General features: G+C 40.9%; 7 protein-coding genes across 7 annotated transcripts in view; 3 read left to right on the top strand and 4 right to left on the bottom strand.

Annotated features, from left to right (window-relative positions):
- Positions 1-3,552: 3,552 nt before the first annotated feature.
- On the top strand, positions 3,553-6,017 carry cdkn2a/b (cyclin-dependent kinase inhibitor 2A/B (p15, inhibits CDK4)). The gene is made up of 2 exons (XM_033623548.2): positions 3,553-3,922; positions 5,025-6,017. Exons 1-2 carry the CDS (start codon positions 3,785-3,787, stop codon positions 5,286-5,288), a joined length of 402 nt encoding a protein of 133 aa, XP_033479439.1. The 5' UTR covers positions 3,553-3,784; the 3' UTR covers positions 5,289-6,017.
- A 1,188-nt stretch (positions 6,018-7,205) lies between these two features.
- Positions 7,206-24,978, bottom strand: mtap (methylthioadenosine phosphorylase). The gene is made up of 8 exons (XM_033624182.2): positions 24,821-24,978; positions 22,307-22,393; positions 22,123-22,181; positions 21,731-21,898; positions 16,620-16,722; positions 15,582-15,821; positions 9,518-9,640; positions 7,206-8,381 (listed from the first exon to the last, which is right to left on the bottom strand). Exons 1-8 carry the CDS (start codon positions 24,842-24,844, stop codon positions 8,328-8,330), a joined length of 858 nt encoding a protein of 285 aa, XP_033480073.1. The 5' UTR covers positions 24,845-24,978; the 3' UTR covers positions 7,206-8,327.
- Positions 24,979-27,429: 2,451 nt separating this feature from the next.
- toporsa (topoisomerase I binding, arginine/serine-rich a) lies at positions 27,430-31,903 on the bottom strand. The gene is made up of 2 exons (XM_033624181.2): positions 31,750-31,903; positions 27,430-30,424 (listed from the first exon to the last, which is right to left on the bottom strand). The coding sequence occupies exon 2, from the start codon at positions 30,419-30,421 to the stop codon at positions 28,064-28,066; it is 2,358 nt and encodes a 785-aa protein (XP_033480072.2). The 5' UTR covers positions 30,422-30,424; positions 31,750-31,903; the 3' UTR covers positions 27,430-28,063.
- Positions 31,904-32,741: 838 nt separating this feature from the next.
- Positions 32,742-35,152, bottom strand: ndufb6 (NADH:ubiquinone oxidoreductase subunit B). The gene is made up of 4 exons (XM_033624821.2): positions 34,877-35,152; positions 33,977-34,069; positions 33,121-33,165; positions 32,742-32,875 (listed from the first exon to the last, which is right to left on the bottom strand). Exons 1-4 carry the CDS (start codon positions 35,054-35,056, stop codon positions 32,810-32,812), a joined length of 384 nt encoding a protein of 127 aa, XP_033480712.1. The 5' UTR covers positions 35,057-35,152; the 3' UTR covers positions 32,742-32,809.
- A 1,928-nt stretch (positions 35,153-37,080) lies between these two features.
- Positions 37,081-50,753, top strand: LOC117255714 (PRELI domain-containing protein 1, mitochondrial-like). The gene is made up of 6 exons (XM_033624861.2): positions 37,081-37,236; positions 38,992-39,198; positions 40,480-40,705; positions 41,756-41,869; positions 44,052-44,130; positions 50,480-50,753. Exons 2-6 carry the CDS (start codon positions 39,107-39,109, stop codon positions 50,599-50,601), a joined length of 633 nt encoding a protein of 210 aa, XP_033480752.1. The 5' UTR covers positions 37,081-37,236; positions 38,992-39,106; the 3' UTR covers positions 50,602-50,753.
- A 2,203-nt stretch (positions 50,754-52,956) lies between these two features.
- Positions 52,957-83,772, bottom strand: mxd4 (MAX dimerization protein 4). The gene is made up of 6 exons (XM_033624288.2): positions 83,549-83,772; positions 82,839-82,938; positions 77,474-77,503; positions 62,634-62,748; positions 59,956-60,118; positions 52,957-57,552 (listed from the first exon to the last, which is right to left on the bottom strand). Exons 1-6 carry the CDS (start codon positions 83,610-83,612, stop codon positions 57,392-57,394), a joined length of 633 nt encoding a protein of 210 aa, XP_033480179.1. The 5' UTR covers positions 83,613-83,772; the 3' UTR covers positions 52,957-57,391.
- A 33,287-nt stretch (positions 83,773-117,059) lies between these two features.
- LOC117254642 (uncharacterized) overlaps positions 117,060-121,896 on the top strand; it is a 13,626-nt gene continuing 8,789 nt past the window's right edge. The window contains exon 1 of the mRNA XM_033623012.2: positions 117,060-117,249. Within this exon, the coding sequence (XP_033478903.2) occupies positions 117,199-117,249 (51 nt within the window). The 5' untranslated portion in view covers positions 117,060-117,198. The remainder of the gene's footprint in view (positions 117,250-121,896) is intronic.

The following is a 121,896-nucleotide window of genomic DNA, read 5'->3' as shown; positions in this document are numbered from 1 at the left end:
GACTGGGTAGGCCTGTGATTGATCAGGCTAGATTTAGGCCTATCTACTACATGACCCCTGGGGGGCTCCTCCTAATACGTAATGTTTTAGTGCCTTATAAGCTTTCAGACTCGTGGGTGTATTACTCATACTGTCTTCCTGTGCTATATGTAATTGTCAGAACCTGGAAAAAAAAAACACACACACACACATCCATGTCAACGTTTTGTTTCAGTTTTGCTTTATGTTTATTTTTTTTTTTGTTTGTTTTTTTCATGTTGTCCCTGAGCCCCCACACTTTAGGACCACTCCTCCTGCTTGGGATCTTCACCACTTTTGCTCCTGGTGTCATACTACTTTCTTGATGTGTAAAATCTTCTACTCTTGGTCAGTCTGCATTTTGATGACTCATAGAATAAACTCATTTAGCCTCGTTTGATCTCATTCTAATACATGTTTAACGCAACATAAAACTGACGTCAGAGAAGATCCTGGTACAGCATGTACGCATGGACGCAGCCATACCAAACACTTAAAGAAACAGGATGATGATTCAACCTTGTTAAGTATATTTTACACGGCACATAGAGTCTCATCGTATAACTTTAAAACACCCTGGAGCCTCAGTCAAGGACTCTGAGGCCTTCCAAAATACCAAACCATGACAATGGATAAATTATACATTCATACAGTAACTATTATACATGATGACGCCACTTTCATATTTAATAATTTCCCATGACACTTGTCATTTTGCACTGAAAGTAAAAAGGCTCATTAAGAAGCATATTAATCCCCTTACAGTTATCTATCACATGCCATAAAGTCCATTTCGTAGCTGGGGGGCTTTTGATCAGATCATATGATCTAAGTGGTGCAAGGTAGTTACAACGGGCCCCCAATGCACAGTATTATGACGGGCACTTAGGCACACTAGTTACATGCTTTGCTCCTAAACTCACTACTTTATAATCTTATCGTCGCATGATCACATGACCCAGAAATCATCATCACATATACGTACAGGACAAAAACACAGAAATAGGGACTTATTTGTTTCATTTCACAGTTTTTGTACCTTTTTTATAATTTATGTAGAGTAAGCATATATTTTATAACATTTTTTTAGATTGCTACCGGCTATTTTACAAAAAAACAACCATTATTCCATCTATGACAACACTCAGTCTGTCCATCCTCACCTGACACAACACACATTTAATTTACTGACTAATTGTAGTCCACATTCCTGGCAGAGGCCGAGCACGGCGTGTTTGCGTGGCTGTTTCTCCTCCATTGTGAGGGTGTGATTATTGGAAATTATTCAAAAGGAAACTCCTAATGAACAGCAGTGGTTTAGCAGGTTAAACAACAGGGAATTATGACATTACAGTTTCACTATGACCTGTTAACAGGTTCAATTATTACAACACACAATTACTACTTCTGTTCCTATACTTCTTCGACATTAACATATATAACAACAACTGTCTGACACACAATAGCTGCTGTCTGTGCCATCGTGGAGACGGACAGGCATTCCAATCGTTTTCTAAATGGCCTCTATTGAGATGATGCATTTTGTCCACGAGCCTGTTGACACAAATCAGCTGTCATAAACGGCACCCTGCTCAAAATCTATTTTAGTCTGCTCAGCAAAAAGTGACCCAGTTTTTGTTTTTGTTTTTTTTGTTGGTTTCAGTTTGTCACAGATGGCCTTTAAACAGTTGCTGTCATATTTTTTGTCATTTGTTTTTTATATTTAAGGTATGAAATGGCAGACACAGAGTCTGGATGACTAATGGAGCAAACATCCAGCTGCCCCAGCGCCCAAAAATTCCAGTGGCGCCAGGTTTTATATGTGTAAACTTGTTTTTAACTCATTTAAATGAATATGTGTTTGTGAATATGCACCACTAAACCACAGCTGCATGAGGGCCGTAAGATGAGACCTGCTGTATGGCACAATCCTTGTATACAGCAGTGGCCTAGGTAGAAAAAGACATTTGTGCAGGCCTGTGCCTTTGTTTTCATCCCATCCATCCATCCATTTTCATCCGCTTATCCGGGCCGGGTCGTGGGGCAGCAGGCCAAGCAAAGCACCCCAGACATCCCTCTCCCCGGCAACACTTTCCAGCTCCTCCTGGGGGACCCCAAGGCGTTCCCAGGCCAGACGAGATACATAATCCCTCCAGCATGTTCTGGGTCTGCCCCAGGGCCTCCTACGAGTGGGATGCGAAGGAGCAGCGGCTCTACTCCGAGCTCCTTACCCTATCTCTAAGGCTGAGCCCAGCCACCCTACAGAGGAAACTCATTTCCACCGCTTGTATCCACAATCCCATGCTTTTGGTCACTACCCAGAATTCATGACCATCGGTGAGGGTTGGGATGTAGATGGACGTGTAAATTGAAAACTTTGCTTTCTGGCTCAGCTCCCTTTTCACCACGACGGACCGGCACAGTGCCCGCATCACTGCAGAAGCCACACCGACCCACCGACAATTAATTTGATACAATCCTATCTATAAGATAAGTTAAGATAAGATAAAATAAACTTTATTGATCCCACACTTGGGAAATTCACATCACAGCAGCTCAAAGCACAGACAGAAAATGGAGGGTGGCAATGTATACTTAGATTAAAAAAAAAAAAGATTGAAAAATAGAAAATATGTATACAGTATATGTATATAAATATATGTACATATGTTTCTGGATTAGAAATAGATGAAAAATATATATAAAAAAAGTAAGGCAGTAAAGTGACTATAGGTCTATACTATAGGTCTATAAGTCTCCATCTACATCAGTGGCAAGATAGGTATCTGTACAGGTATCCATCCATCTGTTAGTCTATCACTGATATTCAGTGGTTGGACCATTAGATGTAGCTACACAGATTGAGTAACCTATCAAAGGATCAACCCTGTGTAACCACATAAAAAGTCCATGCTACAATTCAGCCCGTGTTAGGCTGTGCCCTGTGCCCCCCTAGTTGGAGGGCCCCACTGCAACTGCCCTGCCTGCACCGGCTATGTTTACACCCCTGCATGATCTTCATCAGCTGATGGGAGTGTGCCAGCTGCCATCTAACTGTAGGTACTCAGATTTCTAGTTCTTCTAAGCACTTTAAGATTTTTTTGTTAATGTTGGATTCAAGTTTAGTGAGAAAAAAATATTGAAATATTTAGTCCCATGGCAACTCATGGCACGATCAGAAGCTCCAGAAGTGTCATTTAATGGACATCAGGTGAGATAGTCAACTTGTGTTTTACAGGATCAAGATGAAATTTGAAGATCTGCAGCACCCAGAGTGCGCAGCTGCGTTTTTAAATCAAACACTGAACCGCCAAATACGAGTTTGATTTTGTTGAGAGCTGTAGGAGGAGTCGGTTTCCATCATCTCACAGCAGCAGCAACAGCGAGGAGGAGGAGCAGAAAAGAAATGTGCTGCCTCTGCTGTCAAAAGCAGCCGAAACGGCGCATGCGCACGATCGTGCTGCAGCACAGACATTCAATGACGTCACCCATTCAAAACACCAAACAAGCCCAGACACACACCGACTGATCGCTGGACAGGCGATGCACGGTTTACTCAGCAGACCCACGCAACCTGTGGACTGGACACGCTGACAAGCCGCGGACGGCTGAAGAGCGACCTCCAGACATCAACACCGAGTCGTGATTATTCCACACGCGCTCTCCGGCGTGTTTTTAAAGCCGTATTTTTGTTCCTCAAACAGCCATCATCGGACTACCTGTCAAAACGACTGAGTGACATATTCACGGACGTGATCGCTGCAGAATGTTGGAGGAGATAGTGCCCACGGTGGATGATTTGACAACAGCCGCAGCGCGGGGAGACAGTAACCGTGTGGACACTCTCCTGTGGGCAGGAGTTGATCCTAACGGGTGCAACGTTTTTGGAAGAACCGCTCTGCAGGTCAGTCACCAGATGCGCTTTGACGGCTTATTAAGGCATCATTTTCGCACTAAAACATCATAAACCTCTTGGGGAGACATTTTCAACCAGGCTATGGGCAAGATATTTTTCTTTATTCACCTCAAAATGACGCGCAGTCGCCATTCTTTGTAGTAATCAAACTTCGGCTCACTTTTATTGAGAAAAAAACATTCCAGTTTCTTCCTAATGCAATTTCTCATCAAGATAAATACAACTATAAGTGTATATGTTGCCTTAGACAGCAGATTGTTGCTACTTTGTTGTCTATTACGTATTTTGGCACGGCACTGCTTTTACGCACGCCAAAAAACAAGCCTGTAGTTGCAAAAGCAGAGCATATTGTTATTATAATAAACCCCCCACTTCTTAATAACTCACTCACCTATTCCCACAAAAATAAGTCTCATCTACGTGGGTTAGGGCCCTCTATAATATAGGTTATCACAATAACAAATGAGCTGAATTAACACCATATAACACCTGCTACTGATAACCAGAATTACCAAGAAAATTAGAAATATTGTCGTCTATTTAGGCTATTTTTTTTTTTTTAAAAAAAAGTCTGGCGCCATTGTGTCATAATTTGCAGCAACCGAGATTACAGTGAGCGAAAACACAACTCTCCTTTCGTCTCACGTGAGGTTATGGATTATAATTTCTCTTTAAGATAAAAGAAAACGAAACTAAATGAGCTCTTAAAGGCTGCTCAGGTTTTTTATTGTGTTGTTTAGGTGCGTTAAAGTGGCTCATCATTCTCCTATTTCCACTTAGAATTATGACTTCAGATAAATTAAATTTTAGCCCATGTGGGAAAATATGTCATATAGTCTAATATCTCCAGCGTCAGTTAACAGAGTTCTTAATTGTAATATAATATGCCAAATATATGTTCAAATCTAAAAAAAAAAAAAAATGTGTGTAATAATCGAATAGTCTTTTAGGGGCAGTGTGGTTTTATTAAATTGCAGGTCAAACTCCACACTCTGCTCCTTGTGCTCTTCTAGTAAATATATAAATGATTGATTTGTAAATGGTTTTATAGGCATTATCAAACCTAATTAGCCTCTATATCCTTATGAAGGTGATGATGATGGGCAGCACGACGGTGGCTCGGTCGTTACTCAGGGCAGGAGCTGATCCCAACTTGAAGGACATCAGCACAGGGGCCACGCCGCTGCACGACGCGGCCAGGACGGGCTTTTTGGACACTGTGAAGGCGCTGGTGGAGCACGGGGCTGACATCCAGGCCAGGGACAATGCGGACCGGCGGCCTATCGATTTGGCCACAGAGAATGAACACTCATCTACAGCTGATTATCTGACGTCTCTGGAAAACCCTCAGTGATGCTTGGTCTGATAGACTCGGGGCTCAGAGAGTCGGGGCCTGAGGAGGCCTCCAATATGACTTATTACACAGAGGCGGATTTGCTGTAAATATTTTCTATTTATTTGTCTGTTTCTTTGCTAAAATAGTTGCATTATTTTATTTTTAACGAAATCGGCTTTATCACGCAGGGTCGCTGTTCTGAAAGAGCACAATATTGTTATAAAGATATAAAGCCAGGCTGGTCGGGATATTATGTTTACAGACACATACACACAATTTGTTGCTGGTTTATCTTCCGTTTTGTAAATAGATTATTCCCAATAAGCCTCTAAGGAGTCCCCATCTGTGCAGTGTACAGTTTTACTTTAATATGTCTAAAGTAAATTGTTTTTTAAAAATATTATTATTGTCGCTCCTCGTCGTAAAAGTGGTGGGATTACTGTATTTTAAATATCTTTTAATTTTAAGTATTTAACCAAATAGCAGAAAAGCCATTTCAAAATGTTTTTGCACATTGAATATTAGTGTCTCACCGTCGATGCACTATTCTGTATGCGTTATCTTTATCCTCCCCTTCCTGTTTGTGCAAATTATATTCACAACTCGCATATTATGCACTTTAATAATATGGAAAATGTAAATAAACTTTTAAAGTATGAAGCAGATTGGAAGTATTATGATTATGCTTCACATATTGTCTTAAGGTGGGTTTGTGAAAGGTACCAGAAAATAAAATGATTTTAAAACCTATAAAGCCATTATTATTATTATTATTATTAGTATTAGTATTAGTATTAGTATTTGACGTTGCATTTGAGTTCAGCTGGGAGTTTTCCATTGTCTCCATAACTATTCACAGGCCAAACGAGCAATATGTCACTGCAGGACGAACATTTTTACAAGTTAGCCGACTTCCCCTTTGCCTCTGCTAAACTGGTTTTTAAGAATATTGACACAGTCACATCACACACATTGCGCATGTAAATACTGATCATGTTATAATCTCCGGCCTCAGGTGACTGCACAGTTAAACACGCCATCCAGAACAATAATGTTGCAATCATTTATTTATTTAAGTGAAAAGTTTGAGGCGATGTTTTCAGCTCACATGGACATATTTTAAATATAGGATATATGTGACAGAATCTGGTTGACTTGCACCAATTAAGTAGATTTTTGTGCACATTAATGATGCGTAAAAGTAGGTTATAGTTGAATTAATACTGTGTAAAAAGACCATATATATATATATATATATATATATATATATATGGTCTTTATATATATCTTTATATATATATATATATATATATATATATATATATATATATCTTATATATATATCTTTATATATATTCTGGATACACAAACATGACGCATAAGCTCTGCATCGTTTTGGAGAGTTAATCAGCCTAGTTCTGTTCAAGCCCGGCGGTTTTAATGGCTTTATGCAACCAAAGTGAGGTTTGGCAACACAGAAAAATCCCCTAAACTACGAAGGGCTTAACACACTGTTGTTGTTGTTGTTGAAACATGTACCTATGGGTCCAGTATGCAGGAATTAAAATGGTAAACTGACTTTGTTTCAACAGTAAATTCAGTCCATCACATGTCAATCAGGAAGCTGATTTAAGATTTAAATTATCAAATGAGATTATTGAAAAAAAAATGCTTTAAAACCAGAAATTCAAATCTGAACTCTAAATTCCTTAAGATATAAATGCACCATGGCAGCCCCAGGATACTGTCTGTGCTAATCCTGAGGTGAGATCTTTTTATAATTCTTTCACTAGCCTCAAGAGTATCCCTCCCTGCATTTCAGGGCATAGTGCAAGCATGTGACTAAAAAATAAACCCCTGCTTCAAAACTGCAGATTGTAAGACATATTTTACTCAGGTCAAGTTGCTTTGATATTTAAATTATTTTCTTACAACTTTATCTTCAAATCTCCACTTTTTATTGAGGTCATTTATGCAGCAGGAGCCATTCATATTGTTCAGACGAGGCAACAAAGAGGAAATACGAGGTACCAGATATTTTTAGATATGTGTACTGTGATGCACATATCAGGTGCAGCAAATGCAGAGAAGGGAGAAGACAAACATGCTTTTGATTGCTGATGATTTTTACAGTATATCAAAGATTTTAAGTGTGTAAAAAAACTGTCAGTGTCAGTAAATAGTTTGGTCAGTTCCTCAAAAGGACTCTTTATACTGTCAGTTAGCTGATTTATTGACAACTGGGAAACAGTTTGCATGTACAGTACAGATCCTGGACTATATATAAACTGGATGTTGTTGGGTTTTAATTCATGAAACATTTAAAACAGTTACTTACACACACACAGAGAGAGAGAGAGAGAGAGAGAGAGAGAGAGAGAGAGAGAGAGAGAGAGAGAGAGAGAGAGAGAGAGAAAGCATTTCTGAAAATATAAAGATACAAACATTTCCGGTATTTATAACAAGACACAATCTTGCTGAAGTGTATCCAGGCATTTTAAAGATTATACTCGAGTACATCTGATACATTCGAGACATGTATTATTCATGTGTTATATTAGTCGTACCTAAGGCTGTAATAAAGTATTCATGTGCTAAACTTTCAAAGCATTTTTATTGTATCCTGCATCGACAGCAATAAAGACACACACGGTTTACAGGCATATATACATTTATATATATAAACTTTACATGTTTACAGACCACAAAAAATATAAATCCACAAAAAATAATATCCAGTATAATCTTTAGAAGACTTAAAATCTTTGTTGGTCTTTTGACATGTGTTGTACCTAAACGTGTGGTCGGACTGACGGAGACGTGACAGTAACTGTGTGTTCCAGAGAAAAAGAGTGACCTGTGGTGAGGATGACGGGGGCGTAATGTGTGTGTTCTGAGTCAGGAAGAGGAACACTGAAACTCCAGCTGAAGACACAGCACATGCATTATGTATGTGAGGCACTTTTCTTGTGATTCACTGATGACAAATCCACAGGCAGAGAGTTCTGTTGTCCGTGGCGGCGGTGCGGGTGGTGTCTGGGATCCTTTTGTGCTTCATTATTTTCTGCACGCTTCGTGTTTTGGTAACATGACTGAGGATTGTGCCATCGACTGTAACAGAAGGAAGAAAGTCATTACTATGTTTAGATCAGGTGAAAACCGTCTAGCATTTGTTTCAGAGTAGACAGATTTAATTTTGATGTGCAGCTATCATTACCAAAATTCAAATGAACAAAGAAGAGGAAGCTTTGATGCATCACTTTTCCAGAGTAATCATGTACTGTGTGAATACGCTGTTAGTCATGTAGTTTTCTGAAGTGCAATTAATACAGTACACATTTGTTATATATGTGCACCGTTTCACACTTTTTGATTTTTTTAACACTTTATTTTGATAGTCCACCTACAGATAATTTACAAAATATCCGTAACATTTTAACAGCTTCTTAGTCAGCCATTTTGATTTTTTTTCTGTACACATTTAACAGATTTTCTAGAGCTTTCAGCCCACAGTAGAGTGCCAGATGGCCCGCTGACCAATTATTAAAATCACAATGAAAATAAAATGATTCACATTGGGATATTTTTGTAGTTCAAATGGAAATAAGGCGCCTGAGTGCGTAAAAAGGCATCAAAATGGAGCTTTTTTTATTTATAATAACTTAAGAAATACAAGTGCAAGGGGAGGACTACACCCCAAATTCTAGAATATATGTGACAATTCATAAACATGCCTATTGTCACATCTACTTTAAGATAGACATCTACAGACAAAACAAAACTATTGAATCTCATATAATAAGCTGTTGAAATGTTACAAATAAGTCTATAAATTATCTGTGGGAAGACTATCCAGATAAAGTGTTCCCAATATCTCTATAACCACATATATTGAGTTAAGACTATAGTATGTGTTACATATTGTCATGCTTCATGTTAAACCAGCAGCACAGCACAATGACAGTGTCTGAGTCAGCTGCAGATGGAGGTATAATTGCTCACTTATGGCACTCGGACCTCAAGGTAATGATAACCTTCGTGAACAGGCAGTGGTTTGAGAGGGGTAGGGCTCCAGAAGGTTTGATCACTCTTCAGAAACAGTTGAAGAGTTGGCTCGGTGAGACAGACCACAATATAAATGAGATCTAAGTTCAAGATAGTGAGGGGAAAGGTAAACAGACCCTCTTTCACAACCTCCCCGAGACTTAGTGAATGGAAATGAATCATCATAAAGGTTGACAACTTACTTTCAAGGCCTTTATTGTCTGAGCCCAGTCCATCTGACTAATCTGAGGTATCGCAGTCAGCAGGATACTGCTGGCTTTGTTGGCGTTCTCCTTCATCGTCTTCAGCACGTTGTCAACACAGACCTAGGACACGAGAAGAAGGAAACAGCCGACGTTTGATACGAGTCACTTAGAGAAATGCAAATTTCACTTCCTTAAAGTGTCACAGTCATTTTGTATTTCCCTAAAAATGTACAGTGACGATACAATGAATGTTTCCACTGTGAATAACAGTGTGGAATCAAACAAATCTGTGTTTAACGGAAAATGAGCTGTAGTCTACTGTTGCTCCACACACACACACACACACACACACACACACACACACACACACTTGCAAGGGTGTAACAATACATGCATTTGTATTGAATCATTCAGTGCAAGGCTTCCAGTTCAGTACGCATTACAACCCGAATGATTCACCGAACTAATCCTATTACATTTGGAAAATAAAATATACAGCCTATAAAGTAAACAAGGATGCGCACATGTTGTAACAGCCAACGTGCTGTCTGCCCCTCCCACCCCCCAAACCACAACATTCTTCTCCTGTGGGCAGGATACATCAGTGGGAATACTTCAAACATGTCAGGTCATTTAAGATGACTTCATCCGGTGTGTCAATCGGTGGGACTATAGACGAAAACAAGGAGCTACATAAGCACAACATGCTAACATTATCGCTGCAGCATTTAGGCAGCCATTCAGAATTGATTCAGACAGAGCAAAAGATATCACTGTGGGGATCAGTACATTAGTAGTTGCAGATATGACGCCCATATCTGTAGACGAAAACAGGCTTTAAGTATATGCTTAATGTAATTGAGCCCATTCCTGCTTTGTTCAAAAAAAAAAAACAAAATCCCTAATTACAAATGTTTTTAGACAAGGACATTTCTCTGGCATCTCAGAAAGAGAATTGTTTCTTTTGTTTGCATTTGTTTTTACTACAATACTACATTTTATAGTTTTCATTTTATAAAAGGAGCTGGTTTTGTTTTATATGCTGCTAAGAAGAGCCCTACGCGATGGGTCACTCAGGTCAAGCTCCATCTTTGTTCAAAGTGAATAAAAGATCATACTTTATCATGTTAGTGTTGAAGCCATTTCTAGCAAGTCCTAGTTTCCTATTATTTTTTGAGTCACTCAAATGCCACCTGGCCTGGCATCTCCTGAACCTTTAGGTGTGCTGATGTGTGTGGAGCATGGAGAGACGCCACAGGGTTACAGTGTTGTTTGATGAAGTCGTTTAATACCTCAGAGATTTGAACTTTGTTTTTTGGAAAGGCCTGTTTATTTGGGGAATGTTTGTGTGGGGATTTTGTTTTTCATTTCTGAACATGACAGTCAAGACAGTCAGTTAGCATCATCTTGCAACTCTCCATACATCCCGCAAATCAGCCAACTCTAAACCAACCGAGGTACCTGGCTCATCAAACAGTGAGTAAAATTAAAACCAAAGACAGTGAGTTTATTATATCTCCGGTTATCTGGGCATCTGTGGGGAGCTATTTCTGAACTTACTTGGAAGCCGCAATAGTTAGGTTTATAAATTAGAAATTTTAAAAAACAAGAAAATTTCTCTGGCATTTCTACTGTGTCGAAAATGTACCATACCGTGACACAAGTTGTATCAAATGAATCACCATGAATTTTGCAAACTGTTACAACACTGATTTTCTTTTAAATTATGGCCTGGGCCTACTTTGTATTTCAATTCAAGAACAAAGCACAGAAATCAAGGCTTCAGCTCTGACGTGGACGGCAAGTTAAGCTGGTGAAAGTGAAATTTAGCTTTATCTGGAGTTTATTCAGATCACAAGAGGACCTGCTAAATAACATTCAATACAAGAAACACTTCATCAGTGCAGATGTGAAGACCCATGTTTTGTTCTCCTGGCAGCCAGCTGTACTCCGATGACTCACTATGTTGTACTGATGCAACTGACTCTTGAGCCACTTCACCTATCATGTCTATGACACTGGCAAACATCACGTTGTGCAACATCACTACGAGAAAAGAGGAAATAAAAATCCTACGGATACTAAGTTATCTGCTCTAATCACATAAAGAAGCTGAGGCGTCAGTCACACAGTCAAGGTAACATATTAAGAATATCTGCATGAAGTAATGTGATAATAAACATTACTCAGCCACACGCACAGTGTACAATACAGTAAGTTACAACTTTATTTCCGTCCTGCCCTCATTATCTCCTGTAACCTTAATTAACCCTTCCCTTGAGTGCTTTGTTTTCATGTCACATTCAATGACTAGGTTCGTGTTTTTGTGGTGTTTGCCAGGATGAAGACAGTGAAGCTGATGACTCAGTGTGACTCAACCTCCTCTGGCAGGGCTTCCACCGGAGGCTGGCAGGCAAGCAGACTGGGGGGGGTGGTGGTGTTTGGAGGGGGAGGCCAGGAGGTAGTATGAGGCTAGGAGGGAGCGGAGGGAGGGAGGGAGGAGGGAGGGGGGGGCGGAAGGATGTGGCGAGCGTTCTGCAACAGGAGGGGGAAGAGGTCAGCTGCAGGAACTCGGAAGTGGAGTTGTGAGTTTGGCTGGATCCGTGACAAATAAGCCAAAACTCCCCCACACGCAGTATATCAACTGCACTATCCACAGTGTCTGACACAGAGAAGGTCACTCGGAAGCCATAAGAAGCCACAGACACTCTCACATCCTAACCGAGCACAGATGGTGAAAACCTACGCTGAGAACCCATGGTACTAATAAAATTAAAGGCAATCTGGTCTAGAGACATTTATCTGAACAAGCAAAACGGTATTATTTATTTACACTTTTCTGCAAATCACCTCCAAGAGGAAGGCAGAAAAGTTAAACTTCGGACAGAACTGCCCTACATGTCACAGCTATAACCAAAATAGTTCATTTTGCTATTCAATTTTTGTGTTAAACATCCTGAAAAGGCATATGCTTCTTTTGTTTCTAATGAAAGTAATTCTCAACGTGCGAGACACTGAATGTGTCCCCAAATAATGTGTGACTCTTTATATAATCGATCTGATAAAACACCAACATGCTCTGCGGCAAAAACAGAGGAGACCTCATGCACCCAAATGTTGTGTTTCCTGCTATGAAACGACACTGATCACTGCGGTTTACAGTAAACAAGGTCCTTTTGTTAAAAGCACGGCCCAGAAAGTCTTCCGGTCACAAAGAGCGAGGGGAAAAACAAGCCCTGGATCACTGCTGGTATCAAAGCACCAATGGTCCTTTATGCAAGTAAAGTAAATAATAAAAACAATCCATATTTATATTCAAAAACGATTATAAATTATCATTGATTATTTTTGTTTGTTTGTTTTCAGAAAAATAAAAACCGACACATTACGTGGTGGTGGGTGGAAATGTGTTAAAATTACGTGCTGGAAACACAAAAACAATGCCAACAGAAAAAAAAACTGGTTTGGAGAACCACAAAACACTTGGTTAAGTTTTGGGAAAGATTTTGGTTTTGGTTAAAATTAATTACGCACAGGATGTAAATAACATACTTTGCAAAGTTACAAATTGTGCCTACGTAAATTACTTTGTGTTGTTACCAAAAGTCTGTAAAGTCACATAACTACTAGGGTTGTCAAAAGTATCGATACTCTGAAAAGTATCGATACTCAAATGCTGTATCCGGATACAATACTAATTTACAAAAGTATCGATACTAACAGTGCACGCCACCTCAGCGCCTGTCGGGTGCGCGCGACGGGTCCGACGGACACGTGCTGTGCAGGCAGTGTCTGGCAGGCACAGAGCCATCGCTGTATCCGGCTTGTTGTCGTCGCTGTGCATGCATGCACACATTTCTGTTGCTGTAATATGGCCAGCGCGGCTGCAGGAGGATCAGAGCAGCCAGTTTTGGTCAAAAATGATAAAGGAAAAAGCGCTCTTTGGAAATATTTAGTGAAGTGAACACAGCACGCTGCAGACGGCAGGTACAGCCCCTCCCCTCACTAGCAGCTGAGCAGCTGGTGTCGCCAGCATCAAACTAAAATATAACTTCTAACGTTAATGTACGAGCTAAGCAGAAAACTTTATTATCAGTCATGCCCGTCTGTAACATTAATAGACAATGTTAGTTTAACAGGACAACACAATTATGTGTGTCTGAAAAGTTATGTCAACTGTAAAGTCACAGATTGAAGCTGAAAAAACGTTTGGTTTCTCCCGTAACACCTGGTTCTCTGATCACATAGTGAGGTAGAAACAGGAGCATCCTGAGCCTAAACTATCAACTCTATTTGATCAGCAATGAAAATATGGTGCCAATTCACCAGAAGCACAGAAAATAAACAGGGCTATAGATAAATACATTTGTATGGACAGATCTTGTTTCTGGTTGTTATTTATTTGGGGGGGATTTTTTGTTGTTATCATTGATGTTACTGTTCTGATCTTTATATAAAAAATGACATGCCTCTTAATTTTTTGCTGCTGTATCGAAAATGGTATCGAGTATTGAATATTTTCCTGGGTATTGATATCGAGTTTGAAATTTTACTATCGTGACAACCCTAATAACTACGCTGACTTTTTTTTTATTTCAAATGGGACATGAACAACGTGTCCTGGTTCAAAGTCCATGTTTGTTTGACCAATTTCCCAGTCCTCCAACCCGCCCTACGCTGACTTTTTTCGCTCTTTATACCTAATTTGTGTGTCCACCACGACAAAAGAACCTCACTGACTTTGCATTGGCATTGTTTTCATGTTGCCAGCACATAAAAAAACAAAGTTCGTGCCCAACACGACGTAATGCGTTTTGTCCATTTCCTGTATTTCTATGAGACACGGGCTAAAAGTTGAGTCCTGCAACTTTCAGACTAGTATCACTTTTAACAGACAGTTTGTCTGGCTCTCCGTTATGAGGATGTGGGTCGCAATCACATTTTTATCTCAGAGCTAATGTGGGTGGATTGGACACAATCGTGCAGTAACTGTTTTATTGCACACTTTGGCACAAGTGGTTCACACCTTTGCTTTTTAATGGCACAGCACAAATTTCTTAGTCCAAGGAAATGATTTTGCAGAGCCTGTGGTTACATGTCATACCCTCAGGGGTTTCCTACGTTGGGAATCACTGGTCTAAAGTGACCTGGCCAATGCTGTTCAAAGAGTTTGGTGAATCAGCTGATTAGACGGAATTGGGTTAAAATGTAGGGGGAAATGCCAAAGGGAATTTGTAAGCAGTAGAGGAATTAATAGGGTGAAATCAGGCAAGACATGGTCATACAGCGTAAAAAACTAAGATCAGAATGAACAGAGATAAATCTAAATTTAGGATACTATGGCCTAGACAAGAAAAAGTCAAGCGAATATGCCCTTGAGTGTGCTCATTTATTAGTGTCATAAACCGTCAGATGAAATTAAGTATTAAATTAAGTAAAATGGGTAGGTCAAGCATCCACTGTAGCTCCAGGACACCAGTACTAAGATGTGGTTATCCTTGGCAGGAGAAGACAGTGGAGAAGGCTATGACAAGTTTTCTTTTTTCCAAGAACCTCCACCAAGAAGGGAATGCCAGTTGTTGTTCGTCATGATACAGAGGAGGCATGATAGCATGCTGTCCTATGAGCTAGTTTAGCAACTTTGCTGGTAAGCTAGCAATGAGCATAGATGGATCTGGGTCAGGTGTCAGTCACCATGATGGTTTACACAGTAGATAAATAATAAAATGCTATATTAAGCCAATGTTATTCACCTGCTGGTACACTGACAGCTTTTATCCAGACGTTCTCCAGTGAAGGTAAGGTTAATGCTAAAAGATACCAACCTGGTAACGTTGGTAACTAAATAAATCTAAGGCCAATAAAAGCAAATAACACTTAATAAATATGCCACTGCTGCCTGCACACACAAAGAAACAATAGGAAGGAAGCGATGTTGCCCAATGTGCACCGACTGTGCATCCCACTTTCCCGACACTGACTCACACAAGGCTCAAACAAGGACAGAGGAGACATCAAAGTAATAAAAACGGCTGTTAGAGACCTCCAGCCTGCCACTCACCGCCTCCTCATGCTCCTTCCAACAGTCGTAGTCTGTTGCCATGGCGATGCTGGCATAGCACAAGCCGGCCTCCTTGGCGAGGACCACCTCTGGCACAGTGGTCATGTTGATGACGTCAGCGCCCCACTGGCGGAACATCAGGCTCTCGGCCCGCGAGGAGAAGCGGGGGCCCTCGATGCTCAACATGGTCCCTCGCACATGGCACTTGACCCCAAGGCTCCGCGCCACCTCCACCAGAACCTGCACCGGGACACGGAGTTAATAGTTGTCAGCATTAAGTCAGTGGGAGAAGAGGTGAGAACTGTTGACATGGTTTTAATAGCTGTTCATCTCATTCTCTAAACTGTAGTGTTGAAGGAGTAAAACACAGTGTACTGTGCTGTGGGGTATGATACTGTTTTAGACTATTGAAGATCAGCAGATATTTATTTTTATAGCAAAGACTGCCCTCATCACAAGATGTTTTTGTGCATCTACTAGTTTTTGTGACTAAATTTTTCAATATAAACCTACAGGGAATTGCAGGACAACAGCAATCTCACTGCTTTGCCTTTGCTCCTGTGAGATTTTGCTAACTCAAGAGACAGAACTCCCTAAATCTTTAAGTCTAATCAAAGTTTACAATCTGTAGTTACATCCTAAATATGAGATTTGAGCATAAGAGAGATCTCATAGTACTTTCATGTATCTAGATATTATTGATTAAGTGATTCAGCTGTCAGCAAATTTTAGCCTCAACCCTGCAGCTCATGTGCACTTTTTCCATGTCACTACTATTTTCACACTTCTGGTCTATTTTGGTCGGGCCAACGTACATCATTGTAAAAGAATATATTTTGACATGATATAATGCTATGTAAATGCAATATTAATGCACAATATAAAAAACAGCTTAAAAAGGAAAATGTTAAGAACAGAAACAATACTAAAAAGTTAAATAAAAGTTCAATTTTAGAGTCATTTTGTAAAACAAGGGTACCAAAGCTGAGATAGTACAGGAAGTGAAATCTGTAAATGTAAAGGTCTTTAGGGACTCGCCTCTCTGGTTCTGTTGCAGAAAGGCTCAGCCATGGGGATGTGACACACTCCTGGGGGGCTGGTGGGCTGCCCATCATACAGCGTTTGAGCTCTCTTGGTAGTCCTGGCACAAAGAAGCAAACAGGAAGTAGAGACAGTTAGTGTCAGGCAGCACAGGCAAATTCCAGATGTTGTTTTTAGGTTAAATTGTTCCAAATAAACCGAAACCATATAAAATAATACCTTAGTTTTTGTTTTGCTACATGCTTTATGTTAAAGTAGAGATGAATAATGAACAATTAATTGTTTTTTTTAACCATTTAAATTCATTTATGTCAGATTGGCAAATGTTTAAAAGAAACCTGAGCAAATACTGTAAGTTTAGCTATGACCAAGTGGACAAAACAATTCTTAGAAACCTAGTCAACATAAACATTAATGGTATGGAGAACCAAGCCACAAAGTAAAGGTTATTTTGGGTCACAATGATAATAGAAATAACAAGTTGCCATTTTATAATCCTCTAAAGGAGCCACTGTTTTAGAAACACCACATATCCATACTAATTTGAGCTACGTTACTTCATCAGCTATAGAAAATAACATTGATGATACACTGGGTGAAACCATATTCATGGAGGATTGCTGTGGTCATTTCATCCCACACAACTAAATTCCATGACTTTTCCAGGTTTTCCATGACAGTGGGAACCCTTGACAAGTTTATCAAAGTGGTTAAATAGCCTCTATCATTTAAGAAAAACCTCACCAATCTTTACACTGTCTGTTCCTACACAGACAATTCTTTCCGACAGGGAAATAAACTGAAAGTGAAACGGTCTTCAAAAATATTTAGCCTTGCTGAACGCAGGAGTTGCCGAGCTACCGCTGCCTCAATTGAGTTTGTTTGTAATATGGTCTGGCTTTGTTGTTTTAGAGGGTGAGTTCATTTTCACTAAACAGTCTTGCTGTAGTTACACACGGCTCCCTGTGACTTCAGTTCATCAAGAATTCTTTCCATTTCTGGATTCTTTGTCCACCACAGGCATGCAGGAAAAACATTTTCTTTGCTAATTCAAGGTAACACAGGGTGAGTAATTGATACACAAATGATCATTTGCGGGGGTGAGGTATTCCTTTAAACTATTCACTGTGTCATGAAGAGTCCTTTTACATCTATCCAGGACAATAAAAGCATTAACAGAAAGAAGCAGAAGCCTGGTCTCCCGCACCACGCCAACAACGGTCGTCTAATTTCCAGCTCTGCTGAGTCAGTGGGGTTCCACCAGGCACAGTGCCAGCCTGCCTCCCTTCAGCTCTTTATTGAGCCGGGTCATGAGTATACAAGAGACTGACTCACTTAGCCCAGTGACCTGAGAACACCAGGGATTTTCTGTCACCCTGTATCCCCTCCGCTTGTTTTGCGAGCACTGAATTCTAATTAAGTGTGCGGTTATTTCAGGGTATATGGATCATTATGTAATGGGGTGATAATGGGATAACTAGATTCCTCAGTAGTGCTGATTCATTGCTGCTTTTCTTCTATTTTTCCCATGGATTGCCTATGCACACCGCAATTATCTCAGACATCCAAAATATGAACGTCTGTGTCGACGGTAATCTTTTAAGTTGATGCCCAACCCTATCTCTTAGTCATAGCTCTGGCATTGGAAGACTAAAGTCGTTGCTTAAATAGATCGAGCCAGCTGCAGCTCCACCCTGCTGGAAATTCAATAACAGTAGTGTGTGGGGATAAACTGCGAGTGGAGTACAATGCCTGGTTATGTTATGGAAATCAAGTTATCTGGGGCTGGCATTTCATTTGCAGTGTCATGTCAGGATCGTTGTTGCAAAGAATGGCTCCCACAGCCTTTAATTATCAAAGATTTAAATCATTCCTAAAATGCAAAAAGAGCTAGTATTGACTAAGCATTGGATGTAAATACTGCAACACCATCCCATAAGTCACAGCAGTATGCAGATTTTATTACCAATTATATAAAGCCTACTACTCTTTGACATGACAAACAGATCGGCATAAAAATCTAAACTGGATTTAAAGGGTCAAACCTCAGTGCAAAAAGCATTTAAGGTCCATAGGAGACATAAATGCTTATAACCGAACACATTCAGCATCCTGTGGCGACCAAGTAGCCAACAAAAAAAACTAAGCACTGCTGACATCACAATTGTGGAATCAATAAAGTAAGGCCTTCACAAACACGCGGTCACATGCTGCAGGACAAGTCTGAACAAGTCCCAACAAGCAACTTCCTCATTTTCGATAAACAGATCTCGTCTGTGCTTGATGCTGGTAGTCGAGTGCTTCACTAACACGGCCAAGCAAAGCCACAGGCAGCGTGATGCAGTTGTATGCAAGTGTGCAAGGGGGGAAACACTGACACGGCTGTGGGGAGGCAGTTTAACTACTAATCACAGTTCAACCAGCTGTATGGCGACTCATCGGTGACATAAGCCACGCTGCTGAAACAGCACCTCTCACTGCACATGTTGAGTTATTTAATGGAATTAAGCTGACAGAGGCTCTCACACGCCCACAGGGTCATGCTATACGTATATGCCGCCTGGAGGTCGGACACTGCTGAGAGAGTATGCTTTCCCATGTCAGTTAAACAGGAAAATGTCTCAGGTTTGCCACCAAGTGAGTTTGACTTCCTAGTGATCAAAACCCACAAATTCAAGTTTTTTTTGCGACTTAAGCCTTCCACAAAATAAATATGTGTATTCTTTACAGATCTAAATAAACGGGAATCAGTCAGCCTAGTTCATATGTGGTCAGCTTGCACCAAAATCAGTATCAAAACCACAACAGCACAGTCAGTTAATACCAACCCAAACTCTTAATATCACAGGAAGTAAAGTCAACTCCAAAACGAGGGAGGGAAAGTACATCTTCATGTGAACCAGAGCTCTCCATGACAGCGACTAAAACATGATAGTGGGTATTACCTGAGTAGAGTGAGTGAATGACAACTGAAGGCTGAAATTCTCACAACTCAGAGAAAGTGATACACCAAATGAAACACGACACAGACAGGAAGGAGCCCTGTTTACAAAAATGTCACTGTTAAATATCGTGTTGCCGTCAACTGTTTCCACGGGAGGAACGTCGCACTAACAGCTGCAGTTTCTAATTCTCACTGAAGCCCTGAGCAAACTATGACACCGTGACAATTCTTCCCACTTAACACTGTAGTGAACAAATATTGGCTTTGACGAATGTGTCAGACGTGGTGAGTCAGGTCCTTCCTCCCTTTGCTCACTCAGCGATCTGGACACTTTTGTCACACAGTAACATGAATCATTCCACTGAGATGTGTGGGAAGATGCCTGAACTTGCTGTATGAGACAGTACAGCGTAAGAAGCAATAACAACCACCTTGGACAGAAGGTCAAACTATTTAGAGAAACACATTAAGGCTGTTAATAAAATCTTAACTGATGGGGTTTTGCTCGTAAAATATTAAACAATGTAGCCATTTTATTCATGTAAACTTCATAACTGTAATGCTTTCCAGATATCAAAAAGGGTGAGTCCATTTACACACACAGTTACACACTTATCTAAGGGTGTGTAATGTCATAGAATATGGTATGACATGAATGCCGTGTTAAAAAGAATAAGGCTGTTGTGTGAGAATGTCAAATGTATGATTTAATGGTCTTTTAAAACATACATAAAGAAGCGTGATTGGACAGTATAAAGTGGTACTAAGCTCCTTAATGCATTTCAGAAATTGGAAAAAATGTGTACTTTCGTCAACAGGAAGAGACAAATAATATTTTTGACCGCATCTGAATTGTGCCTTGAATTACACATATGGTGTTTGTCAATTTAAAAGACAATTTTGCAAGTCAAAAAAGCCACAGTTTGTCTTAAAACTGTTGAAGTATGATACAGTGAAAATCAGTAATTAGAATGACTACACAAGTCGAGCAGGTGACGTCACACCTTCCTCTACTGCTGAAGCTATGATGGCTGTGTGTTTTGTACCGGGATGTAGTTCAATGAGTAACGGGTCTTACTCATTCTTTCGCTTCCAAGCTGATAAAAGATTTGCTTGATAAAATGCACCAGGTTATATTTTTGCAGGGACCATAGCTAACTTACCTTACTAGCTAGCTAACTAGCATAGGTGACGTATATTGTGTGAGACAAGGACGTGGTTTTTACATAAAATTTAACAGTACTACTACCATAAACTGCAACTTTCTTGGCTTGAAAAATTATGTTTTAAAAAACAAACATGTAATCCATTGCACAATCCAAACAGGATGAAAAAAAAATTGTTTCTCGCCATTGACCATGGGGGACACCTGAGGGGAGCAGGTTCTGAGGTATAGCAAGGACAGATGGATTCTCTGCACTAATGTGCATATTCAAATCACACAGGTGGTATTCTTCACACACCAGGGAAAGTAAAATTACCGCTTTGTGGTGATATGACTCGCCAACCCGTCAAGTTACAGTTTACATCCCTGTCTGTCCACGCACATATGTAGCCATGATAGTAGACAGTGCTTGAGGGTCACAGTGAAGCTGACCTTTGACTGTTTGGATTTATCATTTTATCCTAATTTTGTCATAATTGGCGTATGAATTCTTGAGGTATAGCCAATAACTTGTTTTGTGAGGTCACAGTGACCTTTGATCACTGAAATCTAATCATCATCCTTGAGTCCAAGTGGACGTTTGTGCCAAATTCGAAGGAATTCTATCAAGACCGTCTTGAGATATCGCATTCACAAGAATGGGACAGATGGACACCCTGAAAACATAACGCCTCTGACCACAACTGTTGCCTGCCTGAAGGTAAAAAAAGCTACCTGCATGCTTTTTGTAAATGCAGTTGTTTACTTTTTGTAGCCTGTGTGTTGACGTCTTGCAACAACTTAGTGTTATCTCTTTGTACCACTTAACTTTCCCTCACTATGATGACCAGCTTTTCGCCACAGAAGGAAACAAAACTCAGGATAAACAGTCAGCTAAACACATTTTTCTCATTTTAAAAACAGAGGACAATTATTTTAAAAATAATTGCTGAGAGTACGTGGAAAGAAGAAACAAATATCTCAACCATAACTTGCTGTTGTGGTCACAACGCCGCTCACCTGTCAATGAACTGATCGATGATGACAATGTCTCCTGGCTGAATCTCCTCCCGCAGTGAGCCACAGGCCGTGGTGACCAACAGATGTGTGCAGCCCTCTTCTTTCAGTGCCCAGATGTTGGCCTGGTAGTTCACATTGGACGGCATAATGGTGTGTTGTCTCCCATGCCTGAAAGGACGGGGAAAAGCAGCATTCAATATACACATTATTTATTTTTTATTGACTTTTAGGGTGAAGGTCAGAAACATGAGAATATACAGTGTGCCTGGCACTTCGTTGTTAGATGGCGTGAAATATTAAAGAGATGCAGTATAAATAAATATCCACTAGATGGTGCTGATAGATAACTAATCTCAATGACTCACATTTCAAAGTAAAACACCATTTCTTACCTTGCAAGAAGCACACACTCCACATTCTTTATCTTCCCCAGGATCAGAGCATCGGAGGGCTGTTGAAAAGGAGCAGAGTAACCAAATTACATGCAAATACACTACTGTAAGGAAACGTTTACAGTGGCAAAATAGGCCAGGATGCCAGCAGACCTTATTGATTACACTGCTGTACACAACTAACCTTTCCGTATGGTGTGTCGACGTAACGCTCGGTCCTTCCCTCCAAGATATCTGGATCATCAAGTCCTGAACCACCAATGATTCCAATCTAAACAAAAATGGGAAAGTCATTAACACACTCATATATATCACAATCAATATCCGATCAAAACACTTCCATGTGTATTTATTCAGTCTATCCCAGCTGACATTGATTGGGTGAGAGGCGGGGTACACCCTGGACAGGTTGCCACACTATCACAGGGCTGACACATAGAGACAGACAACCATTCACACTCACATTCACACCTACGGCCAATTTAGTCACCAATTAACCTGCGTGTCTGTGGACTGTGGGAGGAAGCCGGAGTACCCAGAGAAAACCCAAACTGACACGGGGAGAACATGCAAACTCCGCACAGAAGGTTTTAAATACAGTAATGGGGAATTAGGGCATGGATAAATGCAGAAAATAAAAAACAAAAAACAAAACAAAACAAAAAAAACCATGGTGCTTAAAACTATTTAAAGACGCCAATGACAAGACTACATGCAGTTATTTGCCCCTCAGGGGAAACGCTGTAGGTGTCTGCACATATTTACAGTACTGTTTATATTCAGTTAACACTATTGCCCCAAAGGTGAGTGTATTTACTCGTGTACTTAACCTCTACTCTTATCTTAGAAGATTTTAGAGGCTGTATTTTTTTTACTCCACTATATTTACTTGACAGCTGTATTAGCTACTAGTACTTTGCAGACTGATATATAAGATATGATATAGCAGATTCTACAATATGATGCATAGTCACTGATAATTGTTCAAATTGGTTCCAGCCCGAACCAGCGACAGCATTGCTGCTAACATATTAATCAATGCATGATAATTATGCTGCACTATTACAACATAGAGTTACTGTTGTTGTAGTAATACTTGTAATTCCTTTCAGCTTTCAGCTAGGGTTGGGAATCACCAGAGGAGCCCTGATACGATATCACGATACTTGAGTCACGATACAATATTACTGCAATTTCAAATATGTTGTGATATGCTGAGTATAGCAGCCACATCTGCTTATTTGTCTGCCTCACGGTTATGTCAGGTCTCCATGGGTGGCAGTGTAGGGATTCTTTATAAGCACAGGTGTAGGTGGTCAGGCAAGGCATGACTCACTCCTTTTGTTTTCCAGCAGTATCACATCATAAGTTTTTCTTATTGCATTAATCAAGTCATGTTTTTGTTGTAACCTTTCGACTATTAAATGGGAACATCACCCGAACTTGAGCAACAGTCTGGACAGTTGTTTTGTTATCAAGAGCATGTCAAAAACAGTCTCCCACACCCATGCAGAGTGACTACAGGAGGGCAGGATAGTCACTATACGAGTATTGTGATAAAATATATTGCAATATTGCGATTTATGACCAGTTTTGAACTATAAATTAAGTCCCTAAACGAAAGCTGTCGACATCTGGGGTTTTTTTAATGCAGCAAAAATGTATCTAATGGACTGAAAAAGCTATTGATTATATTATTCTCTGAGACTACCTAAAGTTTAATATGTATTTGTCATATTCATAATTGATTTAACTTTAAAAATGATACTTGGCAACTTTTATTTCAGGTAAGAATGGTTAAGAAAGTATTCAGATTCTTTACTTATGTAAAAGTACTAGTACCACACTTTAAAAATATTCTGTTACCTTTGCATTGAGTATGCAAGTAATATCAGTAAAATATAGGTATTAAAAGTAAAAGTACTCAATGCAGAAAATGGTCTCTGTGACTGTTACACTATTATATATTAAATCACTGGATTATTATCACTGATGCATTGATGTAAAGCAGGATTTTATTGCAGATGTAGATGTTTGAGGTGGAGCTATTTATTTGTACTACTTTGTATGAGAGTGCAACTGATGACATTTTTTATTATTGTTGTTAGCTATACTTGTATATCCTGCTGTGTTTAAGAGCACATCATATCTGTACAGTAAACAGTAACTACATCTGTCAAATGATTGTAGTGAAATAAAAAAGGTACATCTCCATCTGTCATGTGTCCATCAAATGTAGTGGAGCAGGAGTAACGTACAAAATAAGATGAACAGAAAAGACAGTAAAAGTACCTCATATTAGTACTTAAGCAAGATACTTGAGTAAAAGTACTCAGTTACTCTCCCCACAGTTAAAGTACCTGCAGACAGCTGTCACACTCACATTAACTGTAACGTTAACTACCTGAGATGCTTCACCTATATAAGCTAACTATGTTAACAGTACCACAGCTAGCATGTTAGCTTGTGTTACTATGGCCGTTAACTTTAGAGAGTGGAGGCTACAGCTTTGCTAACTAACACAGTCCGATGCTAACAGCTAGTTAAGAGCTTTTCCCGCACTTACAGGTCTGTCACAGCAGCACATCTGGCATGTTACCTAGCCACATGCAGTTAGTGATTGCTCTCTGTCTGTGCTCAAACACACCATGTTCACACAGTAACACTTTATATGTGAGGTCAAATTTTAGGTTCTTACCTTAATGGGAGCTGTGGAAGCCATGTCGACTCTGTTCTTGACTGTAAAAGTGAAGATTTGTGAAGAAGTTGGGAGGAAGACCTTTTATAGCCACACAAACGTTAACTTCCGTCAGTTCAACGGACTACAGCCCCTTCCTGTTTGCTCGCTTTCAAAATAAAGGCATGGCAATAAACAAACATGTTAAATTACATAGCCTTGGGCTGTTTATCTGGTCTACCGACATTACCCTCTGACCGTTATTCAAAGCAACTATTTATTCACCTTTCTATTTATCTTACAACAAGCCGTTGGTTACAATTCATTTGACTACAAGTTTTTTTTTTCTTTTTTAAAGAAATTCAACTTTATTGGACACATTCATAACAGAGTAGGTATATCCCATATTTTCCTAAAAGAAATTGTTTACTATATTTTTTTGCTTAATAAAAATTGTTAAGTTTTAAATTTTTATTTCATTTATTTTTTTCCCAAAATTTATTAAGAAAACTGGGAATGTTCCTACTCCATGTTATGCATGTGTCCAATAAATTTGAATTTATTAAGTGCAACACTTGAGTAAAAGCACTTAGTTAAAAAATGAGTAATATATATAGATATTTCATGGTATGAAAATAATGTAAAAATGAAGGTGATTGCTCAACAGAAAACTGAGATGTGGTTAAAAGATAACAAAACCAAAAACCAACAGAGTTTCTGCTCAACAAATAAAGTAAAACTGAAATATTTAAATAATATAACAGTTTTTGCCCATTTATATTTTTAGATAAATTGTTTACTATATTTATATATATATTATTTTCTTAATAAAAAATGTGTTGTTTTTTAAGAAAATTTGGAATATTCCTACTCCATGCTGTGAATGTGTCCAGTAAAGTTGAATTTATGAAGTGCAATACTTAAGTAAAAAAAAAAAGAGTAATATATGTGTATATATATATATATATATATATGTGTGTGTCATGGTATGAAAATAGTGTAAAAATAAAGGTGATTGCATGACAAATAATTGAGATGAGGTGAAAAGATAACAAAAACAAAAAAAGTCAGTTTGCTAAACAAATAAGAGTTAAACTGAAATGTTTAAATAACCTAACAGTTTTTGCCAGTTTATAATTTTTGAGATTACAGTTTTCAATAGTAGTCAAGTAAGTTTTAATTATGTACTTTTCGTCAGCCGAGAATTTGGGAATGTTAAAAATGAGTAATATATCTATCTTTGTTAGTATGAAATATTTCCCAGAAGGTTTTAAAAGGTCTTTACAAAAAAATCAAACCAAAAAGAAGTGATATGAAAACAATCTACAAACACATGTTCAATCGTTTCCCCTTCACAATTTTGGGAAGAAACTATAGATATTAGCTTTAACAGGGACGTCCTGCTCCACTATAATACTTTCCTAATTGTGTACTCTGTCCTCATTACTTGTCTGACTGCTTTCCATATTATAAAAGGGGTAAAAGAAAGAAAGAAATTATAAGAAAGGAAAAAACACATTTAAATTCAAACATAAGAACATGCTTTTGAAATAGTCTGCAGTCCTCTGAAGAATATTATATTTAATTTGTGGTAAGACATGCAAAACTGTGCAAAAACTGTGGTATAGTCCTTTAATGTGAATGTTCCCTGACTGAATGTGGCCTTGACACAGAAAATTTAGAGAACAGAGCAAGACATTTCAGTGTTGACTGTGCTCATTTAAATGGACACTGCTGTATTACACTGCTAGGAGTCCAAAGACCAACCTCTCTCACTCACACACACACACACACACACACACACACACACACACACACACACACACACTAATAAAACAGGCATTTAATTGGCTATATCATAAAGTGATCATTCATCATTCATCATCTTGTTTCACTTCCTGGTTTGCTATTTCAACACACTTACAGAGCCCTCAAAAGTGTTCCCTGAACACTTTGTCACCGCCAAAATGAAAGATAAATTATCAGTGTTAATACAACAGATTTTAAGACCGAGTTTTGCATCTAACCCTTCTACACCGACGAGTTTCATCAGCCCAGCTCTTTGCAGATCTGTATCATAGAACGCATATGGAAGACAGGGACAAAAAAGCCTGTCTGATTAAATAAATAAACAGCCACAGCCATATCTTGATTTCAAGTGGCACCACAAACTTATTTGTGAGGCTACAACGCTTCTCTTCCCTACAACTGTTTTAGATCTTTGATCTAGTTTGAAGCTCTAACACAAGATGTCAACTAGTCAACAGGGGTTTTTACTCCTCCAACACTTTATAATAATCTCATCTTGGATATGAAAACCATGTATCTATCTAGGGGTTTTAAAAGTCAGTTTTACCAGGTGTGTTTGCATAGGGGAAACACCAACCCTTACTTATAATGGTAATTCCACAAATAGGTTTGTGCTGCATGTTATGTACCAAAGATGTTTGACGACATTTTACCATTGCCAAAACACACAAAGTAAAAAAACACATCAATCTAGCTGAAGTCACTTTAAGACAGTTGGCAAACGTATGGCCCAGGTATTATCAATATGTTCCCAACAATATTTTCAACACAGTTAACCTGCACCTCTAAGACATAAACAGAAAACCAACTGCGCAAAGTTGCTCTTTACAATTTATTTTAAATAAATTCCAATACAAAAGAACCCATTCTGAAATCCAAACACCACTTGTGTATAAGTACTACTCCATGTGCAGCAGGTAGGAATTGTTTTGCCTCGAGAATATAGCGGACTTATGATGACAAAAAAGAAAAATCACTGTAATCAATATTATCCCTGAGAGCACCATAGAAATAAAATACATCCATTAAAGAAAATTTCCTGAATAAGAATTGACACTTTAAAAAAAAAGATATGCAACTCCTAATTTAATTCCATTCTGTTCATAGTGGCACTTGGCACATAGAATAGGATTGTTTTAGGTGTTTGTGAACACAGTCAAGAAACCAGACCGTGATGGTCTTTAAAACATGGTCATTTATCCGATGCTGACAACTTTTCAGTTCACTACAGATATCTGCGTTCGTCATGTAAGCCAGCGTCCTGTCAACTGTCTCAGTAGAAAACACTTTGGTGGCATGTAAAGGGATACATATGAAACTATATCCTTCAACATCTGGGGAACTTCAACATACTGAACATTGATTTGATCAAAAATACTGCTGGCAGACATTAGCAGCTGAGTGTGAATCCATCAGTTCCCACCACACACAGCTAGAATCTGAAATTCCAATTAACTACTCAAGCGTGTCCAGAGGGGATGGGTCCACTGAGTCATCTGTGGTACTGCTGATGGGGTTGTCCTTATTACCGCTGCTTGTCTGGGTGTCATGAGCACAAGAGTCACTGTCACTATCAATGGTGATGACAGCAGGTGAGTGCTTCTCAGTGCGTTCACTACTCTTGTGCCTTTTGCTTTTCTTCTTGTGTTTCTTCTTTTTCTTGTGGTGGCGCTTGCTTCGCTCGTGAGAGTTTTCCTCGTTGACGAGCTCCACACTGAGGCTCCTGCTGGTCTTCCTCGACCTGTCTTTGGATTTTTTGCAATGCTTCTCTTTGCTCTTTTTCTTGTGTTTTACAGGGGAGTCACCTTCAGCATTTGAATTGGAAAGTTCTTTTTTGGACGCTTCCTCCAAATGTCTCGTTTTGTATTTTCTCTTTCCGCCGGGCTTGTCATTGTGAGGCCTCCTTTTCATCGAAGGGGAGCGACTGCTGGAAGGAGTACGAGAACGAGAGTGCCTCCTGTCTCGTCTCCGCAAGTCCCTGCTGCGGCTCCTGGAATGGGAGTGCCGATCAGAGTATTTGCGGCTACTGTAATAGTAGGACCGCCTCTCCGTGTAATGCATCCCACTATTATTTCTCTCTTCGCAGTAATGCCTATATGACTGATAGCTGCTATCACTGTCCCTCTTTTTATAATTACGGTCACATTTTGAGATCACCAAGCTCCTGGTAGAGTGCCTGCGCTCTGAACTTCTCGACCTCCTCTTTCTCCAACGGTCTCCGTCCTTTGACCAGTGCCTGTCCCTAGATCTATCATTACACTCAAATCTTCTGTCTGTATCTTTTCTGTCTGACTTACTGGACGTCTTGTGCCTCCTGGATGTCGAAGAGCTACAGCTTTCTCTTAAAGCCAAAGGATGACAATGTTCTGAATCTACATTTTCTGACTGTCCAGCACCACTTGGATCACTACTCTGTGAAGCTACAGGACTCAGACTGCAGAAGCGGATGTGCTGAGGTAGTAGAGGCACTGCTTTAATATCTTCACAGTCAGACTCATCGGAGTTAGAGGAGAGATGGACCAGCTCGGGCGTTCTCTCTGCTGTTGGCTTAACATAACCAACAATAACACAGTCATCGCTGTCATAAGACGGACACTCTTCGTTGTTAACTTCACCCTGGATCATGTCTGTTTGGTTATGAGGACTCACTTGCTGTGAAGAGGCCCTAGACTCACGTGTCTCCTCCTCTAAACTGCTGTCTGAGTCTGAGTCAAGGACTGACAGACACTCTGCCCTGCTCTGCTCTGCTGTCGTGGAGTATGATGGCCCAGGCGTCTCATCATCCCACACAGAGTGGCTCAGAGTAGAAGTGGAGTCTCCTGGCGGGTCCAAATCCGCCGAGTGCTCTTCATCCTCTGAGATAGCTATTACAGATGAATTGGAGCTGCTGCCTTCATTTGAGGAAGGGGCTGGGTAGTCGTAGGCAGCATGCTGGTCATAGGCCTCCATATTGAAGGGGGACTTTGCAAAGCTGATGAATTCATGCAGAAAGTGCTCTGTGCGCCCCTGGAGGAATGGCCTGAGCTCTTCCAGAATAGCTCCATCCTCCATGTCGTAACGTGTAATGCGTGACATGATGATGTGTTGAACTATGTTGACCAAAGAGCCGTGGGCTCCATACAGCACAATGAGTTCTCTTTTTAACCAGGGGATCAGTCTATGCAGGCAAGCAGGATTACGTCGGAAAAACTCAGCTGAGGTGTCTCGAGAGCGGCCACCATCCCGGACATTCCGAACCCTCACTCCCCGTCGATACAGTTCCCTCCTGAAATTCACCATTTCCTGCTCTCTGACATTGTTCACAGCCCTGCCTTCACTCGCTGCTCTCCTCTTGGCTGCCAACCTCATCATCATTCGCCGGATGTAACGGTCCTGCGGCTGTTGTGGAGCATTTGCTGAGGCTTCAAACATTACTCCGTTATCTGGAGGTGGAGAGGTCCTTCCTCGCATCTGTCGATGGACCCCGGTAAGAGTTGTGCGGTATCTAAATCGCACTCCCTGAAAAGTCCCAAAAGAGGTACTTTCCACCGGCCGAAGGTCATACTTCTTGAAGTCTTGCTCCGATTTTATACTGTGATAGATTGAATGAAACGGCTGTTTGCATAGAGGGCACTCAGCCTTGTTCTTGGACCACTCATGAATACAGCGGAAACAGAACTTGTGCAGGCAGAGATCCAGGTAAGAAATATTGTTGAATATGTCCAAACAGATGGGACACTTGGAGTCTGGTGACACCTCTGCAGACATTGTCTCAGAGGTTTTCCTTCTGCCCCTCTTCTGGCTCTGCTGCAGGGCAATCTTGATTGCTGACATGTTCTGACATAATAAGAAAAAAAGATTATTATTAGTATTAAGAAATGAAATTATTATGAAATCACACATACAAAATAAAAACGATAAGGCAGCCATAAAGTGACCTGTAAAGTCCTAATGAGGTGCTGCAGTTAAGTACAAAAATCCAACCTATAAACTTAAGTAGCTTAATTTTACAATTATCCCTACAGCTGCTAAAAATATGCCCCTGTTCACTGAAATAATTTGCACATGGTGACTTGTAAAGTGTTACTTAATGTGCCAGATGAAGTAACACATTCCACATCATGAATACAAGACTTGAACTTGTTTCTCCAAATATACAGCATGCACCAGATTCAATCATAAATCCTTGTTGAGGATCACGACCTGCTGCTGTTGACAGGTGTGTCCTTGTCGAGGTATACTTCTTCGTATTTGCTAAAATTAACAATTTCTAATCATTATATTAACTATAAAATAAATTACCAAATAAATGTATGCCAATACATACAATGCTTAATGGCTAGTATTTTAATGTTATTATGACATGTCAGCTGTTATAACAACAACATAGCTGTCTCTCTCCAAATGCATGTCTGCTTAACCTTGCATACATTTAAAACCCATTCATGGTGCTGCCATAGACTATATATGGGCGCTAGTCTATAAATACAAATAAACGACTTGATTTGACATTATTATACGCTGTTATGAGAACAAACATGTCTTGTAATGACAATTAGATGAGAATAATTAACACACATGGGTGCTTGACTCGTATAAACAATGGATATGTGGTTATGACAGCCCGTGATACGTAACAACTACTACAGCCTTAATGTTACATTAGGTCTGGTGTTGTACATGTTAAAACCTAAAAATGCCTTTTCCATCTATCGCTATTCATTTGTCATCGAGACCACTGAGAGAAACACGTCTGAATAAAGCTACTATTAGACTGATAATCGTTTTGCCCTTCAATTGCGTTGTTGTTTTCGGTTAGCATTAGCTAGCTTAGCAGCTAAGATACAACCGTGCTGTCACCGCCTATGGTGCCCCCTCAGAAGAAGTGACTAACGTTTGTGTCGGTGTTGGGAATACGTTGTATTACTTTAAGTGCTGATATAATATCAACAGTTCTGACATTTACTATTCAACTGTTATGTCAGAGGTACATTGGCGCTACCCCTGACCGAAACTGCGAACTATAACGTTAGCTCAAGAACTGGTGAACTTGGTTAGCTAAAGTTAGCATGCTAGCTAAGTAGCGTTAGTTAGCTAGGCTAGGCTAGGCTAGGACAGCTACGGCTAGCTAGGACGTTTGAGAAAAGTTGTGCAGTATTTACTTTTGGCTTCTTCGGACACGTACGCTGTTGGCAAATGATTAGCCCTCTCCGTCGTGTAGAAAACCATTCACTTCCGAATAACTGTCATTCAGGAGCAGCTCTTTACAAGCCCCGGAGCCAACACTCCCTCCATATCCTACATTTGTATTTATTTGATTTAACTATGAGCCACTTCCGCTCTTCAGAATAAAAGCACCGTCTTTACATTTTGAAGAACCATAAAAACACACATGCACGGCCAACAAAAGATAAAAAATATTTTAATTATCCTCATTTACATTCTTGGTGATAATAGCTATTCCACATTGTACGTGCTGCACTGTAATCCATATTTTTCCACACTTCCGGTCAATAGTGACCAGAATAAAAGTCAAAAGCCTTGTTTTTTTTATGTTGTATGACACCACATGTCTTACATGTAAAGTGTTATTTATAAGGTGAGGATTCTCACTCCAGCTATTAGTAGTCTGAAACACCACCTGAGTAACAGCAGTGTAAAAGCAGCACAGTTGGTTGTCTCTTTATGTTGTAGCAGAGTTGGTATAAATCTGAAATTTAAAACCAACATATACATTTGCATCCTACCTATAAAGCTCTCAAACACTGCAAAGTTATTTTCTCTTTTTTAACTGATATCTTTCCATTTACTGCATTTAAATGCTTCTTCTTTGCATTACATTCGAACCCCAAATTTGAATTTCCCCTCAGGGCTATCAATAAAGTATATCTTATCATCCTGCCTCAAAAAGAAAGGAATCTATCAAGTTAAGTAACATGTAATCAAATTGTTATTTACAGCCAAGTGCTGCCCCACTAAGGTTGAGTTTACAAAACACTGTTATCTGTAAATGAACATGATCCAATAGTGAGCTGGGAAATGTATTTCTAAGAAATACTACAGCCTCTCACTCATGTAAGCATAAAAAAAAATACTTCTCCACTGTAGTATGTTACTATTTACATTCATTTGTAAAATCACACATACTCATAAATGATTTTGTAATATTTTATTGTCATATACACAGTTTTTACAACAGAAAATCAATGAAATATTTCAACTTCAGTGATGACCATGACTCTCTGGGAGACCTGGAACAACTTCGCCCGTCTCCAGAATGGTGTCACCCTTAACACAAAAACAAGGACAAAAAATTTGAAATACTCTTTTCCAACAATAAGACATCTCAGAGAGCAACTCCTCTAGACATTTGTCAGCGCATCTCAAGACTGTGGCCTGACAATCATATCTTACTATGGCTGATAAAGTAAGCTCATATGCAGTTGTGCGTACAAACAATACAAATGACGATTATAGTAATTATAGAAAGGACAAAAGTACAATGGTAGAATTAATGAATTAATTATACTTACAGGGAACAGCTTGGGTTTCAGTTCCACAATGCCATAAGGCCTTTTCTGTGGGGCAAAAGATATTGTTATTTAGTATGCTGACATATGCATGAATTGAGTATGTGATGTGTGTAGTGATGTAATGTACCCTTGTTTGTCAGATGCAAGAGAGAATTAAACAACATGGAATAAAGCCAATGCTGCCTGTCCGTAATTCTAAAATACTCCTGCTTCCTTTGCAAGTTACCCTTCTTGTATGCTACCTAAAGAATTAAATAACACTTTAGATCAGTGATACTCAACTTACAGCCCGTGGGCCAAATCTAGCCCATGATAAGGTGCCAGGTGGCCTGCTGACCATTAAATAAGGTGGTAAATAAGGTGCCCATGTGCTTAAAAATATCAAAAGCTTGATTATCCCAAAAAAGGGGATAGAATCCCCCAGACTCAACAGAAGTCCTGAGTGTCCTAAAATCCTAGAAACACCCCTGTGTACACCCGACCTGTGCAAGGCTGCTGCAACTTGGCTTGCATTGCTTATTCGTTTTATCTGATATATATTATGAATCATTGTTTGTTAACTGGCCCCTGGCCTTCTATCATTCTGCAAAAGTGGCCCCCGGGCAAAGCAAGTTGGGTATCCCTGCTTAGATACTAAAATATTAATATGTTATAAATCAGGAACTTAAATGTGCAAGTGCCTAAAAGAAAAGCTCATGGAGCTTAGAGGTTTGACTCTAATGCACATAACTTCCAGGAGTCCTGCTTATGAAGTCATAAAATTCTGTTCAACACTATTCATATGGGTCTCTAATCTGTTTACTCATTATTCATCTGCGAATATAACAAATTGTGTTTAATATTTCTGTTGACTTACAGCAATGTGGTATTTCACATAGTAGTGGACAAGCCAAGCAGGTATCAACAGGCGTGTTAATGTGAAAACTCCACCTCTGTATGCTTTGTAGGTCTGTAAGGAGACACACACATTAGAGACAGGTTATATTATAGAGAAGAGAATTACATCATGAAACATAGTGATTATTCTGACTGCTTTAAAACAGGTAACCACTGCTCTGTCACTCAGCAGGTGAGGAGTTGTATGTAAAATATTCAGGTGTGAAATACTAACAAATGAAGTGTGTTTTACAAAGATGAAATTGAATCAGAATAGGTGCTGGTTTGTGTGCTTGGCTAAGGCATCTTAAAGAAGCCCCAAATGTAAAATCAATTGAGATAAAGTGGGATTGTTACAGTTTCATAGAACAAATCACCACATGTAAAAGGATACTGATACCATGATCTAAACATGCTGGTAAACCTTCCTCTATAGTTTGTACACCAGTAATTTTCTTATGCTCTAATATATAATTATATATATATATAAAATCACATAATAATTTATGTGATTATGATGCTTTATTTAATCACATAAAAAGTCATTGCATAATATGACATAGCCTAGTGATAAGACCCTCCATACTCTACAGTCAGATGGTAAATGTAATGCAATAAGCACATGTTAATTTTGTTGACACACGATTGAAATAACTACAAGCTTGTCATTTTCAAACAGCAGTAAATTGGGTTAACCTCACCACGTTGAAGGTGGTAGCATTTAGCTGCAGTGTAGCTCTAAATACGTTAGCTTTAATAAGCTAACAACGGTTACACCGTATAAAGCGTTCAGTTTGTTTTCTGATATTTCGCATGCAAACTACTATTATCGTGGGTTGTTTTGCTAGCTAGCTAGCGTTAGCTGTGCACAGGGACTCACGTAAAGCCTCCACAGGCTCTTGGGCTCCAGGAAACCAGCCCAGAACTTGGCGATGGCGCCGGGAGGTTTAGCCTGTATCACGGGCTCCCTTGGGCTGAGCTCCTGGTCCTTCAGCCACTGCCTCCGGAGCTTCGAGAGCTGCTCGACACGGAGCTTCTCGTCTGGTGTGTAACCAGACATTTCTTGTTTCTGGATATTCAACCTCAGAAGACTTACAATGACACCATGGAGGACACTTCCCTTCGCAGGCAACGGCACCAACCACGAAGAAGAAGACAAAGCGGAAACGTGGCACGGACTGAACAGCGGGACGAATTCTACTGCGACACCTAGTGGACCGGAAGAGCAACTGTGACATCATGTGTTTTCCTTATTCTTTATTCTTCTAATTGTAAATAAAACTCATGTTATTATTCTGAGAGTGACAAAAATGTTGCGTGACTTCCAGAAGCAGTTATTTTACAACATGCAAGCAATAGATTTAGTCAGAGTTTGTAGTTCAGAGTCATATTCACTTTTATTTGCCAAGTGTGTATATAGGGAATTTGTTTGTTTGTTGAACATACTTTTTGGCTTTTCTTTGTTGGAATCATATTTTGTGTTTTATATTGCTTGTTTTAGAGCTGTATTTTTTTTATTTTATTTTTTTGTTCTATGTTGTCTGTCTGTTACTTAGATTGATGTCTGTCTTGGCCTGGACACCCTTGAAGGGTTTTTTTTAATCTCAAGAGGTTTTTCTGGTTAAATAAAGGTCAAATAAATAAATAGATAAATTTTAAAAACAGGTGAAAGAGATAACATTAACGATGGCTTAATTCCAATTAGCTTCCCAATAAGCTATTCCAGTGATGCACGATGACAGCGTCTCCCATAAGTGTTATGCAGCCATCATTGATCTTATTAAATACACCTGTGCTATTCCTACAATGACAAGTCAAAATGTCTGCCATGAAAAATGTCTGTGTACTTACACATAAATAGACATAACAGCTAGGAGCAAGGACAACAAAGCTGGACAAATAAAGGTAAAACATAGACAGAATTACTGTGTACACAGGTGTGTGTGAAAGAATAGGTGTTTATATAATACTATAGAAATATAATTAAAGCACAAATACCCAACAATAAGAATAAAATAAGGATATTACATAATGACATATTCATGTATGTGTTATATGTTTATGGGTGTGTTTCTGACATATTTAAGACATGTAGTAGTTTACAGAAGTCACACTTCAGTGATCAGCATAATGCCATTATTATTATCATCATCCACTAGATGGCGAAAACCACAAAGATAGGAGATAGGAACATGTACATTTCATGATGTTGCATATTGGTTCAATAGGTGGCTAAATGCACCGTTCACGCTGGTTTGTAGCTCGTCATTAAACATACAAAGAGTATTCTTGGTATTGTACTTGTCAGACAGAGTGTTTCTGGATCATGTATCATATCCAGTAAGGCAGTATATCCCCAAACCACTTCAGTGTAAGAACTGTTGGAAGTTTGGTAATAGTCTGTGTGTAGAAGTCATATTGAGATGTAATAAATGTAGAGATTTAATGTTAAGGAGACTGTGTGAAAGAACCAAAGTGTATTCTTTGCGCAATCATGCAGCATGAGGGGCTAACTGTGCAAAGAGAGTAAGTTGGGCAGAAATAACCAGAGCCAGAACGAAGAAAAGAAATAAATGTGAGGAAGTGGGTGAGATAAGATATGTAAGACAGGAAACTAAGGAGGACAAGTCAGCCAGGAAACATGAGGAATAATGCATGTTTACACACCAGAGGTTTTTGGCCTTTGTGGCGATGGTTATAAACTGTACTGCTGGAATAGAAAGAGAAAATAGAGATAATCATAGATGCAGCAAGGAGATTTATGAATTTTGTGGGTGTTAATGGAGAAAATGTACAGCAGCTTTTTAAAGAGGCTTGTAGGCTATTATTATTATTATCATTATCATTATTATTATTATTATTATTATCATTCTTCTTCTTCTTATTATTATTATTATTATCATTAGTAGTAGTAGTAGTAGTAGTACTAAAGTTTGATAACTAGTGGTGATAGTGAGATTAGTGATGCTAATGTAGAAATATACTACATTGTAAGTGGAGACCTCAGGGTAAATCCAGCAGGTGGCGGTATTGCAACACTATGGATGCCACCCGCCATTTAAACACCAAAGAAGAAGAGTCGTTACCTTATTGAGACCACCCACCACACTGTCAGGTCTGTCTGTCACATGCAGGATGGATGTCAAAAACTTATGTTAATTAATTTGCGGGCTAAATGCACAATAAGCAGCCACTCTGCGGATATTAATTAGCCTAGTATTTCATCAGCAGTGACGTCAGGTAAGACTTCCGTTGTTTCCTGTTAGCCAGCAGCCGTTGAAACTCTCTCCGCTTCACCTAGCCTCGAGGCTAAGCTAAACCTAATTAACCTTGGTTGTGTTACTGTTATGCTAAGTCAGCTGTCAGCGCAGTCACAATTGAGCTGTAAAATAAAATACCGACTATCACTTAATCTCACTATCACCACTAGTTGTCAAACTTAAGTGCTTTAGCTAAAACCATTTGAAGAAGCTAGCTGTTAGCTAACATGTTGTTAGCAGTTAGCCACCGAGGTAAGAGCCAGCCATAACCTCTGCAAAAGTAAAGGCGACATGTATGTACAGATTACGCAATACTTTGGATACCATATGTTTCAGTTATTGTTGAGCTGTTGGGAGAAATAAGACTTTAATTTAAATATCTCACAGGATGTGTTGTGAAGAATGAGGATGTGTGCACATTACTGTACCGTTAGTTTTGCATAAAAGGATGTTTACACCCAGAATACTTAAGGAGCAGTCACTTTCTGCAGTAATAGTTAAAAACAAAACAAAGAAACAAACATAGTTGTTATGTACAGGCAATGTATAGTGATAACAATGTACAACAAGCTGTATCATCAGGGTAGTGACATATATATAGTTAATTCAAAACTGCATGGGTGTCTAGAAAATAACTATTGTGTATTTAAATCTAAATCTTTACAGAGAGGTAGTTTTACACATCTACTGATGGATAATATTGCAGCAGGAGTGGGGGATATGGGGGCATTCCTCTTTCACTGTATGAATAATGTCATTATGTGATATCAACAGATATGGAGATTTTATTTATTTGTTTTATTTAACCAATGTTTAACCAGGTATGTCCCATTGAGATCAACGATGTCTTTTACAAGGTAGACCTGGCCAAGACAGCACCATACAAACAAGTTACAGCCAAACAATCACGCAATACAAGCCATAAAAGATATCCAGTAACATGTAGAAATATTAAAATGTCTACGCACAGTGACAAGGACCAAGCAATTCATTCATCCGTGTACTTATGAGAGCTATAAAATCAGACATAGAGACCACTTCACGTAGTTTCAAATCTTTTTAAAGGTTATTCCAAGGGAGCGGAGCGAAGCAGAGCACATAAAGGCTTACTTCTTCAGCTTAGTCTGAGCACCAGGAACAGACAACTAAAACTAAGTCTTGTGATCTCAGATGATAGGTACAGTCAGATCTCTGTTCAATCATATTACAAATGTACTAAGGGAGGTTACCCAGTATGCCTTTATAGATGAACAAATATCAGTTACTGACCCACGAAAAGTCAAAGATGGCCAACCAGCTATGGAGTAAAGCGTACAGAGATAAAGAAAATGCTGCTGAAAATCAGTTGAGAAACTTTTCATGGATTAAATAACCAGAAAGAAATGGCTGATAATGTCTACCCCAGAAAGCTAAATGGTACCACATGAAGGTACATAATCAAATTGGAGCAATATTCATAATGAAATTTAATACTGCTCAGTGATATGCAACATTGACTACAGCTTTTCTACTAAGAAATACAAAGAAGATAGCTACCACAGTAAAATGGGATGTCAAAATCTCTCACAGTTGAAATTTATACTCTTAATTATTAAACTATATCAGTTATCAAAACCGTTTCCCTTTAATGTGATTTTTTTTTTCGTACATTAATGTACAGTCTGTTGTACCTCTTATATTATGTCTTCCTAATCATTGATAGATTTGGTAAAGCTCTTTCTCTTCTCCCCTGCAGGACTGTGCCAGACTCTGGATGGAGTCAGCATCCATCTCTTCATTGTCTTGTGTAGTCACACCCAGGGACCTCAGGGTTCAGGATTCAGGCCACCCTTTACACCAGCAAGAGAAGAATGGTCAAGTATTTCTGTAACAACACAGACATCAGGAGTACGTGGGACCATGTTGTCTCTGCTTTTTGGCAGAGGTACCCTAACCCATTCAGGTATAGCAATTTTGACATGGTCGGTGTTTTGTAAAGCATGTTTCAGTGTCACAAAATACAAATGTATCTTGTGATTCAGATGATGAATCACATCATTATAATTTAAATATTATTAAAAACCCTTTTGCATTTATACATTTTTAACTCAATAGAGGACCTCTGGGATGAAGTGAAGTTACAGTAGTGTTTGTAGACCTGCAGGAATCTTGTTATTGTATTGAATTGGCAATGGAGCGAGGTCGAGTGTGGTTTTGAATCCTACGAAACAAGTTAGGTGAACCTTGTGTACACTGCTTTGCATTTGCGAACTTACAGAAAAGAGCCCTCAGTCATGACTAAAGTGGAGAACTGAAAAGACACAACAGAGAAGTAAAACTAAGTTAAGCATATGCATAATTGTGTGGTCCACCTATTTTACTTTCGCTATGACTCTACCTGACAACATCACAGTCTTGTTCTTTAATATCTCACAAACATCACAGTGGCATTTGGTGCACAAAAAGTTGCATCAAGACCCCAAAAAACATACATGTTTTTTCAAGTGATTGTTTGAAAGTAGACTGCTGTTTAAAACAGCACTGAAATAAATTACAAACTGATATTAAACCTGAAAGTTAAAGGAAAGGTCCGCATTTTTTCCTAAGGCAGTCTAAAAACAAGCCACACATGCCTATATGTTCATTGACATAGATTCTGCATGCTGTCATCAGTTCCTATTATCCACATCAGCTACCACCCCCACAATAGAGTCTAATTCAGTGGGAAACACTTTATAATCCATACTGGCCATTGAAAGGCCCCCATTATCCATATTTGGACTCAAGAGTTAGTCAAATCAAGTGGGTATCCTCCTAAGTTACAGTCTTTTATAACAGAATTACCTCCTTTTTTTAACAGAGTGTTTTTTGCTGAGGTTGCTGGAAGTAAAGTGACACAAAATAGGAAATTGGTGCTATGAAAGACTCTTAATTTTGGAAGGTATCCACTCGATTTGTCTAACCCAGACGGCTGAGGCTTCCTGTTAACTTAAAATAAACACTGGAATTTATTTTCACACAAAATGATGACTGCAGACTTTGTTCCTAATCACTTACATTGGAGGGAAGGGATCTCTTAATGGCTGGTATGAACAGGAGGAATGATTACAGCAAGCAATAACTGTTTCAGTGTGGGTAACTGATCATTGTTTTCAGGCAGACTTAAAAATAATTATCATCCTGTCCTTCACCAGTATCCAGTGACTATGTAGCTGACATGGCTGTGTGTTTTTGTATCCGTCAGCACCCATGTTCTCACAGAGGACGTTGTGTACCGGGAGGTGACCGCCGACAACCGGCTCCTCTCCAGACGCCTCCTGATGAAGACCAATCGGATGCCTCGCTGGGCAGAGCACATCTTCCCCTCCGGCATGTCTCGGTCTGTGTACATCATAGAGGACTCCATCGTGGACCCCGTCAAGAGGAGCCTGACCACCTACACCTGGAACCTCAACCACACAACTCTCATGGTGAGGTGTCTGATTCTCTGTGGTTTGTTGCTTTTAGTGTCACATTTCCCCAAGTCTTTGAAGATGTTAAGATCAATATAGTTGTCAAGTTTGCATCTACCAGTATGTCTCACTGACCTTGTGCACTCAGCCGTCACTACTATTCACTTAACTGGAGCATTTTTTTTGTCTGCCTGAGTTTCTCAAGGAGGCTAAAATGTGTTTTTGTATATTTATATTGTGAAAACAATGTGTCAGTGTGTGTTCTCGAAGTGATGAACCTACAGAGAATTATCACCTGAATATGCAGCTCCCCTCGGCTTTACGAAGCGTTATATTGAGTTACAGCTAATTGTTTAGCTGTCAGGTCCACAACTTTACTGTTTTGGTTTACTCTCAAAGTTCTCATAGTGACATTTTCACCACAGCAAGCAGCTCTTTTAGGTGAAAAGGCTTTCAAAAATCCACTGTACATCACCTGCTCAGCATCACCTGATATCACTGTCAGATGTCACTACAGTTGCAGAATGCAGTCACATACCTCTTACCGCCCTCAGCAGTTACACAATGTGTTAAATTCTAGCAAATACTGATTGTACAAGAATCATGACTCTTGTTTAAGACGATATGAACTCAATTCATGAACTCAAAAAAGATCTGTGTCATTATTAGTGTTGCAGTTTCTCTTCTCGATACTGTAAACTATGTCGGCAGAGTAGAAAATACTGAACCCTGCCATGGCTGCACAGTGCAGACAGGTGTTGCTGCTAGCTGCAGAGGTGGGAAGGGAATGTTAATCTAACCAGACTGATCTTCAAAGGAGTCGAGCGTTTGAATGCAGTTCAGATGTAATAATCTCCCAGGAAAGAAGCACCTTGACATGACTTGTACATTATGCGGCTTTAAGGTGTGCTATTTTCACACCCTCACTGCTGTACACTTGTGTTCTAGTCCACTGCAGTTTGACACATAATCGGAAGTTAAGCTAACTAACTGCTCATGGCTAAAAGAAATGGTCAAACAGTGATCAAAGCATCCATAAATTGCCACTTTTCTCTTCCTTTATGTTAGTCTGTTGAAGAGCGTTGTATTTTCCAAGACTCAGTGGAGCAGCCGGCCACCACCAGGCTGAGACGGGAGGCGTGGATATCCTCAAACGTTTACGGCTTCTCCAGACCTATTCAGGTACTTTTACCCTTCCTGTGCAATAAGCAAGCTTAAATCAACATGTTAAACTATTCTGATTGTAATTTATATTTTAATCATTGTATCGTTTTTCCTTTCTTTTTTTTGTTTGTACCAGTATACTATTTATTATTAGTTGTATTATGCCATGGCTCAAATTGCTGTGAGCTAGAATGAGCTAGATCGTCCAACAACTTAAAACGATGTGCAAATGTTTCCCAAGAAATATGACCCCAGTCTGCCAGACGGAGGCGCTGAAGTAACAGCCCAAAAATGCAATTTTGGAAGGTCACACCAGGCCCAAACCACAACTCCGATTGGCTTGAAATTTGGCATGTATATCCAGCTGAATCAGGGTGTCCGTGAGGTCTAAAAAAACATTGAATTTAGTATTCTCAAAAGAAGAAACTCAAAAGTATAGAATTTTGATGTCAAGGGTCTTAAATTATTTTCTTGTCCTTTCTTTGGATTAAATAAATACCCTAACATCTAAACTGTCAAATGTATAAAATGTTTTGTGTGTGTATGATATGTGTGCACGAGCGCTGTCAGCTGTCAGGAAAGAAATTAAAACGTCTTGCACCTGGCTACTAACAAGCTAACATTAGCCCGGTGCATCGTCCATAGTGCAGCCTGTGAACCTGCAGGCTTATTGTGGTTTTAGGCCAGCTCTTTGGGCAGAGTTGGGTGGGATCCTGGTAACCATTTCGGACCATGGCTCATGTACTTTGAATGACGAAATCAATGCTTTATTAAAAACTGACTTGGAAATCGCGGCTTCTTTTGCACATGGAAGCAACAAGTTGGCTTACATCACCATATATTTACCAATTTAGAGACAATGAATCTCAAGTAGTAACGTATAATATTCCTCTCTGAGATGTAGTAAAGGACAAAGTGTTTTAGATTTGGACTAAAATAAAACATTAAAAAAACCTTTAAAGTTCAGTCAGTAAGTTTTTCCTGTCAGCTGCTGGTTTCTAGTGTTTTAGCCCCATCTAGTGGACACTGGCAGGAACTACAAGCAGAGCAGCAGATACAAATACGCAGATTAAAACATGTTGACAGTTTTTTCCTCTAATTTTGTTACTTTAATTTAAATGTATTCATTTAAAATACCAACTTAACCCTTTCAATTTAATTTTATGTATTTATTTTTCAAAACAAAATCCCTTTATTTAAGTTTATTTAAAATTTTTTTTTAATTTATTCATTAAAAATACTAAAAATTTTGTATTTATCAGGGTTCAAGTCCCAAAGGGACAAAACCCTATTGAGTTTGTGCCAGTATGACTCTAATTGGCCACATGGTGGTGCTGTAATTTATGCCCCAAAAACGACATTTTGGAAAGGCTATGCTCCTCAGACAATAATTACAACTTACTTAAGATTTGGTGACCATATTCAGCTAATTGTGCTAAACAAAAAATGGCTCTGGGACAATAGAAGTCCGCCATGATGGATTTTTTGCTAATTTGTGTGATGAGAAAAACACAATGGGACATCTTTTTTAGATTTTGACTTGATCAGCACCACAGTTTGTATACATAGATATACATTTCTATCACAAATGAGCAAGATCGGATGCAAAACATGTACGCCATACAAACAAAAAGTCTTTGCAAAGGGCTAGGCTCAGCAGTAAATTGGACATAACTCATTAATGATTGATCCCATCATCATAAATCTTGGTACATATCCTGAGTACATGTTTAGGACCTACAAAAGCATTTTGAACAAGACCTATTGGGGGTGCCACAAATACCAAAGATATGTACTTCAGTAACCGGCGAACAGGATATCCCGGATATGAAGTTATGGTCCACATGCTGTGGCCTCTTAAGCATATTTGCTATGTTATGCCTTTGCTCCATTTGCTGTGAAACATAACGAGCTAGAGACATGAGACTTGGCACCACAGTTTGATTTGTGGGTCATAGTATGGGCAGTGGAGGCGTGGGAGCCTGTGTGTAAATGCCAAAATAAAGAAGTGGGAGATTTGAGGAGAGAAGTGAAAACTGTGCCAAAAACATGACAGATATGTTATTATTAGATGTGCGAGATGCCAGGCTCGCTTTGATATCCCCAGAGATGAGGAGAGAGAGAGAGAACTGTTGGCTAAGTGTTGTTTTTTTAAACATCTCTCCCATATGAAGCCATTTCCTGTTCTGTCTTTTCCCAGGAGTTTGGATTGGCCCGATTCAAGAGCAACCAGGTGAAGGCCATGAAAGGGCTGGAATACGCACTGACCAACTTACAGGGTACGTATGCATCACCAGCAGGAACGGGAGAAAAGTGCAAGAGAAGGAGAAGAGGGAAACAAAACAGTTTATTTTTAACTGCCGCTATTTCTGGAGAGGAGAAACTCATATGAGAAGTAACAGTAGAACATTCGTCTGCAACACATTGCGTACTGTTTATTTTACTTGTGGTTTTATTTATACTTTTTCCATACTTTGCATACACAGCTAAACATCCCCATGACATGTTTTAATGAATCTAGTGAAAGTAAAACACTAAAGTAGCTCGCCCCAGACATTTAAATGTTAACATTCCCCCTCCAAAATTTGAAGCAGTAATTAGTCTGGAATTGGAAAGTTGTCACCATTTCCTACCCTTACCCTGTGTTTGTCTTAGAAACAGGTTAATTTAAGCAGTTATTGTTGCTTAGAAGCACCATGTGACTACAGGGGGATATGAAACCATGGCAACTGCAGTGACAAACAGCTTGGATTTCTGAATTTAGGCTCAGACCAAAACAATTACGCAAGTCAGTGTTGCATAGACAAAATAGAGTAGAGCAGGCCTTATGAAAGGCAAATAAAAAGCCTATCCACCATGAGATGAAAAGGCGGAAGACATTACTAAGTCTAATTAAAGGTGCTGTCTGTAAAATATGGGTCTTCAGTAGCAAATAGTGGCAGCTGTAGAGAACTACACCATCTGCAAATATGTGTCCTACATCACAGCTAGGACTGAAACTAACCAATATTTTCATTATGGATTAATCTGTTCGTTCTTTTCTTAATTTAATTGGTTGTTTGCGCCATTAAATGTCAGAAAGTAATAAAGAGGAAGTCTCAAATTTCCCAAAGCTCAAGTTGGCACATTTAGTTTCATTGTTTTGTCCAGCCAATACTCCAAAATACAAAGATATTTGATAGATAGATGCTTGGAGAAGTCTTGGTTGAAAGAAAAGACAGACAGACTTCAAGTTTCTTTATATCATTAAGAAGACAAAATGTTTGAAAAGTCAATTTTAATCATGTCAGAGGTGAATTTAAATGATAGGAAGCCATTAGATGAGAAATGTAGTGCCTTGTTTGGCAGCGGGCCGTGACGAGCGAGGTGTGTGTTGTGCTACAAACTGTGTTGTGCTGATGCAGCGTACTGTCGTCTGAAAGGACATTGTTGTGATTCTGTCCCACTGCCCCTTTGTTGATGGCACTGCAGGGATTGGGATCAGGCTGAGCGTTGTGGTAAGTATGTTAGCAGTGGGGCATCCATCTGCCACCCCAGGCCTTGCCCGGGGTTGTCACATGATGCCGTATAAGAGCGTCACACAGTAGACTGTGTAGCTGAGGTAGTGACTGTCTCCCATTGTGTGCTGTGTAGGCAGATAGACACCAAATGTGTCTGGAAAAATCAATGTGAAAGTGACTCAAAAAGTTGATGTAGCAGTGGTATAGAAGTAGATAGTAGTTTAGTTGACCCTTGGATAAAAACTGAACCTGAGTCCTGACCTTTGTATTAGAGGAAAAATAGTTACAGCAGCTTTTTAGTTACAATCTAGCTGAATTCTATTCGAACAAAACTAGGCCATAACTTAGTATATGAAATGTTAGATGGCTTTTATTTTGAAACAGGAAGTGGTGGCATTCACTCAGTAACAGACTTCACTTTGCTCCGCTGTTGTGGTCCAGCCCAAATATTCATGTAAATACCCGTCTAAATGAGGAACAACAGGGTTCCCACCATCATGGAAAACCTGGACTAGTCATGAAATTTCACAATCCCATTTTCCAGGCCTGGAAAAACTTGTTAAATTAGGAAAAGTCATTGAAAGTTATGGAAAAGTCATGGAATTTTGTTGTGTGTAATGACATTAATTGTCACAGTACTCTTCCATGGATAACCTTCTGTGTAATGTAAAAAACATAAGCAACTATTAGATTGGAAAAGGTTACTGTTTAGCTTTCATGTTATAATTAATATTTGGAGTTAGTATACTAAACAGTTCTGCTCGTATTATACCTTGTGAATGGTCATTAAATTTCATTATGGGTTCTTGAAAAGTCACGGAAACGTTTTGAAATTGGGTCCATGAAAAGATGTGGGAACCTTGGAACAATACACTGAGACACAGTAGCATAGCAGAAGGGCTGTGTATACCAGAACTGTACCCACTTATCATGAACACACCCCTCCCTCTTCTGCTCTGGTCGAGGTTTACGTCCCCATGTGACTACTAGAGGCCGCTCAGCCATCAGCCACAATCCTAGCCAAGTTTTGATAATGATAGATTGTAAAACGATCTATGAGTGCAGATTAATTGGTCAAACCGATGAACCGTACTGGTTCTTACTAAAAATGGCGGCACCTGTTCTGAAATTGTAACCCCTAATATTCAATAATACTACTCATACATTTTAGAGCTTGTGTGTCATACAGACATGGCTGCATGAGGTGATTTCTATTTCCTCTGTCCAAAACTGCAATATGGCCACGGCTGGCTAGTCAGCTAGGTAGCTTGCTAATTTCACCGTGCTATCATGCCACAGCGGTTATAGGAAATAAGGAATACAGTAATGCAGGACTGTCAGCCCCTGTCAGTTTCGAAAGAGCAACGGTCAGTGTGGAAACGCCAACACTTGCATCATCACTCAGTCACTCTGTCAGTGTCATGTATAGGACTGGATTCACATGCTGCGGTCCAGCCAAATACTTCTAAATAAGAATATGTCCCCTCTCTATACACTGATACTTTGATTTTAATGTTCTTACCAGGCTGACATCAGAATAAAGTGAAAGTCCAGCACAAAGTGTTGTAACATCAGAATGCAAAATGAAAATGCACATTTTGTATATTAAGCTGTGATGTGGGGGTTTAAAAATAAAAAATAGTCACACAATACATTTGTATTAAACAAACTGTGTTATGCAGTAGAGGCAAACTTTAAAAATAGTGTCAGTTACTGCAGTTTGCCATTGTATGGCAGTATAGTCAATGATTACTGGTGATGCAGAACAGAGGGGACCTCTGGTGTTGGTGCTTCAGAGATTGTAATTTTTTACCTAGTTGTTTTTGTTTAACTGTCAAATTAAATAAAAAAAAAGAATTCTGACTAGACAGAAAAGAGTGTGAGGGAAAGGAGGGAGAGAGCCATGTCACGTGTGCACCTGGGTCTGTGTGCCGCTACTGGCAGCAGATCTGGATGGCAAATTGAAGTTTATGCTGCCATTATAGATCAGATTGACTGTCAGACACAATCCTCACCTCACAGGTCCTCACACAGTATCTAAACATTTGGCTCAGCTCTTCCTCTGATCTCTTGCTATGAATAAATTTAGTTAATTCAGTTAATTTGCATCGCAGCTCACATCAGCTAGAAAGGCCCTAAGTAAAAGCTGATGCAAAACTATGAAATGAGTTCACTGAAGTTTTTAGAGAAACTGGTGCTCATAATTATCCTGGTTAAGTATTATTATATTACAGGTGAGGATTCAGTCTCTTCTCATAACAGTCGTGTATTAACGTCTACGGTATAGAGCTGAATGTACTTCAGTAATCTGTGTAATGCCAGAATCCACTGCTAAAATTATACATTCAAGTGGTAATTAGACGAGTTGATGTAGAATATCACAATTTAATTTAAACAAACGGTATATATGAACCTAATTATAGAACCACATAAGACCAACTGTATTTGTTATACACTGTAATACAATGAGTAGTTTATCAATCCCTCCAGGATTTCACAGTATTTTTGGGGGAAGATTGTTGCAGCCTTAAATGCCTGATTTCATGACAGCTTTTCTAAATAAACTGCAGTGCATGTTGCAGTGTTTTTAAGCATTTTTTGTGCAATGAAATCATGGTAGCAAGTGAACTTTCCAAAATGGCTGTTTTTATAATTCATTAGAAATTGAACGCAGCTTGTTCAAGTGAGAATAAAACCACACTGTTCTGAGTTTGTGGTTTACAGGCTACTACGCTGTCACCACTAATCTAACATGCCTTCATTGTTTCAACACATGCAGTAGATCTGGATACATGGGGATTTGTCTTGTCTTTGTCCTCGTGTTTCAGCCATTCTTCAAGTGTGTTTTGCGATACAAAAGTGTCGCCTTGCATGATCTTAGCAGTATTTTTTGTTAGTAAATGTGAGACATCCGTGTCACACATGTCTGCGTCTTAACAACCAGAAAGAAGGAAGTGAGTTTGATGACATTATGCGGGGAATTGCTATCATTGGTGAAACTCACAGGAAACTATGATGATGCAGATGATGCTGCAGATTCCCAAGAAAATTTGCAAGGTTGCGCAGAATTCACAGGCTTGGTTGAATTTGCATTAATTGTTGCAGTCGCGACATCGCAACTTCCTGTCACCAAGTGCCACCTGGGTCTGCACACCAGTTCACTCCCTCTGGACAGCAATACTTGACAAACTCTCCACAGTTTTGGGTTGTGGAATCACCATACTGCACCAGACTATGACACAGTCAGCAAATCAAACATACACAAGAAATCCACTCAGGCTTAGCGAGGAAAAGGAAGCATGTTAAGATCTGCTGCTAATACGTCACCTCTCAGCCAAGGGGTAAAGTTATTTGTTTCTCATGCATTTAAAGCCAATTTGCATTATTTGTTTGTTTTGTTTTTATCGTTTAAAAGATTAGGCAATGTAAAAATCATCTGTATGAGCAGTCAACACATTTCGTTGCTTTCTGGCCCCAACAAATCCCTGAGATCCACACCCTCCAGTTATTGTCAGTGTCCAGACACGAAGAGGTTTCTCCTCCCTGCCAGCATGCAGCAGCCTTCCCAGGAAAACGTGTATCTGCTCCTTTGTCTGAAGGAAGCAGCTCGTCTTTGCTCTCTTTCCGTCTCTCTTAAGGTTTAGGGAAACTGCTGTGTTGTATTGTGATTGTGGTTGTTGTTCTCAGACGAGGTACTTTAAGTTTGAGGGTTCACAGTCAGGTCAGGCACAAATAGACTGTGCAGCCCGTGGCAGTGAATCCAGAGACGGTTTCTAACAGCCTACAGATGTGGGTGTGCTCACTTTAGGACTCCTTCAAAAACCAGTTTCTCTTTTTGGAGGAAATCTGTAATAATTTAGTCACCTTTCCATTGCATGTCATTATGTAAAGCCTCTTTCAGGCATTAACCTCTTTACATAAATGTGATGGTATCTACCTGACATGTTGGTCTCATGTGTGAATAAGCACCTGAGTCACTTGTATGCAAAAATCATTAAAGCAATCGTAACTCGTCAGACCTAGAGACATTTCTGTAACACTTTGAACACAGCTGAATTCAACACTGTTTCTCACTTGGGTATCATCTGCTGTCATAAAAGAAATCACCTTAATAAATGATGGAACACTGAATTAGCCGATGTGACATTCTTAATGAGATTCTTCTCATGTCAAACCACTCTCAAAAAATCATTTTACCCTTCCAGTGCGACCGGGAAAAAGAGGTTAGAAAAAAAAAACCTTGTACCACCACAGTAATTATTAGACGAGCTGCCTTCCTTCTGATATTTTCAACTTTCATTCATGCCAGCAGCATCAATGAATAAATGAATTTCCAGTGAAACCCAAAAACCAAGTTGCAGCTTGTTTGTGTGCTGTGGGACGTTCTGAAATACAGGCAGGGTGGAGCGTCTGTTGCATTCAGGATGTTCATTAATTAAACCATCAATAGCAAAATATGTTTTAAATTCCATAACTGATGCAGACTGTGAAAAACAGAAATCATTTTTGTTCCTATCATTATACTTTTCACAGTGTCTGCAGCTCCACATTTAAAAGTCTTAAAATTTAGTTTTATAAATATTAGAATATGTGAGTCGTGCTCTTCTGTTTCAAAGTCCATATTTCTGATGGTACAAATCTTTAAAACTACCGCTGACCCTAACACGGTCTTTTTACTTTATATCTGCACTAAACTTTTGGCAAAATGTAGATTAAATTAACTCAACTCTAATAACTCAACTCCATATTCCTACATAAAACCTACTTCTGCACACAGCTATGTACGTACATGCTTTTATATGATGAAGAAAAAGTTCACACTTCAAAAAGTCAGTCTTAAAGTTTCCTTTTTTAGCGTACAGCTGTTTGCTAACAGTAGTAAGTTTCCTCTCATGCACCAAGTGCCAAATTTTTCACTCCCACAGGGCATTTTTCTGAAAATGTCGTCTTGTCTTGTCTTAACAAAGCCATAAGGAACATTTAAGCAAAAGTCACGTATGTCTGAACAACAAAAAGCCATCACTTCAGCAGTTTAAAGCCAGTAATGTTGTGTACTCCATTTCTGAAAAGGACTTTAAAAAACATAATGTTCTCATTCTGTCCCGTCTGTCTCTCTGGACTCTCACAGGAGAGACGCCCCAGCGGCTGCTCAGGGACACAGTGAAGGACGCATCAGAGAAGGCCAAGGAGGCAGCCAAGAGCCTGGCCTCAGCTGCTGCTGTCCCGCAGAAACCCCAGCAGTACGTGTGACGGGACAGCGTGTGCAGCACCGTGCAGGTGACACGAACTCAACACGATGCCTTTTGATCGCCTCGATCATTTCAACTGGACTGAAGTTCTCTGGGATCTCGTCGATCTCTGTCTCTTCTTTCATACGACGCAGCCTCTCTTCTCTGCGGTTAGACTTTTATCTTTCTCTTTCTTTGTTCTCAGCTCTCTGTCTTCATCAAATCTCAGGTCCTGAGCCTTTGTCTCATACATATTGCCTTTGTGGAAACGTTCAGATTGTGACCAGCAGCACCCTTTAATGCTGTAACGGTGTCAGGTAGAAATGCACATTGTCATGTCTTGCCATATTTGTAATGATCAAAACAGCTACTTTGATTTAATAAGCTTATTTTTGTGTAAAATGATAAATCAGTTTGGCACATCAGAATTTTGTCAGTTTAAAGGAAGTGTGTGTAGGATTTAGGGGGATTTAGTGGTGAGGATTGCAGATTGCAACCAGCTGAAACTTCTCCGGGTTAGAATTCCTTCAGTGTTCATTGTTCAGGAGCTACATTATCCGCAGAGGTCGCTTCCTCTCCAACACAAACAGACCAGATTCTCATTTATAAACATTGCGTACACACAAAATGAGGCCTGAAAAAGGCGTACTTGATGGGGGAAACTTTGACCCATGCTTACGAACATTCTTGAGATGGTAAATTGGTGACTCAGATGGTGAGGTGGAAGCCTGATTGTGTAAATTGTCATATCTTTTGGTGCACACCATTTTTGGCCTATGTTCGTAGGTACATTTTTAGTATGGATCCTATGCACTGTTTTATAAATGAGACCCCAGATGATTTAAACTGGCAAAGAGCACAGAATAAAGCAGTTTCATGGTTAAAACATAAGTGTTTTTCCAGTGCTGTGTATCATACAGGGGCTGCTAACGATGCTAACTGATGCAAAAATGTGAATGGCCACGAGAGCCAGTGTTTGGTTTGTCCTGTCTTGGCTACTGTAGAATCATGGCAATCCAACATGGCGGATTCAGTGGACGAGGACCTGCTTCCTGTTGTCCTCATTCTAAAGTAACAAAGACACAATCTTATTTCAATTACAGTTCTTATTGTCGGGTGATTATGCACTAAAGAAAGCATACTTACTGTATTGTATTAAATTTCTGCCAATATATCCCCCTAAATCCTACACACTGGACCTTTAATATATTTATCATTCATTGTAACACTAATAGTTTCTTATGCTTTTGGCACTGGTCCAGCTGAAAGTTCACATTAGACCAAATCATAACACTCTGATGTGTGTCTTTAATTTCACATAATCAAGGAAGGTTGAGGATCATGATTTGATGGTTGCACGCAAGAGATACTGAAACAGTAAATCTATACTGGTCAATTTCCTCATGATTTCTTCCCTTTTTGACATTTTCCAGATTTGAGACTGAACTAAACTTCGTATTTCAAACACACAGTGTATTCTGTAATATTGCGCACAATGAATATGAATGCGTCTGGTTAGTCACTGCCAGAACAGCCTATACTGAAGCTTTGATAATCACAAGATACCAAAGTGACTTATATGGGAAAAAAATCAGACTGAGCAAAGTTTTCACAGCTCTGTGCTCAGATTTACTCTGTAATTAGCCTTCAAGTGTGTGACTGTGTGACTGAGGTGCGTCAGTGAAAATATTATAGATATCAATCTGCCTGTTGATATTAATCTTAAGTCGTGATGAAGATGAGACAGTATTGTTAAGATTTAAGTGATTGCATTCCCTTTTAGCTGGAAATTTCTGGATTTTTCTGCTCTGAGACTTGAATTATAGTTGAATATAATATATATTATATATTCGTGGGATGTATTTTGAAGGAATATTTAGCATATGTGATATGAGCTGTATGTGGATTTGTTTTAACCAGAAAGTAAGATGTGTAAAAACAGAATCAATTTGACCTTTAAATCAAGAATTGAATATTTTTGTTAATCATTTAAGAACATTTTCAACCAAACCTGCAAGTTAAATTTGATTGTTTGTTGTCTTATGTTTTCTCATTTTCAGCTTTAATAAAATTTAAGTTATTGATTTAATTTTCGCTCTTTGTTGACTTCACCAGTTCACATTCCTCTGCTGCTACAGTGCCAAAACATGAACTCTGACCTTTAAAAACTAGTTAATATTCCAGACGACAGATCAGTTTCACAGCTGCACAAACCAAACAGGAAGCCCTTTAACATCTGAACATCTTTATCTGCATATTCCCACTGCTTTGTTCTGCTGAAGGTTGTCGCAGCGCTCCATTACCCCCACTCACTAAGCAACGTGTAGTTCCACACACTGAACCGTTCAACAGACAATAATGAGACTGCTGCTGCAACTTTTTTTGTATAAAACATTTTAATTATATTACAATGAGAGAATACACAATACCTTCAAGTGTTTGCTAAAATGTAGCCAGCACCAGGTAGTCGTGTACACACGCTCGCACACACACAAAAAAAAAAGGAACTTATATAACATCTTCTGGATGCATATTACACATCCGCTAAAAAGGAACATATTCACAGGTCTCTGGCACAGAACTCTCCCTAATCTGCACAGTATGTCAGCCCAGACAAACTCCCCACCATCCTCCTCTCAAGCTATAAATCCCAGCCAGCTCGTTCTCCTCTACAGCCTCAAGGTTCACGTGGGTACAAAAGATAATGCTGGGGTGACACCCGTTTGACTCAGAGGTGTCACCCAGTACGTAAAGATGCAAAATAAGGAGAAAAGACATACAGGCGGGGCGGGGGGGGGTCACCGGAAGGCGGGATGCTGACCTAAAGCCTACAGGAAGTTAAAGCTATTCATCTGGAACTACATAAAGGAACTAATCATTCAGCATGGAAGGTTTAAAAGTGACTATGTATTTGGCAGGCTTAATATTTCATGGAAGTCATTGTGTCGATTTATAGAAGCACCATTACGCAGCAGGTTCAGGTACAGGATGGTGTCGTCTGCGCGCGGACTTTACCCTGATTTCATCCCACCACTCTCCTTTTCTCAGCCTGCCGACTTCCCCAAACATCACATGGTGCTTTTGTGCTCTTAGAAAACCCAACACATGCTGAAGTAAATCTCTGTGCAACAGCAACATAAAAGCAACTATCAAACCTTGTCTGTGCTCGCTCTGACGACTCTTAAATTACGCTTTGATCTCACTGGGAGTTCAATGAAGAGCCCCTTCAGATTCTTGACATAAATGTTTACCTTTTTGCAATTGAAGAAAGAAGGGGGGTTTAAAAATAAGAGCAACTGTGATTGATTTAACAGTTTCAACGAGTACAATCTCTGCTTTTTTTCTTTTTCTTTTCTTAAAAGAAAGTACTTTTTCCAAGGCACATCATTAAAAGAATTTCCATAAACACTATCCCGTCCCACATCCAAACTAAATGTTACCGCGTCCAGTCAGCCGCTCAAAGCCACTCTCGCTCTGAGCGTGTGCTATGTACATTTTTCAATGATGCCACTGAATGATTATAATCTCATATCTGGCCCTCATCCCATTCACTCTGTCGCTGTTCCCCGCCGGGAGGTTCTGTGCAAGAGAAGAACTTTATGCCATCAATATGGTTTTCGCTTAATTGTTCGTTTGACCAACAAACTGCAAAAGGACATTTCTGATACAGTCATGTACAAATCCTTTGACATTAATGTAAACTCTCAATGACAAATAGAAAAAAAAAAACTTTTTTTGCCCTCCTGCAGTGTATGGAGAGAGTGCAGATAGGAGGTAAAATTCATCAAAATAAAATATAGAGTTGGTCACCACCAAAAAAAAAAATGCACCACAGAGTCAAAAGCAAAACCACCTGCTTGTCTTTAGAAACCCTGCCCGCCCACCCTCCCTCAGAAAGCACACGATGGTAATATTGCTGTGTCTCAAGAGGTCCCCTGATCAATGGGTAACACTTTTTTTTTTTTTTTTTTTCTTTGGGACGGACCACTGGGAGCGTGGAGGATTACACCTTTTTAAGCTGCCATCGATTGGATTATTCTTTTATCGCTCCTCTCCCAGTGACTCCCACTGAACAAACACATAGTCAACATACAATAATAGTAAAATGACAAAAAAAAGAAGAAACACGCTTCAAGCCCAGAAGTTTTGAACCCCGTTGGTGACCATTCGGGGCGACTGGAAGCTGCCATGGGAGTTTACCAGTGTGTTTTGTTTTTATTTTTCTGTGACAGAGGCGGCACTGGCAGATGAGCGGGCATCGTAGAGGGTGGGGAGTGCCTGGACAGGGTGCACAACAACAGCGGCTGCTCAGTAGAGACTAAAGGGGCTTCTTTTTTTCTTTTTTTTTTTATTCATAATGAGGTCTTGTCTTCAAGTGCCCCTTGCTCATGGAAGTGTTTTGGCATGGTAAGGGTTGAAATCAAAGCTTTCAGCCCCGCCAGAGGGAGGATGAGATTAAGAGGAGGAGAGGAGAGGGGTGTGACCTGAGTAGGGACCGAGGGCGAGGAAGGAGCGGGGAGGAGGAGGAAGAGGAGGGAGGTCGAAGGCTCACCAAGGCACAGAATGACAGCAGGAGAGTCACCCAAGGGAGAGGGGCCAGTGTATCAGCTCCCCTGCCCCCACTCTCCCTTCAACAAGCCTGACCTCATGTCTGTCTGTCTCTCATATATTTATATATATATTTATATATAGATAGATATACTCACTCTTTTTTGTCTTTTCATTACAAGAGAACATTTAGGAAAATATAATACAAAATTTAATACAAGAAATATAGACTACACTGGCTAATATCACTCTCAGTGACACGTAGCTTCTTTTGTATGCGACTTTTTTGTTTTCTTTTGAGTCTTTTTGTAGGTTTTTGATTTTTTTTTGTTTTCAGGTCAGACCTGTCATGGTGGGCCGGCCCTTATTTTGTCTTTTTTTAAAGTGTTCGGAAGCCAAGCTCTAAAGACTGCCAGAGACTGAGGCCTAATGATTATTAAATGGTCAGAGAGCGACAGAAGCGCCTCCTCCGTCGATAGTGACTATTGTGCATAAGTTACAGACAAGTTAGAGAAGAAGAAACGTTGTCTACGTTGGTCTTCAGCAGTGCCCAGAAGCTCCGGAAGTAGGTAACAGATAGCAGATAGGAAATTAAGATTATTAGTCCAACTGGATGTTAATAGTTTGGTAAGTTAGTTACAATGAATGCCTCTACAGAGAACAAATCATTAGAGCTGGCCCTCTTTTTTTTTCCTTTTAAACATTTTTTCTCCATTCACAGGTTTGACTTGTTAATCAGAACATCCTGACACACGTGAACGCTCCTTGAAAAAGTGACAAAGCTGTAGAGAAACACGAATTCTGAGTAAATGGCACTGTGGGCAAAGATAAGGATCTATTAGTAAAAACGAAAAAGGGGTGAACTTCCCCTTTTTCTGCAGGTCCGCTCTCTGTAAGCACCCACTGGCCGTCTACAGGGTAAAAAAAAAGGGTAAAGAAAAAAAAGTCTCCCGTAACACCTCATGGTCCACCAGAATTATTTAAACACTCAGAGGAAGCACCCGCCTCTCGTATTTATTGCTACATCAATTCGCTACTGAGAAGGAATCACAAGATTTGAATGGTTTAAGGAATAGAGTTTTTAGTTATGAAGCAACTCCTTTTTTTTTTTTTTGATTGACATAGTAGTCCATCCACACCATAGGGTGGTATAGTGTAGTGGTCAGTAGTGTGGAGTAGTGGTTAGGCAACCCAACCAGAGGGAGACATGAGGGTTTGGACAGTAACTGTACATCTATATACATTCTTTCTTCTCTGCTACAGCTCTGTGACTTTTTCAGTTTGTGTTTAGACAGACGTCTGCCAAATCTGGGAGTGAAGATGTGACTTTGTGTGCAGAAGCAGGTCCAAGAAATGCCTGTTTTAGGGCACGCAGTCTGCTGCAGATCCTAAACAGCTGAAAAATTAAAAGAGTAATTTGACATTTTGGGGGGAAAAGCTAGCAATCAGTTAGCTTAGCTTAGCATAAAGACTGGGAATTGGGGGGGAGACAGCTCAGCACAAACATGAATAATTATATTCCCCAAAATGTCAAACTATTCCTTTTATCTTTGTCCATTTTTCAGCAAACGTTTTCAAGGAAAGTGCAGGACTTCTGCAGAAGCTACTCCTGTAAATCTTATTGTGTAAAAGGGAGAATCTGTGTGATGTAATTCAGTGATGCAAATATTGCATAACAAACAGATGTACTTTGCCTTTTACATCACAGACGTCTTCGTCCATGTGATGCTGCCTCACAGAAATAACATGAAGCTTATATTTAGTTTTTGACCTCTCTTAAAGTCCCTCGCTTGTTCTTTCTCTCTTTTACGCACACACACACACAAGCGCACTTTCTGAAATTCTGATTAACGAGTCAAAGCTGTCCACCACACCACAGAAGTCCCCATTTAAACCACAAACTCTGCTCTGCTCTCTAGTCTGCGGCAACACTAGGTAGAGGGGTTGTGAGGGCAGTGGGAGGGCAGGGCGTGTGAGGAGGGGCAGGTTCAGGCAGGTTACAGTAGGGTGAGGTAGGGTCAGGGGTCAATGGGGGGGGGGGGGGGGGGGGTGTCAGGAAGGCTTGAGTGGCATTTCAGCCCCATGTGCTTCCTGGAGAGCCAGGGCCAGGAAAGCAGAAACAGGTTCACTGCCGCTGTGGACCGGTCTGATGTAGGTAGTGGGCGGCACTGGTGATTGCGAATGGTTCGGGGGAAGGTACAGGTGAGGGCGAGGGAAGCATGGGCGAGGAAGCTGGTGGGGAGATGGATGGCCGCGCGGTGTCTTTAACAGTGGTGCGGCTGCAGTCTGTGGGAATGTGTGGCTGTGTAGCTGGTGTCGCTGGAGCTGCTCTGGAGGCTGTAGTGGTCCTCCTCCTCGCCGTCGCTGATGCTGTCCACGCTGTCCGCCTCGCCAGGGGTGAACTCCATGCCCTCGATGTCCACCTCTGTGCGCAAAGAGAAAAATACACAAGGTTATTTTCGGCACTGTTCGGAAAACAGAACAAGTGAGGGGAAACTGTTTATTTCCACCCAACTGTGGGCATATTTATTAGGGAGCCTGCAGCGCCTGTGGATTAAACCCGGATTTAGGGAGCCATTAACTCTGGGCAAACAGGCAGATCTTTGTGCTCCCACAGCTAATCCTCATCCATTGATAAACAATTGCATGTGTGTTTACCTCATCCAGGATTAATAAACAAACTGTAACAGTCCATACTAAGTAATTCAGGGGAGTGTGTGACACCAGTGAGCAGCAGATTGGCCCTTTAAGCTCGGGTTGTGTTTGAAAAGAAATAGATCATAAGACCCTGCAAGGAAAAAGTGTTTACAGCTGTTCTGAATGGCCATCCCAGAGAGAGGTGAGACTATGGATGTATAAACAGACCTGGATAAAGTGTTGGAGGCGGGCCTTGTTCATTCTTATGAAAGTTGCTCAGTGCATGAAGCCAAAAAAGCTGATTTCCACGATATGAAATTACCCAGATCCTCTGCATCGTGGGGCCCATAAGAGCAGGCACACCGGAGATTTATGGCAACTGAGCAGCTAACTTTCAGTTTAGCCCTCAGCTAACTCAAATGAAGGTAAAATGATTTAATGGTGCAGCTCTCCTAGACCTTAGGATGGTGAAATGCGCCATTTTACAGGGACTGTGATGCTCAGATAAATTTATCAACTGGTTAACAGACATCTCTTTTACAATGTAAGTCTGTCCCGGAAGTTTCATGTTTGGCCACTATGTCAAATTGGCATTGACCCGTGCTGTTCCTTGGGGCCTGTGTGACACATGATGAATCATTTAAACGTGGATGATATCAGTGCACCTTATTAAACTGCCTTTCCTGGAGGGCATTCATAAGCATCTTTTACAAAGTTGTTGAAGGTGAAAATGACACACCCTTATTTTGCTTCGCTGTTCAGTATAAAAGGTACAATCACAGAATGGGGGGACAGAGTTGTCTCGCCTTTAAGCTAGCAGCAGAGGTAGTAACAGCGCCAAACTGACGTCTTTGTAAAAGGGACAGCTGGCAGCATGGGTCAGGTGTCACATTTTGAGGACGTGTTATATGAGAGACCCTCTACCGGGAGATTTAAAAAGCAGCAAGCAGCAGTTAGCAGCTAACTCAAAGGAGAAGAACAACCAAAATTGTCTGCAAATTGGAGAGACAATAGCATCCAGGAGCAACTTTTACTTTCAATCAGAGGGCATAATCAGCCGCCATTTGACAGGGGAGGTAAATGACTGTTATTGCCATGTTATGCCGTTGTTATTGTTTAGAAAGCACTGCCCGACGCATGTGTTATACGTCACACTAGACGCTGACCCTGCTGTGTTACATGTCAAACCTGTTATGTCTTTTTTGCTTCTGGAACGCTTGCATGCCATCTTAAATCAATCACTGGGGCGGCATTATGCCACCATTGTTTGGTTCTGTGTAAAAAGGCAAAGCCAGCGTAATGAAGGGACTTGGTTGCGGCCCTATCGCAGGATCTCTGTATGAAAAGTAAATAGCTGTGTAAAGAATGAAAAGACAGAAGATAAAACCCTGACAACTCTCTAATCTCTGCACACTTGGGCAGTCATTGCAGAGTTGGGCGTGATTGTCATTTCATGAAGTTACAGAGATGGTACAACACAGACCCTTACTGGCTCCATAAATCCTGGTGTGTCAGGATAATAACATTTAAATAAAGCCAGCATTAGTGACAGATGAAACATGACAAAGCGGTTGAGCTGCCACAAACTGCAGCCATACATGGAAGATCACATGATCGCCATCAGTAGCTAAAGACGAACGCTAGATTTCTTTATCTGCTCTCAGAGGTGTTAACCTTTGATCCCGAGGCCATCACCTGCAAACAAGGCCAGGCTAATCATGGAGGGGCTTTTCACTTGGATCACAGTGTGATTCAGAGTTTATCGGTGGACAGCGAGAGGAATGCAAACAGCTCTGACTGAGTTTACATGTAGACGAGGGCAGGAATAGTGTTGTGTTGAGCTGTTATTTGCAAACAGACTATAGCTTCAGGGTATACAGTGTGCATGTTAACTGAGCCATACATTTACAGTAATGACATAGTTACATAAAGCTGTGGCAACAACAATGCCCACAGTGTACAGTAGAGGAAGTCCTGATTGACGTAACATTCTCTAGAATTAATTTTCATTTAAACAGCATTTCATAATATGTCATGCACGTCTCTATCTACCCTAGAAAGCTGTTTACGGATAGCTTATTATTACTGATGGGAGCGTTCAAACAACTGTCCAGATCTGGGACAAACAAGGTTCCATAGTGAGTCAGTCCTGAGTGTAGTGCAGCCAGTTGACTTTTTAAAGCCTGTGTACCTTGCTCAGAGTCGGTGGAGATGGTGGAGCCCATGCTGTCAGTGCGGATGCGCTCAACGGATCCGGACACAGAAAGCTGCTCCAGGCGGCGTTTGAGGTAGCGGTGCTCTCTCTGCAGTTGCTCCTTCGTGTTTAAAGCCTTCCTGTCCTGCTCCTCCAGCTTCTGCAGAGACACAGAAATGCAGAGAATCAATGATTAACATTCACTGGACCCAAACATCCCCAACTTTACTCTCTCTTTTTACCGTATACTATTTTGTTTCGTATTTGTTGTATCATTTAAATCCTAAATTTAGACTCTTTTCCACTAAAATAGTTCTTGTTCCTGAACTTATTCCGTTCAGGACTCTTGGAACCTACCAGAACCACTGTAATCAAGGATGCATCACCTACAGAGGTCACTGCACAATGCACAACTGAAGTAAACCGTAGTAGCAAGATAGTTAATCGCATTTATTACCCCCAAACTTTTGTTCTGTTTTGTCTTGTTTTATCCACAAACAAGCATGCATCAACTATTAATAAGACCACTGCATGCTCTTGTTTTCCAATGGACTGTGGCTGCGGCGGCTGTTGCTCAGAGGTAGAGCAGGTCGTCCACTAATCGGAAGATTGGCAGTTCGATACTCAGCTCCTCTAGTGCACATGTCGAAGTATCCTTAGGCAAGTTACTGAACCCCAAATTGCTCCCGTTGGCTGTTCCATCGGTGTGTGTGTGTGTGTGTGTGTGTGTGTGTGTGTGAGTGCGACTGAGTAGCAGGTGGCACCCTGTATGGTTGCCTTGGCCACCAGTGTGTGAAAGCGTGAATGTGACTCATGCTTTGCGTGGTCGGAACACTAGAAGAGCACTGTACTATTGTTCTACTACTGTTCTATTGTTGCCTTCTTTGTCCTCTCTTTTCGACCTGTAGAACAAGACACGCCCACTGACGTCATCACGGTTCGAAGGTCAAGGAGAACCTGCTGTTTTTTTGGTTACAGTTGGGGACCAACTTTTTCGGGTTTGGAACCAAGATATTTTTGGTCAAAATGTTCTGGACAGTTCAAAATTAGGTGCCGAACATGTTCCATGTTGGTGGAAAAGGGGCATGTGGGAATTTGTTTTCTGGATTACTTTTTCTTTCCCTTCATAATACATTTTGCAGTGCTTCTTAAATTGGGAGACTTAACATAAAAGTACTTTGGAGAAACAAAATCTGACCATTTTTGGGGCATGTAGAAATGGCACACTGCAATATCACTTTTAAAAATATATTTTATTTTAGTATTCGATATTCATACAAGAAGAATAAGTCATTGCTGCACACCGTATGCTGTGCATGTTAATAATAAAACGAAAGTAAAACATGTTTTCATAGTACAAATACTCTACGTCTGACATGTTTGGTATTCTTTATCTGTTCCGTAGTTACATAAGTTTTTTGTTCCAATGGTGATTTCTATATTAGTGCTCTACTTATTACTGGTGTTGGAAACAGTGTGTCTTTGCAAGGATTTGGATTCATGCCATATCATACAGATGCAGTTACTGATGTTATCACATAAAAATGTGAAAGCTTATGAAACCAGTGTTTTCTATCATCTCCTGTCAAACTTACAAAAGAGAGCATCTAACTACAACAACAAATTTCAACATGTAATAAGGAAGTTGGCTGAGGGACTGTGTGAGGTCTGCAGGTTAGAAAGTCAAAATAAACATAAAGTCTTGTAAAAGTTTGACTCAACGGTGGGTTTGGATTTTGCACTTATTTGAATGTGAAAGCTTTCAGTGGTGAATCAAAGCGGAGCTGAAGAACACGTGTGGCCCCCTGTGATGCGAAAAGACACAGCGCTGACGAGAATTAGTGCAGATCATCTGAGCAGAGAGGACATGCATGATAAACAGGAAATGAAGGGTTAAAACATGCCACGTCTGGATTTTCCACCAACCACAGTGTTGCTGCTTGTAAACAGCAAGATCAGTACAGCGTGTCCTTAAGTATAGATTTACAGTTCTTACTCTGCAGCACTAAGAATCTGATAATATCCTGCAACCAATCAAGTGTTTTAAGCCCTCCTCGGTCACTGCTGTTGCATACTTTTTTTTTAAAGTGTGTGTGAGTGTGTGAGTGTGTGTGTGTTTCTTAACTGCCACAACAGTTAATGAACCATGGAGGAGGAGTTGGCCTTAAACAAACCTAACGTCCAATTATCTCCGTTCACATATCTTAAGATCAGTCACCAAATGTCCTGTATATTCCACTTTGTTGACTCGTTTGTTTTTCTTTCAGTTTTGGGAGCATTTTTTTTTCCTGACAGGCCCTGAACTGCTCTGATTAAAAGATTAGAAAACAATATAGCACTTAAGGAAGGCAAGGGAGAAAAATCAAACAGCTCAGAGGTATGAGAGCATGATCACGGAGCCCCAGAGGAAGGCAAACTGGATTTTTTTGAGGAAAGTTTCATCTAGTTTTACTCTTAATTAGAGTCTTAAATGACTTGTTTTTTTTGATTAATTGATTGTGCTTTGTCTAAAAATGTCTGAAAAAGTTTTTAAAAAGCAACAGCATCTTATGCAACAGTTCAGAAACCAAAGATATTGAAGTTGCAATGATAAATTATGTGTGTGAAAGGCTATCAGATGCAACACAACCTGCCTCGAGCACTTTATTTTTATTCTGCTGTGTCTGTTTTAATACCTTGATGTGCATCTTGGCCCTTTTCAGCAAGCTCAGTGTGGTGTGTCTTGTGCTGTCTGGACCCAAAGGCACCAGCTTCTTCAACTGCTCCAAGTACAGCCGTAGTTTGGCACGTCTGCAAACACACAAGCACACAAGGGTGAGTCAGCAGACATGCACCAGCACCAGAAAAGTGAGAAGGCACCTCCACAAACACTCTGACAGGAGCTTATCCACACATCCCTGAGGGGCAGAAAAGAATACTGCTCCTCTTATAAGTGACTGTCATGTAAACATGTTCCAAAGAGGAGACTGAATACTACGCGATCTTCAGTTTCACTTGTGACTTTGGGATTGACCGTGAGACGCTGTGTGTTCAAAGGGTTGAGCTGGTGCAGGGTGTCGCTGGTTCCACGTGTTCAAAGCTCGCGGAGGCTCCAGCAAAACCACTTTTTAAATCCCTGTGAGGAAATCGCATCCTCCCAGCATGAGAAAAGAAAATCTCACATACTGATATAGTTACAAAATACTTTTTCATATCATCTGATGCAGCCAGAGTTCATGTCAGTACCTCAACATTTACATCTTTCCTCATCAACAGAGGTGTTTGCACACAGCACACCCACACACTCAAAAAGGCAAACTGGCTCTCAGCTTGGAGACTTTCCTGTTTTTAGAAAAAGCGTGCTATATTTATCAAACCCTGTCGAGCCTGACCTGCCTGTGGGTGTAAATTTGGTTGTGTACTCACAAAAACATACTATTATTAATCTATTTGCACCATACCTCAGTGCACAGGGCTCAAAATACTTTTTATGTGCACATGCACTGGTTTATGCAAGTTTAAAAACTATATGACCACATTTTTTGTACCGTAATGTACAAGTAAACTGCTTCAAAGTGAATTTAGATTGAAGCTTCTTAGTAAACATAATATGGAAACTTATTTTAATCATATAACGACAGCAGTTCCACAAGACTTATTTAACATATGATGCTGAAACAGAGTCTTTCTTTGTCCTTTTGGCCACTCCAAGTAGCATTACCGTAACAGTATGAATAGATGCGCATCAAAATCCAAATTGCAGCTGGCTTGACTGGGTTTATCATCGTGCTAATGCTGCTCCGAGTAAAAACAAGACTTCAGTGTCTTCCTTTCCTCCTTTCATGCCACGTATAAATTTGTTCTTAAAGGTGTGAGTTTCATGGTCGATGTGTGAGAGATGCTCGTCCTGCACAACATATGTTCTGTACTACGTAAACTGCATATTACGCTGACAGTTAAATGCACAGTTAAACTTTTATGTGCACTACCATGCACTATGGTTGTGTCACACTCACTTCAGTATAACTGTGCACTGTCTTATGGTGCAATGCTTTTGTGCATCAGCTGTCTATCTTGCTTTTTCCTAATCTTGTGTTTGATTGATGCACCAAATGGACTCCCTGTTGTACACTAAAGCTGCGTGACAGTCCTTAAACTCACAGTCACTGCGAACAAAAATCATTTTTGACCAAAATGACGGCCATGAGAAGTTTCTCATCTGTTCATGTCACTTTGTCGGTTGAACTCAAGGCACAAGCCGTGGCCCCGGAAAACCCTGCATCCCTGCCAAAGCCCTACAGGCCAACAACCCTGGATCCACAAGTAAACAGCTCACTGGATATAAATTCAGTGATAGTGACGACAAGGCAGCAGAGTTAATTTCTGTGTGGACACTCGCTGACTTGATACAGATAGTGTACATTATTTCAAAAGGCTGCTTTTATTCACATTTTTTTTATCAGCAGATTACCTCTCCTGTCTGTCCTTGGTTCATTCAAATTTGTTCATAAAGGCCTTTCAATCCTCCATTAGTCAAGCTAGTCCATGAACCGTTTCTTTGTTCCGAGCTAGCCATCCCCCTTCTCTCCCGTTCCTTTGGCTAACTCTGTCTGAACGGTAAACAAACTCCAACAATGCAAGGTCTCCACTGGCCATCGCTGCAACCACAATAAACCTAATCAGAGAAATGAAGCTCTCTGGGGCTGGCTGCAGAGCCGAGCACACGGGAGAACACACTCTTTACACACACACGCACATACACACAGTCTTTTCCCTGTTTCTTTTTCAGGAAGGGCGTCGCCTGTGTTTTTCACATAAAGTAAGACCCTCTCACTAGCCCCGTCTGTTTCATTTAGAGGTCAGCCAGAGGTGGCCTGCGGGTAACAAGAGAGTCTCAGGGACTAAACATAATAATCCAAAGTTGCATCTTTAATTTCTAGGGATTTGACTGTGGCTGTAAAAATGCACAGGATATTTAAATATAAAAAAATAAAGATTAGCAAAAGCGCCCTTTAAACCATCTCCACCTCTCTACAGGTGCATACAGGCGTGCTCCCCCTAAAAAAGGCCGTGTGAAAGTGCTCTCGTTCTTTTATTTCCTCCTCTCCCAGGGGGCAATTCTGCCTCCCCTTCCATCCACTGAACCCCTCCACCCCTTTGCTCCACCCTGCCAACACCAACACACCCTCATCCCACTGGAAAACAAGTGTCTTCTGAGGACAGGGGCGGGGGCCCACCTCCAACCTGCCCCAGTCGAGCCACATGAAGCACTTGGATTGCAGCCAGGGGAAGCGGGCAGGAAGGAGCTGGGGGTCTGCAGCAGAAGGGGGAGAGGAGTGGTTTTTTTTTTTTTTTTTTTGGAAAGGGGGAGCGGGGTCCGAGCTAGTGGGTGACTTTCTCTCGAGTTGGAAAAAAGGGCTCTTTGAATGCAGTGTGCTCAGCTGCACTAGGCAGCGCTCCACACACATCATCCAAAGGGTAACTTGAGCCAATGGGCCACCATCGTGCACCCCGCTCCCCCCTCTCTCCCTCTCTTGTAGTGAAAAACAAAAACAAGGCGTTGCCCGAATACTCTCCCTGACTACCCACCTTCCCCCCTCAAGAAAACACGTTTTTTATGGATGTATTCATGACGGGCCCTACCTGTATGCTCACCACATATTTTACCTGGCGTGCAGAGGGTAGAAATTTGCACAGATGCACTTACACCTCCTGAATGTGTGAAGATGGCTGGATTATAACCCCAGTCCGGCATGCACACATCTGACTATTCCTTCTGTTGTTTTTGTATGTCACATGACACCAAAAAAACAAATACAATTTCTCTCCCTTCATCCAAACTGCAGCTTCTGAATTGACAGCAAACTCACTCTCTGTGTAATTGTTGATAACGATCCACTTTAAATTTCTGTTTCAACAAGTCCAGGCAGAGCTTCTCTTCGTCTCAAGCCGTGCATCAAATGCTACACGTCTCCCATCTGTTTTCATCATCGCTCTGCTTATTATGATGCATATCAATAAGACAGGACCTGGTTTAACCTGGTGGTGTGTCGCTGACAGCTCCCTCCCAGCTGCACATGTTCCCCCGCTGCGAGACACACTTGTTACTTTTCTTCAAGAGCGCACAGCCGATTTGGAGCGAGAGTTAGGACCCTGCCTCACTCACGTTTGTTATTCCTAAGCCGAGCCCTGGTCACGCTATGTTTATCAGATTGCCTGCGACAGCCATGCAAAGTGTGGCACCAGATGAACGTGAGTGTTGTGTTCATGTGGGGAAGCAGACGGTTTGCATCGCCCGGCTCCACTTGGTTCTGAATCACGTCAAATTTTCCAATTTGTCCGGGCTGAAAATAGGACGGCCTTTGATATTCCATTCACGGATACTGTCACAATGTTAGACTGTTACTGTGGTGTCATGTCGAGGTTTGTGCTAATGTGTGTCAACAAGTTAAAACATAGTGCAAAAGTCAGGGTTTCAGTGTTTGAAGACACAACACAGGATATGTTTTTAAAATTCAAACACTTACTTCAAAGTGTTCAAAATTAGTAAAAATAAATCATACTGTGCATTGTTATAGTGAAACACCAGCATTTTAGTGCCGCAAGGTTTTCGTGACTTTGCTAAAACTTGCTAAAACAACAAAAACAAAACAGCCTGCAATTTCCCTGCAGCTGAGGATTTAATAGTAAATCTGCAATTTGATTTGCTCTGGAGTCACGTCTGCAGGGAAGTGACCACCTGACTGTTCTCACGTGCGGAGTACCACGGGATGATTTGTGTCTGATCTCTGCCCTTCCCTCCCCCCCCCCTCCTCCTCCTCCCTCCCTCTCCATCAGGGGCTCAGTGCCAAAACAAAGCAAAGGCAGAGAGGGGGGAGAAAAAAAAAGAAACTTTTGCTCAGAAAGCTGCACGCTGCTGAAACTGGAACAAGCTATTTAAACTGCTGACTTACGCTCCAAGGTTACCGGGTACAGGCCAGGCCTTTCTCACAGATCTGCTCACACTTAGGGCCTTGGAAGGAGAACAACCGTGAAGTATCTTGTTTTGCTGCTCGAGCAGTGTATCTGCAGCAGCCTGTTTGTATGTCTAATGGATGCATAATGAGGGATATTTACAGTATGTACACTGTGTCCACACACGTACACACACATACATACGCACTGTCCTGGTGACAGCAGTGTCCCAGGACCGTCCAGGTCTCTGGGGGTTGGAGATCCATCGGTACACAAAGAGCTGCAGGGCCTGAGAAGGCGAGCCAGTGCAAACAACGGGCCTTCACCCCTCACTCACTGCACTGTTTAATGAGCTCGCTGCAGCCCGGCGCATTCCTCAACCCATACGCACAGGACTGAGTGGCTTGTCTGGCAAGGAGCCAAACCCACTAAACTAAAGGTCAAAGGTCATCAGAAACACCACAGCGATGTTTCCTCTCAACTGCCGGAGCTGACTCAGTTTGTTCCCCATTGGGTTTAAAATAAAGAAAATGCGATAGCAGGGCCTCTGGTATTGTTTTGACTCGAGCCCACAAGACACCAGCATGAAGGATTCACCGCCTCGTCTGCTTGTCTTTTAGCAGCCATGTTAATGGGATCAGCTAACCATAAAATGCATGTATCAGTTAGGAGGGTTTGTCATGTGACACCTTCAAAATCAAGAAGCTCTTAACAGTGTTTTTAAAGACTCAAAAGATAATTCCAGCTCATCACAACTTGTTTTTATAGTCGTGTCTATCTTTCTTATCAGTATAATAATACACTAATTGCTGAGATCTGGAGGCACGGCAACACTGACAAACATTTCAGATGTGCTCATTTCAAGTTTTACCTCTGGATAAAAGTGGCTTAGTTGAACCAGAAGGTCAGATGGGTAATAATTGAACTATTTGTCTGGTTTCTCTACCTAACCTCAAGTTTGTTGAAAGCCTGATTGAACATCTGGCTGCTTTTGTCCCATCGGACGTCTTTATAACGATGTTATCATGTTTCTAGATATCAGCAATTAACTTAGTGACTATAATATTACCATAACTGATATAACTTATGACCACAACTATAAAAATGTGACTCAAGCTGTAATAAAATGCACAATATTCTCTGTTTATGCTTGGAGATCATTTTGTAACACTGGTGTTACCCATATGTTAAAGGTTATGTATTAATATAGCAGCAAACCACTATTTGCTGTGTAAAGATATAAGGGAGCGATGGCGTCATGTACAGACAATGAAGCCATGCTACCTCTCTGTGGTTTGTTGTAGTATGGTCTGGCCGTGTGTGCATATTGAGGCATGGGCGTATCCTACTGGCTAGGTCATCGCTGCCACTTTGTACTGTGCTTATAGAGCGGTTATCACTGATATTGGGATTGTGTTGTCGTGGAAGTGTAGTACCCACCCTCTGGTTTCCCCTCTGGTTGCCACTGTTTGCTCTATTGTTGTTTAGTGCTGTTTAGTTTGCACCATTGGCGGCTAGCAGCTCGGCAAAGTCCATGTACGCTCTGAATTCTGCATAGAGCCCCTTTAAATATCCTATTGTGTATCAAAACTCTTAATTTCCAGTGTTGGTTTGTGAGTATTTTTCTTAACTTTTGAGTCAGATCCAAAAATACGCCCCCCACTTTTCCAAAGCAAAACCTTGATGCATCTGGCCCTGTTGTTTACAGACAGCTCTGTTATGTGAAGTGAAAGTGGGGGCTGCATTGCGTGAGTGCGGATCACCATGTTGAGGTGGTGGAATTTCGGGTTGCCAGCAGAGTGGCTCCACATCTGGCTGGCAGGTTCCCAGGGAGTACGAAGCCAGATGGAGGGATTTTTGAGGTGGTGGTGGGGGGGACCTTACCCAGGGTCCCAGCAGACAAACACAACACACACACACTGGGCCTTTCAGCAGCCCTTCATCAGTCTCCCTGTCACCCTCCAGCCCTGCCCTCAACATGTTTACATTTAACAGACATCTGATGTCCCGTCTCTGAAAAACAAGGGGGTAGAAAAACGAAGCAGCTCATGTGAGACGGGCAGAGTGGTTCGCCACATTGCCCACGTCAGAGAGACGAGAGACACACACGGAGACATGAGAAGCTTTCATCATGCTGATATGAAATGTCAGTCGTCTGGGTTGAGCTGTATTTGTTTTCTGTCATCGAGGATGCCACACCCACCCACTGTGTGCAGTGACAACTGCGAGGCGAGACAGACGGATACAAGTCCCCCATAAACACATTCTCCTGACGGCAGGAACATGGAGCTGGCTCTCACATGACTCTGCTTTCACACGCAAGCAGCAAACAGAAACTTCAACGCACCACAGCAGCAGCGCAGACAGTAGGGAGGAGCCTGGTTACTCCACTACTCGTGGAATTACACCAAAGAAAGAGCTCTGCATACTTTACTGGTGATTAAACAACAGGAAACTGCAGAATTAGGCAGTTTGTTGTTCACTCGTCGTAGTATTTCCACTGGGCTTGCTGGGGAATGCCTAGTAATTAGATTCATTTGATTTTTTTTCGTGTACTGAAACAATCCCCTGTGCGAGCACGGATCATGACAAAATCCCAGCCAGCTTACACTGGTGTTAACAAAAAAACAGATGTCAAATAGAATTTAAAGAGGAGAGCGTGTGAGCAAACAGAGCAAGGGTTCGGACTACAGAGCCAGTTCCCTGTGCACCTTTGAATCACTTCAACACAATGTCAAATGACAGACCTGGACATTAATTGCCTTCCGCTGCGTGCACTGAAAAGTACATCTGCAAATGTTGGACGGACTAGCAGAGACAAGTTCAGCGAGCTCAATAAACACATTCCCCTGACACGGAAGAGCTCTGGTTTTATAATGGGTCCTTGTCAATGATCCACACACAGGAATCTAGTGGCATAAGAGACGATTCCAGCGTCCGTGTTTACTTCCATGTTGTAGAAGTTTGGCTGTTTACTTCAGAAAGGAGGTTTTAGAGCAGCGGGGTGGGATCCTGTGAGAGAGATAAAACTGAGGAGTTGTAAGATACTAAAGAGATAAGGAGATATTTCTACAACACAAAATTACAGTTACTTAAGATGTTCCTTCATTTTTCTTAGAAATTGTAGTATTATCAGTACTTTTCAAATAAAACAAGAGGAAGTCACAACCTATAGGTTTATGCAACTGAGGAGGAGTCATTTTGGGGCGTCACAAGGCATTAAGGTTACAAATTGCTGTTGCAGAGCACAAAACTAGAGAGAAAAAAAGGGAAATGAAAACAGATTGATGAATGACAGACCGCCTGCAACTCTAATCCGCTCTATCAATGCATTATCAAACAAATATTCGCCTGTGACTCCCTGCTCGCCAGAAAAAACAAGCAGCACCCGACGCGGATGCGGCTGCAGATCATTCTAGTAATACTCAGCCTGCTAGTTTTGTGACCCCCCCCCCCCTCCAAATCTCCTCTGTTACTTAACTCTACATTCCAGGGTATGTGTGCACTCTCTGCTGACCTGAATTTCAGGCTGCCTGCTCGACCTACACACTGCCTCCCGTTGCTCCCTTTGGCAACGTTCAAGAATGTCTTCACCTCTTCCTCTTCCTCAGACCGACAAGGGACTGAGACCAAACCACGAATGGTTCAGTCTGCTCACTTTTCCTCCCCTCTCTCCTCCTTTTTTACTTCTTTCTTTAATTGTTTTTTTTTGTGCCGTTGAAACCCTTAAAGCAATGCACTCACCTTGTTAAAGTGCACTGCTGTTTTTATGAGCATCAGCTGCTTTGCGGTAGTGAACCGAGTTTACTGACAGAAATGCGGTGCGCCCTGCAGCAGCGACACCTGAGTGGGAGCTGGGACGTTCTCACCTAAATGTAGGTCTACGGCGGTCGCGTTCACACACTCAAATATCTCAGTGTCAGTGTACGAAGAGCCTGTGCGGGTCATCCGCAGGCCTAGCACACAAATGTCCACAGATAGTGTACATGCAACCGCGATTGTGACTGTGTCCGGGCTTGACCTGAGTGAGCCAGAGAGCGTCTCTGCGCCTGCTGACCTCAGGGTGGAGAAATTCCACATGTGACCTCTGCTATTGACCTCCAGTTGTAGCCTCTTTCTTATTCTTTGTCCACATCCAGCCTCTCAGCAGTTTCAATCCAGACTGTCCCCAGGCTGTGTCCACTGACTGCAGTAAATGTATAACAACTTGGACAAACCCAGTCTGTCGTAAGATTGGGCAATATGACAAAGTACATCAGGAGAGGATGGAAATGTGTCAACCGTCTTAAGATTTTGCCACACCAACTGAGACATCCTTGAAATATATCTGGTTGTATTTCTCCATAGCAGGACTACTTTCTAGTAATTATGCTGTATTGTGTGAATGTATTGGATTTACAGGATTATGTAATCAAACGGAATAAATATTTTTCTGTTACACGCATTCCTATCTGGCTATTTTATCTAAAAACAATATCACAAAATGCACACATTTAAAGATGAAACCATTTGTAATAAAATATTACAATATTATCTAACATGGGGTCTGTGGGGATTGACTCGCTTCTGGAGCCAGCCTCAAGAGGCCATTCAAGGAACTGCAGTTTTTGGCACTTAAGCACTTTTTCGGCATTTTGCTAACATTAGCTAACTTAAGATGCGATTAAATACAATGCAATGTGTCTGTGAAGATTGTGACAGTCACCCAGCCACAACCTGAAACCATCTTCAAACTAGTTGACTGCCCAAGCTTGCAGGAAGTGCGCAGTGCTTTGAGGCCAAATTACGTACAGTAGTGGCCAGACAGTGGTACTGCAATTTCCAGGGTCCATCACGTGATGCCCCGCGGCCAAAAAAATGTTTTCCCATTGACTTACATTGGGAAAGAGACATCTGTAAATCAGTGGACATTTTTTTAGCGCCACAACCCCCGCGAAATGACTCGTTTCACTATCAGGTTGCGATCCAATAACATTTAGTAAATCTAGAGGAGCCGGAAGATTAAATTATTTTATCCCCATTAAAGTTAGCCGGGCGTTAAACTGGAAGTTAGCCATTCAGCCGGCGGATGCACTAGGCTGCATTCAGCTGCCGTAAGTCTCTAGTGCACATGCTCTGTGGGTGGCACAGTGTGGAAGTAGTGCCGTAAATCCCAAGATCAATTGGGTAATTTTAGATGTGGCAGCAGCAGCAGCAGCGTACCATTTTGGCTTCATGCACCGCTGAGCAACTTTCATAGGAATGAACAGGGCCTCACCTCCAATGCTGTAGCTCAACTGTTATCGGAGTACAGAGTGAAAAAGAGCATAAACTAATTGATAATGACAAATATCTTTAGTTACAGTCCTGAATATATTTGTATCTCAATATAAAATTACATATATCTTGATAGAGTATTTTATCCACATGGCAGACCTCAAGTACACTGCAACATCAGGTCAACAGTCGCAAATTTCATGTTGAACGTACAGTACAAATTATTACATGGTCTATATGTGCTTTAATAATTAGAGCATGTACAGTGCTTCATTCATTACACTGGGTTATTAACTGCCTGTGCAACCCTAATGACTCCAGGTCACCACACACACATGAGGAATGTAACTGACAGTGTGACATTTGAGGAAGTTAAGTAAAAAAGCCACGTGCAATCATGTGAGCATGTGAACGCCACACCAAAACCCCAAACTGTAAGGAATGAAGGAGCGTCCCACTTTGTTTATGTAGCTGTCTTTTTAACTCTTTAAAAAAAATGGATGTCGTTTTAACGGCAGGATGTGGACATAATATGACCTTAACTCCAGCTGTATTCACAATGGCTGTGCAGTTTACAATCCACATTAAAATGCTGATTAACAGGATTAACAGGCCCATCAAAGCCTGCCGTCTTCCACATAAACTCACTGTCACAAAAGAAGATTTATGCCTCAAAAGAGGAAAAACGGGCACAGATGAGTTTTGGCAGGAGGACCAGTAAAGAGTGATAAAGGCCCTCTGTGAGAAGGGAGCTCAGCCTTTCTCCTCCGTACTGCCTCAGGTTTCTGCTGACTCAGACCCTTTTTTTTTGGGGGGGGGGGGGGGGGGGGGGGGGCTGGAATAAGGAGAAAAAGATAGCACAAAAAAAATATTAAAAAAACAGATGTGCACTCTGGAGAAAGGAGGAGACAAAGAGTAGAAGGCGAGGAGGTGAAGTAACAGGGCTATGGATGGCTCTTCCTCCTACTGACACACTGCCATAACTCAAACAGCTCAGTGAGGTGCTGGCCGGCCTATAGACACACACGCACGCACACACACACACAGAAGCTTCACTCGAGGAGAGAGAGGTCCTAAAAGCCAAATAAGTCATTCATCACATCTGGGAGTAGAAGACACTGGGAGAGTAAATTTAATTAGAGGGAAGATTAGACCGTGACAAACTGAGTGCCGGCTCCTGTGTCCATGAAGTGCGTGTAAATTTAGAGTTCAGTTCAATAGGTGGCACACAGTTGTCGTACATTATCCGAGGTATGATATATATTGTAAGAGAATACTGTTAGTTGAAATCAATCTGTAAACTTCTGAGCATCAATCTGAGTGATCTCAGAATTGAAACCGACACCACCTGACAGCCACGGGGCGGTGCCTTTGTCTGTGTGTGGAAAGATAAAAATAGAGATGTAAATCCTTTTTCAATTGAGGGAAGCAGCGCAAACATATCAGACATACCGGCCTTACATGGCTGGATTTCCTGTAAACAGGTGATACATGGGAAAACGAAACGTCTGTAGTTTCGCAATTTCTTGGCGTTTCTAGAAAAGGAAACTTGGTGCGCTGACAAGTCGTCACAGGCGTGATCAAGAGCGGCTTAAGTCAGAAATGGGAAGGAAGCAATGCCAGCGGAGACCGACCACACAGTAGCGTTTGGTTTCACGGAAATGTCAAGCTGATGCTCTGCAGCTTTGGCCTGTGCCAGTGCAATGACAAGAGTGAGAGATGGAGAGAGAGAGAAAAAAGCAGCAGAGTCACCCCTCAAGACGGTCTATACAGAGCTGTCACAGGCTGCAGCAGATAAGCAGGTTGTGTCAGGACAGGCGACCCTGTGGGACGCTGCTGGCACCTGACCAGACGTCTCACTCTAATAGCCGGACACAAATATATGCAGGGTGCCTCTTGAGTGGCCGCCAAGGCAGTGGTCAGGTTGGTGAGAGACACCTAGCATGCATAAGATCACCCAGAAGCAGCCAGTGAGCCTGTTGTCCACAGGAAATGGAAAAATGTAGGCACATTAGACGCTGGCTTTAAACTGACTGATGATTTGAAAGTGGGGCTGGGTGTTAAACTTCAAATAACCTCAATATTCGAGGACCCAAGCGCATCATTGGTGCTATTTACAATATACTCAATGCCTGCGGTGTCTAAAACAGACATTTATCGGTCACTTTGCAGCCACGTGAACATAACAGTACAAGGACGGCTCTGTGCTGCACCAGCGTGAACCAAACACACCGACACATGACCAAACAAAGACAGTGAGTCAGGCTCAAACAGCAGCACCTCCCTGGAGTGGCGTCTGAGGCGTGAGGGAGGTCGATGGAAGCGATACTGGGATTGCTGAAGATTAAACAGGTCTGAATCTCTGGTGGCACACTCATTAAACTGGTTGAACGGGACAGCCACAAACTTTTGGTTGTTCTTATGAATCAGAAAGTAAAATGACAGACAGGCAGAGATCAACCGAGGACACTGAGAGTGTTGGCTCCAGGCGTTTCAGTAGCATACCAGTGGGATTGGAAGTGATAACATTTTGGCTGTCAGCTGCTCTCTTGATTTTTTTTTACAGATATCAATTAATCCATGGGTTTCTAAAAGTAAAGACATGTTTAAAAGGCCAAGCGTACATTCTGAGAGCACAAGGTGATGTCTTCAAAGGGCTTATTTGTCGGGTTGATAGCCCAAAACCAAAATGTTTGGCATCTATGCTTGAAATGACTTAGGGCCAGGAGACATGCCACTTCTTTTATCGCCTGCAAAACGCAAGCTCGGTCATTGCTACTCTTGTGCGTACTGCAGAGGTAGGTCGCGCCTTGAGTTGCCAAGCAACAATAACCAGCACTGTATCATAGCCTTCTCACCAGAAATGCTGAATTCGGAGCTGATTGTCTTCCACACGTTTTTTTTAATACGTAGGCCTAAATATTTTCCATCTGGCAGATGTAAAGCTCTGAGTAGCCGTGCGCTAAAATGATCAACTTCTTCTCCAAATACTCCATAAAACTGATATTAATGAAAGAAAGGGAAGATATAACTGGCTGTAATTTGTTGTCCCTTGTCACATGACATGCAGTGCATGTGTTGCTGCATTCCAAATGTCGAACCTTGTTTATCTCTCTATTGATTTTGAGCGTGCCTTCCACGTGTCTACATAGATTTGAAAACTCGCTTGCAGGCCCTTAGACATCTTCAGATCTTCAAAAAGATCTAAATTAGAAACACTTATATCTATTGGTGAATTTAAGGGCATTATAAGGAATGAATAGTTGTTGTTTTATTGCGGATTTTTGCATTATATGCTGTATTTGTTGCATTTTAAATGTGTTTTGATCGGCTGCTGCCTTGGTCAGGTGTCTCTTGTGAAAGAGATTTTCAATCTCAATGGGACTTCCTGGTTAAATAGAAAATAAAGAATTAAACTGGGCTCGGCAATATGGAGAGAATCTAATATCACAATGTTTTGGATATCAATATTGCAATGATATTGTTAGGTTGACTTCTGGTGCTTTTACAAAATGTTTACACAATGGGATTTTCAATAAATGATCACAATTAATGCAATAGAACGGCTACAACAGTCTGATAAGTTCAGGAAATTACATCACTTTTACTGTAATGCAGCTTTCAAAACCAGGAAAAGACAACACTTACCAAATTACAATATCCAAAATCTAAGAAAATACCTAATCTGATTATCACTTTTACCAGCGTCAAAACATTCACGAACCAACTAATACTTTAAAGCGCTACAGCAGGTATAATGCGCTACACACACGCGCACTGTAGATGATTGTGCAAGCTTACAGTCACAAACCTTAACACCTGCATGCTGGAGTAATGACCATGTAATTTGAGGCCGCAGGTCCAGACAGGGATTGAATCAGGATGCATTATGTTGCGAAGGATCACAATAATACTCGTCACTGCAGGGCCTGTCATTACAAACAAGTAGTGGAATTTTCCCCCGTGTGCACACAGTCACGGACTGGCAGATGAATAACAGCAGGAAAGTACTTTAAATATGAACTAATGCAGCACTTGACATCAAAGAACTGCAGTGTGACTTTAAATATGATTTCATTTATTTACGTCCTTGTATCAGGGCCAAAACATCAGCGAAGAAGTTTTACTATTACAGTCACGCTGCACTGGGTGTTAAAAAAAAGCGTCTTTTTTAGAAACTTGTGGCCGTGGTGACGACAAGGGAAGTGAGTAAACTGATTATGGAATACTTTACTGGCACTTGTATTTGTCAGTTTGACTGGACGTCACATCACCAACCACACCCGTCATCGGACATGAGGTAACTTCTGTGTCTCAACACCTGCAGTGTGATCAGCTGGGGCCCTCTCTGTCTCGCAGGTCGGGGAGGAATATGTCTGCACTTGTTTCTCTCTGTGCTACACACATCCATTACTCACTCCCAGACATGTGACTGGCAAACCCCGATCCCTCAGCGTGGGTGACAGTGTGTCACGCACATGCAGCCCAACACACCCATCTCAGCCTCTGCTCACATGCTGATAGTCACATCAGCTGTTTTTCTAAATCCTCCCTGGCAGGCTTTTATTTTTATTTTTTTTAAAGAATCAGCTTGGGATGACCTTGATGCAAAAAGCACACACACGCACACACACACAAAGTTTTGCGTCTCCCACCAACCATTCTTCCCTAAAGCAGGCTTTGCTGTATCAAAGAGGAGTTTTGCTTCCTGACAAGAAACCCCTTTGGATCTCTGTGAAGTCACTTCCCCTCTTGGTGAAGTCAAAACAGAGCAAAAACAGACGTCCATGCCTTTAATGAGCGAGGATATCACATCACCACAAGCCGAGCACTGTACCCCGAAGGGAGGAAAAGAAAAAGGTGGAGTGAGATGCATGCTGGGGGTAGTAAAGTGTGTGTGTGTGTGTGTGTGTGTGTGTGTGTGTGTGTGTGTGTGCTTTCTGTGGGCTTCTCAGTTTAGAGAAATGACAGGCGAGGGCCAGATTCACCCCGCCTCTGTTCACATCGTCAGCCTGCGCAGGATTATCACATTACTGACAGGATTCCCTTTCCATACAAGGTAACGAGTTTCATCCGTGAAATGGAGACAGATCTAATCGACGTGAAGCTGCTCTTTGAAATCAGCTTATTATCCATTTTCAGACACGAGGAATTAATTGATTCAATCTCTTTGAAGATGACCTCTGATCCAATCTGGTGCTTTGACTGAGAGGAAAATATCTTGATGTTTACCTGCAGCCAGCATCCCTTGAGGGTGCTCGGCGAAGACGTGTACGTAAATCACACAAACTACAGAGATGCCAAACAGCCTCAGATGACACCTTACCTGTGTTTCTCCAGCTCGTTGTGCGATGATCTGAAAGGACAAAGCAGGAGGAGTGTCAGGGCAGCGAGTATTAAAATACTGTCAAAATACTTCCAATCACACGACATGAGTTAGGGTGCAGTGTAATGAATAATCCTGAGGTGAGAAGCTCGGTTAGCAAATGTTTTTTTATCTCAATATAAGACAGATGAAAGCGAGGAAAGTTTGGAATAAAGTGCAGAGTAACAGCAGATCTGAGGAACATTCAGAGGAAAAATGTGTCAAGACATCAAAGAGGAGTGCCGATTTTTCTCTGCTTTTGCCTTTTTTCTGCCTCCAGGAGGCTTTAGGGCTTTTGACTGCTGGAGTTGCTTTACAATAAAGTTTTACCTAAGACATAGAATATTTTAATACGCCAAAAGAGGCCTTAAAGGGATACTTCACCTACAAAATGATCGTTTGTGTATCAATTACTTACTCCGTTTTACACTGAATTTATACAGAAAACTTTGGTTTTCTCTCATCCCTCCACGGTGAACGAAGAATTCAAACAAGAGAAAAATTCTTGATGAAGTGAAGTGAAAGGGGGCCACATTTAACAACAGCAAAACTATACCAAAACATCCATTTAAAAAGTCTCATACAGCTCCTGCAGTATGATCCAAGTCTTGTTTGCTCAGTACTTCCCAAACACATGCATTTCCACTAAAAGCTTATCATTTAAAGCCATTGATGTATAATAACAAGAAGCTTGTCTCTAAGATGGCTCCTATTCGCCTGGCACATATGCCAAAAGCCTCTGGGTTTACTTCTGGGGTATGCAGCCCACTGAATATGCAAAGTAGTGTTTCTCTCACTGGCCCCATTTTTCTTTATTCTTTGTTCACAATTACAAAGAAAAGCAAAATTTCCCTCACAAATTCAGTGTAACGCACGGTGTGTAACTGACATATAAATGATCATATTGTGGGTGAAGTATTCCTGAGGCTTGATCCCACACTGGTAACAGACATCCATGACGAGATGGAGTCTCTGTTTTTTAAAATCTTTTTCCATATCTGTGTGACATCTGTCAGAGATTGTGTAGCAGAGGGCAAAAATGACCCTGAGCCTGAGAGAGCGACAGAGAGACAGAGACAGAGAGACTCCTCCCTGCCCACTCTCACATGCATACAAACAGCATGCACACACTGCTGTTGTTGTTGCCGCCGCTGCACGCTGGCTGAAAAAGCAGCGTGGACATGGGATAAAAACACACTCAGACGTCTGGAGGCCGAGACGCTGCAGAATTCCTCAGCGTGTGGGCTATTCCGAGGAGAGCCCCCTATCGTAATGCGCGGCCCGGGCAGCAGCGAGGGCACTGCAGTCCATCTGAAACAGGCCCTCTGTTCATGAGGGCCGTCATGGATACCACGGCAATAAAAACAAAAACAGCAACAACAAAGGGCCAGACTGACAACAAGCCTTTTCAGATTTTCCGCTGTTTGAGAGCCCTTGTGCTGGTGAAGCAGTGGTTCCCACAGCTGTGCCGAAGGAGGCAGAGGCATCCGTGCAGCGACACTGCTCGCTGCACCAAAAAAGGGGTTACAGTTGACCGTGCGACTGCGATAATGTGGCGTCTGCACAGAATCATCCAACAAAGAGCACAGGATGTTGCACCGCTGCTAACAACCTGATCCAAAAAGGCCGACAAAGAGCTTCGTTCCATCATGGAGGAAGTTGTGCTATTCAAACCTGCACAAATTGGGGAAACGTCCCAGTCAAAGCAAAGGGCATGACCAGGAAATCAGGCGGTAGCTTGCACAGGAAGGGAATGCATACAGACCTGTAATAACAGCAGGTTAACAAGCACTCCTTTACGTGTTATGTAAAAGAATGGCGTGGCATGCAAATGACTCTGATGCCCTAAACTTGGCCCTGAAGATCAAAGGCCAATATGTTAGCCTCATATCACCTTTTCAATGGGTTGTAAAATTGCCAAAGCTCATCCTCAGAGCACCTTGTGAATGTTTTCCAACGTTAACAGGAGGGAATTCAAGGAGTAATTTGCACTGTTCTTATTTTTAATTTGATTTGTAGTGTGACAGCGAGCCATAATTCCAGGTCTTCCTCTTTTTTTAGAAGCATTTTGATTTAACAACAGTCTGCGAGTAAAAAAGGAAACTCCACCAGGGTTTCTTCTTTTCTGTGTTCAGAAATAGACTCCCAACTATATTTTTTTTCACATGCCCTGACTATTGCACCGCTGCAAAACATGTGATCCGTTTTAATTTGCAGATTTGGTCATGACATCAAACGCCATAATGCCAGTTTTTGGATGTACAAAGCAAAGCATTGTGCTCCTGTCAAACTGAAAATAAGTTCAAACATGAAACATGTTTTTACTTCACTGCCCCGTGCATCCTGTTGATGCTTAAAAAAAATCCTGAAGGGGAGTATAAAGGGAATTGGGGAATTTGCCCACGGTGCAGTCCCAAGTAAAAAGGAGGGAAAAGCAGGTCTGGTGCATGAAGCCTGGTGGGCTGGGGTTTGCCACAGTGTGTGTCTGTTTTGGCCACCACACCCACCTGCCACATCCCCATACACACCCTTATCCACACACACACACACACACACACACACACACACACAGATACATGATTGTGTTACTTAGTCAGAGGCTGTGTCACAGGAATGTGGAACAGACTGCATTCTCATTTGTGACAAATGTATACAAATATCACTTTCAAATTTACAAACCCACGCGCCTTGTAAAGAATTCTAAGGCGATACTGATATGTTAACATGCTGTATGTGTCATTGTGTAACTCTCAGTCTCACTACAGAGGAAATCAGGCTCACTGTGCTTCCAAAACTAATATTTGCCAGCAAGGAAAGTTTGTTTTTTCATCAGATCTTCATGTGCTCGTGTTCTTGGGAACAAAGCTGAAACATCATACGAATGTCTTTGGAGAGTTACACCAAAAACCCATTTACCACAAATGACAGGTAGTTAACAGATGAAAGACTCCACTGTTGCACACCTGGCTAAATAACTCAGAAAAAAAATTGCATGTAGCCTTGGATGTAAAAGTCCCCAAATTAGGGTCATAAATCAAGAGGAAAGGGACTCCTGATGAGGGCGTGTCCCACATTGATCCAGACAGTTTAAGGCCTCTTTCAGTCCAACATGATGAACATGGTGTGTCAACCATGTTAGCAGCTACAGCTGAAAAGGATTAACTATCATAAGAAAATAAGGTGTCAACTGTTGATAACGGATTAACTCATACATGACAGTAACCTGAAAGTCTCTGGGTTTTGGATTGATGGTTGGATAAAACACGGGATTTGAAGATGCAAACTTTGATTATATTTTTCAAAATTCTGTGACATTTTATAGGCAAAACTAGAATTTAAAAAAATATCATTATATTATTGTGGTATGCTACTCTAAGCTAACGAACGTGGTATCTTGTGAAACCAGACAACCTCATTTACATTGGTGCCACTGCCAACCATTTTAGCATAGCTTGTTGGGAAGCAGACTAAACAATGCTCCAAAGTTTGGCTAAATTTTGGTGAGGGAACAACTGGCATGGCCTTTTTCAAAGGGGTCCCTTGAACTCTCACCTCAAGATATCGGAATAAAAACATACCCATAAATCTCCCCAAAACTTGAAAAGGCTTTTTCCCAGAAAATAATCTGTTTCTTACAATCAATGTACTCCTTCAAATTAAAACGGTATATTTGTCTTTTTAAAAACAAGGACAACCAGATACATTAAAACAGGGTTGTTGTGGAACTCAAAATGTTAACTGTACCCGTACAGAGCGCCCCAGGAATGAGTCCTAACACCAGGAAATGAGTTAGCATTTTACCACTCACAGTTCCCTCGTTTCAAAGTCAATGGGTTTTTGGTTAGATGCCTGAAATAGGGTCTGTGGTTAACACAAGCTCAAGAGGCTTTCACCTTTTGGTTTTATGACATAAAATATGTCAGTAAATACCTCACTCGTGAACTTTGAAGCTTCTATGTGATTTTAAAAAAGCAGCTGAAAACAAGTGGCTAAATGAGACTACCAAATGCCATCACACTGAGCCACACCAAACACGACTTCACAGTCTTGTTATGGTGGTGATGTTAGGTCATGCGAGAGTGGTGTGGTTCCTTTATTGCCTGACATTAGCTTTTTACTTCTGGTGCATTTACGCTTCAATAATCATGAAAATGGAGTTCATTGGTGAAGATTATCTTGCTGAACAAACTGTTCAAGTATCACAAATGTTTGCCACAGAGCGTATTTTTGGCAATAATCCAAAATCCAATGGAAAATCCCATCAGCCTTTTTGCGAGGGAAGTGGTGCGATGTTAACTTCCACATTGGCCTATAGAGCATCATCCCTGGAGCATTTTATTAGTCTGTGCACATCACTTAGAAACTAAAAAAGATCCGTATGCAATTCCTTAACTATTGATATAGTTGACAGCTAGCCTATATACTTCAACAACATAAGCAAATTCCTAAAATTCTTCTTTTGGTGTGCCATCCCAAGAATTTTAGTGGCCCCATCTCGCCACCTGTATGAAAAAAAAATTGGGGCACCCCTGCCAAAAATTAAAATAATAGCCATGTTAGCTGCCTTTTAATTTTAGTAATGAAATTAAATATTAACCCACTGAGGTTTAAATGGCTTTTAACCAGCTGTCCAACTGGTCTAAATAGAGCAACACAGCAAGACAGAAGTGAAACTGAAACTTAAATATATTGACTTATTCTGTAATTTTATAGCCTTACAGCAGGGTGTATGTCAGCTGCAGACTGTCACGACATGTGAAAGAGGTCAAACTCGTGATGAACGTGTGTTAATTACAGTTTCACGAGGAGACAATGAAAAGCAATCGATGCATTCTGATCAGAAGCATTGATCTACAGAGTCTCAGCAATAATGACAGCTCCATGAACTGTGTGTGTGCGGGGGTGTGAGAAAGTGGCACGATGGGACCCCCTTTTGGTACAGGACATTCATTTAACATCAGACACACACGTACAAAACACACTAACCACATTAAAAAAAGAGGCATATGTGAAAGCATGATAGCCATGAGAGACAGGGTGCAGAAGCGAAAGTTTTATGTGCATGTCGGGTGTGTTTTGTGTCAGCATGGGGAGGGTTTTTAGGTGTGTGTGAAACACAGAGAGAGAGAGAGTGGGAGCAGCAGAGTTGACAGTGTACGCGTGGCAGTGTTTATTGGAGAGACCAAAACAGAGAGCCCAGCCCAGGCAGCAGCAGCAGCAGCAGAGACATGGCAGTGTGCATGAAAACACTGTCTATCTGTGCATGTGTGTGTTTCTGCAAGCTGTCATTTGCACAAACAAATAAAAAAGCAAGACTTATATTTACCTATTGTTCTGAGTTTTTCTGGAAATTGGCGAGGCTTTCGTTTTCTTTCTGGAGAAGTCGCTACTGTACGGTAAAACAGACGCATAACCGTGCTCTGCCTCTATGGAGAGAAACAAAGCAAAATGTTAATTTATTGTTGTCTGTGCAGGAATACAATTTAAAAAAAAAGGCTTGCAGTGAGTCATTCAGGGAAATGGTGACACATGAAAGAGCTCCATAGAGGCTAAGTCATTTTAAAGAGGAACAAAACGTGATCGATCATCAATGTAATCGCTTCCAATAAATCAACTGTATGCCTCCAGCAAGGTCTGTATGGTAAACATGCAATGCTACATGCCCATTTATTATCATCTGTCATTATGATACTGCCACATATTCTCAATGTCACTCTTGTTTACTCATTTCCGAAGCGCTAATACGAGCTGTACTCTCAGTATACACAACACGAGCTGTGTAGAGTTCATTAAAAGGCTACATGACGTACTTTAAATATAAAACATAGCTATGTTTTCTAGCATATAAGCTACCGGGTCCAGTTTGCACCCATCGTCCCATTGTCTGTAAAGTGACATCATACCTGCACTATGGCAGGGCACGTTAAAACTTTACGTATGACAGAAAATGAAGCTAGCTGTCGCCCCAAATGCTCCATTCATGAAATAATTAGTAGCCTGGAAATCCTGTCAACTTGTCAGTTTAGCTTGAAATACCTCTGTCTCTTCTTTCCAAGTACTCTGCAGCCTCCAGCAGAATTAAAAGAGAATTAAGTTCCATGTCGCTGTTGTCTCGTTATAAAAAATAGAAGTTGTCTATTTACACAAATGTACAAGTCATGAAATTGTGGAATGGAGATTTTAAAAATTGTTTTCAGAGCGATGTACGTGGGCTGCTATATTCAGTTCTGAGTCTTGGTGACTCCAAACTACAGTATCAACAGCACCTAACTAAAACTCAGGGAAGGGAGTGATTGCACGGCTGGCCAATGAGAAAAGCCTGGAGGCGGGATCTGCCGGTGTGTCTTAGCCAATGAGCAGGCTGGAAACGATTGATTGCGATTTGATTGGCTCAAGCGCGTTAAAGTCATCAGGGACATACCCTAGCAACAGCCTGAGCGACCCGCCCCCTTCGCAGCTGATTGGCTTGACACACAGACGAGCGGCGTCTGATTGGCTGATGCGAATTCTGTGCGTGTGTCACACTTGAACTTGGGCTGTTGTTTTGGTTGCCAAATTTGATAACTTCTCAAAAGTATGCTTTTGGATTTAGACCGTGAAGTAAACTACATTCAACGGCCGTTCACTCAACAAGGCTCTTTCACACACATCAGCTATTTCCTTTAAGAGCGTGTGACATAGCAGAATTACTCGCAGGGTTTGTGTGTTGTGCTCATTTCCTGTCCAGCTTAGTCATTATGAAAGTCCTGTATGAGGTTGCAGAAACCGAATTGGTTTGTGAGTCCTTTAGCTATAAGGTGAGCTGCAGTGTTTCATGCATGTTTTTAAGAAAAATACACTAATATAAAAGTTAAATGCACATTTTTCTTGTAAAGTCTGAGCACTGTCTTAAAAAAAGCAGTTTGGATGGAAAAAGTAGGTCATTGTTCTGCAAGTTACAAATATGTCTCTGAACTTAAGTCCAAGCCCTTAACTCAGTATGCACCCTTTATTAAATGTAAGCTCTTGTTCAGACCAAATATAAAATTTGCAGAAGTAGTGGGTGCTTTAGAAAAAAAAATCTTATTTGTTACTCCAAAATAAACTTTATATCGTCTAGAAGCAAAGGTTTAGATGTTAGATTAATATTATTCCTGTTACCATGGGTGGATTATGAGACAGTGGGCCCCTGGGCACAGATTTACAAAATGCCCCACCTCTACTACAATACATGGTGGCAAGACATTAAGACTCTGTGGTGATTTTGTGTCTCTTTGTAGTTGCTTTCCCCTTTTTGTAGTTATTTTGTGCATCCTATTTGCATCTATTTGTGGTCATTTTGAGTCTCTTCCTTGCTGCTATGTGTTAATGTGGGAGGCATTTTGCAGGTGAAGGCCAGGGGGGCCTCTGACCCTTTGAGCCCTTGGGTTTGTGCCCCGCACGCCTGTTCAGTAATCCATCCGTGCCTGTGACACAGTTAGATCTGCAACACTCAGGTGATTAACCAGTTGATTGGCAGAAAGTTAATCAACTATTTTAAAGGTAAAAATGTCAAACATTTTCTGGTTCTAGCCTCCAAACATATATATTGCTCCAACAAAGCAATTTAAATATGTCAACTTTGGCTCAGGAGTATTGTGATGGCCTTCTCTCACTATTTTCTGACATTCTATAAACTTGTGAAATAAATTCACACAGGATTTTTTTTTTACTTTGAATGTAAATTATTAAAAAACAAATAAATAAAAAAGATCTGTTGACTAGAACCACCCCTGCGTACACCTGACCTGTAAGGGGCTGTTGCGACTGGCCCCTGGCCTTCTGTCAGTTTGCAAAAGTGTCTCCAAGGACAAAGCAAATTAAGCATTCCTGCTCTTAACACAGTTTTGATACAGGTCTAATTTTTGAGTGAAATGCACATTGCTGTCTGTTTTTTTGTTGACCACAGCAGACTTTTTACATCCGATTATGATTATCTGTTGTCTGTCTGCTTGTTTACGATGCCAAAACAAAAACAAACAAACAAAAAAAAACAGACCTTTCTATTGTTCGGGAAATGACAACCGACAACTTAATCATCAGAATATGATATTTTTGGTTTATGGGTTTGGGTTTGGAGGGATGCGAGGCACTCCAAGTGAATTCACAAGTCTGATTTGGTGGAGTCAAGTCAAATGTCCCATTCATGACAGACTACTTCTGGCTCCAGGTCCAGCTTTAGGGCTTCATTTCAGATGGCAGATCCCAGCAGATTGAATCCTAATGTTGCTGCTCAGTTTTCACACTGTGTAAAAGTCTTGCAGCTGAACTGTGGGCATGAGCACAGTGTCACTTTGCAAGAGCAGTGGAAGACTTATGAATATCTCAGCAGGAGTTCCTGCCGAGTATAAAAGTGGGTTGCTCTGCATGGCAGGCAGTTTATATCGCTTGCAGCCAGATGTTTGTGCCTCAGATTGTTGGAGAACACTCTGAAGAAATCACAAAGGCATTATGATGGGGGAAGTAACTTTTTTAGCGTGTATGATGAGGGAAAAGGCCCTTGAGGACCGGAGCCACAAACGTTGTTTTTGTTGTAGTTGTCACGCAGGATCCTCATGGGGCCTGCACTGCAGACAGTTTATCATAGATTGCAAGATTTCAGACGACACAAATTGCTGGTTAAGTCTGTTGCTGTCAGCTTTTGTGCATGTGAATAAATGTGCAAATTAAAAACAAAGTAAAGCTGTGTACAGTGTGAGTGTCACTGGCAGCAACTCAAACACAAATGGGAATATATTGGTGTACTAAAAAAATTACCTCACCCGTTCGTTTACAGTTTATTTCAAAAAGACTGATGTGAATGCTCTTGTCGTTTATTCACATCAAGCTAAAAAGAATGCAGTACACTCAGGGGTGTTTCTAATATTTTGTCTGCCCTTATTGGTATAAATTAGTTGGATAAAAACATCTCACTCTTCAGACAACATAATAAATCAGCATTGATTAAGTACCTCTTAAAACACAACATTATGAGTGCCAAAAAATATAGGATACATTCATCTAGATGTACCTAATAAACTGGCAACTAAGTGTAAATGTTAAAATGCTAAATAACTGCATGAGACATTCAGGATGCAGGTGATTGATTTAACATTTACAGAAACTGTGATCGTATTTGGTCCACCCAGCTGAAGCCATGCAGAAACCACACTCAGCTGCAAATGAAACTGTATATAAAAGCACGTAGAGCTTTTATTTCCTGTGTTTCGCCTGCCTTCGTTTTGCATGACTTAATTTCAGTGTCATCTGAATGAGGTGGTAACACCTGTTTGGTGTTCGTATCACTTTTTATTTTTGTAATTTACAAATCCATTGTTGCTGTGATGCAGATCAGGATTGAGTGGATGGTTCCCATGTTATCTTTTGTTTGTCCTTTTAATACCCACTTATGAGGCAGGGCTGCTTGCCAGTAAGATGATTAATGATCTCTCCTCCTGTGCAATTTTAATTCACTCTACACGCATCATAGGGGAGATATTTTTTTGCTTTTTTTTTTTTTGGTGTCACTCCTTAAGCTTCATTGAATGTGATGATTTATTTATGAGGAGGTTTGATCGCTTTTCACAGGAGAATATCGCTTGCTATGTGTGTTCTTCGTGGTGATATGAAGACACAGTAAACAAGAGACCAAATTAGCCACAGTACATCTTTTTCCGAAACAGTGCAGCCAGTGTACAGTCATACTGAGAATAGCTGCACATACAGTGCAACTAAGCAATTTTCTCTGGTCAGGCCTGATGGAGTGTTTGGACTACACCTCATGACTGTTTTCTGTGGTAATTAAAGAAACGTTATGCAACTTGTACACTTCTTATCATATGCCCACATAGGCAGTTTTGTTGATTCACTCTGCCACTGAACTTTGTACATAGCTTATTTCAGATTGCAGGGGGTCACAGGTTTATGGAGTCACACGGGGTGTTTGTCTCTTCAGGTTTTGTTGTGCGGGCATTCATCTGACCTCGCTTGAGGTCAATGCAATCGAGCAAACGCCCATGAGAGACTTGACCTCGACCTCTTTATGTAAGTTAGCATTCATCATCTCGCGCATGTTATTCATTTCTGAGGTTTTTGGCATTTATTCAGCCTGCATAGTTTTAAGAAGTCCTGTTTCCTCTCTCACTCAAGTGGACTTCATCAGAAAGATATGGCTTTTGGCTGTTGCTGCGTTTGCCTTAATTATTCAGTGACACGGTTTGACAGTCATCTCAGTTAGAGTGATAACTTCAGCCAAGTGTCTTTATAAAAAGAGGTTAGTGTGGTTAATGAATGCTGATTAAGCAGACACGAAGGAAAAGCTCAGGACCTTCTGTTCTCTCAGAATGTAAAAGACTCGCAAAATAACATCTGGTTTTGTAAAATGCATGTTAATCTACTTGGATGTTTTGGATTTGGGCCTGTATTGCATTTACAATACACTTCGAAATGGAAACTGAACCACTGTCACGGAACCGTGTGCAAATCTTTGTCTGCAAACCCAGAATTCATTGACAAAATCTCTTTGATCACCAGGAGCATTTTCACAGCCATGAAGAAGCCCAGTCATTGCCAACACTAAACATCAGTTGCCATGTATTGTGTGTTGCATGCAGGAATTATTACTTTTTATATGGATTTATGTGCTACAACTCACCTCATAAGCCTGACTGGTGCCATGTGATTACCAATCTAACCTTGTGATATTTATTTCAAATATAAAATAGTCACCATGCTCATGTTTATATCATATAAAATGCAATGACAACAAGTCACGTCCTAAATTGCTCATTACAGTACAAACATTCAATCATCCTTTTGCATCATTTGAAAGGAAATAGCCTTTGTCCCTCCTGCTGCATGTTTCTATTTATAGACTTATCATCTGCATGCTCTCTGATCATAGTGGCTCAGGCCTTGCATTGCTCATTGCTTCGGGCCTGTCAGCCAAATGACTACTCTCTCCACTCTTTCGTTGTTTTCTGCCATCCATCACTCCATCTTGGCCAAACATCTCAATCCCGTCCATCCCACCGGTTACCAGCTGCCCTCAACAGTAAGGGACCGAATCTGCACAGCAAACAGGAGCATTATGTCTCCTATTTGCAAATTTAGGTCATGATATCAGCAGAGTAAAGCTTTTGTTAATGATTAGAATACTGAGGGTTTGGAGTTTTAGTTAAGTTCTGTAGTTAGGTAAAAAGCAAGCATACTAGCCTGCACTATGTTCTACTGTTATTAATGTTTACTTACTGTAATTGTGACCATAAAGCATTTGTTACTTTTAGAACAACTGTCCACTTCACTGACTGTAGATAAAACTATTTCAGAGTCAACTGAAACTGCAGGCTTCTTCATTATGATCTTTTTGGCCACTCTCATTTCCCTTTTCCCTTTTTAACTTGGATTATTACTGGGCAAAATGTTTGGGGTGACATTTAAAGGAATACTTCACCCACAAAATGATCATTTGTATATCAATTAATCCGCCTGTGCTACCTTGAATTTGTGAAGAAATATTTGTTTTTCTCACATGCCTCCACAGTGAACAAAGAATCCAAAAATGGTGAACATTCTTGATGAATGGGAGTCAATGGGGCCCATGTTTACCATCAGCAAAACTATATCAAAACATCTGTTTATAAAACTCTCACATAACTTGTCTAGAGTAATCCAATGCTAGGAAATACTTCATACCCGAGTTCATGGCTTTCAAGAAGAACAAGTCGGAAAACCAAGATTTTGTTAGCAATACAACTTTTAGCGAGGTTAGCCATTGTTAGCAATACCATTTGATAACAACGTGTTATACTATGTTTTGCACATTCAAACACTGTAGCAAAATGTTCACAGACAGAAGTTGGGCAGGACTGTGTGTATGAGTGTTTTAGTGAGACGCTAGTAAGGCAGAAGTGCTAATAAATTGTGTGTAATTACAGTTTTCACTATCGTTGATGCGCAGAGCAGCCATATTGGATTTTTAGGTTGGAGTTGGTGAGGTTTCTCTGACTTTCCAAGTTGAAAATCCAACTTCAGCGCACATTTCCAACTTTACAGTACAAATGTAATGCACTACAAGTCTAATTTATCCAGTCGTATTGTCAGTACTTCCCCAATACATTCATTTTCTTGAAACCCTTACAATTTGAAACACTTCTGTATAAAAGTAGCGCACCTGGGCACCAGTGTTGCAAACTATTTTCCAAGGATAGTAGCTAGCACTAGCTTGAAAAGTCGCCAGATGGTGTCATATACTCATTTGCATGTTGCCGACATCATCACACCTCAATGGAAGCATTAAAACTTTGCTGAAGTTTTAACCCTTACAAAGATAAAATAAAAAGAAGAAAAAGCCTCAAAAAACTATTTCAATGGCATGATAGTTATGGCGGTTTTGTTATAGTGTACCACTTACTTTGAGTAGCACACGTGAAGGAATTACAACATAATATATTTCTCTCATTTTTCTTAATGGTCTGAATAAGTCTCTAAATTTTAGTGGTAGTCGCTTTTTTAGAAATGAAATCACTAAGACGGTCTGAAAAGTCGCTAAGTTTGCAAACACGTATGTTTAAACTCTATTTGCAGAGTGTATGCCCATGCATGCACCTGTTTGACCCAGGCAGGCTATTTCTACACAGAAGTGTTTTGAATTGTAAGTTTGTAAGCATAGTTTGTAAGCACTAAAATGATCATACTACTCTTGGATTATATTGAGCAAATTGTTTGAGAATGTGTAAACAGATGTTTTTATATAGTTTTGCTGTTGTTACATGCGGCCCCCTTTTACTCCAGTTCATCAAGAACTTTATAATTTTTTGCATTCTTCATTTACGCTGAAGGTATGCAAGAAAACCCAAGTTTCTCCTCACAGATTTGACCTAACACAGGGTGAGTAATTGATACACAAATTATCATTTTGTGGGTGAAGTGTTCCTTTAATTCACACCACACTAAGGCCTGTGCTGCAGCTCTGCGGGAGCCTTCCACGTGTAACCACTGAGAACTGAGGAACTGAGTCTTTATTTTTAAGAATTATAGGTTAATGACAAGTATATTCTCCAACGTGCAGTTCAGCCATATGCAATAGTCATCCATCATAATAGGTATCAATTTCATGAAATGAAAATGTAAGTGGGGTTTTTTTTTTCTGCTTTGGTCAATTTCCATTTTTAGGCATGACCAAGGAACAATATATCAGCAGCATGTGTTTTCTGGTTCCTGAGCCACAGCGGGCAGTCACAAAGTGATAATCCCCCAATCAAAGTGATGTTCTCAGGAAATAACCCAAATGCTTTCAATATGTGACTGGAGGGTGGTTCCTTTTTTGCACAAGTCTCCTCTGTCAGTCTCACTGCATTTACAGTCATGCTCAAGGCTCATGAAACCTTCAACAGTAAATAGTCTGGAGACTCTCAAGTCTTTTAATCTTAAAAGACAGCAATAAAACGTCTGGTGCCCCAGAGCCACGGCTGACAAGCTCAGCCAGTTTGTGTCATTTATTTGTTTTTGACGGTTTTTGACTCCTCTGTGGTCTCTTAAGGTCAAAATCTAATCACCACTATCTCAGGAAAGCTAATGGGAGATAAGGGGAGAGAGATTGTGGAGTGGGGGAGTTTTTTATCTTGTAGACGCTAATTGATTACCGACTACCTTTCTCCCATCTGCAAACACCCTTCACTCCATCCTTTAGGCCAAAGGTCAGTGACTGTAGTCTGCTTTCCACCATTTCTCCTCCACTTGTAATCAGGATTAGGCTTGTTAATGCCATTAGCTTTAGTGTAAGTGCAGAAAGGACAAAAGTCCACATACACTAGGTGCATTTTTTGTCAACAGGCACACACTCAGATTATTGTTAAAGGGTTAAAAGCTTTCTTTAAATGCAAATCGAGCCATACAGGCCTTGTAGGGCGTTGAAATAGATGCTAACACCCTGAGCTGATAGAGTTAAAGCCTATTACGAGGCTAAGATCAGAAATGTTCATGCCCATACTGAACAAAGGTCACATCGTATTAGTGTGAGCACGCTCTGATTGGCTTCGAGCAACATCTCATGTTTGCTGGATTAATTACGTGACATGACAAAAAAGGTGTTGCTGCTTGTCTGGCTTCACAATTTTCCATGCAGATTTGGCATGATGCAATTCACCACGTGGTTTGCGTAGTAGATACTGAAACAAAGAGATATTACAGGTCCCATCATCCATCCCTCCCCCAGTTTCAGGAGCATCCTGTGTGTCATAGAGAGCGACGTCACCACCATAGAAATACCAAAGAGTTAACTGTCTGGAAATGTTCCTAAAGGGCGAGGTGGGGCGTGTACACAACAGGAGTTGAGTTTGCACAAACGTAACCTAAATTGCACGATCCAATGTTTTTCAGAGTTAGATTAAAATAGTACTGAGAGGCAGACAACTCACTCACAACTAACTCTTTTTATTTAATTAATTTAATCAAATAAAAACAGTTAAAAAATGTTATTGTACAAAGCAAATTGAGAAAATTCTTCATGTCGATTTTTCTGTAACAGAGATCAAATGTTTCTGCAGCTACAAGCACAAAGATTTGCAAGATTGCATCATGTTATTATGGTTTTAGGGCAAGGCGTTCTCATGGTATAGCTGGCAGCTTGCGTCACATAGCGAAACCTCTGTGAACCTGACACTCATCTCAGCTCTGGGTTGAAACCTTTGATGTTGCTAGGCTTCAAACCTCAGTCCGTGGGCCTCTACTTCTTTCGTTCAGCCAGAATATCTCAGATGTATAGGGCAGTCCTCCTCCCCACACACACACACACACACACACACACACATGTACATCCAGTCTAGACATTTTCCTTCCACAATCATCGTGCTCGATCTCATGTTTATGTTTTGCAGCAACATTTAGAAATGTTTTGGGAGGACCTGTCTGGTGGCTTCACACAGACTTTTTTTTTGTCTTATTTACTCTGTCAGCTTTCACAGTCCAGCTTCAATGTGCTGGCTGTCACGTCTGTTTGAGTCACATCTGCTTATCTCAGCATGTGTGATGACCATATGATGTGGATATTCTTAGGTCACAGTTTGGTTGTTTTCAAGGGCATACAAGCACAGGCCAAATTATGTTAACAGATGTTAGCATAGTTTCAGAGGTGGGACCAAACCATTATGTTGCAAGTCACAAGTCAGTCTCAAGTCAAATTGGGAGTTTCAAGTCCTGAACAAGTCAGAATGCACTCTTCACTAATGCCATTTTAACAACGACAACAACAACTTCATAGTTTTTGTATCTGAATAAAATTATCTTTGGTATGTTTTTTTCCCAACTGGTGCTCAGTAACGTAATGTTAGTTCTTCATGGTTAACTCCTGCAATGTGAGTTCCATCCATCCATCCATCCATCCATCCATCCATCCATCCATCCATTTTCATCCACTTATCCGAGGCAGTTTGTCAGGGGCAGCAGTCCAAGCAAAGCACCCCAGACATCCCTCTCCCCAGCAATGCTTTCCAGCTCTTCCTGGGAGACCCCAAGGTGTTCCCAGGCCAGATGAGATATGTAATCCCTCCAGCATGTACTGGGTCTAACCCGGGGCCTTCTTCCAGTGGGACGTGCCTGGAATGCCTCTAGCAGGGGGCGCCCAGTAGGCATCCTGATCAGATGGCCGAACCACCTCAACTGACCCCTTTCGACGTGGAGGAGCAGCAGCTCTATTCCGAGCTCCCTCTGGATGGCCGAACTCCTTACCCTATCTCTAAGGTTGAGCCTAGTCACCCCACGGAGGAAACTCATTTTGACAGCTTGTATCCACAATCTCATTCTTTCAGTCACGACTCAGAACTCATGACCATAGGTGAGGATTGGGACGTAGATGGACCAGTAAATCAAAAGCTCCGCCTTTCAGCTCAGCTCCCTCTTCACCACGACGGTCCAGTGCAGTGCACGCATCACTGCAGACTCTGCTCCAAACCACCAGTCCACCTCACGCTCCATTCTACCCTCACTCATTAACAAGACTGAGATACTTGAACTCCTGCACCTGAGGCAATAACTCTCTCCCAAACCAGAGGGGGCAATCCACCGGTTTCCGGCAATGTAATTTGGTTCAAATAAAGTTGATTTGGGGTATTAAGTGTTGACTCACTGGGAATGAATAACGTTAAAATTAGCTGATTTAGGAAATGAAGGGAAATTAATTGATTCGTGACACGCTTTTGAAATAATACTTTTATTCTTGGGGCTTGGGGAAAGGTTTTTTCAAGTCAAAAGACTCAAGTCCAAGTGAAGTCACAAGCTGAGTCAAGTTGCAGGTCAAGTCTAAAGTAATTAAATGTGTGACTCCAGTCATATGACTTGAGTCCACACCTCTGTAAGTTACTAAATCTTTGGCCCTTTTTTGTAAATTTGAGGTAGCTACATCTCCAATGCAAATAGGTTGCATGACTATCAGCAGTATTTGTATATGTATATGTCCATTATATAATCGTCTATCATTACACGCTCTCTCTCGTTAATATAATGACTTTAGAGACTGTCACTTGACATTTTTCTTGCACCCTATTTCCTGCTCTCACAATTTGTATATCGTTGATTTCGCATCTTTGGAGCTCTCTGTTAGTAATTTACTTGTCACCATGGCTGCGGTATGTTCTGGGTCTGTACAAGTGCATAAAGACCATCTAAGGGACTCTTTCCTCCCCTTTCACCCATGCATTCTCCCATCTGTGTCCCCTCCCCTGTCCCGCTGTCTCTGTCGGTGTGCTTCTGCCTACAGAGCTGACGTCTGTTCACACAGCAAGAAACTGAAAGGTGGCAAACTATTCAACTATCCTGTGCTGTTTCAGTCTTGTGGTCCAACGTCTTTTTTGTGGCTCTGGTGGTAGCACCTGGACAGGTTTCAGCGTCTGGCACTGGTCTCCTGGACTCTCTCCAGGCTCCTGGGTTCCTCAGTTCCTCTGCCTGGCTGGCATGGGTGCTGCGGTGGAGCAACTGTCGCTTGGTCGTTACCCTCTTGTGCTCGTTGGCACATGACAACACCATGTTGTTGTGGCATATGTCCTCCATGGGACCGGGAGCTCATGTGATGTCAAAGCATGAGTGCACAAGGCTGCTGCCTTCACATATGTAGTTGAGAAATATGGTAAACGTGTCAAAGAAATCTGTGACGCAAATTAAAACATACTTTCATTTACATCTTTTACCTCACTATGTTTTTAAATGTTAATGTTCCCACAGGTTAACTAGCAAATCCCCCTAGTCTGAAACACAGACACCAACACAAAGTAAAAAGGCCATACAGCCACTGAAACTGGAGGAGGGGGTGGCAAGGATGTGTGTATGCGAGGCTGAATGGTCTCAAATAAAACAACCATATCCGTGGCCATGGCAACTGGTGAACTTAAGCTAATTCATACACTCAAACAGCGGGTCTCTAACAACAAACATCCTCCCTATAAATATGCAAACCAGGCCTATCTTTTCTGGTGGGTGGGCAGCGGAGAAGGGTGGTGACAGACCACCCACCAATGGATGTGATTCTCCTCTGATGGTGGATGAATATTAGAAAATGAAAGCGGTCTATAGATGAAACAAGAAGCAGAACCGAAGGACCTGTTCTGCTTTTAGACTTGAGTCTGACATCCCACTGAGAATCCTTGTCAGGATGTCTGGATTTATAAATCCCTGGTGTGCCATTAGCTCAAACCTTTGTGTCATGTTTACCGTGCATTTCCGTTCATTCAGTCGAAGTGATGCTCCACCCAAAGTCTGTCTTTTGAGTAATTACCCCCTGCTGGCTTGAAAGGTGGCTTCAAAGGTTTGTAATATTTCTGGGAGAAAACAGCAGCAGTGGTCAGCTCTATGGTGATTATTTTGATGCTTACTGGATTTCACAGCGTTAAAACATAGATATAATGCAATTTAATAGTTTGACATTTGGGAAATCGGCTGCCTTGCCTTCTTGCTGACAGAGAACATGCTAAAAGAACAGCTCTAATGTCTGTGCATCAAAGGTCTAGTATCTAGCTGTGAGGCTGCAGATTGCAACCAACTGAAACTTCTTCCGTGTGCCAAGCGTGTAGGAGACCTAAAGTGGCAGACGTGACAACACAAATGGCCCTATCTAGAGCCAGTGTTTGACGTGACCATTCTGGGCTACTGTACAAACAACTTAGCAAACTCCTTTAGGATGACCCGCTTTGTATGTTACTACCAATGCCTCATGTTAAGCTAACAAAAACACAACCATTCTTAGTTTCAGGTGATTATACACTGATGAAAAGATAGTTATAAAGGGTATATCATGCCAAATCCCACACACTGGCCCTTTAAGTACAAGTCTAGACCTGGGGAATTAGCCTAGCTTAGCATAAAGACTAGGAGCAGGGCAGGAGGGAAGCTTGAATGGCTCCATCCAAAGTTCAAAAATACGTCTACTAATGCATCACTAGCTCAAAATAATATTGTTACTTCTCTTTTGGTAAATCTTGTTATATATTGTTTTGTTTAATCTGTTAAAACTCAAATGCAAAAAAAATTACGTGCTGTACTGCTCCTTCCAGTCTTTATTCAAGCTAATCACCTCCTGCCTCCAGTTTATATAAACTGGAAAAAGACAACTATTTAAATCATTGTTGACACCGCTGTCACAAAGCAGCATGATCACTCTGTGTTTTCTCAGAACCTAATGGGACTCCTTTTTCTTTGGGCGTGTAAAGTTTGCACAGCTACTTCGGTTGTTCCACCGTCCGTCAAGTACACTACTACAGGTATATACCCCACTGCTGGGCATATGACTGTAAAAAAAAAAAAAAAAAAAAAGTACACTGATACTCTTTGGTACCTGTGGATAGCTACATGCTGTAAACGGAGCCTTCATTTTCCAGGGAGCTCACACCTGGTGAAGACAGAATTGCCAAGTGAAAGCGAGGTTTCCAGGGAACCAATCTAAATGCTAATGGTGTTATTATTTAAAGTATTCTCATACAATGGTTTGTATGATATCTGACAAATTAGAGCTCCATGAATGACGTTACGTACATAACGTAAAGTTACATACTAAATGTAAAGTTACGTAGGTTGGGTTTCGGAAAGGTTAGGTTCAGTAAAAGAAACATGGTGACAACGTACCTTAAAATAACTCAAAGTTCTCTTGGTTTCACATGGTTCCAAACACCAGCCTCCTGGTGAAAAGTCCTGTGTTTGTTGACCCACCCATCATTCCCAACCTACATCTTTACATGGACATTTGGTCTTTGTGCAACTTCCTTATTTGCTCCCACCTGCACATTGGTCATGAGATCGCAACCTTCCTCATTATGTGTGCTGTATACGAATTGTGGTACAATATTTTTGTGGGTATTCATACAAACGGTGCATGAGAATAGACATTAGACAACATTTACTTAATAATAACTGCAGCAAAAATTTGTCTTTTTCTACTTTAATGCTCAAACTTGAGAATGGTATCAATCTTCTCATCTAATTCTCAGCAAAAAGGCAAAAAAGTCTGACTATTAAACTGATCACAGAAACTTTTTGAACTGCTTCTGCAGCACAGCCCACTCTTAAACTATCAATCTGTATGTTTACTTGCCAACACATGACTAAATATGCTGCAAGGGACACACAAATTACAGATATAAAACATCACAACAAGGCACAGAAAGCAGGCATCACACACACACACACACACATAAAAACATTTACTATGTAGCCCATATTTTGAAGACGCTTCGGTTGGAATATCTCTCAGTTTCTTAGCTAGCAACTGTTAGCATCTATAAGCATAGAAAAACACACATGCACACGTGCCCCACCAATAATTGGTTGCACGTGTGAGGGAATACCTGCATTGCTGAAATGCCTAGCTTAAGCTTTTCATCAGCTAATTCGCGAGTGGTCAAAGGGCGTGGCAGGGACAAATGTCAGAGACAACACTGTAATTACTACCATCTTAACCAGGTCATACATCCAGCGCCATTTGTTTCTGCGACTGATTGCATGTGAACCGTTTTGTTTATGCTCTTCGTATGCTCGCACGCACACTGGCATTGTGAGTGTGCTATATGTGGATGTGTGTGTTTGGGTGTCTGTGTGCATTATTTTGCCCATCTGGCGTTTTAGGCCCACAGCTGCAAGGTACAGGGTTTGGCTCATATCCGCTGCTGAGCTGGCAGTGGAGGGGAGGGGTGTTAAAGGGTCCGGACTGTGAGGAGTCATCGCAGCTCTCTTCCTGCTGTACTCTTCCACTGCTTCACTTTCCTCACACACAACTTCAGTGGTGTGTTTTCTAGTCAGTGTGGTTTTCTCTCCAGCTTTGGGGAGGGGTCTCTGTGAGGACTTGTGTAACACTGAATGTGAAGATTTATATGCCAGGCTCTCCTCTCTACAAAAATAAGCCATCTTTCTTTTCTCTGTACACACGCTGAGGCCCCTGACAGGTGGCATCCCCTTGGGCCGTGACAGGTAATTACCCCCAGGTGCCATGTGTGTATATATGTATATAAGAAGCAGCACTGGCAATAAGGGCAGGTCTGAAGGGGCATGGAGGGCTAATCCAGACATGCTAGTATTAGTGTCACCTTTAGGACCACCGCAGCTTTGACTCAGCTCAGGCACTCGCTGGTTAATTCATGTTACACATCAGCTATTGTCCAGAGCAGCAGGAGGGAAACACATTCTGCAGTTGAGCAATGTTTTCATCACAAAACAATAGACAGAACCACAGATATGCCCGGCTGTTTTTAAGGGCTCGGAGAAAAGGAGGGCAATGAACCTCCAGGGGTGTTTTTATGAGGGAAGCGAAAGAGCAACAAGAGAGGAAACATGCGTGTTGGGAAAGACAAAAACATGCTAACACATTTTTTATTTTTCTGTACAGAGATTAGTGAGATGGCAGTGATGAGCAGCATTCTTAACATTTGTTTGCATTTAAATCATAAGCGCTGACCAAAACCAAAGTGCTCCTGCAATCCCCTTATTCATCATTTTTAGGGGAGGAAAGTGGAGCGAAGCGCAGGAGTTTCAGAGCAGGGGGGCATTCGAGCAGTGAAGTTATAACTCAGTAGGGCTCTGCGATGGCTGCTGGCCTCAGCAGACAGAGAGAATGGCCCACAAATGCACAGCTGTTTCTAATCGGTAACTCAGCACCGATGGTTGACCTACATTCTGGTGCTTGCACGTCTTTGAACCCGTGGCCCTGCCAGACTCAGCCATGGGGGAAGGTAGAGGGAATGAGGGAGAAAAACAAGAGGCTGGAGTCAAGAGGGGTAAAAGAAACAACAGGGGGAAAAGAAGATGAGAGAAAGAAAGAGTTTTGTTGCTTTGTTTTTATGCTGTAACGCCTTGTGCAGGTATAGGTTTGACACAGGTTGCATGGCGTGCATACATGTTTAATGACAGAGTGTGTCAGAGAGCCAGAGCCCTGTGCGTGCCTGCAAATGTTTCCACAGCCCCAAAGTGCAGCTGTGCACACCTAAAAAAGAAAAAAAGGGGGAAAAAAGAACTCATGAAAACCTCCTGACTGTCAATTTTCTGGTTCTCTGGATGGCCCTGTTACGCTTGGAAAATCCTCATTTTTCAAAATTGCTTTTCTTTGTCAACACCCTGCTGTCTATCAAACTTTCATAAAGTTCTGCTGTCTGCATCTGAATGAGTGCCCCCTTTCATTAAGGCTGGAGTGCATCTAGCTAGCATTCCTTGCATGCAGAGGAGGGGTACAGCCGAGTGCCAGGGGTCCCCTGGTAATGACTCATGGCAAAGATCCCTATCCACTCCCACTTGCAAACAGGACGCTTCCATGGGTCATGCAGAGAGAGTGAGGGAGTGGGGGTGGGTGTGTTGTATGGGAGAGAAAGAAAGAGCAAAGGAGGGGAAGGGTGGTGAGGGGGGGGGGGTTGCTTGTAGCAAAAATGCTGCAAAAACAAAAACCGTTAGCTTTAACATTTACGCACACTCGGCTTCGGAGAGAGGAAGGAACTGGAAGTGGGTCACTGTGTCTCAGGACTCCAGAAAAAAATAGAAAGGAAAATAGAGAGGACCAGAGCGGGGGGAGAAGGGAAAACTGTGAGAGGAGGAGAGTCAGTGGTGGACTCCGGCCAGCGAGGAGTTCACTGGATTGAAATGTGCAGCAGCAGAGACACTAGATTACTTGAGAAATGTTTCACTGTGAGTCAGAATGACAGAAAATAGCAAATTAGTGGTGTTTGTGAGAGCGTCACTCCTCGCGAGCACGCTTTCATCTTGTGTCACCAAAAGCAGGTGTGACACAGAAAAGTGCAAGCCTCAAAAGCTGTTTGCAATTCAGCACAAAAAGGGCATGTTTCAATACCAGTCAGGCCCTTTTTATAGATACTATATCAACAGTTTCTCATCGCATCAGACGCCACGGTAATTCCACTTGCTGCACAACAACAGCAACAAAAGAGCATGTTTTTCTCAACGTGCATGTGTGTCATCTACCAAAACACGTCTGCAGCGGCAAGTAATTAAATCAATATTTCAAAACAGTGTCACTGAACTCAAATAAGACATGAAGATGGGGAAACAGACAAACTGCAGACATGCAATGGGAACCAGTTTTTCTGCTTGTGCCGGAGTTTCCTCTGCTGACTGACTTGCAGCAGTCAGTGGTGCAACAGGGTTCCGTGCACTTGCTGTCCTGCTTGTGCTTCTCTGTTCCTCTCTGGGCTCTGATGGTCCTCTGGGTTCCCTTTTGTTTTTGTGTTGGGCTGAAACAAAGCCTTATGTCAGCAGCAGCAGCAGCAGCAGCAGCAAACACTGAAGAGAAACATCAAGGTCCTGTGGAGGGAGTGGAACCAACAATGGAGTAAAGGGAGGAACTGTCCTGATATGGAGGCCCTTTTTTGAAAACTTATTCATAATTTCTCCGTCTCTCAATTCCCTTCCCCCGCTTGCTACTCATTTAAAAGAACGGGGGATGAATGTTGTCTGATACTTTAGTTATTCCAGCCAGAGATTTGTCTCAGTTAGCTATGGATAATTCATTTGGAAGGCGTAGAAGCTTTGAATGAGATCCCAATTGTGGGCTTCATCTCCTTTCTCTTTGATATATTCTGTTTTTCCAGCACTCAGCAGCATTGTAAACTGCTGTTGTTTGTGTCACTGTGTGCATATTTAAGCAAGCACATCAGAAATAGACTGAAGGGGTGGCTTCTAAAAGCAGCATACATCCTATGCGCCAACTTTTACTCCCATTTATTACATTAGGGAGTCAAAAACATTATTGCTTTCTATTTATGCATGTGTTCCTCCCGAGCAAGCCTGTGCATATTTCCTCTCTTATTACTGTTAGTGGTTTGGTATTATTTCCTCCTGGCCACATATGTTAACGTTTCAATGCATCTGACGTCTACGGTACATAAAGAAAAGTTACATGAGCTTAGGTAAACACAAATATGAAAACTAAAGCCACTGGATTAGAATATACATTTTTTTGTTTGTGTTCCTGGGCCACGACGCTCTGATGTGAAGCTCTGGATTTCAGGCGGCGGCAGCGTGAGGTAACCTGATGCAAGTCTTCTCATATGATGTTTTGGTTGTTTCACTCAACGGCATGATAATCATGTTTGATAGCATGTGCTTGTGTGTGTGTGTATGTGTGTGTGTGTGTGTGTGTGTGTCAATGTCTCCACTACCCTCATTAAGTTAACTACGGATGACTTGCCAGGACTTGTCATGAACCCCTGTTTGGCCTGTGGATCCAGACTGTGTGTGTGTATGTGTGTGTTGAGGGGGGGCGGGGTCTGACAGTTTAATCCGCTGTCAAAGAGAGGAACAGGAGACTTTGGGTGCAAAACAGCCTGTCTGTCATGTGTGTTTTTTCTCTGAGTAAAACCAGTGTTTGTCTAGATACGTTATGTTTGCATCATCTGTTCGAAAAAATATGAAATAAAAAAAAATGCAGGGGAGAAAAAGAGAAATGTTAGAACAGGACGCTGTTTGTGTCGGTGAGAAGTTTGTGCCCAAACAGCAGCTCTTTACTGCCAGCTCATAATTTAGCCGACTCAGAGTGTTCCCTCTTTCCCAGAGATAGTGACTCACATTAATACAACCGTCTCGTCTCTGTGGAACTAAACACTGCACACTGATTGGGCATGCATCAGCAAAAATACGTTTCCCACTGAATATCGCATGATGCCTACTCACATGAGACAAGGACGCTTCATAACGATCCTGATAAAGCAGGACAGAGTGTGAGCGGTGAGGCCTGCTGTGTCTGTGTGTGTGTGTATTGACATATATAGCAGTGTATTGTGCATTCTCTGTGTTTGGTTTGCATGCGGACGGTGCAGGGCCGTACCACGGCACATAATGACAAATGTTTGCAGCCGGATTAGCCATGTGATCCTTCGACAAACATCAGAGAAATAGTTTCGTGTATCTGCCTCCTTGTAGTTGTGTTTGACAGCTGTAGTATATTAGACTAGGGACAGCTGATTTACAATGCTGATGATAACAAATTGCAGTCGTTCTTCAAACAAAGACACCAAAGACACTGATCCGGTGACTTGGTCTGACTTAACCAGTGACAGCTGGTGGAGGATCATCTAGGGGGCATATGAAGGCCTCGTGCTGGATGTCAGGTATTACTGGCAGGTACTTGATTGATGGGACAAGTGATGACGACGTGTCTAAGTGCTAGTTGACAAGTCCTGAAGCGCCTGAAAACTTTTTAAATGTAGAGTATTTCTTTTAACATTAAATATTTAAAGCAATCATCAAATATAAACTCATACATAAATAAAAGATAAGCACTCATAAATTCTGCTAATCTGCTTCATCAGGACAGTGTGGATGTGGTTAAAACAGAGATGACTGACAGTGGCATCGCCCGGGCAACACAGGCAACAAACCTAAACAAAACTGTCACATTTTGATTCTTACAGCATGTCAGAAAACACTGTGATACAGTGACATTACTTTTTAATATTTCATGTGACTGTTGGATTGTATGCACAATAGAGTGGAATAAAAAAGTAGTGTCCATGGCATGTACACTGCTTGCTAACAATCTCACAATGTCACCTTTACAGATTTAACAAAAATTAAAGTCATACAACTGTATACCTTTCATTGAGGACTTAAAATAATGACATTTAATAAGGGTCTGAAATCTCAAGTTACTCCTAGTTTGGGTTGTGACCCCTTAAAATGAAACAAAGTCTACTTAAGACACAGGTAATGTAAAACAGATAGTTTAATTTTGATTTAATTTGGGTTTTAGAGGCCTGGAGAGGAAAGGACTTAGGATATAGCTTCATTGCTATATTGCTGAATTGTGATTGGGGCTTGTAAATATGTGACATCACCAAATTTCACTCTACTTCAAACTAGTAAGAGCACCACAGACAAATATATAAATATCTGAAGTTAAAACCAATATTGTTTGACTGATAATGTTGTAATCATGTAGCACCCAAACTGCAACTTCCAGGGCTAAAAAACTAAGCCACCACAGAGGTGCCAAAAACCGCAGTTCCTTGAATGGCCACTTGAGGCTGGCTCCAAAAGCAAGTCAATCCCCATAGACCCCCTTGTTAATTTGCACAATTTGCCTGGAACAAAAAATAGTTTGGGTCTTTTGGCTATAGCTAATAATCCTGTTCATGAGAACGGTACGGTGTTAAACTTTTATATAACTCTATATACTAAAACTTTTATGCATAATTTAGGACGTGGATGGTTTGAGTGACAGATGGGCGTCATCTATTGAGAAATGGCTGCCATGGCGACAATGATGGATAGGTAACGTAACCATGGCATACGCGTCCTATCACAGCGCTGCCAGCGTCTCCCCGTCATGACAGCTCCAGGTGAAACCACGGTCATCTCAGGGCTAGCTCGATGTAGCAGGCCAAGCTTGCTGCACATCCTGAGCTCTCTCGGTTGTAGCGTTAGATCTCTGCAGCGCTTTCTAATGTCTGTTAGAAACTCGCGACTAAGCTCGCGGTTACGTCAGTCGGAGGCCTCCACGTGGGGAAGACAAACAGGACAGGTACAATGGTATAACGGTATAATGCTATAATTATGGGTTTTTATTTCTGGTGGAATTTACTTACATTTTAGTGTGCCATCAACTCATTAATAGCATTTTAACCTAAACAAAGTGTAAAATTTCCAGAAAGGTAAGTGTCGCTTTAAGCCATTATATCAAAGCCACCAGACTCCATTGACAAACACAGTAGTTCTAGCAGAGTATTGACTTGCTGGTCTACCACAGCTTCGATTGGTTAGTGTGTAAGGTAAAGTGGAGCACGTATTCAAATTTAGCAACACTTACACTGATAGTGATTTTTTTAGGTGGCTAAAATACACTTTGTTGTGGCCCCTGTCCACAGCAGTGCATTGCTTCTGTGCCAGTAGATTTGGTTTATCAAGGACGATAGCAAAGCAACAAAGTGCATAAAATAAGCACAGCAGACATGTCAGACCACCATGTTTAACTATATATCTTTTTATATCTTATAACAGAAATCAACAAGTTTTCCAATTTTACATACCCCCTTACTTATAATCAGGTGCCAGTTTTCTACCTGGAAGTGATTATTGTTGTTAGTGCGACATCACAGTCATTCAGTTTATAAGCGTAGCTGTCGTTATTTCAGTGTGTTTTCATTCATGACAGTCAACTGAAACATTTTGATCTCTTAAAAAAGTCTTGTTCATCATTTGGTTGTATTAAAGGATCCTCCAAGGAGACAGATGTTATTTTTTTTGGTAAGTACATTTCCAAATATGGTTGCTTCTGGCACCAAAAATCCAAGATGGCAGCCAAATGCCAAAGTCAAAGCTTCAAAATGGGATTTCACAAACCAGTGAGTGACGTCAAGGCGGTTACATCTATTATTTTGTACAGTTTATGTGTAGGAGCCTAATTCTCAACATAAGAAGCTGATTTTTTTTTTTTTTTAAAAAAGGGTTTTAGGGTGTTTAAACAATATGTACAGTTTGGAAAAACAGGAACAGGCAATGCAGAATTAGATTTTGTTGACAGACAAATTATCTTGGTGTGTTGAAGTTAAGCACTGATTGAGTTTTATCTGAAGATCTCTCGCCCAGGGAGGAGCAACATAAAGAGAAGAGAGGGTGACTTGCTTGCAGAAAATTCAAACATTAAGGTTTCTGACACAAACATGTGATCAAAGGCACGCACGCAGAGAAAAAGAGGAACACGTAGAACGTGGCTGTAATTTGACATGCAGGTGAAAAAAGAAGCTCAGTGCTCCTCATCACTTTGGAAAATAGCTGATAATGATGCAAAGTATATGGAATTTTTCTCTCCCCTTCAGGGACCCGCAGTGCACTGTCATTTACAGTGGTATTTTTAAATGTCACATGTCCACGAGGCACAGGATGTGACTTGACAGTGTGGTAAGTGCAGGCAGATGCATGTTGTTTTTGCAACACCAGACATTTTGCATTTCCCAGCATTAGCAAATTATTAAGCTTTGCCAGTTGATTCGTAGACTTTCTGTTGGGCATTTAACGAGAAAAGGGAAGTCTACAATTGACTGACTGGTGCTTTTTCCCTATCAGCTTTCCAGAGTGACATCATTGTCAAGAATTATGACTCTTACGTGTTGGGAAGGTTTAAAAATAACAGCGACCACGTAGCCACAGGAAACATTCCTTATTGTCTTATAAGGGCTTTATTTCTGACAACTGTGTCAAAGTCCACATTATGAACTCCAGACTTTTGGGCCCGGGCTGTGTCTAATCTCTCACAAAACAACCTGTGTTTTGTCACTCCCCCATGCTGTCATACAGCATCCATTGTGTGTGTGCTGTTAAAGACGTGACTGTTGGCTGTACATATGACAGTGGAAATTTCTGTACTTACAGTATGTTGATTGTGCAAGTGAGATTGTATCAGACAGTGGGACAAAGAGGGAACCAACTCATATTTGTTGTGCTGTGTATACAAATACATTATATGACTATAAATGTATGAACAATAATATTATTAACATAGTATTTAATATCATAGTCATATTAATTATCATAAATAACTTTAAAATCCTGCAACTTCTTTAGCAGTTTACGGGCTGCAGTAATTTTGCATTTTTATCGGTCTGTCACAAGTTGAAAAGTTCTTTTAAAGGAACAGTATTTAGGGGGATTTAGTGGCATCTAGTGGTGAGGACTGCAGATTGCAACCAGCTGAAACTTCTCCCTGTTAGTCAGGATTAATACTTGTATGTCAGCTCGATGCAGAGCCTATGCTGTAGCCTACGCACGTGGCCTACGGCGTTATGAGCATTTATACTTGCGCAGTGGTGTGTCTGCTGCAGTTACACCTCCGAAACACAAGTTGGTGGCAGGGTTTCTGTGAAGTGCTGTTAAGTTTAGTTGATTCAAAACACACCTAAAACACATTAAACATGGCTTAATAGCGTCAATGTCAAACACAAGTACACAAATCAGCTTCATCGTAAGTCACAGCATTCATAGACAAAGCACACGTGTTTTGCTGGACACATTTTACCCACAAAGTAGCCTAGAAGCTAGCGGACTTTTGCTCTACTCATATAAAGCCAGGGACAACAGCAACATGTAACAACGGTAACATAACAAAATTCGGCTCTTTTACAACTCACAAGGTTCACTGACAAAACAACTGTCTTATACTAAACATGTTTTCCAAGCAATATAACATGCTAACACTATTAGCACACGCCTATGGCATTTTACATTGTATAAATTAGCCAAGCGACGAGCGGAGATTTCCTCTGCTCATATGAAGCCAGGATAAATCACACACAAGACTTAAAATGCTATATTGTGGAGGCTTTATTGTCTTCACAATTTCTTGTTTCTTATCTGTGAAATTAAAGTAAATAAAAGCTTAGTTTCCACTGAGGGAAATGGTTTCAGTTGACGGAAATAGACACGCCGTGACATGTAGCTACATACATTTCTGGGGAGGTGCACGTCAGGCTACGACGTAGGGTAAGGCATCGATTCGACACAGAAGTATAAATCCCGCATTAGAATTACTTAACTGTTCATGGTTTTGGTGGTTTTTACCGGGAGCTGAATTATCCACAGAAGTCTCTTCCTTTTCATAATAACCAAACCCAGTGATTTAAACTAAAACAAGTAAACAACAAGTAAATAACTAAATAAAACAGTTTCACATTAAAAAAAAATGGTGTTTTTCTGACACCCTTGTCGCAACTATGGTTGCTAACTATAGCGAAATGAAATGAAATGAAATGAGGACCCGCTTCCTTCATAGATATAAACAGCTCATTCTAAGGTAACAAAAACAAAAATATTCTTATTTTCAGATTAAAATACACTGAAGAAAACATTTCTGCAAATTTATCGGCCTAAGTCTGACAGACTGGACCTTTAATTTCAGCTCCTAACACTCTTTCTGGAAAGCAGAAAATAAATAATTTCATGCCAAGAGATGATTTAGTGAACCACACATACGCCTGCTGGCTCAGGAGGATTCAATGCCAAATAAAGGTCCCCTAAACTGTCACTTTAAACTTTCCTCCAAATAGCTTCTGTTTGACTTTAAAACAAGCGAGAGTGCGAGAACTACAAACTTGCTTTGAGAGACACGCTTTACACGTCACTTTTTTTCATGTTTTCGTGGATGTGTAGCTGCTGCTCTGTGGCTGCTCGCCTTCTGTGGATAGTAAGCAGTGATGAGTGATGTGAGATAAGACAGAGGGAGAGAGACGGAGACGTGCTGCAAGGCCACATACTGAATGCCAGTTTGTGTAACCTACAGCACATATTCCTTGGGCTGGGGAGAAGGCATAAAGTAATTAGCAGGAGTAATTACTGCACAAATCACATGTCTTATCTCTCCGTGGGAGGGAAAACAAAACAAAATGAGTTTCATTTCACAGTTTCCTCTAAAGGGTTCATGAGAATTTGCGTGTTCTTCTCTTGTACTGCCAAGCGTTCCTGTTTCTAACAACTCACTTTTCAATGTCTGATGCACTTTTGTTTTTGCTCCCATTTTACACAGGTTTAAGTTAAAGATCTAAGACTTTTTATGCAGTAAAAAGACACATTTCTCTCAAATGTTTGTTGCAAATTTGTGTTAGTGAGCACTTCTTTTTTTCCGAGATAATCCATCCACCTGACAGGTGTGGCATATCAAGATGCTAATTAAACCACATTATAACTACACAGGTGTGTCTTGTGATGGTCACAATTAAAGGTCACTCTAAAATGTACAGTTTTATCATGAAAAAAAAGAAGACTTTTATTAGGATTATACATGACTAGGGCTAAAGAAACGCATTTTTGGTCACAGATACACTAAAGAATTATTCAGTATCTGGTGTGTCTGAACATTGGAAAGGCGAAGTGCTCTGTTACATGGATTTTCACAAATTTGCAACCAAATTTGATTGAAATAACTCTTCTGTGTGCATAAAACAGTCTTAGATCTTTAACTTAAACCTGTGAAAAATGCAGAGACACTGTATATTTCTTTACATACCACAGCACGGGTCATTTGTCTATTCATTTTCACTACAATTAAAAACACAACGTCCCTTGTCCATTAATGGGTTTGCTGTTTTGGTGCGTGAATGTGTGTGTGGGTGTGCACAAGCGTGTGTGTATGTGCTAAGAGGAGCCAGAGGAAGTGTGTTTTGTCACGTTGTGTCATTACGTGGGTGAGCAAACAAATTGACCAAACATGTTCTCTTAAATGTGTAGGAGCATTACTGTAAATCAGGGTACAGTAGTAAATAATATGGGGAGAGCTCTTTTAAAGATTTTCAGCATTCATCTTGTATTTCTCACAAGAAAAAAGACACTGAGCTATTTTATTTCAATGTTTGTACACAGATCTAAATTAGTATTGGTTTGCTAAGAGGCAGCATTATTTCATCTACTTTTATTTTCATTTTAATAACTTGTTCAAGTGTCTGTCTTGCTCCATTTAGTCACTCACTTCAAGTTTTTCGTGTAGAGCAACCAACACTTATGAATATTGATTCTTTGTAAATTCCTGTCTGCATGTGGCTCATTCACATGGTATGAAACACGGTGTGCTTACCATCCAACCTGTTGCTGGTTTAACACAATACATCTACAGCGCTAACACACCCTGTTCATTGTTACTCCCTTTTAATCCATATTTACAATAGTTGTACCTCAAATGCACGACCAATACTGGTGAGCAAGCGCTCAAACACGTATTTCACCGTGACAGCTTTCAGCCACAGGTATGAAATATGGAGAAAACAATAGGTGGGCAGTGGAAATACTTATCTTGTTCCCCTTTCCTGTTTAGAGAGAGAGAAAGAGGTGCACAAGCAATGATGGATAGATGTGTAAAGATAAATGTGTCTCACATACAGTGTAGTTTCCTTTGCATGTCTTCACTGTAACAGCTGTAACTGTTTGCCAAAGTCTTACTGAGCTGCAGCCGTATTTTTCTGTTGCAGGTCAATCATCTGACCTCAGAGGCTGAGGGCGGAAAAATGTCTCAAAAAGGAAAAGCCTGTACTCTGCTGCCCTCTAGTGACAAAGACACAAATTGTCATGGATGCACCTTGCTGGATTTGTGTCTACTCTGTTAGGCACTGGCTGTCATCAAGACACATGATGGTCAGTATTGTAACATGACTACGGACCATCTTCTCCTCTCTTTACACTACATGCGCTTTTACACTACCTCACATGTACCCATTCATACACACATTTATATACTGGTGGTGGTGGCCGAGGTGACCATACCTGTTACTCAACATTCGCACGCACTCACGGAGCAATTTGGAGGAATAAAAAAGGTATTAGCTTAAAGCTGTATTTCTGATTGTACTTCATAGATGTATTGCTTTTGTTTCATTTTTTTTTTGCCAGGAATATTTACGCTGGAATTCAAAACTAGTTTACAAGTCAAAAAGAAACATATTTTGTCATAAATCATCATAAATACTGCGGGAACACATGCAGGCTTAGAACAGACAAAGTCAAATCTCTCAAAATTATAGGCTTTAACTCCAGTGCAGCACGTGTATCATTTGGTCCGTAACTGTTTTTATAATCTTCATGCATGGAGATATTATAGTTTGAAATGACTCTTTAACTTAAACCATCACAGCAAAGTACAGAAACATTACAAAAAAGGCCTGTTTCATAATGTAGAGTATGACCTACAACATTTTTGTACATGTAGCTGTGTCAGATGTCCTGCACAGTGAAGTCTACACTATTAGTGACATACTTTATGCTGCCAACAATATGTTTTAAATGCTGCAAATGGTAAATGGACTGCACTTGCATGGTGATTTTCTAGTCCTCCAACCATTCTTACACTACACACAGTCACACAGTGCTACTCAGTAACCATTTACACGCTCTCACACATTAATGAAACAGCTATCAGGAGCCATTTGGGGTTCAGTTCAGCCCAAGGATACTTCGAAATACGGACTGGAGGAGCCGGGGATTGAATCGCTGATCTTCAGCTTAGAGGCTGACTCTGTCTTCCTCTGACCCAGACCAAAATAATAATAGGCCAGACAGAAGAGAAGAGAGGCACATTTATAGACAGGCACAGTGAGCAACATTAGATCCTATGTTCCTCAGCTCACTATCCTCTTAATATGACCTTTCAAAGGGTTATGTTGACATCAGTGTATTTCCCACAGTCACATGTTCAGTGTTTCCCTCAGTCAATATGATGAAATCACCTACTGATGCTTTACACTCCTTGAAAGCCTCAGATTTGTGGACGAGGCAGTTTTCTTGCCTTGAGCTGTTTATTTAATAGCAGCTAGTGAAAAACCAAGAATTGCTGCAGTTGATAAACTCACACATAGCTCATTTGGAACAATAAATAGCCTCTGGTTTGCACATGATGCAACAATAACTCAAAGCTGTAAAGATAATAAGATAATTGCAACGGAGTGATGAAGAATTGGTTCATTGTGCCGTTTGACCTTACTAAAAGATTTTATTGATGTCAAATACAAGGAGCTCCACTATTACAACATGCCTTGTTACGGGGGTAAGGAATAAAAAATGACACATTACAAAAAATACACCTAAAAACTGATGCATACACCAATTCCTAATGAGGTCTAACTAGCTAACTTGTTCTTGATGCTTAGTATATCATGGTCCAAAATACAAATGTGCTGCCTCAGTTAAGTAACCAGTCAAGACTACCTTTTGCTACACATCAAGACTTTGTGACTGCTGTGATCGCCCACACAGGGCAGCTGTGTTGATCCTCTTTGTCTGAGGTTTTGTAATTTCTTGCAGTGTCTGCTCAGTGTCACATGGCAGACAGTATTCTTTGGGGACAGACCATGAGACAGATGTTACGGTCTGTCCCTGCCCACCTGACCTGATACAGATTTAAGAAGTATGCAAGCACATCCCTATCTGTCTTTTCAGCAGACTGAAAAAAAGGAGTGAGCTAGATAGAGAAAATGAGTTTAGCTGTCATTGGGGTTAGTTGCGACACTTTTTATAAAGGTGTTACAACCGCCCCCACCACTGTCAGGCCTTGTTTAGCTGGCTGTTGCAGGGTGGTGGTTTGAAATGAGCAGAGATAAAATGCCTCACATTACTGAAGACATTGCTCTCTAACCTAAAACAAATTACATAATTCTAACTTCAATAGTATCACTACTAATCCAACCATAGGGGAGACCGGGGTTGGTTGGCACGCTTATACATATTTCTCTGGCATAATTTATGTTAGAATATTCTCACCAGGAGCAAATGAAAGGTTACAGTCTCAGCTGTGAATAAATATGTTTCAATGTACTCAAATGTTGTCTAATATTAGGTGATTTGTGATTAAACTCTTGTTGTGTATTTGTGCAGACCAGCCGAATCAGGGGGTTGGTTGGCACACGTTAAAATGCTAAAAAAAATGAACCAACCAATAGAAACAATTTGAACATTTACTTCGAACAAGAACCAGAGTAATAGAGTAGGTAGGAATATCTAGTAACTTTTGCCATCGACCATTCAAATTAATAATAACTAACAATATAAACACTGTTTCTAATCTTTTACAATAGTTTTTATAACAATACAGTTATAGTCACAACTAATATAGTTACAACTGTTCATTTTGCATTTAATTAGCACTTACGCTAACCAACCCCGCTCACATTTGATCCAACTTTGACCCAATGTAGCGTATTCCTATGTTTATACAGTAGAAGTGACGCATTTCTAATATCTGTATCTAATACGGTTTTGTAACACATTTAGTCCACAGACCACTTTTTTACTTTTGAGGCAATAAAACTGAAATGTTACCCTCACTAAAAAAGTGACTTTCAGATGTTTTAACATAGTAAAGTGAAGGTGAAGAAGTGTCTTACCTTGTTACTGTTGCTAAAATTGGTCAAATTTGTTGCCATATCATTCTAGAATTAATAAACAAGTTTCAACCATAAAATGTGATCAGGTTTTGGACCTTGTCCACTTTTGTATCGAGATCGGCTGCAGACTGTCTTGACAGAGATGGCTGCCATCTTGTTTTTATATGGATTAGTGTATTTTGGTCTTACTACCACTAGGTGGCACAAAAGAGTGTCCACAAAGGTGGACAACAGGTCCAACAGTTCACTTGCTTTGATCCAAATCAGATACTAGTTTTGTAACAAAGCTGCATAATTGCCTAGAGTTGGTTTGTGTTCTCACGGCAGCATTTTCAAAAAAGCTGCTCTTGATTGGTCAGAATTTCTATGCGGGAAAAATCCAGGAAGTAAACAAAACGTTGGAGAAGAGTACACTTGCAAGATTAATGCAACACTTTCTTGTGTCACAATGGAGGGACAACTACACAGGTTGATTTTAGCGCTGGTCATCGTGGACTATATTGCTGTCATTGTTCATTTTAGTCAAACCATACAGTTTGAAAACGAGGTGCGGCTCCAACTAGAAAACAATGTTTTGATGCATTGGATGTGCTGAATGTGCATATTAAGGCAGTACAGGAGGAGGTGCACATTAATAATCCTCCAGGACTGTAACATGCTCATGTTTAACCCAAACAATGCGTCATGTGACTGCAGTTGGTTCAGATCGAGGTTGGTACACTTTCTCACCACAAACAAACTGCACCAGAGTTCATTTGTAACCAGACCGAGACCACCTCTTCAAGAAGGTCTTGAGTGTGATTGCTATGTTCACACCTGCCCAAACGAACTGCACTTAGGGTGCTTTCAGACCTAGAGTTGTCTTGCTTTGGTCTGAATTAGGGACTAATTTTGTTACAAAGTTGCACAGTTGCCTAGAGTTGGTTCTTGTTCTCATGGCAGCATTTTCAAGCGGACCAGATAAAATGCCTTGTGCCAGAAAGCTGCTCTTGATTGATCAGAATTTCCACAAACAAACCGCACCAGAGTTTGTTTGTATCCAGACCGAGACCACCTCTTGAAGAAGATCTCGGTCCGGTTGTTTTAGAGTGCACCCAAGTGCGATTGCTGTGTTCACACCTGCCCAAACGAACCACACTTAGGGGCAAACATACTTGAGTTTGATTGAACCGAACCAAACAGGGCAGGTGTGAAGGCACCCTAGGTTGAGTAGAATGAGGTAAAGTCGAGTAAACCCAAAATGTGATGTCCTGGTATGAGGACACATGGTCTCAGGAGGATATAAATCAAATTTTACTTGCTTACATGACTCCTAGATGAGTCCTTCTTGGTGAAAGTGGTGCTGTAACAACTATTCCCTTGACACAACCACACCTGGTCTCCCCTATGAAGCCAATGTCTGGCTCACACAAACAACCACTGAGTTCACCTTTGTGTTCAACTATATTGCTCACTATCATGGCTATTTTTTTTACTACAATTAACAAGCTCTGGTTTTATGTCCATGTCAATTCAATTCAATTCAATTCAATTCAATTTTATTTATAAAGCCCAATATCACAAATCACAATTTGCCTCACAGGGCTTTACAGCATACGACATCCCTCTGTCCTTAAGACCCTCACAGCGGATAAGGAAAAACTCCCCAAAAAAAACCCCTTTAACGGGGAAAAAAAAAACGGTAGAAACCTCAGGAAGAGCAACTGAGGAGGGATCCCTCTTCCAGGACGGACAGACGTGCAATAGATGTCGTACAGAACAGATCAGCATAATAAATTAACAGTAATCCATATGACACAATGAGACAGAGAGAGAGAGAGAGAGAGAGAGAGATGCAGGTAATGACAGTAGCTTACAACAACATTAATGAAAGTAATAATATTATAGTTATAGTTCTGGCTACTGTGGTACAATATGTTGAAAGTATGTATTAGTATCAGACAGTATACTTGTGTGACAATAGTCATATGTGTATAATAACAGTAGAAGTATGACTAATGACTAATGATGGCAGCAGCAGCAGGAGGCATCTGGCAGGACCACGGCAGCAGCACAACCACACACGTCACACTGTCCAGGCACCGCTGCGGTATGAGTTATTCTGAGAGACAGTGGAGCACAAAGGCTCCGGAGAAGAAGCCGAGTTAGTGACATCCAGAATGGCCGAGTTAGCAAGATGCAGTAATAGGATGAGAGTGAGAGAGAGAGAGAGAGAGAGAGAGAGAGAGGGAGAGAGAGGGAGCCCGGTGTATTATAGGGGGTCCTCCGGCAGACTAGGCCTAAGTCAGCCTAACTAGGGGCTGGTACAGGGCAAGCCTGAGCCAGCCCTAACTATAAGCTTTATCAAAGAGGAAAGTCTTAAGTCTAGTCTTAAATGTGGAGACGGTGTCTGCCTCCCGGACCGTAACAGGAAGATGATTCCACAGGAGAGGAGCCTGATAGCTGAAGGCTCTGGCTCCTGATCTGCTTTTGGAGACTTTAGGGACCACGAGTAACCCTGCGTTCTCAGAGCGCAGTGTTCTGGTGGGATAATATGGCACTATGAGCTCTCTAAGATATGACGGAGCTTGACCATTTAGAGCTTTATAAGTTAACAGTAGGATTTTAAATTCAATTCTGGATTTTACAGGGAGCCAGTGCAGAGAAGCTAAAACAGGAGAAATATGATCTCGTTTCTTAGTTCCTGTTAGTACACGTGCTGCTGCATTCTGAATTAGCTGGAGAGTTTTTAAGGACTTACTAGAGCTACCTGATAATAGAGAGTTACAGTAATCCAGCCTTGAGGTAACAAAAGCGTGGACCAATTTTTCTGCATCTTTTCGGGTCAGGATAGGCCTAATTTTCGCAATATTACGCAGATGAAAAAATGCAGTCCGTGAGGTTTGCTTTAAATGAGAATTAAAAGACAAATCTTGATCAAATATTACTCCGAGGTTTCTTACGGTAGTGCTAGAGGCCAGAGCAATGCCATCTAGAGAAACTATGTCATCAGATAAAGAGTCTCTGAGTTGTTTGGGGCCAAGAACAATAACTTCAGTTTTGTCTGAATTTAACATCAGGAAATTGGTGCTCATCCAATTTTTTATGTCTTTAAGGCAGTTATGGAGTTTAGTTAATTGATTACTTTCTTCTGGCTTCATCGATAAATACAACTGTGTATCATCCGCATAACAATGGAAGTTTATAGAGTGATTTCTAATGATGTTACCTAAAGGAAGCATATATAGAGTAAATAGGATTGGTCCGAGCACAGAACCTTGCGGAACTCCAAAACAAACTTTGGTACGTAAGGATGATTCATTACGAACGTCAACAAATTGAAAACGATCAGATAAATAAGATTTAAACCAGCTTAGTGCTGAACCTTTTAGGCCAATTAAGTGATCCAGTCTCTGCAGTAGAATTTGATGGTCAATTGTGTCAAACGCCGCACTAAGATCTAATAAAACAAGAACAGAGACGAGTCCTTTGTCTGAAGCAATCAGAAGGTCATTTGTAATTTTAACTAGAGCTGTCTCAGTGCTATGATGCACTCTAAATCCTGACTGAAATTCCTCAAATAAATTATTATCCTGGAGAAAATCACACAGCTGGTCTGCGACTACTTTCTCAAGGATCTTTGACATAAAGGGAAGATTAGATATTGGTCTATAGTTGGCTAACACCTCTGGATCCAGGGTGGGCTTTTTTAGGAGAGGTTTAATTACAGCTACCTTAAAAGACTGTGGTACATAGCCTGTTAATAGGGATATATTGATCATATCTAATATATGAGTGTTAACTAAAGGAAAGACCTCCTTAAGTAGCCTAGTTGGGATGGGGTCTAAGAGACACGTTGATGATTTAGATGAAGAAATCACTGCGGTCAATTCTTGAAGAGAAATTGGGGAGAAGCAATCTAAATATATATTAGATTCTACAGCTGTGTTTGAGGTTAGATAGGTAGGCCTACCATCCGAGGGCAGGAGGTCATGAATTTTGCCTCTAATAGTTAGAATTTTGTCATTAAAAAAGCTCATAAAATCATTACTGCTAAGGGCTAAAGGAATACAAGGCTCAATAGAGCTTTGACTCTCAGTCAGCCTGGCTACAGTGCTGAAAAGAAACCTGGGGTTGTTCTTGTTTTCTTCTATTAATGCTGAGTAATAGTTTGCTCTGGCATTGCGGAGGCCCCTCTTATAAGTTTTGAGACTGTCTGTCCAGATTAAACGAGATTCTTCCAGTTTGGTTAATCGCCAATTCCTTTCAAATTTTCGCGATATTTGTTTTAACCTACGGGTTTGAGAGTTATACCAAGGAGCAAACTTTCTTTGCTTTGTTAACTTCTTTTTAAGAGGAGCTACAGAGTCGAGCGTTGTTCGCAGCGAGCCTACGGCGCTATCAACAAAATGATCAATTTGGGAGAGGTTAAAGTCGGCACGGGAAACCTCTGTTACTGAAGGTATTGGTATTGAATTTAACGACGAAGTAATCTTTTCCTTAAATTTTGTGACAGCACTATCTGATAAACATCTAGTATAGTAACTGTTGCTAAGTGGCGTGTAATCGAGTAAAAAGAAATCAAAAGTAATCAGATAATGATCTGATAGCAAGGGATTCTGTGGAAAGACTTTTAGGTTATCAATTTCAATTCCATACGTCAGAACTAGATCGAGGGTATGGTTAAAACAGTGAGTGGGTTCATGTACACCCTGACTGAAGCCAATGGAGTCTATTAATGAGATAAACGCGGTAGCCAGGGAGTCATTATCAACGTCGACATGAATGTTAAAATCGCCTACAATAATAACTTTATCTGATTTAAGAACTAAACTGGATAAAAACTCTGAGAATTCAGATACAAATTCAGAATACGGGCCAGGAGCACGGTACACTATAACAAATAAAAGTGGCTGCGAGGATGTGTAATTAATAAAGCAACAGTGTGAGAGTAAAGCCCTGTTGAAGCAGCAGCCTCTGTGCGGCTGTTGCTGGGAGCTCCGGCCAATCAAAGCCGCAGCGCTCCCATACAAGTAGTTTGGGGGCTGGAGAAGCATGACATCATGCTCAGCTCCGACCCTCTCTGCGAAAACAAAGAATAAAACAAATTTATTTCACTACAGCACGCAACAGTCGACGACAACGACGTCTGCACTGTGATACTCCGCGGCTCCATCCTTAAAATACAGCCGGAGTCTGGCCGCGGTGCTCCGGTGTGTGCGGCGGAGTCTGGGAGGGGCATCCGTCCGTCCGTCCGGGCAATGGCGGATGGGGAGGCCACTGTGTCTGTGGAGTGGGACAGCAGCGATGGGGGCTTAGCAGAATAACATCCCACCTCTGCGTTTATATTTTCTCTGTTTAGCTTGGTATTCATCTGTCGCCATGGACCCAGAGAAAACGCTGACATTCTGCCTCGGGCTGAAGGCTGAGGAGGTAAACGCACCGCACAGCTTTGCTTTGATACAAACAGCTGGGCTTCAGTTCTTCTGCAGAGCAACATGCTCTGCACGGTCTGTGTTGTTGCTGACAAACAGTGGCCTCAACTTGTACTGTACCCGTCTGCCTTTTCCTGTTCTTCATCCTGAGTTGCATCTTTTGACATGTCTCTCCAGGACAGAATGTACATTTGTTGCACCACTGCAGCAAAGTCAGTTTCTATTTGATTGTTTGTAGTGAGAGGAAGTGCTGTCTGTGATGCTGTTGGTCATGCAAAACATTTTATAGACAGTTTTAGAAGCAAGGGCCCTCTAATGCACAACAACATCTTTTAAAATTTAATCCAGTGTCACTAAACTCACCACAGACACACAGTAAACTCTCTCTGGGAACACTAAAGGAAAGTTATGAGTTGTATATTATGGATTTCAGTTGTAGTTTTTTGACTTGTTGACTTGTGTTGCAGAAACTGCACTTAGATTTTAAAGTTGGTTCTTTGTTTGCTGCCATAATGCACCAAGGATTAAACTGTAATATATGCAGGCATGATTTAAGAGCTGTAACTGCCAAACCCCTTACAGCCTCATAAATCTAATATACAGCTGCTTGTCCAGCAGAACACCATACTGCTGATTCAGGACACTGCCAGCTCAACACTGGGAATGATGTTTCCTTGTTCTAAGTCTGCTGTTGTCCAGAAATATTTAGGCTTATACAGCTGTATTCATGATACCACAGTGTAAACTACATCTGTTTGAAAGTGCTCAGAGGAGACATCTATGTTCAGGCAGTCACTGTGACATGTAGAGTAACATTCACCTCAAACCCTGTGATACTAATAGTAACATGTTGCTTTATTGGCATAATTATAATCAAAGGAATACTTCACTTTTTATTCCTCACTCTGTGTTGTGTTGAATTCGTAAAGAAAACTTATTTTTCTCGCATGCCTCCACAGTGAACGAAGAATCTAAAAGCAGTAAACATTGTTGATGAGTTGAAGTCAGTGGGGACAGTGTTTAACTACAGCAAAACTATATCAAAACATCTGCCCCATTTACACTGATTGTTCAGGGAGGTTATTTGTAAGGTGCATTTGCGGATGGAGGGACAGAGTTTTCTCGTCTTTTGGCCACCACAGGAAGTAATAACAGCGCAAAAACTGTGTCTGTACAAACAGGACAGCTTCATTGTCTCCGTAGGGAAATTTGTCAGGAGGTGCACAAGTATTGCTGCCTTACAGTAATGATGATAACGTGTTACGCGTGCAACCCACCATGGGAGATTTTAAAAGTAGCTGTTAGCAGTTAGTGCCTATTTTAAAGAAGAAGAGCAGTGGCCGTAAATGTCAGCAAAACAATGGAAAAACAATTAGATCCAGGAGCTCCTTACCCTCTGAGCAGAGGACGAGATCAGCCACCATATAACAGATGCATATGTCTTATGTCACAGTAGAGGCTGAGGCTGTTGTGTTACATATGATGCCCGTCAGGCTTCCTTTGATTCTGTGTATAATCACACACTGAAGTTGTTTGTTTCTGTCTAAAAATGCAAAGGAGGCATAAAGCAGGGACTGTGCAGCGGCCCTGTAGCGTGATCTCTGTGTGAAAAGGGCTAAAGTTTGTTGTTTTTGGATTCTTCATTCAATACAATAGGGTGAGTTAATAATATACAAATGATCATTCAGGAGATGAAGTATACCTTTAGGTGCAGCATTACTATAATAATGTCGGATAATACGTTTTTTTTCCCAAGTTAATGTTGTTTTAGTATGTCAAGTTTTGGCATTTGATTTTTATTGTGGTAAAGGACTTGGTTCTTATATCTTCATATAAAGATGCAGCATCTGTCTTTATGTGTCTTGACCTTTTTACAGGCTTCAGTGGAGCAAAAAGTGTTTGTCTGTCTCGGCTTCATTCTGACATTAAAAGCAAATCTATTAAGCCCACATGATGACCACAGTTTGCTTCAAAGTCCAAGGAGTCTTGACCTCATCTTATTTACATCTTATTTACATGCAAGTTTTAGAATTTAACATATAATTTAAGTCATAATCTTGACTACATGACATAAATGCCTGTTTTTTGTGCATTTTCTCATTTTACCTTTGCCAACTGAAATACCAGCCTCCAGTTGATTTCCCCTTCACTCATAATTTTTGGGTGTTCAGGTGGCGAGGGAGGCTCACAGTCAGACGTACACAAATTGGCGTGTTCTTCACAGGTTTCATGTCATCTATGTTGGAGTTAGTAAGGTGTGTGTGTGTGTCGATGCAAAAGAGAACTGAGGGACCCCAGGGGTGGAAATCATTTGTGGTTAGTCTGTGGTCTCTGGGGAAGTCTGAATGTACTTCGCATCCACGTGCATGTACTCCACGCTGTGCAGTGGGCTTACCACAGGAACTCAGTTCCCTCTTGACTCTGTATTTCATAACAGTATGAAAGCTTACTTATGACCCACCTGAGGTTATATTTGACAGATGGATATGCAGCAAGACTTTCCTGTTGGGTTTTGTTGTGGAACAATGTTTAGTGGTCTGCATATATCAGAAACAAAAACAGTTTGCAGAATGTCTTATATATAATTAGTTGTAGCAGAGTAGACGCTTCTTTTCTTAAATTAACAAAATGTTTTGTAATAAAGCACATCTATATTTCCCTGAGCTCAATATCAAAAAAAATATTGTTTTGTATTGGTACCAAAATTTAAAGGTCCAGTGTTCAGGATTTAGAGACATGTAATAGAGAGATTGCACATTGGAACCAACTGAAACTTCTCTTGTGTCCCAAGCCTAGGAGAACTACAGTGCAAGAACACAGTTGGCCCCTATTTAGAGTCAGTGTTTGGTTTGTCTGTTTTGGGCTACTGTAGAAAAAAATGGTGGACTCTGTGGAAGAGGACCCGCTCTGTATGTAGATGTAAACAGCTCATTCTAAGGTGACAAAAACACAATGATTCTTAGTTTCAGATGATTACAAACTGATGAAAAAAAGTTTCTTATTGTATTCAAATTCTGCCAATAGATTGCCCTAAATCCTATACACTGGACCATTAAAGTGAAATGTAGGTATTCTTTTAACCTGGACCCTATCTTCCCATGTTTTTGTGTCTAAGTGAGTAATGGAGAGAGTCTTTGAAATTGCAGCTGCAGCGGCAAAACAGGCTGCAATGTGGTCAATTTACAGCTATAAAAACTGCTTGTTTTTGCCACAAGTTTTTTTTTATACCTTCCACTGATCCAGTCTGTTGTGTGTAACTTTGTCTTGCTTAAGTAGCAGTCTTGTCCTGAAATCTCACTGACTTTTCCACATCATCGAAATTCAGCCATGACATTGAAAATCTTTTTTGTATTACTAAGCTACGCTTTATTTGCTCCAACACAACAACCTAATTTCCAGCACCACTGTTTTTCTTGCAATAACCCAACTCTTGCGAGATTGCAGAATGAGACTTCTCCTTGAGTGAGACTTGGTCACATTAACAAACAGACCACCAAAAGGTACGGAAAAACGTTTCATTTCTCTGTAGGGTCCTTTTCATAATGTTGTCAGACACTTATAATAACACTATGAGCCTGTCAGTGACGAAATCAAGCACTTTTTAATGGACGTAAATTGACAGCGCACAATTGCCTGTAGAGATTACACTGCAGCCTGTTTTGCTGCAGTGGTTTCTGTCAATACTGGACCAGTTTAAAACACTGTGGTCTCCCCTAATCACTGAGACACAAAAACACAGGAAAACAGGGCCCAGGTTTAGAAATACTTAAGTTTACCTTTAAGTGTTGTATTGAGGAATGTACCCAGCCATAACAGACCTGCCTGTGAAGATCTTGTGCTCATGGCCACATGGTACTGCCTGCAACCTGATCACTTTTTGGCATGACTTTTTGTAATTTTAGTTTGTCTTATGCTCCTGTATGTCCTTAGATATTTCTCTTCCACCAAAGTGTCATGTAATGTTTGTGTTATGCAATATTAATAAACCTGTGGAAGCATCTGGTGTTGAAGAAGGGTATACGTATGTGATATACTTCAGTAAATAAGAATATCTGTCGGCTAACTAACAGCTGTGTACAGTCATGGTGGGGCAGTGTGTGGAGTTAGCTGCTTGTTGAATTTTGGCTCATTGTCATTTTGGTCTTTGTAAGTAGACAGATATAACTCTGAACCTGTTAATAGCTGTGTGCATGTGTGTGTGTATCTGTGCACGCGCTGGCATGTATGTACAGACACCGCAGCCAACATTGTTCCCTGTGCTGACTACATAACCAGCAGCCAGTTGTTAACAAAAGAGGTCTCATTTACATGGCTGCAGCCCCCAGTGTCTGCACATTGTTTTTGACCGTGGCCCCACATCCAGCTGGCACACACACACACAGGCATATTTTCCCGTTACTCACGGTGGGCCTGAGTGACATTTACAGAGGCGTGAGTGACACACAGAATTTTAAAATCTGCACCGTGACAGAATTACATTTGGGTAGCGTAAATGCTCTATTTATTTCCACTGCAGATAGTATTTGGACTCAGATCGTTATATGATGGATCCTATTGTGTAGCATCCTTATAGGTAGGTCAGCCTGTGTGATTGGTGTAGGTTTCATTGCCTGCTGAGATGATACCCTTGTCAAAAAAATGCCAC

The sequence above is a fragment of the Epinephelus lanceolatus genome, chromosome 3 (assembly GCF_041903045.1).
Source record: "Epinephelus lanceolatus isolate andai-2023 chromosome 3, ASM4190304v1, whole genome shotgun sequence".
Taxonomy (NCBI): domain Eukaryota; kingdom Metazoa; phylum Chordata; class Actinopteri; order Perciformes; family Serranidae; genus Epinephelus; species Epinephelus lanceolatus.
Note: the sequence above shows the minus strand (reverse complement) of the source record. Positions and strands in the feature narration are given on the sequence as shown.

Bases quoted from the DNA above. Each gene is read 5' to 3' on its own strand.
- ndufb6 (XM_033624821.2), bottom strand. From the start codon at position 35,056: ATGTCTGGTTACACACCAGACGAGAAGCTCCGTGTCGAGCAGCTCTCG. The intron at 34,070-34,876 runs GTGAGTCCCTGT...GTCTCCTTACAG, and splicing joins AGAGCCTGTGGAGGCTTTAC to ACCTACAAAGCATACAGAGG. The intron at 32,876-33,120 runs GTAAGTATAATT...TTTTGTGTTAAG, and splicing joins TGAAACCCAAGCTGTTCCCT to GGTGACACCATTCTGGAGAC.
- mtap (XM_033624182.2), bottom strand. From the start codon at position 24,844: ATGGCTTCCACAGCTCCCATTAAG. The intron at 15,822-16,619 runs GCGAGTCCCTAA...GTCCCGGTGCAG, and splicing joins TCTGCAACAGAACCAGAGAG to GTTCTGGTGGAGGTGGCGCG. The intron at 9,641-15,581 runs GTGAGTGGCAGG...CTCGTGTCCTAG, and splicing joins GGAAGGAGCATGAGGAGGCG to GTCTGTGTTGACAACGTGCT.
- mxd4 (XM_033624288.2), bottom strand. From the start codon at position 83,612: ATGGAACTTAATTCTCTTTTAATTCTGCTGGAGGCTGCAGAGTACTTG. The intron at 82,939-83,548 runs GTATTTCAAGCT...TTCTCTCCATAG, and splicing joins CTTGGAAAGAAGAGACAGAG to AGGCAGAGCACGGTTATGCG. The intron at 60,119-62,633 runs GTATTAAAACAG...GTGTCTCTGCAG, and splicing joins GGGCCAAGATGCACATCAAG to AAGCTGGAGGAGCAGGACAG.
- toporsa (XM_033624181.2), bottom strand. From the start codon at position 30,421: ATGTCAGCAATCAAGATTGCCCTGCAGCAGAGCCAGAAGAGGGGCAGA.
- cdkn2a/b (XM_033623548.2), top strand. From the start codon at position 3,785: ATGTTGGAGGAGATAGTGCCCACGGTGGATGATTTGACAACAGCCGCA. The intron at 3,923-5,024 runs GTCAGTCACCAG...ATCCTTATGAAG, and splicing joins TTGGAAGAACCGCTCTGCAG to GTGATGATGATGGGCAGCAC.
- LOC117255714 (XM_033624861.2), top strand. From the start codon at position 39,107: ATGGTCAAGTATTTCTGTAACAACACAGACATCAGGAGTACGTGGGAC. The intron at 40,706-41,755 runs GTGAGGTGTCTG...CCTTTATGTTAG, and splicing joins TCAACCACACAACTCTCATG to TCTGTTGAAGAGCGTTGTAT. The intron at 44,131-50,479 runs GTACGTATGCAT...GGACTCTCACAG, and splicing joins CGCACTGACCAACTTACAGG to GAGAGACGCCCCAGCGGCTG.